General features: G+C 35.5%; 3 protein-coding genes, 1 long non-coding RNA gene and 1 other non-coding gene across 5 annotated transcripts; 2 read left to right on the top strand and 3 right to left on the bottom strand.

Moving 5' to 3' along the window:
• Positions 1 to 16,404: 16,404 nt before the first annotated feature.
• LOC145568681 (uncharacterized) lies at positions 16,405 to 17,396 on the bottom strand. Its single transcript, XR_014095890.1, has 2 exons — positions 16,943 to 17,396; positions 16,405 to 16,744 (listed from the first exon to the last, which is right to left on the bottom strand). It is a non-coding gene; the product is annotated as an uncharacterized LOC145568681 (long non-coding RNA).
• Positions 17,397 to 30,271: 12,875 nt separating this feature from the next.
• Positions 30,272 to 31,314, top strand: LOC145568680 (uncharacterized). Its single transcript, XM_081628103.1, has one exon. The coding sequence runs from the start codon at positions 30,363 to 30,365 to the stop codon at positions 31,302 to 31,304; it is 942 nt and encodes a 313-aa protein (XP_081484229.1). The 5' UTR covers positions 30,272 to 30,362; the 3' UTR covers positions 31,305 to 31,314.
• Positions 31,315 to 47,127: 15,813 nt separating this feature from the next.
• Positions 47,128 to 50,453, bottom strand: LOC145567462 (malate synthase, glyoxysomal-like). The gene is made up of 4 exons (XM_081626749.1): positions 50,052 to 50,453; positions 48,918 to 49,243; positions 48,253 to 48,583; positions 47,128 to 47,947 (listed from the first exon to the last, which is right to left on the bottom strand). Exons 1-4 carry the CDS (start codon positions 50,439 to 50,441, stop codon positions 47,288 to 47,290), a joined length of 1,707 nt encoding a protein of 568 aa, XP_081482875.1. The 5' UTR covers positions 50,442 to 50,453; the 3' UTR covers positions 47,128 to 47,287.
• A 13,610-nt stretch (positions 50,454 to 64,063) lies between these two features.
• LOC145566394 (uncharacterized) lies at positions 64,064 to 117,662 on the top strand. Its single transcript, XM_081625828.1, has 5 exons — positions 64,064 to 64,522; positions 64,955 to 65,232; positions 114,494 to 114,707; positions 116,649 to 116,756; positions 116,799 to 117,662. Exons 1-5 carry the CDS (start codon positions 64,064 to 64,066, stop codon positions 117,660 to 117,662), a joined length of 1,923 nt encoding a protein of 640 aa, XP_081481954.1.
• On the bottom strand, positions 92,493 to 92,598 carry LOC145569681 (small nucleolar RNA R71). Its single transcript, XR_014096238.1, has one exon. It is a non-coding gene; the product is annotated as a small nucleolar RNA R71 (small nucleolar RNA).
• Positions 117,663 to 144,179: the final 26,517 nt, after the last annotated feature.

The raw sequence follows: 144,179 nt of genomic DNA, 5'->3' as shown, positions 1-144,179 counted from the left end.
GCAAAAAGACAAGGATACTTTTGGTCGACGCATCATGAGGACGCCATGCAGTACATCGCCAAATGTAACAGCTGTCAACGGTTCGCCAACACCGTCCATAAGCCTTCGGAATCTCTGCACCAAACTTTGCCTCCATGGCCTTTCATGAGATGGGGAATGGATATCGTCGGAAAGTTACCTGCAGTTCCCAAACAAAGAGTCTACATGTTAGCGTTAACTGATTAATTCTCCAAATAGATCGAGGCAGTTGCCTTGAAACAGGTGACAGATAAAGAAGTGATTACGTTTTTATGGACTAACATTATCTGTAGGTTTGGCATTCCGTTGGTGATAGGCTGTGACAATGGGTCGCAGTTTATTAGCGAAAAAACTCGTGATTTTTACAGGAAATTCCGAATAGAGCTAAGGACATCGACGCTGAGATACCCTCAAGCCAATGGACAAGCTGAATCCAGCAACAAAGTAGTCATGAGCGCCATCAAAAAGAGATTGAAGGCAGCAAAAGGCAAATGGGCCGATGAGCTCCCAACAGTCTTATGGGCCAATCGAACAACGCCAAGATTTGTAACGGGACAGACACCTTTCTCCCTCGTCTATGGCTGCGAAGCCGTCCTTCTAGTAGAAGCTGATTTCCCGACGTCCCGCTTCGGCCTTATGACAGAAGATAGGAACCAAGAAGAAATGGAAGATAGTTTGGACGCAACTGAAGAGCTAAGAGAAGGTGCTCTAATTAGGATGGCAGCGCAGCAACAGATCGTCGCAAGAAGCTTTAACAAAAACGTCAAAGCAAAGATATTCCAACTAGGCGACTGGGTACTAAGAAAAAAAATTCCAAAATACAAAGAATCCTGCCGACGGAAAGTTAGCTCCCCCATGGGAAGGCCCATATGAGATTACCTAAGTCGTCGGAAACGACGCTTATCGGCTGACTTACCAACAAGATAAACCCGTTCCAAGAATTTGGAACGCAACTCATCTTAGAAAATATTACTTCTAGTAAATGCCAAAAGCGTTCATCGACGAAAAGGTAATACCCTCGTCCTCACAACTTGATCTCTTTCATTCAATTATTTCATTATGAGTACTGACTTAAGCATCGGAGGGCCGTTGGCCGTGCCAACGGCCAAGGTGTTCTAACCATGTTGGTCTTGCAGAACACTGATCGACGAAATGCACAGCGACGAACGCAAGATGCTTTGGTCATGACCTACAAGTAAACGATGAAAGAGAACAATCGACGTCGGCTACACTGACATCCTTGAAAGGGTGAGGAAATCAGCCGTTCAAACGGGAATATCGAAGCAAAATGAAGCCCAGGGAAAATCCGACCTTAGAGTTTGACGCCAAACACCCGATACCTGAACTACGAACCTAGTCTTTAGTGTTCAGTGTCGATGCTGGGACGCAAGGGGAATTGGCAAACAATGAAAGGCCTTAAAACCGCAAAAGTACAAAGTCTACCAGAACGAACACATTGTACAACCAGAATGAACAGTTAGAAAAAATCTTTGTTCAAATTTTCTGTCTTTGCCTAAGAGCATTTTGAAATAAAACAAAGTCTACCATTGTTTATGCTTACCTGTATTTTTAACTTAATCGTTTTACTAAAATTTTAACTTAGTTACTTTGCTCTATTTTTAACTTATTCACTTTGCAATATTTTTAACTTGGTCGTTTTTTTCATATTGTTCACAGTAACACAAAGCATGAAGCACAATGTATGAAAAAGCAAAAGATTGGATTCATAGCAAAATATAAACGTCACAAAGATGTTCAAAAGAACCACTTGCCTCCAAGTGGAATAAAACACATAAAGCAGAAAAACAAAGCAAAGTCTTAAAACAAAAGCAAAGACGTTCAACATACATAAGCAGAAATATAAACCATCACAAGCAATGGCCTTCAAGCATCAGCATCAACCCATAGAAATCTAGATTGTAGATGACGTCCTTGATAACTTCATCAGCTCGAACATTGTCGTCAGTGCCTTCGTCTGTCGGAGGTGGCACCTCAGCATCCTCGACAGGCTGAAGAGAGCCCTCTTGGATAGTTGATAGAACCCCAACATCGGCAATGGACGAAGGAACGACCGTCGGAGATGGTTCCGAATCCGCGGTCGAAGCTATTGCAGCATCTTCTCCAAGATCAGCAAGTGTCCCTCCATTGGCCAGAAAACGATTGATCGTCTCTTGAGGTCGCCATTCTGCAACCTTCCCTTCAAGGTATTCTTTCATCAGCTTAGCCCTGAGCTTTATGTCAAACTCAAGCACCTAATCCAAAGCATCCTCTAAGGCCTCGTCCTTGTTCTGAATAAATTCAACTTTATCTTCCAATTGCCTAGCTTGTTCCTTTAACTGCTCATCCTTGTCCTGCAACAGCTTAGCTTGCTCCTCTCCTTTTTTTCCCTGCTCCTCCACCTTACTCTCCAAATGATCCACCTTTAGCTTCGTTTCGTCCAACTCTTTCTTCACAGTGACGAACTGCCTTACCGCAGTCTTCGTCTTAGCCTCCTGGTTCTTTACAACATCGTCCAACCTTTTCATCTCCTTAGCCATCTCTATCACCCTGTCTCTTAAAACTAAAGGATTTTGCAGACACTGCCCAACAACAACGAACATCATACACAGATCCAACATTGATTCATGTGACAACCATCAAAAGGAAAAAGAGAAGAAAAAGCTTACGTAAAGATGAACAGAGGCAGCTTCCGACGCAATGTCTAGAGTAGACGTCCCAGCCAGATGTTCACGGGAACCATGGAATAGAAGCTGGTTAAGTTGGGGAAACATGGGTGGGCGATTCGTCTTGCCAAGGTGGAGAAAATCAGCAGGAAAGCGCATCTCACATCAGGAACCGCCGGGGCGTCGTTAACCTTCTGTTGCTTCGACTGAGGGGATAACGGAAATAATATCGTCTTAGGCATATTACTTGTCTTCTGCGGTGATAAAGCATGTAGTTGCTCAGTCCTGTCAACCACCGACAGCGGAGACGAAGCCTCCGCAGGAAGCCCTCGTTTCCTCTTCATCCGAGCGTCTTGCTCAGCCTGCGAAACGCTCCGTCCCCGATGAAGACCCTGCGCAGCTGATTTTTCAAAAAGAAACAAATATATTAAACAAACGACTAAGCATGAGACACAACGACAACGACGAAAAGATCAACGCATGCAAACGCAAGACTTACGAGTCGACATTGTTTCTTCAGAATCTTCGATTCTTTGCGGTGTGTTCGTCACGCGCCCTCTGTCTCTTCCCCGACGATTCGCTAATTGTCAGTATTACCCTCTCAAACGTCCTCTCCGAAGGCCTTATCTCAAGAATTCGCTTCACGTTCAACGATGATGCCTCCGTCGATTCAAGAAACTCCAAATTCAAGCCTGTGCAATTAAAACCAAGATCAAACAATTTAGCCAACTCTAGCCTTAGAAAGTAAACATTAGAAAAAGGTAATTACCCTCCTTAGGCCACCCCTCTGTCAACCAATCTCCTACTACACCTAGAGATGTCCTCTTGACATAAACGAACCAGTTTTTCCAACCCCTATCGTTGACATCAGTATTCAAAACTAAATGATCTCCCCTCTTATGCAAACTGACAAACCCATCTTCCTTCATCTTAATTTCATATGCTACCGCCAAATCCTCCAAATTAAAAGGATTGTCCCAATTTTTAGTAACTCTCTCCAAAATCGACAAAATTATCCAACCAGAAGGCATTAGCTGCCTAGGACTCTGTCCCAACACCTCAAAGAAAGAGCGAATCAAAGGTGAAAAGGAGAATTTAACCCCTGTCTCCAAAAATGGATACCTAAAGAACACGACATAGCCCTTGGGGCAATCCTCCACCTTCTTTCCCGGACCCGGGATAAGAGCAAAGGTAGATTCAGGAAACCCCGTCATTGTAACGAAGCCAGCCATCATATAAGGCACCATCGACGACTTTGACTTGGTCATCATTTTCTTCTGTGAAACAACCGTCCCTCTTTTTTCAACAATGCGAAGAGAAAACCTAGATCTAATTTATTAACTAATAAAGTAGAAAATGGAAGTAATTACCTGTCGAATAAAGCTAAGAGAAAAAGATCACCGCCGCGCACCGCCTTAGAATCACCGAAGTTGTTCTGCACAAAAGAGAAAGAAGAGAGAGAAAGTAAGAAAGAGAAGAGTGTAGTAATTTTGGGAAGCGAGAAACGCGCGGCAGTAATAAAGGAAGAAAAAATGACGGTTAGAGAGAGTGGGAAGTTGAAATAACTCCTCCAGATAGTGCATCAAGCGCAAAGACGGATATGCCCCCAAGTAACTCCTTTTTTGAATTTACAGTTTTTTCTTTTTGTTTTTTATTTATTTATTTATTTATTTTGTAATTGCCAAAAAATGTACATAGCTGTCCATATTTAGAAATTAGGGGCAAATTGTTATGGGTAAAATTTCGTAATTAAAAGTCAACAATAGTCAGCCAATGTCAACGACGGGATTAAGCTTTGACGATGATTAAGACTTGACGAAGAGAAGCCAGTCTCGACGGACGAAAGGTGCTCCAACTGCTTCGCTATTTTCCAGGAAGAGATAGATATGGGAGACTAGGTCCTTGCCCAGCTGGACACTGTCGTTAGTGGACTGAACTGGAATGAGCAAGTTGAGAAGCTAACTCCGAAAATCAAGGAAGCAAAGCTTATCACCTGGCAACGGATAGGGATTAACCCTAAGCACCATCTATATAAAGGTAAAGACTCATCAAACGAAACACACTGCAAACTAGCTACTAAAATACTCTAAACACACATTGTAATTCGACTCCTTAAATATTTTCATAGTGAAAGTTTGGTAGATCCTTATTCTACCTACGATTTTTACCTTCATTGGGTTTTCTGCGTCACCAATTCCTCGTGTCATTTCTTCATTTTCGCTTTACTTTTATCCTAGGTTTTATTTAATTGATCCGTAGCCTAGATTTTGTTATTCAATCCCACTTGACAAAAATTTGCATAAACAGTTACAATTAAAATAACTCTTAATAAGTTCATATGAGTCTAGACATGTTCAAGTAAATTTAAATAAGTTCATATAAGATCAGATAAATTCTATAAGTGAAAATCAGATGAATAGAATTCAGATTGATTCTTTACTTATTTATTATGTTAATTTTTTAATTTAACAACGAAATATGTGTTAAAATAACAAGTTCCTATCTAAGAAAACCTTCTTAATATATAATTAATCATTTGAAGAAATTTTTTTTTTAAAAAAATCATACCTGGACACATATATCATGCTATTTAACAAGGTGTCAAGTTTTGGTGGTACATGCAGGCCTACAAAAGACAATAAAGATGCTTTAGCTTGAATTGAATTAATTAATTATGGTATTATAGTGCCTAACTAAGTATAACTTTCTAAATCAATACCAATTAATCAAACAGGTATAACTTTAGTTTCTAAATTAGGATCACCTTGTAGTAAAAAATGACATGAGATATACTTTAATTCCTACTTTTTTTTTTGAAGAAATACTTTAATTCCTACTTCATTAGTTTATTAATACAATATTCTTGTGCATGGCAAGATGACAAAAGATTTGAGTATTTATTTGGCCCATCACTTCTTGGTAAGATTGTGGTATTGCACAAGATAGCAAGTGTTTACATCCGTAACTTTAATGCGTATAAAGTTTTTTTTTAAAAAAATTATTAGCATCTCTTACCAATTTCAAAGTATCTAATTTGGGATATGTAAGTATTTCACATAATAATGATGAACTAGGTTATTAGTGCATGAATAGATTATGGAAATTGGAGAGGATGGAAATTTTATTGATACAATAAAGATAAGTAGATATAAATGCATAAAATTTTAACACCATACTAGGGTCAAAACTGTACAACTTGACATGAGTTAACAAGCTACACTTTAAGGGGGCGTTTGGTTCAGAAAATGGAAATGGAGTGGAAAAGAAACAAATAAGAGGGGTGAAAGGAATCATTTGCTATTACTTTTTCATTTGTTTGGTTTAACCATGGAAAGGGTATTTATTAAAGGAGGGTAAGGTATTTGTTATCCTAAGTTTTTTAGAGGTAACAAATCAAGGGTAACTATTACTCTTAATTAGGTAATGGTAATTGTTACCATGCATTCAAATCAAACACATGGTAACGGTATCGATTTAATCAAATCCGTTTCCAATCCAAAAAATACACTAATATAATAACTAAACGCCCCCTAAAGGTAGAGGGGTTTGGGGAAGGGAAAGGAACCTCAAGATTGAAAGCCCTTCCTTACCAATACATAATAATTATTCAAGCTTAGAATGTTTGAGGACGAGGTGATACATCCTAATATTATTATAATAATCTTATCAAAAACTTAAATTTTTAACAATATCATACGTATGCAATTAGCTTGTTGGTGCCTAACTGTTGAATTCCTTCACTCAAATGGGAGCATAGCTTTGGGTTTTGTTATTATTAAATATCATTTTGGTACCCTCAATTTCTTAAAAGTTGGAAGGAACGATCGATACTATCAAGTGGAAATAGAAGACCCTAGGGTGATCTACCACTCTAATTAGTCTATTTTCTAACAATTTTTTCAGTTGGGTAATCAGGTGATGGATTTAATGGCTAAATAGTCATAAACTCATAATCACTTCCCCATGCTTTATTAGCACAAATCGTGTAATGGTTTTTCCTCCACCATTATTCCTTTGGATGAATTAAATTGCTCCTATCATACGAGCTAATCGATTTAGTTGTTATGCTTTTATAGAAAAAAAAAATAACAAAAAAGAGAGAGACTAATGATAAATTTGGAGGAAAGAGATAATAGAATGACTTGATTATTATTCATCAATATATAGGTAAAGTATATAATCAAAACCTAAGATCATAAGATAGAAAACAATCTTCCTAAAAGATTTACCACCATAACTATAAATCTTAAATATATATTCACTAAATATTATCTTCATATAATAAAACCTAAATATATTATTCTACTAATAAGATCAATACGGAAAATATATCACATATATATTTTCCGATATTTCATATCTCTAACACCCCCACCACCACCCCCTGGCAATCGTAACAACAGTAACATGAACATTGCGATTGAAATTCTTCTTTTGGTTGAAGTCGAGATGCACTACTCTTGTGATGTCGCCTTAATTCTTTTTTTCAATGATGAAAGCGTTCATCTTTTTCGAAATCATCAATCAAACAGGATCGTCATTCTTTTCAAACCTGCAAATATAACATTACAACGAGAACGCCTTTATTATTGATTTTATTACAACGAGAACGCCTTTAACAGGATCGTCATTCTTTTCAAACCTGCAATTCTTCTCGAACTCGTTGTATTTTGGTTTTTCTTGATCAAAACCGAGCTCCTATCAAATATTGGTTTTTTTAGAGCAAACCACACTCAAATTTCTTATTGGTTTTATTTTAGAGCAAAACTAAACAAATATCCAAAGGAGCAAAATCATGCTCGAGCCATAAAAAGAAAACCTTGTCTCACGGCACAAGGAGATCCAACAAACCCGGCCTGTCTCACGGTACCATGAAAACCATTATGTCTTGTCTCACGACACAAGAGAACTGTTTTTTTTTTATTAAAATCAAATCAAGGTCAAAGCTCAGACCCTAATTCATCACCTCAGCTCGTTAACTACATAAACTCACAAAAAATATTCATCCTTAAGTATGTAATAAAAAAAGTGTAGTTTTGGCTAAAGGTTCATCCCACCGATAGGTTTAATTTTCTAAGCCACTGACAGGGGAAAATTTTTTATGAACGACCCCAAGATTTAATCTGCACTTAATACCATGTAGAATTTGGAAAAGGGCTTATAGCTTGCCCAAGTTTCATTGATTGAGTAATATTTATAGTACAAGCCTGTATCAAAAGATATGATCAAATAAGGATACACGCAATATTTTTTCTACGCAATCAACTCCTATAATTAAGGAAATAAAACTTCTAAGAATATATCATAATATCATCATAATATCCTAACACCACCCCCCCCCCCGGCCCTCAAGTTGAAGCATATGGAGTGAAAATGCCCAACTTGTGAAGTAATTCTTCAAAGTGAGACTTACCAAGAGCCTTAGTGAATATGTCGGCCAACTGTGCATTTGTTGGCACATAGATGGATTGATCAAGCCAGCTTTTATAGCATCACAAATGAAATGACAATCCACCTCAATATGTTTCGTTTGTTCATGAAAATTGAATTCTTCACGATATGAAGAGCTGATTGACTATCACAAAATAGCTTTATAGCCTTAGAGTGATGCACTCCTAAGCTCAATAGAAGACCTTTCAACCACTTTAATTCACAAGTGATAGCGGTCATACAGCAATACTCCGCCTCCGCTGAAGATCAAGAAACAATGTTTTGTTTCTTGCATTAGTTTTCCATGATATAGGAGAATTGACCGAAACACAAGGCATCTAGTCAAAGACCTACTTGTAATGGAATATGCGGCCCAGTCAGAATCACACCAACCCTACAGAGTTAGTCACTGGAAGATGTTAAGAGAATTCCCTAACCAGGAGTTCCCTTTTAAATATTGAACAACCCTTAAGGCTGCTTCCCAATGCACAGTTTTAGGTTCCGAATAAACTGGGACAAAATAGGAACAGAATAAGCCAAATTCGGCCTAGTGACTACAAGATATAACAGCTTACCAACAAGTTGCTGATAGGCTTCGAGATCAGATAACACATCCCCACTTGCTAGATTAAGCTATGTGGTTTTGCTCAATAGGAAATTCAACTGGTTTAGCACCCAAAAGGCTGACTTCAGAAATGATATCAAGGGTGTATTTCCTTTTACAAAGAAACAAACCTGCTGAACTACGTGCCACCTTAATGCCAAGAAAATATTTCAGAGAACCAAGATCTTTCATATGAAAGCAGTCACTAAGATAAGCTTTGAAAGCCCTTAAAGCAACAGAATCATTCCAAGAAATTATGATATCAACAACATAAGCAAGGACATTAATTTAAAATTTTCCTCTAGTGTATGTGAACATTGAGTAGTCAGAGTAGTGTATGCAAACTTATCTCCCTTTGTCTTTTAATTATGAGCCAAAAATGACATAAACATATAAAGTATCCAATCATGGTTCAATCTCCGAATATCCAATCATGGTTCAGGACCACTATGGAGTTAGCGATCTCTAGGATCGTGAAGGGGTGTAACTTTCACCCTATGAACGGTTTACAAGTTCCTAAAACTTGTTGGCGGCTCTTTTGCTCTACCTTCCTTCCCTTTGGACGCCACCATGCTTAAGTGTATGATCACAGTGGGGCTCAAGTGTGGGATGCTTGAAATAATTCCCTACACGGTGGCATTGAAAAAATTACGCTAACAATTAAATTCTGTCCCATTATCACTTTGGACTATTTTAATTGTCTGATAAAACTGTCTATCAACCATAGCCAAAAATGACATAAACATATAAAACACATTGTTTTTATCAACCATTAAATACACCTAAACAGTATAGGAAAAATCATCCACAATAATAGTCAGAATATAACGAGCACCACAGGAAGAAGGATGTTTATACGATCCCCACAAATCAAAATGATTTTTTTTCAAACACTACTAGAAAACAGGCGAATTCTAGGAAAAACGACCTTTTCTGACGGAATTCATATGTCGGAAGAGGTTTCTACGGCCCGGAAAAGTCCGTCAGAATTTTCCGACGGACACAATTTCGTCGGAACTTCCTGCTAAAAAAAAAATACTACCTCCGATTTTTTTTAATTGTAACTTTGGAATATTTTATATCTCTGAAATAATACCCCAAATTTGCAACTAAAAAAAATCAGAGGTAGTAAAAAAAAAAAGGTCGCCCCACCACCAGTGACACCACCAGATGCCACCACCACAATAAAAAAAAACCCACAGTTATTCCCCACAACCCCCACCGCCTTAACCCACGACCTGACCCCAGTCCCTAGATCTTCATTCCTAACCCTAAACCCACCACCACCTTAACCAACCCAACCAAACCCATATTTACTTTCCTAACCCTAAACCCAGATTTGCAACCTTGACCAAACATTCTGGCCGAATTGGAACAACCACTCGAACCACCCACCTAAAATCACCCAAAAACCATAACCACCAAAAAATCACAACCACAACAACTAACTTAACTAAAAAATTCAGAAAAAAGAAAAAAAATTAAAAACAAGAAAGCATATCTTTTAAACTGAAAATGGCCTTGATTTTCACCTCGAATTTCGAATTTGGTTTAAAACGGCCAAATTCGACCATGAAAACTCTAGATCTAGAGTTTTCATGTCGAATTTGACCATGAAACCTTTGTTTTGGCCAAATTTCGCGAAAAATTGTGACGAAAACCACCAATTTGACCATGAAAACCGTGAGAAAGAAAAAACGAAGAAAGAGAAGAGGAGATAGAGAGAGGTGTGACGAAGGAATAGAGAAAGACAAAGGAGAAGGAGGAAAGAGAAAGAAGAGAGGAGAATAGCGTGAGGAAAGAGAAAGACGAGAGGAAAGAGAAAGAAGAGAGAGGGAGAAGCGGAGAACGACGTAAGAAATTAGAGGAAAGAGAAAGGTGGAAAGAGAGAGAAAGAAAGAAAGGAAGGAAGGAGGAAAGAGGCACCTCATCTCCAAACTAAGGTTAAGGGTTGTTTTTTTTTTCAACAGTTTTTAATGGTTCTCGAACGGCACCAATTTTCTGACAGATTTCAATTCCAATTAATTTCAGACGGATTTTTATCTGTCGAAATTTTTCGACAGAACTTAAATTCGTCGGAAATTACCTATTTTCCAACGAATTTAAGTTTTGTCGAAAATTTTCGACGGATTTTACAACGGATTTAATGAATTTGTCAGAAATATCTGACAGAATTACGTGTCCGTCGAAAGCTATTCGTCGGAAATCAGCTAATTTCTTGTAGTGAAAAATTCTAGAAGTCTTATTTAAGCTCACTCACAGGAAATATTTCTCTAGGGTGCTTAGCCCGAAAACATACTTCACATGTTTTATTCAAATCACCCTTACAATTACTCAGAGGAGGAAGAAGCTTGACTACCTTTTTCGACGGATTTGCCATTCGTTAATACCACAACTCTAAAGTAGAAGAAGCTCATTCACTGAAACATGTTGTACTGACTCATCTGCGTCGTTAAGTACAATAGTCCATCTCGCCAAACACTCGTTCCAATTAGCTGCCTCGAATGGTCTTATATAGCACACATAGAAGAGTTAAATTGGACAATACAATGCATATCATCAATTAATTGTGATACCGAAATTAAATACAACTCAATTTTGGAACAAAAAGCACATTTTTAAGAATTATCTTGGTCGACAAACGAAGTGAGCCCTCTTTTGTGGCCATAACTAATTTTACATTCCGAAGGCCAACCGGACAATATGAGAAATCTTGAGGTTAGTTTATGGTTAGGCAAAATTATTGATGAGGTTAGAAGCACTACAATTCAAAAAAGAAATGTACCAAAATCTTTCATAATACATCAATACTTGTATTACTTTAGTTCCCAAAAAATTGCCTCAAACTCCAATTTCACAATTTTAAAAAACAAGGTAAGAATTTTGCATATGGTTAGGCAAAATTATTGACGAGGAGAGAAATATAGAAAGTTAGTGGAGTTGCAAGTGAGAAAAACTATCGAGTTTGGGGCAATCTTTTAGAAATATCTACTTATTACTCTGTTTTTGATAGTTTGACTCAATTTACAGAAAATCTAATGTGCATCTTTGATTAATAATATCTTTGGGTCATATATAAGTGAAAATTATAAGAATTTAATATTTGAAAAATTTACATTAAAGCAAATCTAATAAGATCTCATGTGCTAATTTATTTCTTTTATATAAGGAAAATTTGCAAATTGCAACCATTTAAAACTTGTATTTTGCAAATTGCAGTCCAAAAATTGTTATAAATTGTAAAATGCAGCCTAATTCAATATTTTCATCGATTTTCATGTCAAAAATGTTCGTTCAAGGTTTTATGGGCCATTTTAGCACTTAAGGATCCGAATTGAGCTCGAAATTGACAAAAAAATAACGTAAGTGCCTCGTTTTGCGTAACAAAAATGTACCGTATTTGTGGGCAACTATTTTTTCCTTGTAAAAACGAGGCACTTACGTTAATTTTTTGCCAATTTCGAGCTCAATTTGGTTCCTTAAGAACTAAAATGGCCGCTAAAACCTTAACCAAATATTTTTTTTTATAACAACTTTTGAGCTGCAATTTGCAATTTTTTTTTTAAATGGCTGCAATTTGCAAATTTTTCCTTTATATAAATCATAAATTATATATATTCAAAGTTATTTTAATTTATTTTGACTTCATGAATAATAAGTGTGTTAAACTTTCAGAATAGAGGTAGTATATAAAACAATTTTCTTACAGATATTTATTATTATTGGGCAATCTTAATAGAAACAAAGAAAAAATGTGTAACGAAATTTAACAAGCTAAGTTTGAACATTCTACAAATCTTTAAAGTTTCCACATATGTGTCCGCAATGTCAAATAATACTTGTATATGTCTAACCAACAAGATTTTAACAAGCTTATTCTTTTTTTCTTTTTACAACAGACAAGGTTCTTCTTTTTTTGATGCTTTTAAAGTTTTAATCAAAATAAGATTATTTCATTTTACCTTTAAAACTTTAAGAAACTATTACTAGTTGTAATTTTTAATTACTATATATATACCCAAAAGACAAGTTTACCTATAAGTCATAAGCAGGTATATATTCATCCAATCAAACTCCAAATTTCCCAACATTCATAAAGTTTGACTAATTAACTAAAACTAATAACCCTTTTACCAATGTGACAACTTTGTTTAGCAACCCAAAGATACAATAATAATAGTGAAAGTACAAATGTTTTGTTAAGCCAAAGTAAAAAAAAAAAAAAAAAAAAAAAAATCTTTTACAAAGCCCTAAAAATCTACCAGCAATTACCTACCAAGAATCCAAGTTTGAAAGTTTTTGTTGAAATAAGTTGGCCTAAAGAGACAAGAATTCATTTGTATTCTGGACAGGTGGTGTCAAATTAGTTGATAAGAAGAAATAAACTCTTCTTTCTATCTTGGATCTCCTTTCCCTAAAAGAGCAGTTTGCTTATATTACTTGGTGGATTTTTATTGGAGGCTTCCTACTTTTTTGTCCAAAAAGGGCAATGTAATCGTTGAGACCTATTGGATTCCCCCACCCCCAATTTGTATAATCCTATGATTTTATATTGTAGCATTAAATTATATTCTTCTTTCAATCCTACGCTTCTCATTAATCACAATGTTTTAACTTTGACAATTATCAATTTTTATGTATCATCTAATTATTTTTAATTTAGCTATTGATTAAACAACTCTTTTTTTGATGCGGCCGACCACATTATGTGTCAAACTGACACACATCGAAACACTAATTAACCCTTAATCGACTGAGTAATTTCTGACGACCGAGTATCCCCTTACTGAGAGCCTGTTCTGATTTACTGAATTAAGCCGAAATGAACTGAATTGTACTAAACTGAATAGAGCTGAAATAAATTGTCTATGAGAGAAGGAAATTAGGAACAGAATTGAACTGATCGAACTGACTGGAGCTGAAATGAAATTAAGTTGAAGAGAACAGGCCGACTGAGTAACCCCAGCCACATATGAAAATTTGTGTAAAATTATGAAATATAAAATATAGTCTAATATATAGAAAGTCTATATATTTTACTGTAAAAAAAATAAAATAAAGGTAATTTTATAATCTCATGCATAATTGATATTGAAAGTTCACATTGAATAATTTAGAATAATTCTTATTCTACCTATATCTAGTGGCAATTAAGAAATATGGTTATTAAAGTAATAAAATATCAACTTTTTTTTTTGACAAGAATAAAATTCCTGTTTTATCATTCTCAATTTTGATTTACCTTTCTCGGCTTTCTTCTATCAAATCTCACTTTCATTGTCTTTTATTCACTCTAATAGGCACACAATACACTTTTAGCAAGTGAGACTTTTAATTAGAAACGGGGAGAGTGTAGTAAACTAAATATCACACACAAATGTGTCCACACAACATTCAATAGATTTTTTTTTTTAATTTTTATTCATAGAGACAAGATTCAATAGATTTAATGAAGAATTTTTTTTTTCCAATTCAAGCCCAATATACACAGATCAATTGAGGATAGAATTAAACAATACTATAACAAACTTAACCTAATGTATTAATGCATAGATACTCGAGTATTTAAGGTTGTGGACCACAAAGCCCATAGTTTTGCACTTCTTTTTTACATTTATTATTGTGAATTTGTGATTGCATTATAATTATTTTTATAAGTACTTTTTTCAATATATAAAGAGTATATGACTTTTTTTTTTTTTTTTTTTTTTTGACATAATAAGATATAAGATATACTCCATACATGATAAGATATAATGCAATTCTCTTGGTTAGGCAATGCAATTTTCATAGTTATCAACCTGTCATACCCCGTGATTTTTATAACTTCTTTATGTATGTATATGTGTAGGTAAGGAGTAATTTGAGACAAATGTCAGCCAAATGCGAAAGCCATCTAATGGTATATTCAAACATGCATGAACTAGATGAGAAGATAAAAATAGTTGAGAAAACCATATAGAAGGGAATATATAGGTGGTCATCACCAATGTCTCAAATTTGTTTTCCTATAGTAGTTAATGCGTTTGGTGAATCCTTCGTCTAATCCAGCTTGTGAATATTGCACCACTGGAAGGACTTGATTTGATTACTTATAGCCATTGTATTTACTTAATTTTTGATATTATATATGAATATCAATGATTCACGTACTATTAAGCAAGCAAGTACTAGTTTTAGTATATGTTTGACAATTGAGACCTTGATGCCCCCCATTCATGAATGATTGGAGTATAACAATACAAGTGTGATTTGTTCGTTGGTCAAGGAAATAAGTTGCATGCTGAAAACAAGAAAATTCCAGCCACTCGAAGTGAGCTGATGAAATATCCATTGCCGATAGCTATTCGTAACCATAGATTGCTTTAGTATATGTTTGACAATTCGAGTCCTTAATGTCCCATTGCAGTATAGCCTAACCAAATTGAACTGAACTAAATAGGTTTACAGAGAATTCCAAAAGAACGAGAAAATACAAGTTTCTCTCAGTGATAAACAAAAATTGTTTATTACATGACATTTTCCTAAATACGGAGTAAATCAATAACTTTTTCATCAATGTAGGCTTCACAGTTAATGGTAATTGGATGAAATTGTTGATATATTTACAAAATTACCGTGTGATAAACAAAATTGTTTTCTTACTGTGATTAACTAGGGAAAGCTTCATCCAGAACAAGGCCTAACTTAATTCGGATTGTTATGTGCAAAAGTCCGATAGGACAATAAGGGCCATAGGGCATTCTCTTCATCCACCCAATTTTTTTTATTCTGTCCGAAAACGCCAAGTATAAATTTTGAGTTGGAATAATAATTGGAATAAACTAGAAGTAGAATTATTTTGAGGGAGGCACCAATCAGCTGCAAAATGTCGAAATGAAAAGGCAAAGCTAGATAGTATACGAGCACGTGTCAGTGTTCTGGAAACCCAAAGAAGCATCTTATGCAGTAACACGTCATGTTTCGCAACCAACAAATACATTAACATGCAGTGAGTTCACCTCATACGTGTCGCATCTATCTTCTTCCATGGACACTCCCCCACTTCTCATTGGTTCTTATCTTTGTCCCTTTTTTTATCATTGGTCTTCGTTCTTCTGTTCTTTTTCAGAATCTAAGATACACTCCTTACTTTATCCAATTATGTTGGACGACGTCACTTACTTCTAATACCAGTTAAGTATACCAAAAGTCCTTTATTTTTGGGGTTTGTTTGATTTTAGTCCTTAATGTTTAAAATGGCTGAATTTAGTCCCTTAATCACTACTAAGGGTGGTTAAATTACTGACTTAGACAAATGTGAGGGAAATGTTTGGTGATTAGGATGTGAAACATCAAACATGAGGGACCTGCAATAGATGACTAAGTAAAACATAAAGGACTTTAACTCAATTGGCTGATTTAATTGCTTAGTGGACTAAACTTGAGGGACTTTGATTGATTTCATGAGCAAATATAACAAAATAAGAAGCTGTTAAAAAATTAAGGACTTCAATAAATGCAAAAAAAAAATTTTAATCGTAATTAATTTTCTTTAAATCCAATCCTTTACTATAAGTAAATTCAATACATCTAAGAAAATTAACATTAAGAACTTGAAAATATACAGGAGAATTACTACCAACAAATTAAACCAATTAATTCATAATCAATGTCAAAGAACTATCAAAATAGATGAAATAAAAAAAATAACCAAAAATTCAAACACTTTAATTCAAGTGCATATTTAATCAAATCTGATCTTAAAAGAACATCCATTCACTTATCAAAACATTGATTATCAACATTACGCAGTTCCAAAACAGCAAGATATGTTAAATTGCAAATCAACAAAATTATCACTTATCAAATTCGATTGAGATTACTTGATTGTTTAGCGATTATCCCTATCAGATTCAATTGAAAATTTCTATTCTTCACCCAGCACCGCGTTGCCTGCCCTCGCAACCACCTCCACCATCTGACCCAACAGCAGCTTCCACCGCAACGGAGCACAACAATAGTGGAGCCGCATCAAACACCCAGAAATCTAAAGATGAAATCAGAAATTTTAAAACGAAAATCAGAAATTCTAGATTCATAAATGAAAATAAAAACCGAATCTAAAATGGAAATCAGAAAATTAGATCTAAAATAATTGAGAATTAACAAAATTTTAAAATGAATGAAAATAAGAAATTTGAATTAGAAGTAATAGAAATGGAGATAAACCAACTAAATATCACACCTTAATAGAGGAGGCAGCGACACCGAGCAAGAACCGAAAGGCTCGGCGAAAACATCATCAACTACCTCATCAGTGACACATAAACCAGAGAAGAAGTTAAGGAAGAGAGAGAAGCAGGTCCCTAATGTTTGACGTTTGCGTTCCAACTTCCAAGTAAGCAAACGTTTCCCTTAAGTTTGGTTTTTTACATCCTAATCACCAAACGTTTTCCTCACGTTTGTCCAAGTCAGCAATTTGACCACCCTTAGTGGTGGTTGAGGGACTAAATTCAGCCATTTTAAACATTAGGGACTAAAATCAAACAAACCCCAAACATAAAGGATCTTTGGTATACTTAACTCCTTCTAATACACTAATATTACCAAAGTTTTACTGTATATAATCTGCTCTTAATAATGCTATAAGTATTATTGTATACGGAATACTCCATTAACTAATGTGTTACATATGTAGTTACTAGTGAAAACATCGAATGATAGTTAAGTTTCAAGAAGACAACAACAAAAAGTATGTTAGATTTTATTTTTATTTATTTATTTATTTTTTTTTTTACAAATACTTTATACATAAAAACTACTGTAATTCCATTAAGACATGCTTACATATTGTTATTTGTGACTTAAAATCTAGTGAATTTCAAATGTATGTATCTCTCACCTTAACCTTAGAAGTGATATTGAAGTAATTCAAGTAAGAGATAATAGCTTGTTTCAAGAGCTTTCTAACAACTGATTATTTACCCAATTTCAAAAAGAAAGGAGAAAGATATAGTCAATTAATTAAGAACGCAAACCATCCAAAGCTAATGAAAATTTGCTAACAAGTGCTCAACAACACCCGTACCTAGTCCAGCGAAGGTGTTTGTTAGTCCGTTTAATTTGAAGCATATCATACTTTATGGAATGTTTTCAAATTTTGGTTAAGCTTATGAAGACTACTAATGTTATTAATTTACTATTCCTTGGGGAATTATTTAGAGTTCCCTTAAATTATATTGAGTGGACAAGTAGAAGTATTTATAGTGCTTTTAAGCCTAGACTATATATATTATTCAAGCCAAGATGCAACTCTTTTTGTGAGATGGAAAGCATTGTATTTCCTTTGATTTCTCTTTTATTATCATCCATGAAAGCTAGTAACTAAATAATATCCCATGCCATGTGGACATAGGTCATGCATATCATGTTGATCTGATCAAACCATGTATATATATATGTTTATCTTTTCTAGTTTATTTCAAATGTACGTAAATTTTTGAAAGGAATGGTGTCCTTCGAACAAGTGTATTATTTCAATAGAGGGTCCGGAGGTATTTGAAAGCTAATTATTCAGTAAGTTCAAGTGATCGGAATGCCTAGGTGGAGGCCGCTTCCGATAAGTAATATTAATGAATAATTAATGTTACAACTTAATCTTGACCGAACCCTTCGGGTCACACCCAAGCAACTAACGATCCGACACGACGAATTAATCCGAAATGAATTAATGAGCCACTCGAGTATTGTGAACAAAGACATCGGATTCCTAGCTTAGAGCGTCATAACTGAATCTTAAAAGTCGAGCCAAAATTTAGAAATTGGCGAGACGGGAGAATGCTTCAAGTAACAAGTAAAAATCCTAGCCGCGCGAAAGGCTAGGGAAGCGAGCCAAATAGAAGTGCGTCACGTGGCAGCGCACATAGCAGCACACCATGTGGCAGCACACGTGGCAGCCACCAAGTGGCAAGGGCCGCGGACCCGGGTGACGGGTCATGGACGCGGGCCGAAAGGTGGTGGCCCAACCGAACCCATCTCAGGGCTCAAGGTTGGGTGCCACATGGTTAGCTCACAATGAATGTGAGTTGTCTTGGGGAGCAAGTGAGGAAGTAGTCCTCACCTAACCATGTGACACTTGTTACTTAGTTATTCCTTGGTTTATTTAACTAGGAAATGAATTCAACATTCTTTCCATGTGAGATCTTTTTGTGAAAAGTCCCACATTGAAAGATGAGAGGAATTCACAAGGAAGCACTCCTTATAAATAGTCAAGGCATACCTTGGGATTGTTCACTTGAGTAAGAGTTAGAAAAGGCATCTCCACTTGAGAGAAAAACTTTTAAACTCATTAATTACTCGGGTAGTCTTTTTGGTCGGACTTGGCTAACCTCCAAATAGTAGACCGGTCGGGTCGCGTTGTGGGTGAATACAGGTCATCGCCCTTTGTGAGACTTAGCTTTCTCAAGTAAGAGCTCCGGTGGTCGAGCGAAGCACGCTTCAAGGGTAATTTAGTCTTTTCCTTAATCTTATTATTTATGTCTTTAGTTATATTAATTGTGAGTATTTCTTGGGCTCAAGTTTTATTTCCGCGGTGAGTCGGACTTATCAAAACCCAGCAGTGGTATCGGAACCTTGCTCATTTATTTTTGTAACTAAAATTTTCAAGGTTTTTATGGCTGTATTTTTCTGGTTTTGTGTTGCTAATTAGATTAGTAGCTCGGTTTTATTAATTTTAATCCCGTTTTTATGTGATTTTTGGCCTCGAACCTAGATTTTCGCCTAAAAAATAGTGAATTTTGGGTGGAAACAGCGGTCTGGAATCACAATTAATAAGAAATGCCTTTTTTCGAGGGTTTTTCGTTTTTGACGAAAAATTTTAAATCTTTTATCCTTGAATCTTAATGGCATATTTATGGTGATTATGTATTTGGTTATTTCCTTAATGTTTTTGCATTTTTGGACCTCTTTAAGCACGGTTATTTGGTAGTAATTAGTGCTTGAAAGATTGGTTAAATTTTCACATAATTGCAAATCCATTGCGTTTAGTGTGAAAAATTTATTATTTGAGGCTTCTAAGTACTAAAGATCCAATCTTTAATTGTTTTAAGTGGTTGGAACTTTGAGTTACTAAATTCCATGAATTTTGTTGAACTTTCTTGGTTTAAATAATTTATTACGGATTTTTCACCATATACCACTAAGTTTAACGTTAATTCACCATATACCACCCAAAATTTTCAAATTCACCATATAACCTTCAGTTTTATGAAAATGACACAACATGCCATTTCCGTTAACTCAGTTAGTGATTAACGTTAATTGTGTCACGCGGCAGCTTGTAATAGGTGATTATTAATATTATTTATTTAATTAACTAACTTTATACAAGTATTATTTTATTTTTTAAAAAAATTAATAATTTATCCAAAAAACCTCTGCCAACCACCACACCGTAACCCAGCCACCCATAATGCCCCCAACCCCGGCCACCCTACACCGGCACTTCTGCCCTAAACCCCGCGCCGGCGCCACCCTAACCCCGAACCTCCCGTCACCGTCTTCCTCTTCCCCTAAACCACCATCCTCTCAATCTAAAACCCCCTCCCTTCCTCGAAAAGCCTCCCTCCCAACCCGCCGGCCGTCCAAACCCCCTTGTAAAAGCCGGAAAACCTAATCCGCCCCTCCCTCTACAATCTCCATCCTCTTGCTCCCCTGAATCACCACCTCGAAACCCTTAAACCAAAATCTAGGGTTTCGATTTTGGGGTTTTAGGGTTTTGGGGTGGTTGTTTTCAACTAAATTGGGCGGCGACGATGTGAGGGAGGGGATTTAGGTTCGCCGACGCGGGGGAATGGGGTTTAGGCATCAGCCGATGGTTAGGGGAGGGTTTTTCGAGGGAGATAGGGGTTTTTAGGGTTCGGGAACGGTGGTTCAAGGGAAGCGGAGGAGTGCCGACAGGGGTTCTGGTCGGATTCCATGTCGGCACAGGGGTTCTGGTGGGTTTTCGCGTCGGCGCCGGGGTTTTGGTCAGATTCTGTGCCTGCAGGGGTTGTCGGGACAAGGTGGTGGCCGGGTGCCACGCCTTTGGGTGGTTGGATTTTTTTATATATTTTTTATTTTATGATAATTAGTTAAATAATTATTCTAAAATTAAATAATAATTTAAAAGAGAACCAGCTATATGTTGCCACGTGGCATTATTAGCATTAATGACTAACGGTGTTAACGTCCGTTAGTCAATTATGGCATGTTGTGACATTTTTCTAAAATTTAATGGTATATGGTGAATTTGAAAATTTTGGGTGGTATATGGTGAATTAACGTTAAACTCAGTGGTATATGGTGAAAAATCCGTATTTATTAAGTTGATTGGAATCATATAGTTTCAATCTTGTGATAGAAATTTCATTAATCTTCGTATTGGAAGATGTAATTTTTCAAGGATTCACAAGATAAAGTTGGAATCTTTAATTGTATGTTTATGTACATAATTCTAACTCCCTTTTAATTTTGTCAAATCTCATGATTAATTTATGTTGGTTAATTAATAGTGAGAATAGCCCTTTATTTATGTTGCATCAAGTTGAACCAATTTTATTAAAGAATAGTTCTTGGAAATAATTTAGGTTTTGTGCACTTAAATTGAATTTAATTAAGTTGGACTTGTTTTATTTTCATTTTTTGCCCCAAAATATTGATTCTAAAATTAATTTAGAATTGATTAAAATATCACACGAAAAATCGGGAAATAATCCCGAGTCACTTGCACGCAAACCAAGGCACAATAGCCACGAGCATCACTCAGCCAGCTGGGCTGCACGCGCAGCCCGCATGTGGCTGCCGAGGATGCGGGTTGGTGTGCTTGGTGCGTGCTGTGCTAAGGGTGTGCGTGGGGTTGTGCGCGAAGGGCATACGAGGGAGGGTCATGGCGCAGCAGCAGCTGCGGCCATGGCACGTAGGGTGTGCGGGCTGACCAGGCAACCCAAGCAGCAGCTCGGCACGCATGGTGTACGAGGCTGCTAGGCAGCGCACAGCACATGCGTGCGTACGAGTGCTCGGGGTGCTTGCCTTTGACAACCCGATGTACCTAAACTCTCCCGATTTCATTTTGCGATTTTTGCAGATTTAATTATTTTAATTATTTTATTTAATTAAATTTTTTTTTGGGAGGCTAGGCCTCGATTTTGAGCGGCACTTGTAAAATTTGTTTTGGCAAAATTTTGGGTTTACCGGCTTAATTAATTGGATTAACTAAGTTGGATGCGGAATTTAGTTAGAGCTTCATTATTATTATTTTAAGCTAATTTTAATTGCGCTTATTTACATAATCGGTTAAATAACTTTGACTAGTTTTAATTAGGCGCGTTAATTAGATTAATCACCTAAGTTAGTTACTAGTTTACGTGTATTTGTGCATTGCTACTTATTTATCGTTGTAAAATGCATGGGACATTCACAAATAGTAAATGGATGAATGGAATGTATATCCTCAAGTTTTATAAAATGGCAACTAGTGGGGCCCGATTAGGATAGAAAATACGGACTACGTTCCGTGATGTATTTTTGTAAATCTAAATACGGTCTACTAACCGTTGAGTATTTTTGTACCTTAATATTTAGATTAGTTCTAATCGTAGGTACTAGTAGTTGCATAATTTTTGTTAAGTCTTGAAGACGGAGGTTCTTGGAAGACGAAGCCATGAAGTTGCAAAAGAAGACCCTTGAAGACTCAAGGGGTCATGGTAGTTGCCAAATGCATCATTTACTTATGCTTTCTATATATATTTATGCTTATGCTTATGCTTATATATGTGAATGATATGTTAGATGCATGTTTAGCATTTCGAATGTTGTGAGGATTAATTAAGTTTACTTAAATCAACCAACATAGAAATCCTAAGTTCCTAAAATATTGAGAAAAATTTGTCATTCCAAAATAACACTTACCGACCTATTGAGAGTAGTGATGGGCTACGCCAAAGCGAGGCATCACTATTACTCCTAGGATACGTAAGGCATACCGGGTATGCATGTTGGTTTTGGTTATACTCAACGATATTGATGCATATCCGGAAGATAAGTTGAAGAGCCATTCAAATTATATCTTTTAGGTGGTTATTATAGACAATAATATTCATCTTTTGGGTGGTTATTGTAGATAATAATGTTTAGTTGTTATTTATCTTTTATTTTGATAGCTTTAGTTTAGATATCAGATTAGTTTATCTTTTGATTTTAGAATATTGTAGAGTTTATTTTAATTTGCCTATATAAAGGGTTTTAGGTTGTAACATTTTGATATTCTAGGGAGAAGTTTGAGTTATAATTGATTAATTCGTATGAATTGTTTTAGCAAGAGAATTGCATATGATATTTTGCTGAGAAAGCTACTAATTTAGTTGTTATTTAGTCTTGGTTAGATAAAATAGCTTCATATCCCCGAATTTCTTGAAGAACCCATAAAAATACGCATTAGATATGAGTGATGGAATCGTAACATGTCGTGGCAAAGTGGATAAGTTGTTGAGAGAGCATTAGATGCGACGATTTATCTAACCAAGAGTGGTTTGAAGCCATTAGCAAAGAGTTTCTTACCTTAGAATATTGAGTGTTAAGACAAGCCAAAGCATTCTTAATCACTCATTGATTCTTTGGATCTTGGAATCGCCTTATTCTCGCCAAATGGGGACAAATTTAATGCGTGGATAAGACGCTTAATAAGATTGAAAATTTGCATGAATGCTTTTAAATTTCAAACTTATTGGTGTTATTTTCTTGATAAATGGTTACACCTTGCACTTATATTTGTAGAATCCTAAATCAAATTATTGTTTTCAATGGTTGGTAAAGGAAATCTTGGAGAATAGTTCTCAAAGAAAGGCATTTCTAAATACAATTCTCATAAATGACTTTTATAACTAAGTCCGAAAGGACGGTTCAACATCATGTATTCAAAATACTAGGTAGTTTTTATAAACATGAAGTATTGAGTTGAAAACTCAAATTGTCAGAAGTTGACAACCAACATATCTTTTCGCTTTATACACTAGTGAGTACAACTCATTGATGTATTAATTCAAGTACGAATTAAAGGAAAAGATGGAACTTTGTTATACGGCGCACTAGATGCTTAATTATGCCTAACAAAGTACAAAAGTCAAAACACTTAAAGAAACGGTTCTTAAAGGTTATGAGATATAAATAATAAATATAGGAAACAAGGAACAAAGAAAAGGAATGAAATTTCATTTCTACTAAAGAGTTCATGTTATTCTAATTAACTTAGCAAGTCATTATCTTCACAAGTATCATATACTGCTTGAGTGTTATACTTTGAAAGTGACCTCAAACTATTGAAGTTAACCTAAGATATTAACTTACAAGCTTAGAATGAAGCAAGAAGGGCTACATCAGTTGTAAGGTCGTATGCTTTGTTTAAAGACCTTTTAAGCTAAGGCTGGAACAAATAAATGGTTACTATGTTCCATAATCAGCAAACAATCCGTTAACACACAGAAATACTCACATTCAAAGTAAAGAGAAATAGTTGCGAATTTATTTGAATGGCATGGTTATCTAAACCATGAGTCAAGCATGCTTGATTATAAACAAACATTTTCCTAACATGAAGACTCACAAAGTTTAAGTCATGGGCATGATTTCTACATCTTTAGCAATGTCACATTAACAAGAACGTACTCAAGGCTATAAAGGCTTGACAGTTGATTGATTCGGAATCGTTCTAAGACAAGCAAGTCTTTCTTATGAAAAACCGACAAAGTAAAGAGCTATTGTTCTTGGTATAGACAATTGACTCCGAAATATAAAGAGGATTCAACTAGTTCAACGTTTCACGAAGAATTTGAAGAATATGGCTATATCCATCAAATGTGAACAAAATTGACTTAAGTAGCTCAAGAGTTCAGTGAAGTATAGAATCGACTTGACAAGATATCAAAACTTCTAGATTAGATCGAGCGATGTTTGCTTGAGCCAAGCGTGACCATCACAAAGTTATGGATGGAAATTTTCATAAATAACTCCACGAAGAACATAGTGTGTTTTCACGGAAACCTCGATGTCATTTGAAAATGACTCGAACGATGATGGATCACATCCCTTCCTATAAAGTTCTTAAAGATTAGCATAAATGACTAATGTTACACTAAACAAAATGTCGGAGCTAAGAAAGGACACCATATTCAGTTATGGATATAAAAACTTCTAAGCGTCTTTTCAAGTATATGTCTAAAACTCTTAGCCTCAGTGGGAGTTCACTGGCTCAGTGGGAGCTAAGTGACTTAGTGGGAGCTCACCGTCTTAGCAAAAGCTAAGTGGCTAAGTGGGAGTTTAATGGCTCATTAAAGGCTAAGATAGCTCAAGTGTGAGCTAACTGTTTGTTTCATTACGAACTTTTACCCAAAGACAATATACATGTCTCTTTGTAAGCATTCAAGTGAGACTACGGGCATACCCTCCACAACCTAATTGAGAACATAATGTTTGTTGCTCTTAGTGGTGTTTTTATGGAAAGTAACACATTTCCAAAACGACAAGTTTGAGAAAAATGAACTCGATGACCATCGAGATTAGCAACAAACTAGAATTGAGAATCTCGGAAGACCTTAAAAGGGCTTCATGAGAATTCATTATTCACAAAATTTCTGAAAAGTTGGAGTAAGATCAACATAATCAAAGGGCTTTAAGCGCCTTGAAACTCAGTGTTTGATGCAGTTACCCGTATAGGTATAGAATTCACCAAAGGCTTGGATTGAATCCTATAAATTTCTATTAAGTTAGAAATAAACCTAAGACTTACAAGCATACTATTTACTATTAAATAGTAAGGGAATAACGCCTTGTAAGATAGCTATGGCAAATCCAAATTCCAAATAATGGTTAGACGCCATAAAATCCGAAATAGACTCCATGTTTGAAAATCATGTTTAAAACTTGATTAATTTGCATGAATGGTGAAAGACCCATCGATTGCAAATAAGTTTTCAAGGAGAAAACTAACAAATGTGGAAATGTATACATAGCTGGATTGGTTGAAAAGGATATAATTAAATTCACGGAGTTGATTTTAATAAAAACCTATTCACCAATCGGAATGCTCAAGTCTTTTCGAGATTATTACAAAATTGCACATATGAAATATGGAAAAAAGGATACCAAAACTGCCTTCCTAAAATAAGATTTTAGAAGAGACTATGAAAATAGTGTAAGGATTTTGAAAATCTAAATAATGCTAGATTTGAAAACAAGCTCAAGAAATCCATTATGGGATTGAAGGTAGCATTGCATAAAGGAATTGGAACGTGTTTTCTCATAAAGTTAATAAAAGGATTGACTTATGGAGAAACATAGAAATTCTTGTGGATAAGAAGTTTAGTGGGAGCAAGAGTCAATCTTGTAAGGTCCAACAAGAAGTTTACGAACTCTATTGTGAAATAACTATCAAATGCTAAATGCTTAGATTTGAAAGTATTTTCAACAATGGACCAAACTAAAGGCGATACTTAGTACATATTGGGAATTGAGACCTATGGTATAGACTTAATTAAATGTTTAAATGAGTAAAGAAATTTACCATCTTAAACATGAAGGACTTTGAAAGGCTTTCGACCCATATGTATAAAACTAAGTAAATGTTTGAACTAAGTATAAGCTAGGCTAAATACTAAGTCAAACAAGAAAGACTCTAGTAGAGACTTTCAACTGTATCACATAGCAAACAGTTTAGCAAGAATCAGTGGAACTGGATGAGCTAAAATGTCACATGGATGAAATAAGATTGAGAATCATTCTACAATTAAATCCATCATGTACGCTACGATATGGAATCGTCACACGACTTATTTGCTTAGAGCATGTGAAGTACATATATAGTACCAATCAATTTGAATCTAAGTAATAGATCGTTAGATTATGATCAAGAACATCCATAACACTTGAATAAGTAAGAGGATGAGTTCTTAACTCATGGAAACAAATATAATTTGAGTATTGATGTTGCAAGCAGAAACCTTAACAAGGATGAGATCCTTAATAAGGAAGTCATTTGTAAGCAAGAAGTAAGAAGCGTCGTGGCTTGAGAATGGTAACATGGATGTGCATCCATGTGTAATGTGCGGAAATTTAAGGTAAATCTCCATGATCACAAGTGACTAGGATATCCCAAATCACTGTGACCCGTTTGGAATAAAATCCAAGCAAAGCACCATTAGGAAGTCTACTGAAATATATGTTGAGAATATTGTTGTTGCCTTAAAGGCAATATTAAGAAAGTTGTTCTATGGAAAGTTCGTTGTTGAATGTTAATGATTGTAGGTTGTCAAGTAGAAGATCTCAGATCATGAAAATGAGTGGGAGCCATCACTTGGACAATAAATCCTAAATCACATATAGTCCATGACACTCTCAAATTTTATCATCTTATTATGTAAGTGACAATAATGAAGATGATAAGATATGCAAAGTAATTATAACTAAACCTATGCAATAAGTGAACGACAACATTCACAATTGCATGAGAGAGATCAAGCATATTAAATATGGGTGTGATTTCTATAAATGTTTTATAAAGAGTATTACTCTTAAAACATTTGAAAAACCATTTATCATAAGATGAAACTTTGAAAGGTTTCATAGTGGAATAAAAATTATTACTAATTATTCTACAAAACTATTTAATTATGGTTTAGAATTAAATATTGAGTCCGTTTGCTTTTGAGAATATTCAAAATAGGGTATCAAGACAAGTCTTGGATAAAGAAACACCTATTAAGTGAACATTGAATATTATAATCGAAAATTATCCCTAATTGAGATCATTTAAATGATGGACGATTAATGACCACTTGAGATTAGTGTGTAGTTTGATTTATAGCACCGTTTCTTGTGCTACAAGGACATGATTGTCATAAATCATTTGCACAGGTATTGGTTTAAAACCATACGGGATCGACCTATGAGAATACTTTAAGAGATTTAAAAATCGTCACAAGTATACTTCTCATTATGGCTATCGGAACCTCTTTCCTCGACCATGAGTATTGTGAGTTCTCTTGTTTGAGTACTAGTCCGTTTTGATGTTAGTTAAACGTCTGTCGTACATGGAGATTATAACGGCAACACTCGGACGACTAGGTCCTCTTAGTAAGAGAAGCTGACATTACAAGACGGGGAATTTCCCCTACTAACAATAGAGAACATGTCTTTGTTATTTACAAGGCCTCTCAAAGAGTGAGACTGTGAAAATGCATAGCCGTGTCGGATGGATTTTAGAAATCATCTGTTCATTAACAGTCAAACTCGGATTTCGAGAAACATTTCTGGACGTAATAAGGATGACGAATAATCTTACCTTATAGTTCATGAAGAGACTTTTAGTTACATAGGAAAAAGGCTATACACTAAAAGCACACTTGTCCGGAAGGACAAGTGGGAGATTGAAAGGAATGGTGTCCTTCGAACAAGTGTATTATTCCGATAGAGGGTTCGGAGTTATTTGAAAGCTAATTATTCAATAAGTTCATTTGATCGGAATGCCTAGGTGGAGGCCGCTTCCGATCAGTAATATTAATGAATAATTAATATTGCAGCTTAATCTTGACTGAACCCTTCGGGTCACACCCAAGCAACTAACGATCCGACACGACGAATTAATCTGAAAGGAATTAATGAGTCACTCGAGTATTGTGGACAAAGACATCGAATTTCGAGCTTAGAACGTCAGAATCGAACCTTAAAAGTCAAGCCAAAATTTAGGAATTGGCGAGACGGGAGAATGCTTCAAGTAACAAGTAAAAACCCTAGCCGTGTGAAAGACTAGGGAAGCGCGCCAAATAGAAGTGTTCCACGTGGCAGCATGCAATGTGGCAGCACACATGACAGTGCCATGTGGCAGCCACGTTGGCAGCAACCAAGTGGCAGTGCGCCACGTTGGCAGCGCCATGTGGCAAGGGTCGCGGACCCGGGTGACGGGTTATGAACTAGGGCCGAAAGGTGGCGGCCCAACCAAACCCAACTTGGGGCTCAAAGTTGGGTGCCACATGGTTAGCTCACAATGGATGTGAGTTGCCTTGGGGAGCAAGTATGGAAGTGGTTCTCACCTAACCATGTGACACTTGTTACTTAGTTATTCCTTGGTTTATTTAACTAGGAATTGAATTCAACATTCTTTCCATGTGAGATCTTTTTGTGAAAAGTCCCACATTGAAAGATGAGAGGAATTCACAAGGAAGCACTCCTTATAAATAGCCAAGGCATACCTTGGGATTGTTCACTTTAGTAAGAGTTAGAAAAGGCATCTCCACTTGAGAGAAAACCTTTAAACTCATTAATTACTCTGGTAGTCTTTTTGGTTGGACTTAGCTAACCTCCAAGTAGTAGACCGGTCGGGTCGCGTTGTGGGTGGATACCGTTAGAGGTCATCACCCTATGTGAGACTTGGCTTTCTCAAGTAAGAGCTCCGGTGGTCAAGAGAAGCACGCTTCAAGGGTAAGTTAGTCTTTTCCTTAATCTTGTTATTTATGTCTTTAGTTATATTAATTGTGAGTATTCCTTGGGCTCGGGTTTTATTTCCGCGGTGAGTCGGACCTATCAAAACCCAGCAGTGGTATCGGAACCTTGCTCATTTATTTTTGTAACTAGTTTGATTTAGTTGGTTTTATGAGTTTGACTATTTGATTGTGTAAAAAATTAAAGTAGTGCTTGGAATAAAACTGTTAATTGTTAGTTATATATTTTACGGTGCATGTAATAAACAAAATACTATAGGTTCAATTAGCTAATTTTAGAAAGCTCTAGTGATAATTTTAATTAAATTTGTTTAATTATTTTCAGAAATTTTATTCATAGTATTTTTTTAAAAAATCATTTGTATTGTATCTCATAAGTAAATGCAATGTTAAATTTTTAACAAATACATAATTGATCTAAGAGATGTGAAAGATAGAGAAATTTTTGTGGAGAAATGAGAATTATATTTGAAACAAAGGGCTTACGTACATTGGTTACGTTCTATATAATTACTACTCCATATTTCCTTAAGATATACATAGAACATACTTTATCAAACTAGAACATCTTACAAGTCAATTCAATCTAGATTAGCGAGGAAAAACTCTTTGAAATAGAGAGGAATGATAAATGAATGAATACTATACATTTCCAAGTTGTCCATGCATGGGTAGCTTATATTCTATAGTTAGCCGTAGAAGGAATAAGGTGCATGATAAATCATACGAATACGAAATACGTATACATGGGATGGCAACAGTGCAACACCCGTAATCTTGTAGGGAGAGTTCACGTATACCTCGAAGAAGTTAGGTTTACTAAAACAAAATAGGTGTAGCTTAAACTGCTAACACATTCCAGATTTTAAAATTTTAAGTCCGTCAAAAAAAGAAGGCCCAATCATTCATACCAACGATGGGTTTGGCTGGTAAACCCTGTTACCTACAGTACACACACGTACCCCTACTTTCTCACACGTGTCTTCTTTCCTTCTTCTTATAAATTCACCTCTTTACTTCTCCTCACTCTATGTGTCTTCTAACATTATTCTTCATTCCACACCATCAAACCCAAAACCAAAACAAAAACCACTTTTCATTTCTTGAGAAATAAAAAAATAAAAAAAATAAAATAAAATAATGGAGGGGAGAGTATCAGGTGGAGGAGGGTGTTGCATTGCAAGATACGGCCACCATCATGGCCCTACTCATCACAGCTACTACAACCCATATGATGAGTCCAAAATGGACCGTATCATGCTCCGCTTTCGCCCCATCGCTCCGAAGCCGGTCCCTAATGGGTCCACCAACACAACTACTACCACTGCCGACAAGAAGGAAGACGGTCGCAAGGGGAAGAAGCGAGGTGGTGGTGCTAATGTAAGCGGTGGTGGTAAGAGGAGAACAAAATCACGTTCTCCTGAAGATGTTAGTAAAAATTATAATAATAATAATAACAATAATAATGTTAAGAAATTATCAGATGTTGTTTCATCCAACGGTTATAAAGTTACGCTACCACTGTTGCCTGAAACACCTGATCTAAGCCCAAGGAAGGAGAAAACCAATCAACTGGTCCACGCTAAGTCGCCGGAACCGATGTGGCTATGTTTCGGACCGTCGGATCAGACCAACAATCCAACGGCGGTAGATGCGGTTACCTCAAGCGTGATAGTCGAAGGAGTGACCGACACGTGGATGGACGGGAACAGTCTCGGGAGAACAAATGAGGAGAGGAGGAGACGATTAGAGGGAGACACGTGTCCTGGGTTTATATCCGACCCGTGGAACCGAGTGTGTTGGACAAATCGCGCTTATAAAAGGATGGTATCGGGAGATGACGACACGTGGGGGAAGGAGAAGGTAGTAATGGTGAAGTTAGGGATGAGAGAGAAAGTAGAGTTACCGCCGGTGAATCTATTCCCAGCGTTCACGTGTAGGGTAAAAGTGGTGGGGTATGGGAAGCAAGGGATGATCAACGGTGGACATTCGTTGACGGTGCCGTGTGATGCTTGGAGAATGGACGGTGGTGGATTTGCATGGCGGTTGGATATTAAAGCTGCCTTGTGTTTAGGACGTTGATTAATAATAAAATAGTGGAAGTTAACTGGAGTTGTTTACTGATCTTGATCTTGTATGTACAGTTTTTTGTTTTTAAAGGTTTTGCAGAAATATCAATGCCAGTTTTTAATTTTTATTTTATTACATTTTTTTTTTTTTTTTTTGTTTATTTATTTATTTTATTACATCTTGATCTATTTGATTTAATATTGTGATTTGTGAAGTACTCCCACTGTTTTATTATGTTCTAAAGGCAATTGTTTCACAAAATAAGTTAAATCGAGTTCGAGCCGGAAGAAGTTTTAGATCGAGTTAGAGACGGAAGGAGTATTTGTAGTTCTGGATGAATTTGTTGATTAGGGTATTTTTTGGTACCGAAATATTTAGAACGATTTATTGTTTCGTCTGTGTTCTTTAGAGTTCTCTATGCATTCTATGTCTTTTGAATCTCTTAATGTTGTACCTAGAAAATAATACGCGTGTTTATTAGAACTTTATTCTGTTTAATGATACGAAGAAAAGTTATTCCTCCAAAACAAGAATAGAAATTAAACAATGGGAAAAGTATATGAATAACTTCGAGGATATATAGATGGTGTAGGCCGTGTAACTTAATACCTTATTGATTTAGGGCTTTTCAAGAAGTTGAAGAACTAGACAACAAACTAAGTCCAAAATATTAGAATAATAGATCCCATAATAATTTAAGAATTAAGATAACTAAGCCGAAATTAACAACTGGGCAACAATGATAGCAAAAAAAAAAAAAAAAAAAAAAAAAGGTTTGTACAACAAACTATTGCAGGAATAATAATGATGACTTATTAGCTCATATGGTTGGCTTAATTTTTTTCTTCTGGCCAATAAAATTAAGTCTTCAATCTTCCTTATCTTGATTTCAGATGAGATGTGTATGTGTTCACCAATATTCTCAACTCTCTAATATTCTCTCCCCAAGAAAATAAGACCACTCTTTAAATAAGTTCATAATATTGTCACCTTTATACGGAGTATTATTTAAGTACAATGGTAATTACTAATCTTTTCATCTATAAGAATTGGAAAACACAGTATAATTTTCAATAAAGATTATTAATTGTTATTTTTTTTCAAAGAAAATATACTCTTTAGAGTGTTACGATATATATCATTTGTTACGATAAGATGACACTTTGAATAATGTGACTAATTTCTAACCAAGGAAGTACGTAAGTTTAAGGAATAGTAAAGTTCGAATATTGTTAATTTGTTAGTGTTAGATTGGTCTGACTATCAGAAAATTGAAAATGAGATACATCTAAATTGTAACCAAGTTTTACAAAATCTATTAACTTCCTTTTCTTAAAATGAGTACAGTAATAGCAAAGATAAGGTGGACAACTGTTGGTAGCTTAGGATTGGTTGAGATTTGTGATGTGATAATTGGATTTGGAATAGGCTCACTTTCAAACATCCATATATTAGCTAGCCTATATATTAGACGGATCACACCCGATGAGTAATAAGCTTTTATTACGGAGTATTGTATTACGGACAAATTACTTTCAAACCAATTGCAATAAATTACTTTCAAACCAATTGCAATAAGATTGAGAAGAATTTGGACCATACATAATTACATATATCATATATGTCCAAAAGTTCATTCATCGATGGTGTCACCGAATAATAATTTTCAACAAATACGGAGTACTCGTAATAAATGATTTATTTTGTGTACTAGTGAAATTTTAGATAACTATTTGACTAATTGCACCATTTTTTTTTTCTTCTTATAAAATTGTGTGGTATACTATCTTGCTTTAGAAATAGGCATGTCACGTATGTATGTGTGATTTCTAGCCTAAATAAGAAAAATATGAAAAATTTGTGCCCTAATCAAGCAATACAACTAATTTTAATAAATAGAGTAGTTATCAACTATTCACGTCTTGAGTTACATTCTTACAAAAATTATTATATGAAGTTAGTCACAAAAATTAATATTATTTGAGATAGATTTAGTTGGTGCTTAAATCTTGGGAAAGTACTTAGTACTTAATTGCAAACCGCGCCTCCTTTCTACAATTAGAATACCAAATTCTTATATAATAACAATTTACGTATTAAAAAATTATGTTTAAGCATAGGTTATCAGTCTAATTAGTATGAAAGCTGCTAAATTAGTTGAATCCTAATACTAGATTAGTAGTACTAATAAAAGTGACGTCTTCTAGATCTTTTAAAAGGCCTACAACCCTAATAGGGACAGGTGTTACGGCAACAAAAAAGTATATTTTTATACTTTTTTAAATGGCAAATATCCTGCCATGATCTTTGTAAACCAATGTAATTGTGCCAAATTTCTTCTAGGACACTCGAATATAATATCATATTTTAACCAATTATCAAACTTACTTCCTTATGAATTATTAGGCTACTCCTTTCTCCACCTCTTTGACCATATCACCAAAAAAAAAAAAAAAAAAAAAATGAACTACTAACTTAAGGGATATTATTGGTCCCAATATATATTCTTGGCAATCATGTCGGATACGATTTATCATTTTTCACATGGGAATCAGGACAATGATTGATACAGGTACTCGCTCCGTCCTTCAATTATCATTCTATTAGGTTTTATTACAAAAACATCCTAAGAATATGTGGTATTTTTATTACGTATATTTTGTTAGTATTATTTGAATTACGTTAGGATATTTATCATATCGTTAAAAAAAGAACATATTAATAATTTATCATTTATGAACATTTAATTGGTTATTTTTAATATAGTGTCAAAAATATCTAATGGTAATTAGAAAATTTTACATAATATTGTCATTGGATATGTTCGCGGTCAACTTTAATTCGAATTGTAGCGAGCGAGAGTTGTAGATGAAAATTATAATTCAAGTCTACAAATAAATTAATTAATTCGTGCTTAATTAACAATGAAAATTTTACCTTATTTTCCCTTATTTTAATTATATATTTGTGATTTTTTGTTATTGTATTTTTTAACTGAAGTACAATCTCATTAGACTAGTGCATACAACATAATGCATGTATTTATCATTTTATGTTTAGAGTGATGATACATTATTACAGTTATAAGGGTAATTAATTATTATATGACAATATCTCATTTGTCATAATCGGGAAAGATTAATTTATCTCATTGATATGTTCGTTACTCAATCATGGGATGCTATAGTATATGCAATAAGAAAAAAAACACTTGTATAATCCTTAATTTTATGCAATAAATGAAGATTTAGTTAGGTTTGACGAATGCTTTATGCCAAACTTATAAAGTATTAGGATGGAAAGCTATTGATGTATCATATTCTTGTAATATTAACAATAGTAATCATGACAGAATTACACCCTAAACTATAGGATGAAAATGCACCTACCAACATATGGATAAGAGTTTTAAATAATTAAATCAATTAGAATCAAATTAATTTGATAGGTTTTGTCTCCTTTGGCGTCAAGAAGACGTAATCATAGTCATTAAGATGCCAATTAAGGCAATCGTTTGATTGTAGCATTACAATATCTCTCATATCTTTTAGTCCATTTTCGAACTAACATGCATCGGATATGAAGAGAGAATTAGATTAACCCGTTTTAATATATCATTATTAATTATATAAATGATGAATGTTTTAATGCGATTGACAAATGTCGTATTTTTAGAAATGCTAAATATGAGATAGATACGAGTAATTATAATATATAAAGACCATTTAGGAGAAAGGAGTAGGTGAGATACGGCTGACTATAAAGGCTAAGTTAACTAAGATCATAAGACATGGGTCAATTTCATTATCTTTTATGTTTGTAGACTTTGAATACGGTGGTTCTGCACCATTATTATTATTATATTATTCTTTACTTATTACATACCTATTCTCTAATTAGAAAGACAATCTTAAAACATCCTACCATGCATTACAAAATGTTATTCTCATCTAGTTTGAGTGTTTAATTTGACGATGTAATTTGTTAAATTATTGAGAGAATATGATAAATTGAATAAACTCAATTGCTTAATTCGTATTAATGGCGGCCATGGTCAATAAATAATACAAGGTTTTCCTAACCCGATAGAATTAGGAAATAACAAAAGATCTCAAAAAGATAATATGCTAGGCATAAATTATGGTAACTAAATATATCCTATTAATTTCCTAAAATATATCCTCAATATCCCCCCTCAAGTTGGAGCATGGGGATCGAAAATGCCCAACTTGGAAAGAAGATGATCAAACTGAGTCTTCCCAAGCGCCGTAGTAAAAATATCTGCCAATTGCTCCTTAGTAGAAACATAGGAAGGAGCAATTAAGCCCTCTATAATGGCATCACGAACAATGTGACAGTCATTCTCAATGTGCTTCGTACGTTCATGAAAAACTGGATTTCTAGCTATATGTAAAGCAGATTGACTATCACAGAACAACTTGATCGCCTTAGGATGTTGGACACCCAAACTCAAAAGCAAGGCCTTCAACCATTTCAACTCATGTGTGATTGGAGCCATGAAACGATACTCAGCTTCAGAAGAAGACGTGGAAACTGTGGGTTGTTTCTTGGTCTTCTAAGAAATGGGAGAATGACCAAGAAACACAAGCCAACCTATCAACGAACGACGAGTAAGAGGACACGCCGCCAAATCTGAATCACACCAACTCTGCAAATTCAGGTCACTATCTGCACTCAACAAAATACCCTGTCCCGAGGTACCCTTTAAATAACATACCACCCTAAGAGCTGCTTTCCAGTGCTCAATCCGAGATTCGTGCATGAACTGAGAAAGAACATGAACAGAGTATGCCAAGTCTGGCCTTGTAATTGAGAGATAAATGAGACGCCCTACTAGTCTGCGATAAGGCTCAGGATGCGTAAGCAACTCACCACTAGCAAGGCTAAACTTGTGATTGGCTTTGCTCCTAATAACCCTGCTTTAGAAATAATATCCAAGGTGTATTTTCTTTGACATAAAAACAAACCTGATTTATGTATACAGCGAGCCACCTCAATGCCCAAAAAATACTTCAATGGACCAAGATCCTTCATCTTAAAACAATCACAAAGATAAGCCTTGAATACAGTCAATGCAGCAGAATCATTCCGAGAAACAATAAGATCATCAACATAGACTAAGACATTAATCTGAACATTGCCTTTAGTGTATGTAAAAAGAGAGTAATCAGAGTAAGATTGAAGAAAACCATACCCTTTCAGAGCCGCAGTCAGTTTTGCAAACCAACATCTCGGAGCTTATTTCAACCCATACAAATACTTTCTAAAACGACACACCAAGCTCGGATCCGAGCTCTCAAAACCCGGAGGTAGTTTCATGTACACCTCCTCTTCTAGATCACCATGAAGGAAAGCATTATGAACATCCATCTGCTGAAGGTCCCAGTTTTTAGAAATTGCTATAGCAAGAAAAGCGCGAATAGTAGTCCTTTTTGCAACCGGAGCAAAGGTCTCACCATAATCAATGCCTTCTTGTTGATGATTACCAAAAACAACCAAACGAGACTTGAGACGTTCAATATCACCATTAGACAAAAATTTCGTCTTGTACACCCATTGACTGCCTAGAGCTTTCTTGTCGGGAGGAAGATGCTCCAATGTCCAAGTCCCATTATCATCCAATGCCCTTATTTCTTCTTTCATAGAACGTTGCCAACCTTCAGATTTCATGGCTTCTCTAAAGGATTTTGGATCCTTTCCCAGAACAACAGCTGCAAGAAACTTGCGATAATTCACAGAAAACATGTCATAATTTATATAGTGTGCTAAAGGGTAAGGCGTACCTGAAGGAGTGATGGAAGACGGAGAGGACGGAGACGGATTATTAGTAAAAACATAATGTGTCACATAATCACGGAGCTTGACCGACGGAATTTTTTCACGAAACCCCCTACCCAAGGGTTCAGCACTCGGTTGTTGCTCGTTGACTGAAATATTGCTGCTATGCAGTCCACTTAAGCCTGCGCCCGATTGGAATCCATCGAGGGAGGCAGAAACATTATCTTGCTACTGCGATGCGGAGCCCGCGCCCGCGGCAGCACCTGGAGGGTGCTGGATAGGGGCCTCCGCGACCTGCCTGCGGTCAGGCATCTCCTGCCGCGGGTGGGCTGTGGTGTGGTCTGTCCCGGGCTGCTGCGTGTGTAAACCAACTCCCTCGTCTCCAATAATTACCTCATTGTCATCGAAAACCTCATATTCCATGAAATCCTCATAAACATCATTATTTTGATCAAAAATCGTGGGCTCTATATTCACAACATTCGGACTACCAAAAGGAAACACTTCCTCAACGAATTTCACATCACGTGACACAAAAAAAACTTTCGACTCAAGGTCATACAATCTCCATCCTTTCTTCCCAAAGGGATATCTTACAAAAATACATTTTCTACTTCGACTTGCAAATTTGTCCCCATTTGTTTTCTGATTATGAACAAAGCAAAGACATGCAAAAATTCAAAGTGCATCAAATAAGGGAGGTTTATTAAACAAAATTTCAAATGGAGTTTTATTTTGTAACAAGGGAGTGGGTGTACGATTAATTAGATGAGCAGCAGCAAGAACACATTCCCCCCAAAAATAAATAGACAAATTGGCTTGAAACCTCAGAGCTCTCCCAACTTCAAGAATGTGTTTGTTTTCTCTCGATCCTCCCATTTTGTTGAGGAGTCCCCACACAAGAGGTTTAAAAAATAATTCCAGTAGCACTAAAATAATCATGCAAGAAATTAAATTCAGTGTCATTTTGCACAACCTTAATGGTTTGAGAAAATTGCCTATCAACCATTGCAACAAATGCTAAAAACATTCGAAAAACTCAGTTTTATCAACAAACAAGTAAATCCAAACAGCTCGGGAATAGTCATCAACAATAGTCAGAAAATAACGAGCTCCATACGAAGAGACATGTCGATACGGACCCCACAAATCACAATGTATTTTCTCAAAAATCCTAGAAGCTCTACCATCACTTAAAGGAAATTTATCTCTAGGATGTTTAGCACGCATACATACCTCACACCTTTTAGCAAGATTATGTTTATTGCCATTAATATGAGGAAGTAACTTAACCACTTTTTTGAAGGGATGGCCCATTCAACGATGCCACAACTCCAAGGTTGACCTTGCTTCACCCACATCAACGTGATTCACCGAATTTGAATTGCTAAAGCAGTATAATCCGTCTCTCCTAGCTCCCATTCCAATCAGCCCCTTCGTTTGATCCTGTACAACACACATATAAGGGTTAAATTGGGCAATACAATTAAGCTCATCGATAATTTGTGACACGGAAAGCAAATTGCAACTCAAATTAGGAACATAAAGAACCCCGGTTAGGATGAGCTTGTCCGACAAACGAATAGAACCAATTAAAGAAGACAATACGGTGTTACCATTGGGAAGGCCAACAGGACACTCAAAACACTGCGTATCGAACAACCAAGATTTGTCTCCGGTTACATGATGAGTTGCCCCTGTGTCAATAATACAAGAGGTAACATCAAATTTTCCATTCAAATGATTGTCGGGAACATGAAAGTTACCAAACAATCCCGTAATTGCATTAGAAACACCATTAACTGAATATTTCCCCCCTGGACGCTAGAAACCTCACGTGTGATAAGGGGTGACAAAGGAGATGTTTCATCATCTCCGGTCATTTTATGAGTTTGTAAAAAAAAAAAAAAAAGAAATTTTAACCTGCTCTTGATACTATGCTAAATTATAGAGAGAATATGATAAATTGAATAAACTCAATTGCTTAATTCGTATTGATGACGGCCATGACCAATAAATAATACAAGGTTTCCCTAACCCGATAGAATTAGGAAATAACAAAAGATCTCAAAAAGATAATATGCTAGGCATAAAATATGGAAACTAAATATATCCTATTAATTTCCTAAAATATATTTTCAATATAATTCTATAATTTTCTTAACAAAATTTGGAACAAACGTAACATTAAAAAGACAAAAAAATGTATACACTCATCACTATAGTTGTTTAGTAAATTAGTACTCGCTTCGTTTCTTAATTAGATTTCTAGTTCTCTTTATCATGTGAGTAATAATAAATGGTAGAAGTAGAAATGTAATTAAGGGACATAAGGAGTGCTATGTTGCATGCGATAATTGATTAAGTATAGCAAATCTTTGATTCAACCAACAGGCTACAGCGTACAGCTCAAACTTTTACTTGAATTTATTCAATTAGTACGGAGTAATTAATAATTGAAGGTCACAATAACAATTAACGTACAATAATGTTCTCTAGTCATCATGCCGATGTTTATGATAATGAAACTGTATTTTTTAAACACATGCTTTTCACTGTAGATAATAATCTCTCATTTTTTCATACCCCTCTAAATTTATAACTGCTTACCAAACAAACAGACAGGTTAATGTACTTGTAAAGTAAAAAGGACACTTGGCTTAACAGAGCACCGTTGAAGAGCGAGTTCACATAATGTATACAGGATACACATGATAAACATTGAAGACGAATAGCCGGAGACACGTGGCTAGAAATGAAAGAAGAAGACACTTTAAAATGATCCAAACCAAAAAGAGCAGGTGGCAGAAATCCCACTCCAGATTTAGTAGCTTAGATAGATAAGATCACATGGAACCATTAAAACACTTTGTAAAATGATAGGCATATTATAATATAAGCTTGTCAAAAACTGATTGCATAATAATCTAAAGCATAAACACGACCATCCATTGAAACGGATTAATTTCAGATCTACCATGGAATTAACTATCTCTTAGGTTATGAGAGTGAGGGATACCTCAAATGGTTAGAGCTTTCCTTTCGATTCTAGAAGATTTTGGGATCGATTCTCATTCCCGTCCTTGTGGCTTTCTAAACACCAAAAAACTATCTTTTAGGTTCTGAATACGATAATGATGATGGGACGATCTTAACAATGACTAACTTGGATGCGTGATTCCTCGGAGTAGTACTCCATATATTAGTAATCTAAACCTAAACCCCTTGAGGCCATGACTGTTCATATGACCATATGCCCACGCTAGTGATCTGATCATGTGAATGACGGTTAGATTAAACAGTAAAGTCCATGCATCTTACTCTTTATTAGACGCATTCCGTACTTTTTATACATGAAAATTTCAATTTAAATACATGAATTTCCCTTTTAATTATTCCGAATAAATTCTCTCTATCTCTTTTCAATTACATAGGCCCTACCTGAAAATGCTATACATAGTTCTAACTTCTAAGAGTTACACATAAAAAGCAAAAAATGAAGAAAAAAAAAAGAAACAAATAAAAATATAACATTAATTACATTGATTAGCATGTGATTTTGTCATGCATTTCTAAATTAATACTATATCAAATTTAAAAAAGATATTAAATAATTATTTGTAGTCCTAAGACCTACATATAGTACTACACTTTTATTTTTTGTCTCTCTCTACTTCAAAAACTATCTAGGAATTTGCAATTAAAAAGTACTCCGTAATGCATATGAAAATCAGAGGAAGTAGCCCTTAAGATTGAATCTCATCAATAATCTATTGTACTTCGGGGTATCATTTGTAACTTTCTATACAACTTCAATAATTCTTGTGACTAACACCATGTAACTAAAGATATATATGCTACCCTTGATTTTTATTTTTTACAACAATAGAGGCATTATTTATGAGACATAAAAAATTCTTTTATTACAATTAATTAATAACGGGATAGATTATAGACTTATTACTGTTTTGTTTTCCTAGGATGATTATCAATAATATTGCATATTTGCATATATAATTATCCTAGCTTTTACTTTCATTTTGATCTCTATATATCGTTCGAATAAAAATGAATAATCACATTGATAATGTAAATATGTACAACTGTAGCGTAGTATAGTAATGTGTAGTATAGTAATATGATACAACCGACAAATTTATGGACTTAGGTTTATAAGGTGATGGACCTTCATTGGATTTTTCCAGCAATCACCGTCACAACGTTTTTGATTCTCTTCTTCACTACTTTTGGTTAGCTAGTTGATTAGCAGAATGACTAAAATCCTATCTGAATTCAATGTATAATCTTCCACAAACGTCTACTGCGATGCTCAACTATAAATCTTGTATGTTGCAAAGGAAACAATTATTGGTCTTTCAGAAAAAGTAAATCACATTCGATACAATACTTCTTACATGACCAATAATATACTGTCTCCAGTACGTATATATTACGAAGAACAAATATGAAGAAATAATTATGTGTACTAATTTTATTTTCATTAGTGTATTTTTAGTTTTTACAAAATATTAATATCTATATCGATATCAATATTTTATAATTTTATTTAATAATATAAAACAAATTTGTACATTAAAAACTACACGATACAAAAAAATTATGTTTAAGGAACAAACATCACATAAAACCACGTACTTCTATATGACATTAGAGTTGAGTAATAATGAAAACGATACATAAACAATCATTAAAGCCCAACGGATATAAAAAAAGTGCAATATACTTTAAAACTAAAAATTCTAACACCATTTAAGTAAAAACTAACTAATAGCCCATTTAAGCTCTTGGCCCAAGCACCCACCCACAATAGTCTTGGCCCAAGCACCCACACACAATGTTTGGGGTAGTAAGGGATATCCAATAAGTCTATTGTGCACCCTGGTCTATTTAGAATAGCTAGACCACAAGCAATTGTTCAGATTTTTTTACTAAATATTCAAAAGTATTCAAAATTTGTAATTACTGTTCAGATTTTTTTATTAAATGTTCAAAAGTATAGGCGTGGAATATTGTGATTGTTCAAATATTTTTACTAAATGTTCAAAATTTGCGATGTTCGGATTTTTTTTTACCAAATGTTCAAAATTTACAATTTTTTAGATTTTTTTGCTAAATGTTCAAAAGTATAGACGTGGTATTCAGCAAATTGATCATACAAATTAATGAGAACAATCAAAACAATAAGGTAATCGATCATAATAGATTACGAATTGAAATCGATCGAATTAACTTCAACAAATTCAATTGATATTTGGACAATGATATCATCCACAAATTCATCTCAAAATAAAAAAAAATACATACAAATTAATGAGAACAATCAAATTAAGAACAATAAAAACAATCAGGTAATTGATCACAATCGATTACAAATTGAAATCGATCAAATTAGCTTCTACAAATTCAATTGATAGTAAAACAATGATTTCATCCACAAATTCATCTCAAAATTAAAAAATAAGTTAATATTGATCACAATGAATTTATAATAACTAACCTGGATTGATATATTTGGGAATTTGAACTAGTTCCATCACGTTAACTGCAGTAAATGAATGGAAAAAATGAATGGAAAAAAAAATATCAAAGAACAGAGGAGAGAGAGAAAATAAGAATTTGAAAAAAAGAATGAAGTAAAATCAAGAAAGAAATAAAAAGAGAAGTAAAGTTGTGGGAAGAAGAAGAAGAGAATGGAGCTGCGTTTCATTCACATAAGGCTGTATTTTAGTAGGAGTCCAGCTATTTAAATGGACTAGGGTCCATAGAAGAATTTGTAAGGGATATCAGTACTCAATAGTAAATTAAATGGATATCCAAAAATCTAATCCACTCGCTCCAAATAATAAATAACTTAAAACCCAAAGTAAACCAATGAGAAGCGAGTTGGATCGAATTTGGATGGTGCTCCACGTATTCCCTCCGTATTTTATTACTTACTCCATCTCTCCATATGAGGAGTTTTAGGGCCTGTTCACATTTATTGAAGTGAGCTAAACTGAACTGATTGGAGCTGAACTGAACTGAACTAATTGGAGCTGAACTGAACTGAATAGAGTTAAAATGAATATTTTATAAGAGAAGGAAATTATGAGCTGAACTGAACTGATTGGAGTTGAACTAAACTGAACTGAACTGAATTGAAATTAAGTTGAAGTGAATAGGCCCTTAGGAAGAATAGTAGAAAGTGATAAAATACGATGAAAGTGGGGTTGATTGAAGAATTAAAAAAATTTTAAAAAGCAAAAGTGAGTATAAGTGGGGAGAAAAGAGAATATGAAAATATTAAAATGTGATATGAAGGGATCACTATTGAGGAGAAAAATAGTAAAATATTGTTAAAATTTTCCAAAAATGAAAATGTGTAGGCGTCGTTTGAAGTGCGCCTACGTAAAGCATGTGTGAATATGCTATGCACTCATAGGAAGTGAGAATTGACATATACGATTAGGGACAAGGAAAGTAGGGAGCCGCCAACAAGTTTTTAAGGAACTTGTAAACTGTTCACGGATCATAAAAGGCAACCACGAATAAAGGGACAACGATAGGCAACAACGATTGACCCGTGAAGGTTACACCGCATTCATAATCCATGAGATTACTAACTCCATATGGTTCAGAACCACGAAAGGAGGACCGGGGATGATGGTACGAAGTGAGTCATGGAGTCACATTTGCCCGTATCGGCCTCCACTCGATTCTTATAGTGAAAAGTATTCCCGCGATCTCGAATGCATGCAAACAAAGATTCAATTTGTTCCAAACTAGCTATTATTAGGCTAAATTGGTTGAATATTAATGCAACACATAATTCTAAAATATTGTGATCACTTTACTTAAACAACAAGATTAAAAAGGAACCTAAACTGCTTGTCCAAATTATCTTATTAGTCGTGATTTTCAATTACATATTCATTTTAAACATGCAATATGGTGATCAACAATAAACAATAGAATAACATCAATATTGGAAGTAATTTAATCATAATATTAAAGTCAAATCAAATCATAATATAACTCTAATCATGATACTATCAATAAAGAATAAAATAAGAGTAATTAAGTGATTAATTACTCACTTTCCTCGTTTTCTTGAATTGTTACATCATGAATAAATTGTTTGTAACTTCAATAAAAATATAAAATCAAATTAAAACAATTAAAGAAAAGTAGAGTAGGTTTGGTCCAAACCCTCAGTCAATTTTACCTTTCACGTCTTGGTTTAAGGACGGAACCTTGGGTCAAGTATGGACTCCTTGGAGTGCTTAAGGAAGGAATTATGTAATTAGGAATATAGGTTTAAGGCTTAGAATATGAGATAGAAGAGAGGATGAATTTTTGGTGTATAAGAGAGAAAGAGATAATGATTTAGTGCCCCAAAACTAAAGAAATCAGCCTCGTATTTATAGAGGAAATGAGTAGGTAAAGCACGAAACCCTAGAAGTGAAAAGGCACCGCGCGTGGAGAAAACGAGTGAAATCACCGCGTCACTGTGTGTGCACCGTGACACGGTGCTGGGCACCGTCACGCGGTACTGTCCACCGTGACATGGTATTGCGCACCATGATACGGTGTACAATTTTATCTAAAAAACGTCCAGATTCATTTTATCTTTTTAATTAAGCATTAAGTAAAGGATAATTAAGCGTCGTTTCAGTGCTCTGGGTTAATTTTTAGGTTTACAGTTTGCATATTTATTAATCGGGCTCAATTAATAAATAATACGAAATGGATTAAAAGGGGTTTGGGCTAGAATGTGAGTTGGACTGAGTTTGACTGATTTGTTGACTGAATATGTTGACTGTGTTTGAATGAACATAGATTTTAAGCACTTTCGAGATTAAATACTTGACTCTGACCAATAATGACGGTGAAAGGTTGTTCATCATCAAGTTTGGTTTTGGAGAGAATTATAGGTGTCTACAAAATAGAACAAGTAATAAAATTTGACCACAAAAGAAAAGTGGAACAAATAATAAAATACGGATCGGAGGTAGTATTTTGTTAAGACATTAAACATCCACCCATTTGTTTATCATATTTATACATACTATACTAAAAGGTGTTCTTAAGTAAAGTATGCGTGCCACTTGGAACCAAGTCAAGCATTAGAAACATGCCATGTCATCCCTGATGCACTTGAAATATGCCATGTCATCCATATATCTATAAATATATGATCATGTACTACCAACTAATGTCGATAATTTTAAAAATGTTGTGATTTCTTAGAATAAAAAAGAATTAAATAAGAACTTTTTACCATCTTAGCTACTTAATAATTGTGATTTCTTATTCCATTGAAATATATTCAACTTGGATTAAATGTGTGTTAATTTATACAAATTCTTTAATTTTGATTTTATATTGATTGATAATTTCCAATATAGGTAGTGATTGGCTTATTGCAAGAAAATGTTAACTTTAGATTAATTCAAAAAAATTATGTTTACTTTTTCATATGTCATAAAATACCATGTTTTATGCTCAATAGTCAATAATTACTAAACAACTAAAAAATATTTTAAAAAATGTAAATAAAAAGGATACAAAGTAAAAGCATTTGAGATAATCATCAAACAACTAAAAACATAGGTTAAACTCTTTTATATAACAGTATCATTAGGATATCATATTTAATGTAGTAAAACGAGGCATTGTCTGAGCAACATACTAATTTTTATCTAAATGTTGAATTAAATAATGCAAAATTTGCATTAAAAACACACTTTTTGTTGTAACATGTTTTTTCAAACAATTGTTTGTTATTTTTTTTTAATAAGATAACATTTTGTTTGTATAAATATATAAATCTTACAATTGCTGTGAATTTTCTTTCATACTGTTATAACGGATGTGAGAAAGAATAATTAACGAATGCAAAACAAATAAATAACACACAGATTTACATGGTTCACCAACAATGTGTTGGGTACGTCCACAGGCAAGCGAGAGAAAATCTTTATTGATCTCGAGGAATTCCAGATTAGAAATTGATAATGTTAATTATCACCAAATTAAGCTATGAATAAACCCTAACTAGAATCATGCTCTATATAGCTATCCCGAAAATAGGCGAAAAACGAATTTTCATACGTTGACTCCCTCAAATTCCATGCGCAACCTTCAGGCTTGCACGCGCTTATCAAGCGTGACTTTCTGAGTTGCGCATGACCAAGCTCTCGCTCGCTGCGAGCAAGAGCTCTCTTGAGCTAATCCCACCTACTGATCTCCGTGAGCTATAGATCCTACAGCTCACTTGCCTAGGAGCTAATTCCGTCGCAACTCCAAATGCTCATTATTCGTAGGTAATGGATGAATGTATGTGGGTGATGTGTTAAGTAGGTAATGAAGGGATATGGGTGAGTGGATGAAATAATGGTTGGATGCGGATAAAGTTCCACTCGATCTATGACTACAGTGTTTTGTTAAAAAAAAAAAAAAACTTAACCATATTCATAAACTTGAAGATTGAATAACAAAAAATAATCTAATTTCCTTTTTTTTTTTTTTTTTTTTTTGCTCATACATATTCATCTATAGCTAATTTTTATATATGTATTTCAAAATATATATCGATGTTCAATAGTGATTGAAAAAATATATTTTAAATAATATGAATGCTATAATATATGTAACTAATTTCATCTATATTTATATTTCATCACTCAATTTTTATTACTATGCATAAAAGGTCATTTTCAATATATATTATAATGACTCGGGATATTGCTCGCGCCAAAAACTAGTTATATTACATAACTTAATACTTATAAATTTCACATAATTCAATATACTTGGCTATTCTTCCATCAGGTTAGGAGATTCAAAAATTTTCTTAATCGTTTATGAAAGCTATTAACTTTCTTCATGCGTTGTGAAGTGTAATCTTGTTTAAGAAATTTAGACCAAGAGCTAAGGTTTACCTACTTTGAAATCGTCAAGCTGCAACACTCATATGGAGCTCTCTGCATAGATCAAGATCCTAACAGCATTATTATTCAGAGTAATGGCAAATTCTATGAAATCCGAAGATGGGAAAGAATTTATTTTTACAATACTAGCATTTAAACATTATGCAGCCATATGCATTGGTTTTAATTGTTAAGATGCAACATAGAGCTAGTGCAGAATCCCAAGTAAACATAGTAATAATAGACCATTGCTTCAAGTCTCCTTCAAAGCTTCGGCGACCCGGGCTTGGGGTGATGGATAACAATGTGGTTATAAGCATCAAGAGTCAGAAAATCATCCAGCTCTGTAGCAGTACACTGGTTGGTAAAAAGGGTGCAGGCTTCCTTGTAATTATCAGTCTGAAACTTCTCACTTCCAACCTCTTTCTGAATTCTCTCCATTTCTTCCTCAACTACGCGAGCAAAGAGTTCCGGAGTGACCTTAACTCCAAGCCCATCCCCGTCTAACTCGGCCCTGTACTTGAGCCACTGCCAGTTCTGAGCCCTGCTGATCTCTGCAGTAGCAGCATCCTCCATCAAGTTATACAGGGGGACTGCACCTGATCCGGAAAGCCAGGCTGCTAAGTACTGAATTCCAACTCGGGTGTTGAGTCGGAGCCCTTCCATGGTACGAACTCCTTCAGGTAGCTTCAACAGATCCTCCTCTGATATGGCAGAAGCTTCTGGCCTGGGTGCAGACTGGATTTGGTTCGGGGCATCGCCCATGTTGGGGTTGAAGGCTTCTAATATTGGTGGGATTAGGCCTGGATGTGCAGCCCAAGTACCATCATGTCCTGCTTTTACTTCTCTCAGCTTGTCTAGCTTTACTAGCTCCATAGCCCTCTCGTTTGCCTGTGGATTGTCCCTTATAGGAATCTGGGCCGCCTGTTCATTAGAAATATGCATTTGTTATCAGATTTAATGTATAAGTTGTGGAGCGAATCGGACACTCATTGTAATCAGACAATGTTACAATAACTTACTGTTATAGTGTTATACCAAGGTGATCTTTTAATTTTAAGGGTAACTTGTAGTCTCAAGTTTTGTTGGTGTAAAACTGCTTAGCCCAAAAGTTATGTATTTCGAAACATAGTAAAACAGAAGTGCCAATGATAGAAGTATAGAGTGGTTATAACCGTTCCAGTAAATGTAGACTAGTAATATTTCAGACAGGTGAAAAGAGTACATACCATGCCTCCCATAGCATGGACACCGCGCTTGTGGCAAGTGTAGATGAGAAGATCAGAATAACTTCTCATGAAGTGTTGGGACATCCCAACCTGAACACGGTCAGGGACAAGGCGGTCAGGGTGAGATTGGAAAGTCTTGATATAGCTGAAGATGTAATCCCACCTCCCACAGTTGAGCCCTACAGAGTGGTCTCTCAGCTCATACAATATCTCATTCATTTGGAATACTGCAGGAAGCGTCTCTATGAGCACCGTCGCCCTAATACTTCCTTTCTCTATTCCTACTATCTTCTCTGCTTTCTCAAACACACTGTTCCAGATCTTTGCTTCCCTGTGTAATTGAACAAAGTAGTCAACAATCGAAAACATTGTAAAAGCATAGACTAGGAAAATGTTGCCAGGAAAAGTCTTATATTTGACTAACAATAGGAGTAAGACATCTAAAAAACATTACACTAGTATAGATCAACAGAATGTAGCAGCAACTCAGCAAGTATGTTTTATAACCTAGCAAATCGAGCATGGCTTGGGCACTTTCTAGCATCTTAGCCTATCTAGTGAACTAATATTAGGAGAACCACATTAAAATAAATTGTACAAGCATTGCTGCATAGACTAGCAAAGTATCAAAATGATTTGTCATACTATTGAACATAATTTTTTACCTGGAGTGCTCCATCTTTGGGAGATAGAAGAAGGGGCCAAAGCCATCTCCCTGTACCTGGCGGAACTTAGCAAAGTTGTGGTAGAAGTAGAGGCCAAAGTCGACGAGACAGCCAGTAGCAGGCTCGCCGTCAATCAGAATATGAGCTTCAGGGAGGTGCCAACCGCGTGGGCGGACAAAGAGCTTAGCAATTTGGTCATTTAATTTGTAGGTCTTATTCCTAGCTTTGTCATTGAAACTAATTGTCCCATTCACAGCATCTCTTAAGTTCACCTGTCCTTTCATCAAGTTCTCCCAGCTTGGTGATAATGCATCTTCAAAATCAGCCTGCATTAATTATAAAATCAATAATGAACATCTTATTCAGGTTTTTTACAGAGTATACAGAGAATAATTAAAAGTGATACTATTATCCAAAGATAAGCAAAATATATAAGGGAGTAAATCATCTACAATAAATATTTACATATCTTGTGTATTGTCTTACACATTATACATAATCAGAGGGACTTTAAGAGTGAATCTCATCTGAATCAAAAGATTCATTTAGCTTCAAAGTGATTTTGCTGTTTGCAGAATCTAGGATTGAGACAACAAAATGATAGTGAATATTCTGTGTGCACCACAATCATAGACACAGAACTATAGTCTCAGACTATTGTAAATCAAATTGATCTGACTCATACCCAATTACCCAAATTAAAATAACTGCTCAAATTTATGACTAAAATCACAATAGGCCAACAGAATTATTGATGATTGATCTAGCCAAATCAATTGATTAACTACAGTAATCATCACTCTAATAGACATAAATCAATTTCATCCCCAGTTAAACTACAAGTAAATTACCTGTACTTTAACTTGAATTAACATTACTTATTAAAAAAATAGAGATTTGATCATACATATGACACAACAGTCCAATAACAAGGGGGCCAAGCCATGCAAATATGATTGTGTAGTCACTACGAAAATTAAAGGTGTTTAGTATAACATAACGCAAAATCTTCCATAATTTTTCGAAATAAATGAGGAATCAAAGACAAGATTAAATTAAGACAATAACTATTGTATACACATTGTAATACCATATAAATTATCGGTTAAAACAATGATCGGATAAAATGCATACCATAAAAACTTTAGCACCAGAATTAAGAGCATTAATGACCATCTTTCTCTCAGTTGGACCCGTAATCTCAACCCTCCGATCAGCAACCGCAGGAGGTGGTGCAGCACACACCCAATCACCTTCTCTGATCATCCTAGTCGTAGGATCGAACCCCGGTAACGCCCCGCTATTATACTTAGCCTTAGCCTCCTTCCTACACTCCATAGCATACTTAATATGGCTCCTAAACTCCCTTTGCAACTCAGCAACAAATTGCAAGGCATCCTTAGACAGGATTTTCGCAAACTCGTCATCGTACCTTCCTCTTACATCTACCCCTTCAGGTACCTCATACGCATCGGCTTCCGATCGCCTGGTTGCCGGATAATGATGTGTTGTTCCCAAATCCATGCTTTTTTCCCTCAAAACTTATTTTTTTTTTTATGTATTATGGTTGCGTTTAGTATATAGTTTGTGAAAAATGAATTATATAATGATATTGGATGGATAGGACAAATGACAAAGCACAATAAAAAGTAAAAGATATTATCGTATCATTTTTTATGGGAAGTGAGTTAGTGACAGTGGCATTTTGTGCGTAGGATAGGTTGGATGATTAGAATATGACGCAAATGGTGGATAGATTAAAAGATGTATTTCCAATTTTGAATTTTGTGCTTTGTAGCAATTGCCTTGGTTAGCGCAATTTCTGTTACCAACATGGAATTCCAAGACTCCAAGGTATATGTTTGTTTGGTAGTTTGGTTGATCGGCTGAAAAGTGTCCAAAGGGTGTATTGGTTCATCATATTTTGTGATTTATATATGAAAAAAAAATATAGTTAAGTGGAATCTTGTTAGATTTGTCATAATGTCTATTTTTAAAATATTAACTTTATATATTTTTTTATTATTGTTAATTATAAATATTAATGATTTAATTTGTGCACTGACAAACGTGATTAAAAAAACGTGTCAACTAAAAAGAAACGGAGGAAGTACTTCGTATTAAAGTAGCAACCGCTGATGTCATCTTTTCCCAATTCTATACACATGACACTACTTTATGAAAAATTTTCCAACTAAAATGTTAAGCCCATTTGTCTATGTACCTAAATAAAGTTTTTTTTGGAAGGAATTTTCGCTCCTAAACTCTATTTTATTTTATTTTATTTTTCGTTTAGATTTTTGCAAAATTATTAATGTGTCTAGAAACTATATACTTGTTCTATTATTTAATATTATGATGGACTTTTAGATCACATTTCCCATATAACTTCTATATTTAACTTCAATTACCCCTCATTAAAAACCGAGCATGGCTTGAGTATTATCTAGTATAATAATATTTTCTTAAACCAACAACATACTTCCTCTGTTTTTTTTTTAAAAAATTATTTATTGGATGTAATTTTGATTAAATTAAACACTTTAAAGTTTGACCACCAATATTCACAAATATGCTAAAAGAAAATTGTAGTGAGATCTTGTTGAAATTGTTTTGATTAGGCCTTTCGAAGAGCAGCGCAAGGTAATTGTATGAAGTAGAAATTTTAAAGTGCTCAATTTGGAATTAATATAAGATTGAGGTCTACTCTTCCCATCATTCACCTTTAGAGATCTATGATTTTTTTTTACCGTTCAGGACCTATACTCTCTATTCCATCCAAAAATCAAACAAAGGTGATCAATTAAAAACTCAATCCCTTGATTAAAAATGTAATCCCTCAAAAATTGCAATTATGCGGGTCAAATTATATATATATAGATAGAGAGAGAGAGCATTTTGGTTGATAAATTTGACTTTTTTCAAAATGCCCTTACTCTTAAAAAAAAAAAAAAAAAAAAAAAAAAAAAAACTTCCTTTAGGCGGTACTATTCAACAAAATAACTTCTCTTAGGCGGTTATTAGCCTATTTATTCGGTTTACTTGCACTAACAAACTTCTCTTTTGTTGTTTTGCATACTGGTTCAATTGCATACATTTATATACTAATTTTTTATTTTTTATTTTTTATTTTATTTTATTATTTTTTTTAATGGAATATATATACTAATACATTTGCATCACTTTTTCTCAGGTTAGTTTTTCTTTTTATTTCGTCTTTTACTTTTATAGATCTTTCCTTTTTCCTTTCCTTTTTTCGTTGGGTATAATGACTCTAATCTAATGCTTCATACAATAATTATATTATATAATTATACTTTTTTTTTTAGATATACTGATTTCAGTTCACTTTTCATTTTATATATTACTTCGTACTAATCTTTTGTTTTTTCATGGGTTATAATCTAATATTTCATATGGTAAGTAATTATTTATATATATTTTTTTGACAAAAAATTATTTATATATATTGTTTGAATAGAAGTAATCAAGTATATAAATATACTGATTTAAGTTGCATCACTTTTTCAGGATTTCATTGTAATCTAAATCTTCCACTCACTAATTTTACATGGATAATTTTTGTAAGTATCTTCAGTTGTTCTTCATTATTTCATTAAGTAAATTCGGATAAATTTTATATCGATCCGCAATACTTTGTTATTTACATAGAAATTTGTAGGCGGCTCAATATTAAGAATTTTTCTACGTACTTGGATAATTTGTTGAATACTTTGTTAGTTTTTATATATATTTTTTCGTATAGTTGATTTTTTGTAATTTAATTTGTCATTTGTTTTGGTTAGAGGAAGTAAAAGGTTATGGTCCAAAGTTTCAGTTGAATTTGATTGTTTTTTTGTTGGTAATTTTGGTACGAAGTAGTAAATATAATTTATTAATCAAGTGATTGCAACTGATCATTTAGTAATATTTTATAAATTTTCGCTCTTTATTAATGCGCACAGTTTTTTTTTGGGAGAAAAGTTTACGTTTTAAAACTAAGGAGAAAATCTTAAAAGTTTCGGTATATTAATTTTTCTTCAAATGGAATAAATATTAATTAGAAACATCAAAAAGGTTTGGAAGGATATAAGTATATACGGAGTAGTATTTTTTTAACATGTTGAATTGTTGAGTTATACGATATATTTTCTCATTACACATGAATTTTTCTGAATAATATTTAAACTATTTAAAACATCTTATATTTTTTGCACGCATTGCGTGCGCCTCTAACCTTGTATATATATAAAACCATTAGTTTTTGGTTCTTTAACATAACCTCATTCTCAAGAGAACCCACTTACATGGTGTTTTGTCAAAAAAGCAAAAATTAATGGGCTGGGATTTATTATTATTATTATTATTATTATTATTATTATTATTATTATTATTATCCCATGTTCTTCTCCTAAATTCTCCCTCTCTCTCATCTTCTTCTTCTCCAATCTTTCTTTCTCTCCCCTCTTTTACTCTTGAATCCAAAAACTAGTTCTTCAAATTGATAAAAAAAAACCTAGTTTTTTCTTGTTTTTCAATATTTTCAGTTTGCGTAATTTGAACATTTCTAATTTTATCTGAAAATTTCTAATCTAAATTGATATTATTGTAATATTATTGTTGTTCTATTACTTCGTATTATAGTTAATATTAGGAAAAATTAGTTATCTATCCACTTTTATTGATCCCGTCCATCTGTTATTTTTAAATAATTTGAACTTTAGTGGGATTTAGCTTCATTTGGTCTCAGATGACTGGTGACCTATTGAATGGGTTGAATACGAGTCGAGCTGAATATCAAACGGGTTAGTTTAAGATCGAGTTAAATTTGGGTTGGAATAGTAAAGATTGAGTTATTCTGGTCAAGTCGGTATAAAATTAGGTCAATAATAGGTTGTGTTGAATTTGAGTTTCAACGGATCAAAACAAGTTGAATTAATTTGAGTTGGGTTCAGTTCAAGTCAATAAACTACAGGTTAAATTGAAGGATTTATGTCTTCATCAATTGCAATTACTAGATATATCATGGATCGATATTATGGAGATAATAAGTTCATTCTTTTGGGTCGTCATTATTTGTTGTTAGACGTGATCAATGATCTTTGGGCTAGTCAAATAGTCCAAAGCTCAATAGAATAGATCCTATAAGATTACACAAAAGGGTGATGGATTGAATAAAAGAAAGAAGCCCATTATTGGGCCTCATTTATGGGATTGAAGAGAGAGTAGTATGGGCTTGGTTTGAATTGGACTCTAATTATACATATGATGTATAAATAGAGGCCTTGCATAGGGTTTGAAAAACAACACAATTAGCAGTCAATTGAGAATTGACAAGCTAGCAACCAAACCCTAAAAGCCTCACGCACTCACTCTCTCCTCTTCCCTCACGTCCACACATGCCGATGGCGCCTGTGGTGCACGGTGGTGGTCGTGGTTGTTCGTGGCTCGATTTTCTCCTCCCCTCTCCGTAGAAGGTGGTTCGAAGTGTTCGTGCTCGTCTATCTAGCAGTAGTGGAGGTTCAGTCCTATCCTATGGACTAAGTAGAGGAGTAACACTTGGGGCTCTACCATCTCTCTATTTAACGTCAATCATAACGTGGAAATTACACGTCAAAGGTATGAGTTATGTGATTCTTTATGTGTTATCTTGTAGATCATGTTTAGGTGCGAACGAATATGATTCGTGAAATTTCACTTAGTGTACCTAAAACCCTACATTAATTCAGTCGAGTCATGTTTGGGTTCGAGTTTTGAATTCTCATGTTAACTCAAGTTAATTTGGGTTGATCTTAGTTTGGGTCATATCGAGTTTAGGTCACCATTTTCTTAGGTTCAAGATCGGGTTTATGTTAAGATTTTTTCGATTAGGTAAACTTTTGACAGCTCGACTACGTATTTATATATATTTAGGTTATTCATTCATAAACGTCCGGTGTTTGCTATTGACAAGCAATATAATATGGTTGCAATTGGGTCATTATTGATGCAATTACGGAGTAACAATTAATGTATTTATCAGGTGGCCACTCTAATATTGTATATATCATCAATTAAACATATGTAGACACCTGATTGTGTCTCCCCAAAAACCGAACCCAGTAATGAGTACCTTTCACTTTTTGATCTCGGTCCAAAGCAGATTATTTTGGTCCATGATCTCGGTCCAATAATTATATATTTGGATGGATATTGAAAAGAGCTTTCCAACAATATATTATAAGCCTAAATTCGACTTAAAACGAATAAGTTATCGCCAAACCAAGTCGAAACCGGACCTAAGTCCACCTTACCTATGATCCAATGATTATGTGAGGGTCCATAATCCTTAATCCCAAGTACAAAACAAAAATCTCAATCTTAAACCAATTAGGAGCTTCTAGAAGTCTCTAGAAGGCTCTAATCTATCCTTTGCTTAACCTGCTCAAAACGAGCCAACTTTGAGAATTTTGGGAATGAGCCAATTTTTACCCCATATTTTCTCAAAATAAGCCTTTTTACCTATAACCTACTAAACAGGTTAATTTTTTTTTTAATAACATTTTTTATTTAATTTCTCTCCTACCACCTTACCACCGTCTCCGAGTCTCCTCCACTATAGCCACCACAACACAACCCCCATTCCCAACACAGCCCGTATTCACGGCAGCCCCCAACCCTTATAGGAAGCAATTACCAAAATAGCAGCAAATTTATTTTTTTTCACTTTAATCTCACTTCGCCAAAAATGTATGAAGATATGCCGATTGCTACGGTTGTTTCCCTCGTTTTGGCTCCTTCGCCGACCACGAGAACAGAAATGGGCCTTTCATTGATAGGTTGCTGTGATTGTTGAGGTTATAAGAAACATATCGAAGCTTATCGGGGCTGTAGGCGTCATTCGAAGCGCACCTACGTTAAGCATGTTGTGAATATGCTTGGAACTCATAAGAAGTGGGAATTGACATACAATTAGGGACACGATTAGGGACAAAGCAAAGTAGGGCGCAGCCAACAAGTTTTTTAAGGAACTTGTAAACCGTTTAGAGATCATAAAAGGCGACCACGATAAGGGACAACAAAAGGAAACAACGATTGAACCGTGAAGGTTACACCCCATTCATAATCCATGAGATGACTAACTCCATATGGTTTGGAACCACGAAAGGAGGATCGGGGATGACGGTACGAAGTGAGTCATGGAGTCACATTCGCCCGTAATTGGCCTCTACTCGATTCTTACTTTGAAAAGTATTCTTGTGATCTAAAAGGCATACAAACAAAGATTCAATTTGATCCAACTATTATTAGGCTAAATTGGTTGAATGTTAATGCAACATATGATTCTAAAATATTGTGATCAGTTCAATTAACAACAAGATTAAAAAGGAACCTAACCGGTTTTCCAAATTATCTTATTAGGCGTTATATTCAATTACATATTCCCTTTAAACATGCAATACGATGATCAATAAATTAATTAAAATTAACATTGGAAACAATTCAACCATAATAATGTTAGTCAAATCATAAAAAATATAACAACAAACCTAAACATGATACTAGCAATATTAAAATAAGAGTAAGCAATTAAATTAATTAATTACACACGTTACGAACGCTCCTTTAAATTGCTACATCATGAATAAATTGTTAGTAACTTTAATAAAAATATAAATTAAATTGAAATTAAATTAAATAAAAGTAGAGTTGATGATTTGGTCCAAACCCTCAATCAGTTCTATTTTTCATGCTTTGGTTTAAGTATTGAATTTTGGGTGTTGTATGGACTCGTTGGAGTGCTTAGGAAAGGAATGATGTAATTAGGAGAGTAGGTTTAAGGCTTAGAATATGTGTGTGAGAGAGAGAGAGAGAGGGAATGTGTGCTGATGCATAAGAAAGGAAGAGAGAATTGTTTGGTGCCCTGAGACTAATGAAATCAGCCTCGTATTTATAGAGAAAATACGAGGGGTGAGGTATGGAACCCTAGAATTGAAGCGTCGCGAAGAAATTAAACCTAGAAATTGTCGTGTCGCTGATAGGATAAAGTCGTATCTCCTAATCAAAAGAATTACCTAAGTCCTCTAGCTAAAGTAGATAGGGAAGTAGGGTCGAATCCACAGGGAAACAAGTCTTTATATTCCTAAATAATTAATGTAATCTAAACTATCAAGTAACCAAATTATTTTTATGGGAATTAAACTTAGGAGAATTATTAAACTAAAGCAAATGAAACTAAGGAGAAATCAACAACACAAATCCTAGGGTATATGTTCACCAATAAATAATATTTCAGGGTAAAACACAACAATCAATTATCAATGCATCACTTGATCAGATCATAAAGGGTTTTCACTACATATTGTAATCACATAATTAATCTACTGGTATTAAATTGCATCGAGCAGCATTAGTGAGCTGCAATTTTCTAAAAACAAAAGTGTGGAACAATAATATAAATAAATTTTTTACGAAGGAAATATGAAAAAAATACCAATCACAATGCGACACATGTCACAATTATTAGTAATCAACCAGTTACTTTTTAATTTTAAACAAATACCCAAAAGTGATACTCCTTCTATTTCGTTATAATCGCAATACCAACGTTCATTTCATAACACTTTCTAAATTGAAAAAAAAAATCACTATTATTTTATTAGTAGCTTAAATCCCGTACAATGCACGGTTATACCAAACATTATAAAGATTTATAATAATTTGTAGTTCAAGTTTTGTTACAATTTTTTTTCTCTTTATAAATCACAAATTCTTATATGTGGTTGGCCACATGGTGTGGCCAACCATCATAGGGGTTACTTCGTTTATTTTATAGGGGTTACGTGGTCAGCGTTACAGGGGTTACTTCATCAGTGTTATAGGGGTTACTCAATTTAGACACATGATTGTGTCTCCCCAAAAACCAAACCCAGTGATGAGTACCTTTTCACGTCTTTGATTAACAAGTTCGCTAGAGAGTTGAAGAGTTTTGTGAAGTTTCCTTAAGCCTTGGCCATACCCCTAACCTTTCTTAAAATGTTTTAATCCTAAATAATTAATTTATTTCTTGCCTTTAAACCCAAAATCATTCATTTCGTGTCCAAATCTTAAAAACATCCAAACCAGATTATTTTTGTAATACCCCGTATTTTTATACGTATTTTATTTTAAATAAGTATTTTATGAGGTATTTAAATAATTTGAAATGAATTATTTATGGCATTTTAATTATTTCTTTTAAATAAGTTTGGAAATATTTTTAAAAAGGAAAGTTTTATTTAATTAATTATTTTATTCAGTTGGGATTTAATTTAGGAAAGTTTTATTTTAGTTAAGTTTTATTAGGAAAGGGATTAGGAAAGATTAAAAAAAGAAATTTTAGGTAAGAAGGGTTTTTTGAGAAAGGGGTATAAATATTCAACACATGGACAAATTAAACTTTGCCCAGAGTGGAGAATGCCCAAGGTAAACTTCTCTCCCTTCTCCTTTATTTCTTTTTCTTTTTTTTTCTTTCTTTTCCCCTTCCCCTTTTTGCATGGATGGCCACCACCACACACCACCGGCCGCCACCACAACCATCGGAGCAAGCGCCAACTGCCGCAGCGACACCGGCAGGCCGCGGCAGCAGCCCAGCCGTGCCGTGGTGCTGCTGCTTGCGGTCGTCAATAAAAATAAAAATTTATTCTTTTTTTATTTTTCTTTTGTTTAATCCTAGATCTAATTATAAATTGTGAGTTTTGTGATGGTTTTATGATGATTGATTTTAAGTATGATGCAAAACAATTTTCAGATTTTAATTTTAATTAAAAAATCCCCAAATTTTGAAACCCTAGATTTGTAAATAATTGATTCTTAAAGGAATATGATTTAGGGTGGTTTAAAGCTTTAATTGGAGGGTTTTAAAGCATAATTACAGCAAGTTTTCATGAATTAATTTTGCTGGAAATTTTGTTAGTAAGCTAAAAATTAAGTTTCTTGAAGAAATTTTGATTACCCATTAATTGGGATTAAAGTAAGAGGTTTTAAATGAATTTTCAGCTTGTTTTAATTAAATTATGTGTGGTTTAATAAGAGTATATATTGCTAGAAATTTATGTGGAGTAGATTTTAATGCCATGTTATGATTTTTTATTGTAAGATACTTTGAAGTGAGTTATTTCTATTAGTCGTGGCGATTTTTAAGATCGTATTCAAGGTACATTCGCGTACATGGTATTTATTTGGTGATATAGGATCATGCTAGGCTTCTGAATAATTGATTCCAAATAGTATCATGATAGATTTTGACTGGAATTTATTATTTGGTTGATGTTGGTGATTGAATAATGAAGCATGGATTAATTGTGATAGATTAGTGATTGGAAATAATTAATTTGGCATGTTGTATATGAACCACACTTTTATTATTGGCATGATAGAGAACATGTTTAATTGTACTAAATGTTTAATTTGGTTTGAAATATTAAAATGGAATTTTATTATGGTTCATATATATTTTATTGATGCTATAAACATCAGGAAATTTAAGTGTCTATGTACACGAGGAATAAATGATATATTGGTGCCTTAGTGTACTTAAGGTGTTTCTAACACCGAGGGATAGGAATTGTGGCACATTACGCGTTTAAGATGTCTTTGATACCGAGGTAGATTAAAAAGGGTTCAACATTAAATATTATGTGGTCACTAATAATTCAAGAATTAAATTGATATGATGTAATATTTGAATAATTATGATGATCGAATTGTGTTATGGTTTAAAAGTCATCACCAAGTCTAATAATATGTAAATTACGTAATGTGAAAGAGATTACGCATCAAAACTCTTGGAACGTATATACCTTTAGTATGAACATATGGGGGGAGTTATGAGGTTTTATATTTAATCATAACTTCTAATGGGAATACAAGACGCTCTATTTTCCTTTTATTATTAAGCGCAGGAATTCCGCCACTTACGAGTGGTTATTTTATATTGGCACGGTTAGCTACCGTGTTAATACCCCTTTATTGGGGCAGGTTAGGCGGGAAACTCGTTCGATGCGTAATCAATGCTAAATGAATCATTTAGTCACTTAGTTGAGAAGTCTTGTTGTACGTTGTGTGCTTGTAAACAGGTTGTGACGAGGTAAGTTGTGTGTTGATAGGTGAAAGCATCTTAGTGTGTTAAATTACGCTTATGTACTCAGCTTTGCTGATTGTGTGTTTGTGTGTTTGTTGGCCTTGTCTTTACCTTGGCCATATGATGACCCATTTTTAATGGAGAGTAGTGGAAACAAGTAGAGAAAAGATTTTCAGGTGATGAAGCATATTCATTATAGGCATGAGTGAAGAGCGAATCATGCTAGTTTCCATAAGTTTATGATATGTTTATTGCTTTGATTATTATATTATATTATGTTTGTGAGACTAATGCAAAGGTTTTGAATTGGATTAGTTTTGTTAAGGGCTTACAATGGTTCCAAGTTGTAGGTTGACTTGTTCTACTTTGGTTTGACTTTACTTTCATTGGTTGACTTTTTAAGTTGAGTCGTTTTAAATGTTTTTCAAAGATAGTCTTCCGCTATGTGTCTTTGATAGTTGTCTTAGCCGTTTTCACGATGGCGGTAATATCTTAGATTTTCCCATTTTGAGTTTTAAAAAGAGCAAAACAGGTATTTTAAAGAAAAGGAATTTCTAGGGTGTTACAAAGTGGTATCTGGGAGCTTTGGTTAAGATTTTATTACCACTAAAGCGAAAAATGTGTTTTAAAGTGTTTTGTTCTAAAACTTGACCAAGTACTTATTTAATTGTGGATTTCTAAAGAGAGTTATTTTATTTAATTTTGTTTTAAGAATATCAAATATTTTATTTGATTGATTTAAAAAAATCTGTAAATTTTTTTTTATGAGAGTGGTCCGAATTTTTTTTTTTTTTTTTTTTTTTGGCCGAAATTTTTTTTTGGTTTTTTTGATGCTTATTTTCGAAAATTTTGTTTAAGAGGAGTCAAATATATATATATATATCTTTTTTAGTTTGTTCATTTTGCAGGAAAGCCAGGACTGAGGTACGTATTGTGTTAAAAGCTTTTAAAAGCATGTTGGTGAGATTGGGTAGGAAAGACTTTGGGCATATAAATTAGAAATAATCATGTTCTTGTGTGCATTAATATTTAGGTTGTGATGTTTAATCATGTGAATGGATTGCTTGTGAGAATGTAATTATTTGATTAGAAATAAGAAAATTGTTTGATTGAACATTGAACCTAATTCATGCAAGAACTGTATTATTTTTGCTTTCTTTGGGAAAGGGAATTCTTTTCTAAGTCTTTTCCTTTACAGGATGTCGAACCTTCCTTCCAAAAACACCCAAATTGGTACTTTAGTCAAGAAAAACAATGAACACCCCTACGATTATGTGGAGAAAATTCGTTACTATTGTTTTATATGAGTAACGTTCTTGGAAACAAACTTTATGATCTTCCTGATCGTATCTCTGCTATGATCATTCATTGCCTTCCGGATGAGCCTCCATATCTTGCTGTTAAGGCAAAGTTCTCTGATTTCTACCTTCTAGAGAACATCCCAAACTACTCTAAGCATAAGGATTTCTTTGGTCAGTGGTATCCAGATTACCGATTCTTTATTACTTATCTCATTAGGGTCGAGAAAGCCCATTGTCAACATATGCATATTCCTTATCCAGACTACTACTATGACAATCCAGTGGGGAATAATCCCCCTTCTTCTAGCCACCAGTCAGGTAGTTCTTCTTCCTCAAGAAACCAAGCAGGGGCAAATGGAGAGCAAGAGGAGGGAGAAGCAGTGGAAGAGAGTAACAACATTGTTGACAGTTCCGTCATGGAGATTTCTGATCCAAATCCACCTCCACCTCCAACCCCAATTATAATTGATATTTCATCTGATGAGGAGGAAGAGGGAGAGTTCATTCAAGTGGAGCCTGAACTAGAGTCACCTAAACCCATGGAGGAGACAGATTATCTTGAGTTCGATCCTGGAAGTTACAAACAGTCCACAGATAAGAGGGACAATGTTCGAAAGGATTAGACCTTTATGGTTTTTTTTTTTTTTATTTTTATTTATTTTTTTATTATTAAGGATTCTTAGTTTCATTTCTGTTTATCATTTCTTTCAGTTTTAGTAAAGTAATAAGTGGCATGACCACAGTGAGTCAGTGAGCTTATGTAATGCATAAGTTTTTAGAACTCATTTTATTTCAGTAATTCTATTAATTTCCTTTATTTATTAATAAAATTCTATTTATTTCCTTGTCAATTAATTTATTTTATTAACAATTAATTCATTTCACTTCCTAAAATTGTTCATTTCATATTACCATTCCAAATGGGCCAATCCTCAATCAAAAGCACTTTAATAAATTATTTCTGAGCTATGGGTATTTATGGGAATTATTTTATTTATCTATGTGATGCTTTATTAAATGTATGGTTGGTTAGCAATCAATAATTGATGGACAAAGCTACAAATTTAGGGAATTCTTAGCTCTTGCTATCCCAATTTGTTAGCTTCAAATTTAATGCAAATGTTTCAAGGGTGTTAATTAATAGATGAGTGTATATCTTGAGAGCTAACCAAGACCATATTTAATATAGACCCTTGTTCTTAATTTAGGCGAAGAAAGATGGTAGGGGGAAGTGGTAACAACAATGATGGAGGAGAGTTGAGTGAATTTGTGAGGCAATTGGCAGCTGTTGCTCAACAGTTGGCAAGAAATTCAACTAACAATAGGGATGCTCAAGGAGAGATTTTAAAAAAGGTGGCACAAAGCAAACCACCAACCTATCAGGAAGAGCCTGACCCTACCACACTGTAAAATTAGTTAAGGGAGTTTGAGAAACTGTTTGGGGAAGTTGGGTGCCCAGAAAATTCTAAGGTGGGTTATGCTACGTATTATCTGAGAGGTGAAGCAACCTTTGGTGGCAGCAAAACGAAGCTACCATTAAGGCATTACCTGGATTCAATTGGACAAGTTCCAAAAGAAAGTGAGAGATAAGTTTTACCCTAACTTCTTACAGAAGCAGAAAGCTGAGGAATTCTCAAACCTTAAGATGGAGGAGATGTCAGTCATTGAATACTACACAGAAGCAGAAAGTTTATTGAGATGTCTCGTTTTGCTGAAGAGTCTGTTGCTATAGAGAAGGTAAAAGCTAGAAATTTTGAGAGTGGTTTGACTACTGATTTGCAGCTAAAGTTATGTGGGCAAGTGTTTGAAACATTAGATGAAGTGTATGGGAGAGCCGCACACCTTTATGCACTAGAAGTGAATAAGAAGAAAGAGCTACCTGAAATAGAAGGAAAGGAGAAGAGGAAAGAGGTGGGGAAAAGTTCTGGAAACTAACAGGGTAATCAGAACAACTTTAAGAAGTAGAAGTACCACCATAACAACAATAACTTCCATAACAACAATAATTCCAAAGGTAATAATCATCAAGGAGGACAAAACTTCAATTAAGGGGCTAAAAACTATAACCAAGGAAATAACAAGAATGAAAGGCGTTATTTTTGCAAGAGGTGCAAGAATAACCACCCTAGGAAGGATTATGAAGGCAATCTGGTTACTTGTCGTGCTTGTAATAAGCTGGGGCATAGGGAGTACGAGTGTTTCTCCAAAAATCCTATTGGGAACAAGTAGAATAATAATTCAGGAGGGACCCAAAGGAACTTTCAGGGGAACAACAATAAATTTTCTGGGAATAAGGGAGTGCAGCAGAATGGAGCAAAGAGAAACAACAATAGCAGTGGGATTACTCAACAGAAAGGTGGAGCTACAGGGAAACTGAATGTGTTGAGTAGGCATGAGACTGATTCCACGAAAGATGTCATCACTAGTACTTTTTCTATTAACTCTATTCCTATTAAAGTTTTGTTTGATTTGGTGCAACTTTTTCTTTCATTTCAAAGGGTATAGTTTCAAAACTTGAAGACTGTTTGAAAACAGTAGAAGTAGTAGACCTACCTATAACCATTCCTACAAGTGGGGTAGTGAATTGTACCAAAACCTTTAGAGACGTGCCTTTAGAAATTGAAAGGAAAGTGTTTCTGTCTGACCTCATTGAGTTTGGGTTGAGTGATTTTGATCTCATTCTAGGAATGGATTGGTTGAGCAAGTACAATGCAGAAATTAGTTGTTGATCACAGAAAGTGAAAATGAACACAAGTGTGAATGAGTCAGTAACTTATTGGATGCATGGTGAAACCAAATTCCCAAGGTTGATATCTGTGCTAAAGTTGGCAAAGTACATTAAGAAGGGACGTCTAGTGTACTTCTGCAGTGTGAGAAACATGGATAATGAGGAGGTAATTAAACTAGAGGATATAGAAGTGGCGAATGAGTTCCTGGATGTGTTTCCACAGGGGATCCCTGGAATGCCACCTAAGAGGGCAATTGATTTCACAATAGATTTAGTCCTAGGGACAACACCAATTTCCAAAGCACCATATCGTATGGAACCTGCAGAAATGAGTGAGTTAAAGGAGCAACTGCAGGATTTGTTGGAAAAGGGATATATTAGACCAAGCGCATCTCCTTGGGGAGCGCCAGTTTTATTTGTTAAGAAGAAAGATGGAAGTATGATATTATGTATCGATTACAGGGAACTGAATAAGGTAACAATAAAGAACAAGTATCCATTACCAAGGATTGATGATTTGTTTGATCAGCTGAAAGGTGCAACGGTATTTTCTAAGATTGATTTGAGGTCTGGGTATCACCAATTGAGGATTGCAGATGAGGACATTCCTAAAACTGGATTTAGGACAAGATATGGACATTATGAGTTTACAGTGATGCCATTTGGATTGACAAATGCACCGGCAATCTTTATGGATTTGATGAATAGGGTATTTCATCAATTTATGGATAAGTTCGTCGTAGTGTTCATAGATGATATATTGGTGTATTAAAAGAGCAAAGAAGAGCATGTAGAACACCTAAGGGCAATTCTACAAACACTAAGAGAAAACAATCTTTGTGCAAAGTTCTCTAAGTGTGAATTCTAGTTAGAGAAGGTAGCATTCCTAGGTCATTTTGTGTCTAAGGATGGAGTAGAAGTAGATCCAGCAAAGATCGAAGTAGTGAAAGGTTGGCCTACACCCAAAACAGTATCTGATGTTCGGAGTTTCTTAGGTTTAGCAGGGTATTATAGGCGTTTCGTGAAGGATTTCTCAAAGATTGCTAAACCTATGACTACTCTGATTAAGAAAGACAAAAATTTTGAGTGGGATGATAAGTGTGAAGAAGCATTCCAACTCTTAAAACAGAAGATGATTACAGCACTAGTGCTTACACTGCCAGACGATAGTGGAATCTATGATGTGTATAGTGATGCATCCAAGAATGGCTTGGGATGTGTGCTTATGCAAAATGGAAAGGTGATTGCATACGCATCAAGGCAGTTAAAGACTCATGAAATAAATTACCCAACTCATGACTTGGAATTAGTTGCAATCATATTTGCACTAAAGATTTGGCGGCATTACTTGTATGGAGTGAAATGTAGGTTTTATACAGACTATAAGAGCTTAAAATATGTTTTCACTCAAAAAGATTTAAACTCACGCCAAAGAAGATGGTTGGAGTATACGACAGATTATGACTTGGACATACAATATCATGAAGGGAAAGCAAATGTAGTTGCGGATGCTCTAAGTCGTAAGACCAGTCATGGATTGAATACTTTAGTAGTGGCTAATGAGTTATGTAGAGTGATGAGGAAAATGAATCTAGAAGTTGTAGAATGGGGAATGCCAGTAGGCATACTTGCGAACCTAACCATCCAACCAACAATATTCGATGAAATAAGGGAGAATCAGGCAGGAGATGTGAAGTTGGATAGGATTCGCGAGAAAATAAAACAAGGCAAAGCTACAAATTTCAAAATTCATGAAGATGGGAGTTTAAGATACAAAGGTCGATGGTGTGTACCACAGAAATGTGAGGAAGTTAAAAGAAAACTAATGGAATAGGGTCACAATACACTATACTCGGTGCACCCAGTAGGGGATAAACTATACAAGGATTTGAAAAAAGTGTATTGGTGGCCTAGGATGAAGAATGAAGTTGCGGAATTTGTGGCAAAGTGTTTGACTTGTCAAAAGGTAAAGATAGAGCACAAGAGACCCCAAGGGACTGTGCAATAATTGGAAATTCCTGGATGGAAGTGGGATTGTATCTTAATGGACTTTGTGACTTGCCTCCCAAAGTCAAAGAGTGGAAATGACACTATTTGGGTAGTGGTGGACAGACTTACAAAATCTGTAGTGTTCATACCAATGAAGGAGACATAGAAGATGGAGCAACTTGCAAAAGCTCACATAAAAAATGTTGTGAGGTTACATGGAGTTCCAAAGGATATTGTGTCTGATAGAGATTCCAAGTTTCTTTAAAAATTTTGGAAAAGTGTACAGTAAAACTATGGTACAACACTTAAGATGAGTACAACGTTTCACCCTGCGACAGATGGACAAACTTAGAGAACCATTCAAACCTTAGAGGATATGTTGAGAGCTTGTATTATAGACTTCCAAGGGGGATGGGAAGATAGCTTGGATTTGATTGAATTTTCCTATAATAATAGTTATCATGCGAGCATAGGTATGGCTCCATTTAAGGCTTTGTATGGAAGAAAGTGTCGTAGTCCCATTTGTTGGAACGACATAAGTGAAACAATGATTCTAAGGCCTCAAATGATTGAGGATACAGTGAAGCAAGTAAAGGAAATTCAAGCTAAAATTCAAGCAGCTCAAGATCGTCAAAAGAGCTACGTAGATTTGAAGCATAGAGAAGAGGAGTTTGAAGTTGGTGACAAAGTGTTGCTAAAAGTGTCACCAATGAAGGGAGTGATGAGGTTTGGAAAGAAGGGAAATCTTAGTCCAAAGTATATTGGTCCATATAAGATACTGCAAAGGATTGGTAAAGTAGCTTATAGGTTGGCCTTACCTATGGAGCTAAGTAAAATGCATAATGTATTTCATGTGTCTCAATTAAGAAGATATATCCCTGATAAGTCTCATGTGTTACAACCTGAAACCATTGAGTTAGATTAAAGCCTAACCTATGCGGAATGACTTGTCAAGATTCTTGAAAGTAAAGCGCGTAATTCTTGACAGTAAAGCGCATAGTACATGCAAGAAGAATGTTAAGATTGTGAAAGTGCTATGGTCTAACCAAAAATTTGAGGAAGTCACTTGGGAAGCCGAGGATGAAATGAAAAAGAAATACCCAGAGTTGTTTCAAGTATGTTGAGTTACGGTGACGTAACTCGTTTTCTTTAAGGGGGTAGAATGCGGTAGAATTTTGCGCTTTTTCCCTATATTTTTAGTTATTTTTGTGCTTTTTGCACAATTTTAACAGGTATTTTGAGTAATTGTGTTCTCAAAGAGACACAAAAAGGTAATTGTATGAAAAAAAGTACAGCAATATTATACAAAGTGAGGAAAAAGTTTGCATTTCATTTCCCAAGTTTTAGGACGAAACTTCTTTTAAGGGGGGTAGACTGTAAAACCCCGTATTTTTATACGTATTTTATTTTAAATAAGTATTTTGTGAGGTATTTAAATAATTTGAAATGAATTATTTATGGCATTTTAATTATTTATTTTAAATAAGTTTGGAAATTTTAAAAAAGGAAAGTTTTATTTAATTAATTATTTTATTCAGTTGGGATTTAATTTAGGAAAGTTTTATTTTAGTTAAATTTTATTATGAAAGGGATTAGGAAAGATTAAAAAAGGAAATTTTAGGTAAGAAGGGTTGTTAGAGAAAGGGGTATAAATATTCAACACATGGGCAAATTAAACTTTGCCCAGGGTAGAGAATACCCATGGTAAACTTTCTCTCCCTTCTCCTTTATTTCTTTTTCTTTTCTTTTTTCATTCTTTTCCCCTTCCCCTTTCTGAACGACCGGCCACCACCACACACCACCGGCCACCACCACAACCAATGGCGCAAGCGCCAGCAGCCGCGGCGACACCGGCAGGGCGCGACACTAGCCCAGCCGTGCCGTGGTGCTGCTGTTTGTGGCCGTCAATCAAAAATAAAAATTATTATTTTTTTTTACTTTTCTTTAGTTTAATCCTAAATCTAATTATAAATTATGAGTTTTGTGATGGTTTTATGATGATTGATTTTAAGTATGATGCAAAACAATTTTCAGATTTTAATTTTAATTAAAAAGCCCCAATTTTTGAAACCCTAGATTTGTAAATAATTAATTATTGAAGGAATATGATTTAGGGTGGTTTAAACCTTTAATTTGAGGGTTTTAAAGCATAATTACAACAAGTTTTCATGAACTTATATTGCTGAAAATTTTGTTAGTAAGCTAAAAATTAAGTTTCTTGAACGAATTTTGATTACCCATTAATTGGGATTAAAGTAAAAGGTTTTAAATAAATTTTCAGCTTGTTATAATTAAATTATGAGTGGTTTAATAAGAGTATATATAGCTGGAAATTTGTGTGGAGTAGATTTTCATGCCATATTATGATTTTTGATTGTAGGAGACTTTGAAGTGAGTGATTTCTATTAGTCGTGGCGATTTTAAGATCGTATTCAAGGTACGTTCGCGTACTTGGTATTTATTTGGTGATATAGGATCATGCTAGGTTTTTGAATAATTGATTCCAAAAAGTATCATGATAGATTTTGATTGGAATTATTATTTGGTTGATGTTGGTGATTGAATAATGAAGCATGGAGTATTTGTGATGGATTAGTGATTGGAAATAATTAATTTGGCATGTTGTATATGAACCACACTTTCATTATTGGCATGATAGAGAGCATGTTTAATTAAACTAAATGTTTAATTTGGTTTGAAATATTTAAAAGGAACTTTATTATGGTTCATATAATTTTTATTGATGCTATAAGCATTAGGAAAGAGCTATTTCAGTGTCTACGTACACGAGGAATAAATGATGTATTGGTGCTTTAGTGCACTTAAGGTGTTTCTAACACCGAGGGATAGGAATTGTGGCGCATTACGCGTTTAAGGTGTCTTTGACACCGAGGTAGATTAAAAAGGGTTCAACATAAATTATTATGTGGTCACTAATTATTCAAGAATTAAATTGGCATGATGTAATGTTTGAATAATTATGATGATCGAATTGTGTTATGGTTTAAGAGTCATCACCAAGTCTAATAATATGTAAATAACGTAAAGTGAAAGAGATTACGCACCAAAACTCTTGGAACGTATATACCTTGAGTATGAATATATGGGGGGAGTTATGGGGTTTTATATTTAACCATAACTTCTACTGGAAGTACAGGACATTGTATTTTCCTTTTATTATTAAGCGCAGGAATTCTGCCACTTATGAGTGGTTATTTTATATTGGCACGGTTAGCTCCCATGTTAGTACCCCTTTATTGGGGCAGGTTAGGGGGGAAACCTGTTCGATGCGTAATCAATGCTAAATGAATCATTTAGTCACTTAGTTGAGAAGTCTCGTCGTATGTTGTGTGCTTGTAAATAGGTTGTGACGAGGTAAGTTGTGTGTTGATAGGTGAAAGCATCTTAGTGTGTTTAATCACGCTTATGTACTCAGCTCTGCTGATTGTGTGTTTATGTGTTTGTTGGCCTTGTCTTTACCTTGGCCCTATGATGACCCATTTTTAATGGAGAGTAGTGGAAACAAGTAGAGAGAAGGTTTTCAGGTGATGAAGCATATTCATTATGGGGCAAATCATGCTAGTTTCCATAAGTTTATGATATGTTTATTGCTTTGATTATGTTATTATATTATGTTTGTGAGACTAATGCAAAGGTTTTGAATTGGGTCGGTTTTGTTAAGGGCCTACAATGGTTTCAAGTTGTAGGTTAACTTGTTCTACTTTGGTTTGACTTTACTTTCATTGGTTAACTTTTTTAGTTGAGTTATTTTGAATGTTTTTTAAAGATAGTCTTCCGCTGTGTGTCTTTGACAGTTGCCTTAACCGTTTTCACGGTGGTGGTAATATCTTAGATTTTCCCATTTTGAGTTTTAAAAAGAGCAAAACAGGTGTTTTAAAGGAAAGGAATTTCTAGGGTGTTATAATTTTAGTCCATAATCTCATTCCAATCATTGCTTAGCTGGATGGGACTTGAAAAGTAATTCTATACGCCTAGACTTTAGTGTAGTTAGCACTACCTAAACCTCCATTACCCAGTACCTACTTTTCCGAATAAACACAGTAACTACTGCAGTTACTTCCTACCCCTAAAAATATAAAATAGAAGCACTATTTTCTTTCTTCTAAAATCAGAATACTCTTTTAATTTTCTTTCTCATCAAAATCTGCAAAAATATTAACTAAAAAAACTCAAAATTTTCTATAAAAATCAAGCACAATGTCTAATATAAGAGTTGAAATCGCACAATTGCAAGAAATTTCTCCAAAAGAACGATGTAAAATCGGATTGTAACTTGATTTGCTCATTTTTCGAAAGTAAAAAGTCCAAACCCTAAGTTTTTCTAAATTTTTTTGGGAAATTTGTCAAGAATAAGCCAACCTTTGCGTAGTTAACTCAATATAAGTCAATTTTTCGATTAACCCAACTATGGATGATTTACTTTAAATAATCCCAAGTAAGGTTTATTATCTAATAATCCTAATTATGGGGCATGTTTGCCTCCAATAGTCCCAATGACCGGTAACCTGCTGAAGGGGTAAAAATTTTTTTTATTTTTTTTTATTTATGAAAGCCATGTGTCAGCAAATGATTAGTCTAAAATTAATAAAAATTTAAAAAAAAAGAAAAAAAAACCAAAAACCCAACCACCGCAACCCCTTCTTCCACCATTGCTACCCAACCACCTTCTCGCCACCACCACAACCCCTCACTCACCCAGCGAACCCTTCTCTCCACTTCCGTAACCCAGCCACCCTATCTTCACCATCGCAACCCAGACTCAACCCCTCACTCAAACAGAAACCCAACCATATTCTCTCCACCACCGCAATCGAGGCGCAGCCCCTCACTCACCGCACCAACCCACGCAACTTCTCATTCACCCAGATGCAACCCTTTACCAACCCAGACGCAACCCTTCACTCACCCACCAACCGCAACATCCTCCAATTCCACCACCAACAACCCAAATTTCGTAACCCCTACTCGCCTCCTAACACCGCAATAACAGCAACATTACAGCCGCATAAATAAAGTCACCTAATTCCTCCTCCTGCATCGCTAGTAATGCCCACACAGCCACCTATTGCTCTAACAATTCCACCACCAATTCAAACCGATTCAAACAACTTGTCAGAACGATGGGTTAGTTTAGGGGCGAGAATGGGCCAATTAAGGTAGTTTTGGGAGTTAGGAGGGGTCAGACGACCGTTTTGGGGGGTTAGGGGAGGTGACCGGCCGTTACCGGTGGGCTAGGGCTTTTGCCTTAGGTTGTACGGTAAGGGGAGTAGTGGCTGTGAGGTTTTTTTTTTCCCTTTTTCCCTTTTTATTTTTATTTTTTTTGAAAAAATTTGCACCAATCACTTGTTAACACGTGTCATCGTCACCTCTTATAACAGGTCATTGACAAGTCGTTGACCGATTGGGACTGTTGGAGGAAAAATTAGATAATAAACCTTAGTTGAGATTATGAAAAGTAAATCGCCTATAATTGGGATTATTAAAGTGTATTTTTCTTGTTTTTATTTAAAAACATTTTTTTTGAGACATAATTAAAAACAATTAATCCAATGTTAATTATATTTACATTAAATAAACAAAAAAAATAAAAAATAAAAACCCTAGCCACCCCCTCCCCATCAGCTCCTCCTGCCACCTCCGGCGACCATTTCTCTCCCCCTGCACCGACACCAGCGACCCTATCCCCCCCCCCACGTCGAAACCCCCATCTCTCTCTTTCCTCTTACTTTCTCGCTTCCACCCTAAGTCAATCCCCATGCCCTTGCCACCCAAATGCCACCGCCCCTAAACCTTTAATCCAAATCCGTAACCAACCCAGTTGACCTCGTTGAAGCAGCCGAAACCATGGATAATTGGACACGAAAGTAAACCTGCCGAAGAAATGTTAACAATATACTCTTGTACAGCGAATTTCCGGCGGTTAGAGAGCGAGAGAGGAGAGAGATATGGGTGGATGTTGGGGTGTTGGGAAGCGGGAAAGGGGAAAAAGAGGGATAGGGTTGTTCATGGGTGTGGGAAAGGAAAAGGGGTGGGGTTGCTAGTGCCGGGCAGAGAGGTGGTCGTCGTCTGGCAGTCGATGGCAGGGGAGCTGTGGGGAGGGGTTTGGCAGTGGGTATGATGGTTTTTATTTTTATTTTTATATTGCTGTTAATTGAATTTTTTTTAATTCATTAAAATTAAATCTTTAATTTTTTTTAAAAAAGACCAACCACATGTTGACACGTGGCATAATTTACCGAAATTACCGGCTATCTAAAAATTTAATAGGCCATAACTTATTTTGAGAAGATAGTCTATAAAGGTCGACGTATTTTTAGTTAATTAAAAGGTTAACTTATTTTGAGCTAATCGGACAAGGTTGGCTTATTCTTGACAAATATTCCTTAAAAAATTTCCTTTTGCATGTTACTTTTATGTTGATAAAAGCAAATTTTTGTGAAATTTCCTATTGAATGTCTTTGATTTTTTTCGATTGATTTTTATTTTCATTTTGTTTATTATTCGGTGGTGATTTGTGATGAGTTTGACGTTAGGTGCTTTTCTAGATTTTATGAAGATTACATGATTGATTATATGATTCATGTTAGCTATTTAGAGTTTATTTGGATGTTTTAATTAAAAATTATTTTTCATATTAAAAGCACTAGAATCTTAATTGCAATTATACATTATTATGTTCGAATATTAGATAGCTGTTAAAACAATAGTTTTTATTTAAAATTACCCATTTGTGAATTAAATTGATATTCGGTGAATTTTGCCAGTAAATTAATCTATCTATAGACACCTGAAAATGTCTCCCCAAAATCAAACCCGATGATTAACGTCCTTTCACTTCCATTATTGGTCGGGTTGAGTATTTAATCTTTGGAGTACTTAAATCCATATTCAATCTAATACATTTCATAAACCAACCCAATTCTTAGCCCATTTCCCCAAACCATAACTCATTTTCCTCTTTTCGTGTCAGCATCACAAAACCGAGATAAAATGATTTTGTGACCTTATAATTTTGATCCAAATATTATTTGGTTGGATAGGCCTTGAAGTAATCTTACCAAAGGTATATCATAAGCCCAATTCTGTTTTAATACGAAGAAGATATGAGCAAACCACTAAAACTTGGCCTAAAACCGACACTCTTTCACTAAAACGGCTATATCTTAAAATCTAAAAAATATTTTGACATAATTCTAATTGGGGTGAAAAGTAGACTTGAAGATCTTTTCAACGATATATTCCTTATTCCGAGTAACGGATCAAAAGTTATCGAAGTTTAAAAAACGCATAAAAAGTGAAATTTGCCGCAGCAGGGCAAATGTTCCGCGCCACGACACATGTTACCGGGTCACGGTTTATTTTACCGTGTCACGAAAATTGGCGTCGTGACAAGATAATTTCTAGGGCTTATTTCATTGCGGCGCTTCAATTCTAGGGTTTTGTACCTCACCCCTCACATTTTCTCTATAATACGAGGCTGATTTCACCAGTTTTGGGGCACCAAATCATCATCTCTTCCTCTCTTAGGCACCACATCATTCTTTGTTTCTCTCTTATGCTATCGCCTAATGACAGGGGAAAACTAAGTCGTTGACTAATCTTCCCCAAAGCCAAACAAAATTTATAATCACTTAACAAACCTAAATACAAATTTAGAGGTAAGTCAAGGGTCGAACCATTAGGAACGGTTATGTTCAAGTGCTTTCAATTGTGCGCCTAAGCTAGGTCGAAGTCAAGGGTGAAGAGTTAAATAACAAAGACTAATCCACTAACAAAACAAAGAATCAAGCAAATAAAACACTAGGGGATGGGGATCAACAAGTAATCATGACAATTGCAACAACTTGGGAAGAACGTGCCAATCAATGGTTGTGAAGACTAATGATAAGAGCTATCAATTGGAATCAAAGAGCTATCTCTTAGTCGTTAAGCCAGTGGTCTCTAGGAATAACAAACTAGGAGAATCACAATCCAAACCAATCGACAATTAGAATTCATAAATCAATGGGTCGTGTCATTAGAAATCACAATGCAATCTAGCATAATTCTCAAGGCCTAATCAAAATACACACATGCAAACTTACAATAATCACTTTAATCTCAATAATTAATCAACATAATTCCCAAATTAACCAAATTAATCAATCATACAAGTCTCACCCAATCCCTAGCAATCAAGTACTCAAGAATCATCATAAAATCAAGAAGCAAGAGAATGAAATCAAGAATCAAGAAAATATGAAGAAGAACTACACTAAACAAGAATCAATCATCAAAATCAAATCAAACAAACATGGAATTAAACAAAGCAATAGAATGAGATAGAGTTAGAAATCCTCTTTGATTGATATTGGATATTTTTAATACAATTGTCACCTTGAATCGTCAACCTCTCAAATCACCAATGAAATCCCTCACTATGTCTCTGTAAATCTACTCCTAAACTAACCCTAAAACTAGAGAGAGAAACTCTCAACTAAGCTAAAATTATGATCAAAATAATGTCTAAAAGCTCCCTCCAAAAATCTGGTCTTAAAGTATTTATAAGAGTCGAGAAAACGAGCTCGGAATGAACCTGAAAGCAGGGTTACGCGACCGCACAAGCAGCCTGCATGCCCGCGCAAGGTGGCCTGCACGCCCTCTCCTCCTCGTTCGCGCTCGCGATAAATTGGGTACGAAATGGACCTCGATTGCGCGCTCGCGCAAGATTAAGATGCGCGCTCGCGCTCCCCGAGCAAGACACTTCTTCGATGCATGCATAATGTGAATGGTGCGCCCCCCATGATAGTCACTAAGCATGGTAGATTCGAATAGAATTGACGATGGGTTCAACACCATGGTCTCATGAGAGTACGTACAGCTTGAGAGCGCAAGAGCTAGAACTTGGAGCATGCCACTTTCTTACTTCTTGAGATTTTCCAATGGTATAAGCTTGCTCCAAAGGAATCTTCCAACTTAGTAAGCCACCAAAATCAAGACCTGAACCTCGTACAATACCTACAACCACATAAAGAGGACAAATAAAGGAGAAAACACTAGAAAATCTATAAAAACACAAAATAAGAGGGAAAAATGAAAATAAAGAAAATTGACAATGCATGAAACTAAGCATTTATAATTGAAGAAATCCATGAAAAGAAGGTAAAAACAACCTAAAAACTCATCAAATGAGTATCGTTTATGACACTCATCACCTAAGCACTAGCCTTCCTTACTTTCTCACAATACATCCCTTAAAAACTCCCCGGGGTCCATACAACACCCGAAGTTCCATACTTAAATCAAGGCATGAAAGGTAGAATCGATTTAGGGTTTGGACCAAATCAACTCTACTTTAATTTAATTTAATTTTGCATTATTTTTATTAAAGTTACTAACATTTTATTTATGTTGTAGCGATTTAAAAAAGCGCGGAACGTGAGTAATTAATTCCCTTAATTACTCTTATTATTTTTTATTGTTAGTATCATGATTAGGCTTATTATGTTTTGATTTTCCTAACGTTATTATGGTTAAATTGCTTTCAATGTTGATGTTTATTTTATTGTTTATTGTTGATCACCATATTGCATGTTAAAAGGAAACTGTAATTGAATCACACCTAATAAGATAATTCGAAAAACTGGTTAGGATCCTTTTTAATCTTGTTGTTTAATCAAGTGATCACAAATATTTTAGAATTATGTGCGGCATTAATATTTAACCAATTTAGCCTAATATTATTTTGGAGCAAATTGAATCTTTGTTTACATGCCACTGAGATCACAAGAAGTACTTTTCGCAATAAGAATCGAGTAAAGGCCACTATGGGCGAATGTGACTCCATGACTCACTTCGTACCATCCTCTATTCGTGGTTTCGAACCATATGGAGTTAGTAATCTCATGGATTATGAATGGAGTGTAACCTTCACGGGTAAATTGTTGTTACCTATCATTGTCCTTTATTCGTGGTTGCCTTTTAATGAACCGTGAACGGTTTATAAGTCCCTTAAAAACTTATTGGTAGCTCCCTACTTTCCTTGTCCCTAATCGTATATGTCAATTCCCACTTTCTATTAGTGCTAAGAATATTCACCACATGCTTAAGTAGGCATGCTTCGAACGACGCCTACACTATTGTAAATGTTCATTTTTGATGAACTTCATGTTTATTTGTAGAAGCTAAGGATAAATATTCAAATTGTAATTACTAAAATTTAAGATAAAATAATTTTTTTTTTATTTTTAGTTTGAAAAGATTGTATGTATGTTCATGTGTAAAAAAATATAATGTTTGTTTTCAGAGACGAGTGGACATCACAACGCTCCCTGAGAATGCGGGAGGTCGTTACCTTTGATTAGTGATCGGCCCGATTACGATCACATTTGATTAATGATCGGTCCGATGACGATCAGATTTTGATTGATTGAACATATTTGAGCAGTGATTGGCCCGATTACGATCAAATTTGAGAAATGATCGGCCTTATTACGATCGCAATTTCCAAAGATGGTTCAATGGGACTCTCCAAGCTAGATATAACCATTAGAGGAAGATTTCTGGGGAAATCAATTTGAGCTCAGTATGATCTTGAAGAATAAGGTTTTATAATAGGTTTTCCATAGTGTGAGAAACTATCACTTCCAAAGCGTGAAAATGAGAAATTTTGAAGACAGCTCAGAGCGAAGTGGTCTTTGACAGCACTCCCTGAGAATGTGGAGGTTGTCACCACTAATTTTAAAGACGGCTCAAAGCAAAGTGGTCTTCGACTGCGCTCCCTGAGAATGCGGAGGTTGTCACCCCTAATTTGAGAAGATGGCTCGAAGCATAGCGGTCTTCGACAACGCTCCCTGAGAATGTGGAGGTTGTCACCCCAACTCGAGAAGATGGCTCGAAGCATAGCGATACTCGATAGTACTCCCTAAGAATGTGGAGGTTGTCAAACAAAACAAACTTTGATTTGATGTCACCTAGAGACGTGTGCTCGACGAACCCAAATACGTGTTTCTTTCCCCTTGACTCCTTTATTTGTAGAATTGATACATTCTATTGGTATCAGTGTTAAAAAGGATGATTTAGGATCGTAGAATGTTTTGAATCATTCTCCATCCCTATTGGTCTACTTTGAATTTTGTTTTTGAAACTTACGTTTCTCCAAACTTAGTTAAAGTGGGGGCTTATGTAGACACCTGATTATGTCTCCCAAAAACCCAAACCCAGTGATGAGTACCTTTCACATCTTTGATTAACAAGTTCGGTAGAGAGTTGAAGAGTTTCGTGAAGTTCCATTAAGAGTTAAGACTTGACCATACCCTAACCTTTGCTAAAATGTTTTAATCCTAAATCATTTATTTTAAACCTTTAAACCCAAAATCATTCATTTCGTGTCCTTAAAATCATTCATTTCGTGTCTAAATCTTAAAAACATTCAAAATATATTATTTTGGTCCAGTATCTCAGTCTAATCATTGCTTAGTTTGATGGGGCCTGAAAAGAGTTTTCCAGCGATATATTATAAGCCCAAATCCGACTTAAAACGAATAAGTTATGGCCAAAATACAAAACTGAGCCCAAACCATCAAAACTGAATTTCGTGCCTCATAGTTTTTATCTAAATCTTGGATGGTTGAATAGAACTTGAAATTATCTTTCCAATGATATATCATATTCCCATTTTCGATTAGAAACGAAAAAGATATGATTAAAATACTAAACTCTATCCAAAACTGATTTGATTTTAATTGGGTTTAAATGTAGAATTCAAGAGATTTCCAACGATATATTAGTTATCTTATTTTGATTTTTGGATCAAAGTTATGATAAAACAAAAACCGCAAAATTGTAGGACTATCGCGCCGCGACGGACCCTGGCGCGCCACGATATGTCTATCACCCCGCGATGAAACTGGTTTTACTTCCACTCGAATTCTGATCTTTTTCTGATCGTTCGACTCTCTTTTTTCTTTATAAATAGAGGTCATTTTCTCCTGTTTCACATCATGGACAATAGCCATCAACAACCATCTTAATTCTCATTATAACCTAGAGTTCATAATACCCGGAATTCTGGATTCCAATGTTCTTAGCCTTATCCTAAACACATCCTTAATATTCTCCTCATAACACCTCATTCACGAGATTTGAATACTCTAAGCCATCCTCGATGGTCATTCAGGTCGGGTCATTGGCAGCGCCATGTGGCAGCGGGCTGCGAACCCGGGTGACGGGTCATGGACGCGGACTGAAGGGTGGCGGCCCAACCGAACCCATCTTGGGGCTCAAGGTTGGGTGCCACATGGTTAGCTCACAATGGATGTGAGTTGCCTTGGGAGCAAGTGAGGAAGTGGTCCTCACCTAACCATGTGACACTTGTTACTTAGTGATTCCTTGGTTTATTTAACTAGGAATTGAATTCATCATTCTTTCCATGTGGGATCTTTTTGAGAAAAATTCCCACATTAAAAGATGACAGGAATTCACAAGGAAGCACTCCTTATAAATTGGCAAGGCATACCTTGGGATTGTTCACTTGAGTAGGAACTCAAAAAGGCATCTCCACTTGAGAGAAAACCTCTAAGTTCATATAATACTCGAGTAGTGTTTTGGTCCGACTCGGCTAAACTCCGAGTAAGAGACCGATCAGGTCGAGTTGCGGGTGGATACCGTAGGAGGTCTCTGCACTTGCAAGACTTGGCTTTGAAGTAAGAGCTCTTTGTGAGCGAAGCACGCGATAAGGGTAAGATCGTCTTTTCTCTCTTTCTTGTTATTTATGTCAAGTAGTTATATTAATTGTGAGCGGGTCTTGGGGGTTGGGTTTTGTTCCGCGATGAGTTAGACTTACCGAAACCCAACAGCGATATCGGAGCCTTGCTCATTTATTTTTGTAACTAAAATTTTCAAGGTTTTAAAATGGATTTAATTTCTGGTTGTGTTGCTAATTAGATTAGTAGCTTAATTTTATTAATTTTTAATCTCGTTTTATTAAGAACTTTGGCTCCAGAACCCAAATTTTCGCCCAAGACTAGTGAATTTTGGGTGGAATCGATATTCTGGAAACATTATGATCTTTTAGGACTGCGAAAAAGCCAAATTTTGCCCAGAAATGACTGTTTCGAGGGATTTTTTGTTTTGACGAAAAATTTTGAATCTTCTAAACCTTGAATCTTAATGGCATATTAATTGTGATTATGCATTTGGTTCTTTCCTTTATGCTTCTGCAAGTTTAGACCACTTTTGAGCATAATTACTTTGTTATAAGTGGTGCTTAATAGTTGGCTCAAATTTTCACATAATTGCAAATAAATTGCTTTAAGTGTGAAAAGTTTGTATCTTGAGGCTCTTAAGTACTAAAGATTCAATCTTTAATTATTTTAAGTGATTGGAACTTTGTGTAACTAAATTCCATGTATGTTAATTGAACTTTTTTTATTTAATCATTATTAAGTTGATTGGAATCATAAAGTTTCAAACTTGTGATAGAATTTTCATTAATCTTCATATTGGAAGATATAATTTTTCAAGGATTCACAAGTTAAAGTTGGAATCTTTATTTGAATATTTATGTTCGTAATTCCAACTCTCTTTTAATTTTTTCAAATCTCATAATTAATTTATGTTGGTTAAATTAATGGTGAGAATAGTCCTTTTTCATTTTATGTTGCATCAAGTTGAACCAAATTTCATTAAAGAATAGTTCTTGGAATTAATTTGGTTTAGTGCACTTGAATGATTTTATTACCCCGGTGCCTAGTACACCAAGCCGAGAGGCTTGATGTTAGGAACTTTGGGGTTTTAGGGCTATATAATTTTTGCGTTTTGCCGATATTAATTATTTTAATTATGTTTAAATTACTTTAATTAAATTTTGGAGGCTAGGCCTCGGTTTTGAGCGGCACTTGCAAAATTTTATTTTGGCAAAATTTTGGGTTTACCGGCTTAATTAATTGGATTAATTAACTTGGATGCGGAATTTAGTGGGAGCTTTAATTTTTAATTGCGCTTAATCACATAATCGGTTAAACAACTTTGACTAGTTTTAATTAGGCGCGTTAATTGGATTAACCATGTAACACCCTCAAATCTCCCTCTACGGAAATACTAGTATAATACATATAATTATACCGTAGAGATAGACTTAGGCGTATTACCGCCGCGTGATTACGTAAGGCTACTCAACTTACTAACAAAACCATACTTTGCAGCGGAAACTTCAAAACTCTTCTTTATTAATAATAACTATAGATAGAAACCAATGTTATGAGTACTCAATTTAAATACAAGACCAAAATTCCTAATTTAGTGAAACCAAATCCCGGGACTCCAATGCATTAATTTATTCACTCCACCTGAAATAACACTGCTTACCATTACGGTAAACAGGGCGAACCAAAACAAATAAGAAGTACGGGTTAGCAAATATGCTAAGTACGGTAAGTGCAAGATAATTAAATTCAATTTATTTGCAAACATGCTTTTGAAATCAATTCCAATAATTATTCCTATAATTCCAAACTCATGATTCAAAACCAATTCTCAATATTCAAATTCCAATAATCAATAAAACCAATTCCAATTATTTTAAAACCAATTAAACCAATTAAACCAATTCCTCTCCCAAGTGTGCACACCCCCCAAGCTAGTCTCCTTATGTTACAAGGCTATTCTTGAGGAAAGACCCGGTCATACAAATTCCAAGGCCTTATCAATAAACCAAATCCGCATAGTGGGATTACCAACATGCTTATAAAGCATTAATAATAATAATTCAATGGTTCAATAAATCCTTTTAATATCCAATAAATTCCAATATAATTCAAACTTTTTTTTTAATAATTCCACATACTTTGAAAATCAATAAATAGATACTTGAGAATAAAATCTCATATTAGTAACTTTTTAAAATCAATAACTTTTCCTTGAAAAACTTTTTATTAAATTCAACAAACCTTTTAAAATCAATTCCTTTATTTAAACATGATAAGTAATCCAAACCATTCAAAACATGATTTAAAAATCAATCATTCAAAATACTTTTATTAAAATCAGTACCTTCAAACATAATTTATTTCAAAATCATAATTCAAATCAATTTAATTCAATCATCATAAAATCATTCAAAACATGTTATTCAAACCAATCACTTTTAAAGATATCTAGCCACCTAAACGTACCTTGATCCTTGCTTAACCAAAAACACTTCAAAAGAACTCTCAAGTAGCTTGATCAAAAACACCCTAAAAATAAATATAACCTTAATTAATATAAGGTTAACAAATAATCAAAACAATGAAATTAAAAACCCCCAACTATATGTACATGAACCTTTTAAATTAATTTTCGTAAACATCATTAAAAATCTAATTTATATAATTAAAACTACTCATAATAATTTTTATAAATCCCCATAATAATAATAATAATAATAATAATAATTGAATAAGAGAAGAGAAAGAGAAAAGATAAGAAACCAAGGAAAAGAGAAGAATTGGATTTTCGTTGGAAAGAATAGGCAGAACTTGCAGAGGCTATAACTCCTTTGATATAACTCCGAATTGGGTGATTCTTGAGCCTAACCTCAAGGATTTTTCGAGAGGAACAATCTTTTGTGAAACAGAAATACCCCAAAAACTGACCAAAGTGCCCGAAAATTGGATTCAAAGATAACCGGGATGATTTGTGTAAAAAGAGGAGAAGAAAAGAAGAGAATTGGTTTGAAGAATGTGAGAGGTATGGAGGGGTATTTATAGGCTAGCTCATGCAAGAATTATGGTAAGAGAATTTGGGAAGAATTATGGTAAGTAGGGTTTAAGGGATTACTTGGAGAAGTGAGTAAAGATTTAAGGAAAGTTTTGATATTGAAGAGATTGTGTATAATTGAATATGGAAGGTATGATTGTCATGAAAAATATTAAGGAAATTGGAATTACTTGGGGAATAATTAAGAAAAATAGATGGCAAGAAAATATAATGATTGGATACTAAAAAGATGGAGAATAATTAGATTTAAGGAAAATAGGAGATTTTAAGGAGATAATTAAAAATACAATTTACCAAAAATATTTTTCCCAAAATCTACATGGGATGGCCGAAATTTTTGAGCTTTCCTAAGCTCATATTTTTGGCCCTCCTATTTAATACTTTAGGAAATTATTTTGCTAGTTTTAAGGAATTAAAATAATTATGTAAATAATATTTATTGTAATAAATAATTAAATCAGAAAATACCAAATATTCACCAAATAATTTAACTAATAAAATCAGATTTTCTCTTAGGAAAATCCGAAATTTATCAGCCAAATAAATGGGATTTTCGGACTTATAATAAAATATAGCTTTTGCCTTAATTAAAATATCCAAAATATATAAATAATCCGGTTTTTAAAATAGGATAAATGGATAATAAATCTTATCCAAAATAATAATTTGTTTTTAAAATACTTTTGGCGCCAAAATTCAAATATCGTTTTGGCTCCAAGATTTAAATAGTAAGTTAAATTACTAAAATACCCTTTTTAGCAAATAATAATTAATTAATTAATTAGGAAAATACGTATAAAAATACGGGGTATTACAAACCACCTAAGTTAGTTACTAGTTTACGCGTGTTTATGCATTGTTATTTGTTTATCGTTGTAAAATGCATGGGACATTCACATATAGTGAATGGTTGGATGGAATGTATATTCTCTCACAGGTTTTATAAAATGGCAACTAGTGGGGCCTGATTAGGATAGAAAATACGGATTGCATTCCGTCATGTATTTTTGTAAATCTAAATACGGTCTGCGAACCATTGAATATTTTTGTACCTTAATATTTAGATTAGTTTTAATCGTAGATACTAGTATTTGCATTTTTTTGGTTATGTCTTGAAGACGGAGGTTCTTTGAAGATGAAGCCATGAAATTACAAGAGAAGACCCTTGAAGATTTGAAGACTCAAGGGGTTATGCTAGTTGCCAAATGCATCATTTATTTATGTTTTCGATATATATTTATGCTTATATATATGAATGATATGTTAGATGCATGTTTAGGATTTCGAATGTTGTGATGATTAATTAAGTTCACTTAAATCAACCAATATAGAAACCCTAGGTCCCTAAAATATTGAGTAAAACTTGTCATTCCAAAACAACACTTACCGACATATTGAGAGTAGTGATGGGCTACACCAAAGCGAGGCATCACTATTACTCCTAGGAAACGGAAGGCATATCGGGTATGCATGTTGGTTTTGGTTATACTCAACAATATGAGTGATGGAGTCCTAACATGTCGTGGCAAAGTGGATAAGTTGTTGAGAGAGCATTAGATGCGATAATTTATCTAACCAATAGGGGCTTGGAGCCATTAGCAAAGATTTGCTTACCTTAGAATATTAAGTGTTAAGACAAGCCAAAGCATGCTTAACTACTCATTAATTCTTTGGATCTTGGAGTCAACTTATTCTCACCAAATGGGGACAATTTTAAATGTGTGAACAAGACGTTTAAATAAGTTTAATAAATATGCATGAATTCAATCTTATTTAAGTACTATGAATGGTTTTTCATTTCAAATTCTTTCAATTTTAGAACTAATGTCTGCGAATAACTCAAACAACCAATTCTCGTTGCGCTCAATTCTCGACAAGGAGAAATTGAGTGGGCCAAATTTTCTTGATTGGCAAAGAAACTTGCGTATAGTTCTCATGTAAGAGCAAAAGGAATACGTCCTTGATGAGGAAATGCTCGAGACTCCCAATGAGGAAGTGACTTAGGCTGCCTGAACCGATAACAAACCGCCAATCGGGATGTTAAATGAATCACGTTGGCAACTATGTCTCCAAACCTTTAGAAGACTTTCTTTGAGAAGGAGACAACTTTTGAGATCATTTTTGAGCTTCATAACATGTTCCAAGATCAGGCCCGAACTGAATGGTTTGAAACCCACAGGCAGATCCTTGAGAGTAAGCTCAAGAAAGGAGAGCCGGTCAGCTTACATGTACTTAAAATGATAGGATTATGAGAACATGGAAAGGCTTAACGCGGGGTATTCAACCGAGATGCCCATTGACATCATTCTCCATTCGCTTCACAAAGACTATGATTAGTTCAAAATGAACTATAATATGCACAGCATGGAGAAAACCCTCACCGAGCTTCATGGTATGTTGAAGCAAGCCGAGAAAACGCTCAAGGATGAGGGGAAGCATGATATGCTCATGATAAAAAAGGGCAAGCCGTTTAAGCGCTCAGGTAAGAAGAAGAAAGGCTTCAAGGGGAAGGGTAAGAAGACCTTTCCGCTTAAGCCAAAAGCTACCAAAGATAACAAGGAGAGCAAGGTAACATCTTCTAAATCTGATTCTGAATGCTTCTATTGCACGAAGAAAGGAAATTAGAAGAGAGATTGCCTCAAATTCAAGGAAAATAAGAAGAACGGAACCGTTGATGCTGGATCAGGTATATTCGTTATAGACTTAAACTTCACTAGCTCAACATCATGGGTATGAGATACCGGATGTGGCTCACACCTTTGTTCTAATTCTCAGGGACTCAGGAACACTAGAAGGCTAGCGAAGGGAGAGGTTGAACTCCGAGTCGGCAATGGAGCCAGAATTGCGGCCGTATTCGTAGGAACTCTTAGTTTGTCTTTGCCCTCCGGGATAGTTTTGGAACTTGAAAATGTTATTATGTTCCCAACATTACCAAAAACATCATTTCAATTTCGGCGTTGGACGCCAAAGGTTTTGAATTTCGAGTAAAGGACAATGAATGTTTGTTTTATCTCGATAATGTTTTATATGGTATTGCACATTCTGAAAATGGTCTTTATGTGCTTTCATTAGACAAACAAGTTTATAATGTTAATAACACCGCTAAGAAAGCTAAGACCATAGAGTCAAATGAGACGTACTTGTGGCATTGTCGTCTTGGCCACATTAACATCAAACGCATCAAGAAACTTCTACAGGAAGGTGTTCTTGACTCATTCGATTTACAATTGTTTGAAAATTGCGAAGCATGTTTATTAGGCAAAATGATAAAGCAGCCATTATCCAAGTTGGCAGGAAGGGCAAGTGACTTATTAGGCCTAATACACACCGATGTATGTGGATTAATGAGCGCAACCACAAGAAACGGCAATAGATATTTTATCACCTTCACAGATGAGTATAGTAGATATGGATATGTCTACCTTATGTCGCACAAATATGAATCGTTTGAGAAATTCAAAGAATATCATAGTGAAGTTGAAAATTAGCTTAGCAAGAAAATCAAAGCCGTTCAATCGGATCGAGGTGGTGAATACTTGAGCCAAGAATTCAATGACCATTTGAAAGACTAGGGTATACTTTCAGAATTGACACCTTCAAGAACTCCACAATGGAACGAAGTATCCAAAAGGAGAAATCGAACCTTGCTAGACATGGTATGTGATACACCGTATTTTTGAAAAGTATTTCTAATTATTTAATTAATTAGTATTCTCTTAAAAAGGGTAATTTAGTAATTTGTTTTACTATTTGAATTTTGGAGCCAAAATGATATTTGAATTTTGGTGCCAAAAGTATTTTAAAAACTCAATTATTATATTTGGATTTTAGATAAGATTTATTATCCATTTATTTTATTTTAAAAACCGGATTATTTATACATTTTTCGGATATTTTAACTAATCAAAATTATATTTTAATTATATAATTAGGAGGTCCGAATTTCCTAAATAATAAGCTATGATTTTTAGATTTTCTAAGTGTAGAAAATCTGATTTTCTTAGTGAATTTATTTAGTGAATAATTGGTATTTTCTTAATTAGTTATTTTATACAATAAATATTATTTACACAATTATTTTTAATTCCTTAAAACTAGCAATTTAATTCCCTAAATATCTAAAGGGAGGTCCGAAAATATGATCTTTGGAAAGCTCAAATTTTCGGCCACCATGATGGATTATTGGGTGATTTATTTTGGTAAATTGTATTTTCAATTATCTCCTCAAAATCTCTTATTTTCCTTAATTTTATTTTTCCATCTCACAATGATTTGATCATCTTATTTTCCTACATTATTTCATCTTTGATTATTCCCAAAGTAATCTCTTCTGCCATATTATTTTCATGACAAACACACTTTCTTAAATTCTATTATTCTTAATCACCTTAATATCAAAAGTTTCCATATTTCTTTATTCACTTCTCCAAGTAATTCCTGAATTCTTTTTACCATAAGTCTTCCTACATTCTCCTACCATAATTCCCTCATTCATGAGCCTATAAATACCCCTTCATACCTCTCATATTCTTCACACCAAAAACCCAATTCTCTTCTTCTTCTTTTCCCTAAACCTTTTCATACTTTTCTTCTCCTCTTTTTACAAAAGTCATCCCATTTATCTTTGAAGCCAGTTTTCGAGAACTTCTGGTCAGTTTTTGGGGTATTGACGTTTCATAAAAGATTGTTCCTCTCGAAAAATCCTTGAGGTTAGGCTCAAGAATCACCCAATTCGAAATATTGAAGGAGTTATGGCCTCTGCAAGTTCTGCCTATTCTTTCCAACGAAAATTCAATTCTCTTTATTCCTATTCTTTTATCTTTTTCATGGTTAATTTTCTAAAATAAAAATACCTATTTCAAAGCTACAATTTTATATTAAAGTATTACTTTAAAAGTGTTTTATATTCCATGCACATTCGATTTGAGTTTATGTTGTGATAACCTTATGGTTATGTTATTTGCAAGGTGTATTCATGATTGAACTTTGAAAGTGCAAAGTGTTGATTGATATTCGGAATCAAGGTACGTTTAGGTGGCCAGATACCTTTGAAATTGATTGGTTCGAATAACATGTTTTGAATGATTTTATGATGATTGAATTTGATTTGAATTATGATTTATGAAATAAATTATGTTTGGAGGTATTGATTTTAATATTTGTTTTAATAACAGTATTTTGAATGATTGAGTTTTAAATCGTGTTTTGAATGTTTTGAATTACTTATCATGTTTAAATAAAGGAATTAATTTGAAAAGTTTGTTGAATTAAATCAAAGGGGTTTTCAAAGGAAGAGATTGATTTTGAAAAGTTATTAATATTAGATTTTATTCTGAAGTATTTATTAAAAGGTCGATTATGAGAGCATGATTTTTTTGGATAAAAAGGAGTTTTGATTTAACCTATTATGAAGGTTTATTTTATTTACGGAGGAATTATTGAATTATTATTGAATTAAAGCTTTACACTCATGTTAGTAATCCCACTATGCAGATTTGGTTTGATAAGGCCTTGGACTTTGTATGGCCGGGTCTTTCCTCAAGAATAGCCTTGTAATATAAGGAGACTAGCTTGGGGGGTGTGCACACTTGGGTGAGGAATCGGACTTAAAAGGAATTGGATTTAAAAGGAATTGGATTTTTAAAGGAATTGGTTTTATTAATTATTTTGATTGTTGAATCATTGGAATTGATTTTGGAATAATGAGTTTGGAATTATTGGATTAATTATTGGAATTGGTTTTGAAAGCATGTTTGCAAATAAGTTGAGTTTACATTATCTTGCACTTATCGTACTTAGCATACTTTGCTAATCCGTATTTCCTATTTGTTTTGGTTCGCCCTGTTTACCGTAATGGTAAGTAGTGTTGACTATTTTCAGGTGGAGTCATGAATGAGCATATAGGAGTCCCGGGATTTGCTTCACCTAGTTTAGAAATGTTGGTCTCGTCTTTATTTTGAGTACTCATAACAATGTTACTATTTTTATAAGTATTAAGAAAAGAAAGTTGAGTTTCCGCTGCAAGTTTTGTTATTGAGTTAAGTATCTTGAGTAGCCTTGCGTAATTACACGACGATAACACTCCTAAGTCTATCTCTACGGTATAATTATACGTATTATACTAGTATTTCCGTAGAGGGAGATTTGGGTGTGTTACAAAGTGGTATCAGATTTTCCGGTCCTAAAAAGATTAAAATTTGGAATAAATTAAAAATTGTGGGTAGACTTAAGAGGGCATATAGGATAGAGTTTCGCATTTGTGTGTGAAGGTTAAAATCATTAATTTTAAATAAAAACTATTTTCATATTTGTGGAAAGATGAGTGAGAAAAGGATGCTCGGGTCATCTACGGAGGCCTATAATGGGTACAACTCTCTGTCTAGGAAAGGCTCGCCTCAACGTCGTAGGTAACTTTCCTGTGAGACGCGGGCTCGACCGTCTTATATCATGACTCAAGTACATTATTATTATTTTCGAAAACAAAAAGAATTGAAACTATTGAAACTTGATTTGTGTGATTATGTGTGCATTAGAGTTGGTGTTAAAACACCTTAGAGTATGGTCATAAGTTCCGAATTTTTTTTTAAGTTATTACCCATGGTTGAGTGATCTTGAGTATGCTTGGTTTATTATTGAGTTATGAATTGCTTAGTGCAAAGGGAATTTATGAGTTGAGTTTCTTATGTGAAATACCATTGAATTGTAATTTAAATGATTGATGATATGAGGAATAAATTATTTGATTTGTATTATTTGAAAGGTGATGGGAGGTTTGAAAATTATGATGTTTTGATGCTCATAGTTGAGTCATCTTAAGTTATACTTGTTGATTTATACGTATTACTTCATACACAAGGAATTCATTGAGTTTTGATTTGAATAGCTTATGTGGAATAACATTAATGTGTTTATTGAATTGATTTATTTATATGTTTAAATATATGTTGGATGAAATAAAGAATTAGATTCTTTAATATTTATTACTTGAAAGGTGAAGGGATTAGTACATGTTAATGATTAGTACTTGTTCTACCTCTTATTGAGAAATTTGACCTTGAAGTGTTTACTCAACCACCATGACTAGTTCTATTATCTCTAACCCATTTACCTAAAGCTATAAAGTATAAACCTTTCTTTGATAATGAGAAGCACCATCATGAGGGAAAGTGGCTAGCAACCTTGACTCGATTCAGAAGTGATTTGTACTACCCTAAACATGACTATATATGAACCTAAGATGAGAGTTTTGGAACCACCAAAGTTGGGGAGAACCAAACCTTGAAAGAATTCGACCAACTTCATTACTTGAACTTCCAATTACCCTTTTATCTATCCAAGACTTCAAAAATAGTTTGTTTCCTCCATTGATTCATACCACCTTTTGACAGGCATCAGAATTATCGTTCTCCTTCTTCTACTCCAAGTTATGAGACTCCTACCTCATATAGATGTCCAAGCCCAAAAGACAAATTTCACATTACAAAAGGCCCAAAGTTCATGATGCTTCATATTCATGTAAAAGATAATCAAGCCTAAAGAATCATCCATCTTCTTCAATCCAAAGGTCCAATGCTATTTCTTCTAACCCAATTTGTGGATTTGCTAGCATACACTATAGCCCAATTTATAACCCAATTCAAAGCTCAAGCCACACTCCAAAATACAGTGACTACAACCCAGTTTACCCAACTTAAAATCCTACTACACTTGGCCCAATTATTAAAGCTTATTGAGTGAATGGTAAGGAAAATTATGATGATCCAGATTATGATCTTTCCAATAAAGAATTTGACTATGAGAATTCTGATTAAGTGGTTGAATTACTTTTATATGTTTTCAATAAATATCTTAAGTGAAGTGATTATTGTTCGATTTTTCTATATTTTGGAATGAATTAAGTGTTTTCATGGTGTATTCCTTTTAATTTTCAAGAATGGTATGAATAACCAGGGATTATGTCTTCAAGAATGGGAAATAAGCGACCTGGTTCCAAAGTAGGCAAGGTCCTTAGAAAGTTAACCCATAACACTGAAAACATCACGAAAGTGGTGAACAAGAGAAATCGAAATTTTAAACTTGACTATTACAGTGAAGTCTTTAAGAGAGTTGCTATAGCAAAACCACTTGTTTACTTGGGAGAGTAAGACCCAACCAGTCTTGAAAACTAGATTAAGGAGTTTAACGAACTATTTGATGCCATCAATTTCCCAAGTGAGTTGAGGTGAACAATGGTGTTTACTACCTGAGGGAGAAAGCTGGCTTATGGTGGGCTTGATGAGTGGCATTTATGCCACGATTAAGAGTTCATTCTAATGAGTTTTCCCCATACTTGTAGCTTGTTTGTACCCCCTTTCTCTTACCTTTAGTTCTCCTTTCTTTTGTCCTTCTTCTTTCCTAGTTTTACCTCTTTTGTGTATTTTCTAGTTTGGTTTTCTTGTTTGTGTTTTGTTGGAACCGTGGTGTTGAAAGAAGGAAGCCTTGGGCCAAGGAGTTAATACCGCGCGCCAGCTGGAGAGAGCGCGCATGGTTAATGCACGGGCACGCAGCCCTATGAGAAGGCGCGCAAAAGGAAAAATTCAAGGGGATAAGCAGAGTGTTCTGTGCGACTACTGCGCGGCCACTATGCGGGCGCGCATCCAATAACGCGCGGGCGTGAAGCCCTTCAAGAACCCGCGCATCCAAAGCTCAAGAAGCAGAACAAAACCAGAGAGTTTTGCGCGACTGCTGTGCGACTACTGCGCGGGCGCGCACTTTCCTATGCGCGCGTGCAGAACTGTGTCCAGGCGCGTATTTGAGGGATTCACTTCTCCGTACCCACGAAGTTGCGAGCGCACAACATCCTGAGAGGGCGCGCATTACACCTGCGCGGGCGCGTAATGTTCGCATACGGGCGCACATCGCTGGGTTCCAGCTTTTACTTCGCCTTGTTTCTTAAGTTTCTTCCTTTTTAGAAGCATCTATATATATAGTCCGTACTCTCCTTTTGATGTAATTAGATTAGCTTAGTTTAATTTTCTAATTTTTTAGCTTAATCTAGAGTGAGAAACACCATTAGTTTTGGCATTTTAGAGAGAGAAAGTGTGGATTACTCCATTGTTGAGCTTGGATTTGAAGAAGTAGCTTAATCAACCTCTTTGTAGAACTTCAACTTCAATGAATGAGCATTTTCTTAATCTTTTCTCTTTACTTTTCTATTTGATTTTGTGTTAAATTGCTTTTGTTTGTTAATTACTCATTAATCATGTTTTTGCTTGTTAATATCATGATTGAATTGATGATTGCCATGGATAGTGAGTAGTTACTTAGCCAAGGGTGTGGGGATGATGTAGTTGGAATTTGGTCATGCTTATAGTGTTGGGGTTCAAGTTGATTGTGATTAAAGTCTTTACATGCTTGATTGTTCTTTGATCTTCTGGCAAAGTGCATGTTGTTAGTTGATTAAAGGTGAATCCTTGCTACATGAAACGAAAGTTAACTTAGCTAAGTTCATTTGTATCGATTGTTACTTGATTGCACCTCCCAATATATGGTTCTAATGTGGAAGCATAGAGGCTATGTTAGGAGAAGCCAATTAACTCCAGAAGGTGGCTAGATTGGACTCTTTATATCGATATTCATGCATGTTTAGTTCATTATCGATTTGTTTCTATGTTATTGCATGTTCAAGTGAAACCTACATCTATCCATTCCCCTTTGTGTTTTCTTTATATTGTCTTTAATTCACTTCGCTCTTAGTTTAATCTCTTAGATAATTCCATCCTTTGTCCCGAGATAGCTTAATTGATTAGTAGTGATCACAATGTTTAGCTTCTCCCTGCGGTTGGACCCTTTGCTTACCTTATACTTGTATTAGGTTCGTTTAGGTTATACAAATCTTATTTGATTTAGGGTTAGGCACTTAACGATGTGTTTATATCCCTTTGTCAAATTGGCGCCGTTGCCGGGGAAACGGCTTCCATTGTTATTTCATTGTTTTATTCAGACTATCTCAACCCTTTATTTGCTAGTTTTGGTTACTTTTGTTGCTTGTCAGTGCTTACTTTCTTCCTAGTTTTTTTGTATGATCAGAGGTCGAACTCGTTCAAGATCTTTGGTCCCCATCGATCCCGAGCTTGAGAGGTCTTTGTCATTGTTAAGAAGAGAAGCAAGAGCAAGGAGTAGAAACTCCCATACCCCTACAAGAGAGGGAGTGAGAGAAGAAGAAGATACTCCGCCTTCCTCACCCTCAAGTGAAGACGTAGGTAGTCCTATTTCTTCACCAAGTTCGGAAATCAATCCTTTTTCAACCTTTGACTTCAAGAGTTTGCAAACCCCAAAAATGGGAGAGAATACACCTTTGAGTTGTCTTGGGGCTCCCGAAGCCTTTAGAGCGCAAAGTGGAATCCAAGCTCCCACTACTCAAGCCAATAACTTCGAAATCAAGCCTAATTTGATTGCCTTGATAGAGAGGAAACAATTTTCGGGTAGGAAGTACGAGAGCTTTCATGAACATCTAAAAGGGTTCGAGAAGTATTGTTACACAATAAAAGCCAATGGGGTGACTCAAGAGTACATTGGACTCAAGATGTTCCCGTTTTCTTTAATTAGGAAAGGTTTAGAATGGCTAGAGAAGGAGGTGTCACCAAACTCTCTCACAACTTGGGATCAAGTTACTACGGCATTCTTGAGGAGGTTCTATAATCATACAAAAACCGCCGAAGCTCGATCTTTGATTCAAGGCTTCCGCCAAAAGAGTGGTGAGTCCTTAAGTGCGGCATAGGAACGATACAAAGAACTCCAATGCCAATGTCCACATCATGGAATACCCAAGTATCAACTCATTCATACTTTCTATGGTGGTCTCACACCTCAAGGAAGAACAAGCTTAGATGCCGGAGCTGGTGGCCCAATCATGAACAGAGGAGAAGATGAGGTGGAATAAATCGTAGAGGAGGCCGCAAAGCACTATGAAGATTGGTATGAAGGAGATAGGGATGCTACATCTAGCAAGGATGTTTATGATTTAGAGCAAGCTAACACAATCAACAACCTCTCTGCCCAAATCTCCAAGATGACCAAGCAAATGGATGAGCTAATGAAGGAGAGATCTAATGCTCAAAGGATCACCTCCCCTCCAACCAAGGGAGGCAATGGTATGAACGCCCCTTCTTCTTCTTCTTATTCTTCTTCTTCTTCTTATAATACAATGCCTCAAGGATGCTTGTTTTGTGCTAATTGTGGAACCTATGATCATGATACCTCTCAATGTGTGTATTCTTGTGAAATCCAACCCCCTCCCCAAGAACATGATGAAAATGTGGAAGATGTTAATGCTATGAACTTTTCTCCTAGAATGGGGAATATGAGGCCAAACCCTAATCAAATAGGGAATTGAAATCAAAGTGGAAACTATGGTTGGAACCAAGGTGGTGGTGGTTATGACAACCAATACCATGGTCGGGGAGGCCCTTCCAACTTTAATGGAAGAGGCTACCCTAACCAAAGAGGGTATGGTAATCAAAACCAACAACCTAACTCCCGATACTATGACCATCAAAATCAAAATTTTGGTGATCAAAGTAACAAGGGAAACAATCAAGAAAGAAATGTTCCTAACCAAGGCACTAGAGGCAATAAGGGTCAAAATGCTTCTAATCATGCCCAAACTAATAGGCCTCCAGGTTTCCATCAACCCCAACTTCCCCTACCTCAACAACCTCTTCAACTTGAAGCTCCCCCTAATGATCCCGTGATGGCTAAATTAGATGCTTTAATGAAAATGCACGAAGAGGATAAAAAGCGAACCAATGCTCACATGAAAATGCTGGAAACTCAAATTGCTCAACTTGCATCTAACTCCTCTAATTCATCCCCTTCCTCTTCTTCTACCATCCCGAGTCAAGGAGTCAACCCAAAACCTTTGTATGCCGTGACAACTAGGAGTGAAAAGGTAGTGGGAAGTGACCCTTTAGTTGAGGAAGAGACTCAAGAAGAAGTGGAACTAAAGGATGAGAGTGAGAAAAAGCCAACGAGTTTTTGGGTGGTGAGGATGTTGAGGTGCCAAAGGAGAAGGAAGTTACCCCCTTACCCCTAAATCGCCAACCTAGAGAGGAAAAGCTACCCTTTCCACAACGATTTGTGAGAGCTAAGCTTGATGCCCAATTTGGGAAGTTTTTGGATGTGATAAAAAATTTTCATGTTTCTCTTCCTTTTGTTGATGCTATGAAACAAATGCCCCACTATTTCACGTTCTTGAAAGACCTCTAGAGAGGGAGAAGGGAGTGTGAAATAGTGAACTTAACCGCAAATTGTAGTGCCATCCTTTCCAACAAGCTTCCTACACAGTTGAAAGATCCGGGTAGCTTCTCCATTCCTTGTTCCATAATGGTGTCGAGTTTGACAAAGCATTGTGTGATTTAGGAGTAAGCGTGAGTCTTATGCCCTATTTCGTTTACCAAAAGCTTAGTGTAGGAACCATCTCACCCACAAATGTTACTCTCCAACTAGCGGACTGTAGGGAATATTTCAAGCCATCCCACACTTGAGCCCCAATGTGATCATACACTTAAGTATGGTGGGGTCCAAAGGGAAGGAAGCTAGAGCAAAAGAGTCGCCAACAAGGTTACACCCCTTAACGATCCAGGAGATCGTTAACCCCAATAGGTCTGGAACCATGACAAGTGTTCGGGGATGAAGGTACAAATCCAACCTAAAAGAGATTGAACCTGCCCTAAATAGGCCTCTACTTTATTCTTCTCATATTCATGTGCGCTTTCTGACTAACATGCAATCAATAGGTTAACCCTAAACCTGTTTAATCTATGTTGGTTGAATTTAATGCACAAACAAAATTATTATTGGTGATCACTTGAATTATAATCATATTAACCCTAAACAAGATTATTAATTATCTTATTAAGCGTGATTACAAGTACAAATTCCCTTTAAACACGCATAAAAGGTGTGATCAAGCAATAACAATAACAATATAATATCAAGCAACATAATAACAATCATCATAATTATAATATTCTCAATCTCAAAACAGTAATAATATTAGCAAGATCTTAGGCATGATACTAACAAGATTAATAACAAATCCTAGCATGTCACTAAGCATTAAAAATCAAAGCTTTAGCCCTAACATGATACTAGTATGATATTAGGAAAGAAATAGGAAGCATCATAACAATCATACATGATATTAGAAATATTAGTTAACCCTAAACATGATACTAGGAAGCAATAAAACATCCTAACATGATAGTAGGAATAATTAAAGCATGATTTCCATAAAAAAACAATTAAACAATTAAAGTACTTACTTCGATGCCTCGTATCTCTTTCTAATAATAAAATACACGCGTTAGTAACTTCAAGGGAAATATAAAATCAAACAATCAAATTAAATAATGGAAATAGAGATTTGGGACCAAACCCTCAGAAATTATAACCTTTCACGTCTAGGGCGAAGGAAACTTCGAATTTGGCTAGGTGTGTCTAGAACCAATGTATGAGGAATTGTGTTTGAGGGAAGGTTTAGAAAAAGAATAGAGAGAGAAGGCTTTTAGATTTTAGAGAGAGAAAGAGAGAGATGATGATTGTAGATTGTAGATGATTGAAAAAAGGGGAGATATGACCTCTATTTATAGGAAAAAAGAGAGTCGAAGAATAAGAAAAGAATCCGAATTCGAATCGGAATAAAACTCTTCGGTCAAAAGTTTTTGCAAATTTTGTTTTTTATCATAACTTTTGATCTAGAAGTCCAAATAAGTCATATAATATGTCGTTGGAAATCTCTTGAAGTCTAATTTCCATCCCAATTTGAGTCAGATTAAAATCTTTTGTAAATAAAAAGATATGGCCGAAGTAGTGGGAAGATGTCAGTTTTGGATAGAGTTTCGTATTCCATTCATATCTTTTTCGTTATAGCTCAGAATTAATATTATAATATATCATTGGAAAGATAATTTCAAGAACCATCCAAACGTATAAGATTTGAATAAAGATTATGAGACAAAAAAAATAATATCTGACTGTCTTTGAACATCTTTAAATTCGAATAGAATTAGGACTTAAAAAAAGAAAGTTAGAAAAAAGGAAAGTTTTTATTCAATTTCAAATTCTATGATCTTATTTTTTCAAAAAGGATAATTAAGATATTTTAGAAACTTATGGAAGCTTCTAATTAATCCTAATTAGTTTAGGAATAGGATTAAACCTTTGGACCCTCCACATGATCATTGGGTCGTAGGTAAAATCCGGTTTGGGCCCGGTTTAGTATTTTGGCCATAACTTCTCATTATTCATCGGAATTGGGCTTATAATATATCGTTGGAAAGGTCTTTTCAAGCCCCATCCAAATACACTATTATTGGACCCATATCAAGGACCAAAATAACTAGAATGCACGTTTTTCATAAAATAGGGTGAGAAAAGAAATATTTTCAAAAATAGAAAGGAGAGATATTTTAATAAAAACGTCATCATCACTAGACTTTTCACACTTTCACTTCATTCGATAATCAAATGACGTGAAAGGTATTCATCATTGGGTTTGGTTTTGGGGAGACACATTTAGGTGTCTACAGAAGCCCCTTCTTTGACTGAGTTTGGAGAAACTTATGTTTCGAAAACAAAAGTCAAAGTAGCGATAGGGACGGAGAATGATTCAGAACGTTATGCTATCCTAAATCATTCTTGTAACGCCGATACCTAAAAACTAGTGTTAGTTAAAACAAATAAGAGAGTTAAGAAATTGGTATCTTGCACCGTCGAGCACACATCTCTGGGAGTAACCGATTTGTTGTGACGATCTTCCTCAAGCTAGGGGATACCGCGTGAAGACTGCTACGCTTGTAACTGCCTCCAATTTCCGCTGTGATAGTCTTCTGCAAGCCAGAGAATACTATCGAAGATTGCTTCGCTTGAAACGATCTTCTACCGCTTTATGACCATCTTTCGCAAGCCAGGGAACATGATCGAAGATTGCTTCGCCTGAAGCCATCCTCAGTTGTTTGTGACAACCCTCCGCAAGCTAGGGAACGCTGTCAAAGATATCTTTGCCTGAAGTCATCCTCATTTGTTGCGATATTATTCCGAAGAAAATTACCGAAGATCAACGCTTGTCGACCTTTAATGCTGCTTGAATTTTGTTGTTGATGCTTTGGGTGATGACAATCCTCTTTTCTTCAGGAACAGTTGTCAACACGACTCTTGTATGACGTATGACAATTCGATTTAGGGAAAGTTGTCAATGCCACGTAACAATCCATCCTTGGAAATGTTGCTACGATGAAGCGACAATCCGTATCTCAAAAATTTGCCAAAATCCAATTTTGGGAAAAGTTGCCAATGCTTCGTAACAATCTGTCATAAGAACTTTTCTACGATCGACAATCCACAGCTTGGAATATAACTCTTGAAAGAAATCCACCTTGGAAATTCTCCAACGCTATGCGACAATCCTTTTAGGAAAATGTTGCCACTATTGACAATCCGCGTCTTGGAACATTTGCAAAAACAATCCGAAAATAAGTAGAATTTGATAAGGAATAAAATTCCACTCTGTCGCTGCAAAACCGACCTTGTCGCTTGGCGACAGGGTCTATCGCGTGGCGACAAAGCCTGTCGCGTGGCGACAGGCCTGTCGTTTGGCGACAGCCTGGATTTCTACGCGCTTTCAACACGGAGTACACATATGAATCAAAATCGATTTGTAAAGTCCATATGAAACTGAAATCGTATTTTTCATAAAATAATATTTTATTCCAAATAAAACTTTATCAAAATATAATTATTAATTCTAATTCTATTAGGATTAAAGAGAACCTTCTAGAGAATTCTAGAAGACTATAATAAATTCTAATAACTTTAGGAATAATAATTAACATTGGGCCCTCCCCTAGATCATTGGGTCGCATGTAAAGATCAAACCGGGCCCAGTTTAGTATTTTGGCCATAACTTCCTCATTATTCATCGGAATTGGGCTTATAATATATCGTTGGAAAGTTCTTTGCAAGCCCCATCCAACTACACTATTATTGGACCCTTGTCATGGACCAAACTAAACTGGATTGGCTGTTTTCATAAAATAGAGTTGTTTTCGAAAACAGAAAGAATTTTAATTAAAACCAACCGCAACACTTGACCTTTCACACTTTCACCTCATTCGATAATCATTCGATGCAAAAGGTATTCATCACTAGGTTTGGTTTTGGGTAGACACATTTGGGTGTCTACTGAAGCCCTTACTTTGACTGAGTTTGGAGAAACGCAAGTTTCGAAAACGAAAGTCAAAGTAGCGATAGGGACGGAGAATGATTCAGAACGTTCTGCGATCCTAAATCATTCTTGTAACGCCGATACCTGGAAACTAGCGTTAGTTAAACAGATAAAAGAATTAAGAAACGCGTATCTTGCTCCGTCGAGCACACGTCTTTGAAGTAACCGATTTGTTGCATTTGTTGAAGACCGCTATGCTTGTAGCTGCCTCCTATTTTATCGAAGATGACTCTGCTTGTAGTCATTCCCTGCTGCTTGTGACCATCTTCCACATCCTAGGGAACACGATCGAAGATAACTCTGCTTGTAGCCATCTTCAGTTTTTTGTGACCATCTTCCACATCCTAGGGAACATGATCGAAGACAACTCTGCCTGTTTTATCTTTGTATTTTATTTTTCATTATGTGCATGTGAGTGTGTGCATCTGTGACTTAATTTTTTGCGCAAAAGTTTCCGTCATTTTTATTATCAGTGGAGGGTATTCGACTCTCTCCCCCAAAAGAAAAAATGAAAAATAAAATGATGTCGACTAAAAATAAGCCTAAGCTCAATTTAATCAAAAAGGAAGAAAGGCAATATGGAATGGCTTTGCATGAGGGTGCAAAATCAAAGTCGAATTGAAGTCAGAAAAATGCGGGTTGCATAACGCGTAATTGTCGCTTGCTCAGACGCGTTGTCGCCACGCGTATCCTTTTGTCGCCAGGCGACAAGCTTTGTCACCAAGCGACAGACGTTGTTGTCAGGCGACAAACTTGTCGTTTGGCGACAAACTTGGTTTTCCAAATCCTTACAGAATTCGAAGTTTGCCAAAAAATTGTTTATAAATAGCCCCCAAATCTGCCGATTTCTGTATAATTCGAACAGATTAACTTAAAAATTAATCATGGCTTTAATTAAAAAGAGTTTTTGTGATTTCACTCGTGAGTGGTGTCGTTCTTTAACTGCTAAGGAGAGAAAAGAACTCGACTTTTTTCATATGGGGGGTATTTATGGTATAAAGGGGGTAGATCTTGATATAGACTTCATTCATACCGCCTTAGAATATTGGGATCCTAATACTCATTGTTTTAGATTAGGCTATGATGAAATTTGCCCTTTACCAGAAGAATTTGGTGCCATTCTAGGCTTTCCTCCATTAAATCTTATGGTAATGCCTTCTGCGAGTGAGTATTATTACAAAGATTATGAGCGTTTCCTTGACCTTAGGGGTAAAGATCTAAAAAACATAGTGCATGGTAATAACGTTGATTTAAAAGAATTTGCACGTTTTTATTTTGATAGACCTCGCTCTGAATCTTTTCATGTCTAAAAGAGAAGAGCTTTCCTCTTTTGCATGCTTAGCCAATATTTTCTTACTAATGGTAAAAATAATTATGGTCAAGCAATTATAATATCTGTGCTAGAACAAATCGAATCTGGGAGAAATCCAATGCCATTAATCGTTGGAGAGACTATGCTTAGTCTTGATGAATTGAAAGAGAATCCAGAAGCACCTATTCGAGGCTCTCCAATTTTATTACAGGTAGAAAAATAGTATTCTTAATTACAGAAATTAAAAATATATTTTTGTATAGCAATACTGATTATGTGCATTGATTTTTACAGATGTGGCTCATAGAGAGGCTAGAATTAATCAATCCTCCTGATAATATTGACAAATATACCCCCAATTGCTTTGTTCGGCGAAAGAAACGTTTCTCCTTGAAGATGGGTCGCCATGAGTGGGGAAAAGTGTTTGCCTGTTGTGACTTCTCCATTAAATGGGTCATTCCCTGGTGGAAGCTTGAAAAGATGATTGGTTGTAATACCCAACCTTTTTGCCGTCTTCCTAGTTTGTCAAAATTGACCCTTGCAGAGTAAAGAGGCAATATGGGATTGCACAAACCATTCCTACGGGAGATCTTCGTCGCCCTTATGAATTCCCAGTTTCATAGGAAGTTGAACGATTTGACGGGTATTGGTGTGCTAGGCCTTTATGGAAAGTGATTACCCAAAAGGCTCCACCTTCTTTGTCTAATGATGTGAAGCGGTGGTTGACTGGTAGATCTCAAAAGGACCGAACCAAATTAGAGAAGACCAATGTGAAGACTCGCCTTGGTGACAAGAAAATGCCTGAGAAGGAACATCTAGGTGAAAGAGTTGAGTTTAAGACTCCTGTGACGCCTAAAAAGAAGAGTGATAAAAAAGACAAAGGGAAAAGAAAGGTGGACTCTTCGAAAAATAAGGTTTGGGTAGAGAAGAAGCATGGAGTTTTAGCTGTGGGAGAGACTATCCATACTAAAATTGAATGTAGAGCCTCTAATGGATGTCTCTTAGCGAAAGTGATGGATGAAGAAGCCTCTGACAAAAACTGGAAAAGGATGAAGAAAGAGAAGAAAGATTAGAGTATTGCTTTTCCTTCGACTTATTAGACATGTTAAGTTAATTTAAATATTTTAAACTTTATTTAAATTCCATTAATGATGTAATTCTTTTACTTATTAATGCAATTTCATCTTTTTAATTAAATTAACTTTACATTTGTTCATTTAAAGTAATGAAAACAACTTAAAATATTTTTTCCGAAAAAATTTCTTCAAGTACGGAAGTCGAAAAAATTTCAGAATGCACCGAAGTTGTCCAGATATACACAGAAAATCGGCGTCGCTCATACGAGTCTGTCGCCAAACTTTTCGCCTTGTCGCCTGGCGACACGCTTGTCGTCTGGCGACAATTTTGGTTGCCTACGTATCCTTTCTCAAGGAATTAGGCCAAACGTAGCTCTCTTGAGTGTCCTACTCAAGTAATTATGGGTAGTACTTCTTAAGTTGGTCAAGATTAGTCATGTTTGAGAACTCATTACTGTCCGTGTCGGTTAACTGAGCTGCCCCTCCTGACAGGATTGTTTTGACAATGTATGGTCCGGACCAATTGGGCCTGAATTTGCCTCTTGGATCCAACACATTCTTCTTTAGTGCTTTTAGTACCAAGTCTCCAACCTTGATGTTTCTTGTCTTGACCTTCTTGTTGAAGTTTCTAGCCATACGAGTTTGGTAGCATTGGGTATGATGTAGAGCTTCTAGTCGTTTTTCATCAAGTAGAATTAACTCTTTATACCGTGCTCTAGTCCATTCAACTTCATCGAGTTTACTTTCTAACGCAATGCGTAAAGAAGGTATTTCTAGTTCTACAGGGTGTAAGACATCCATTACATAGACTAAGGCGAATGGCGTGTTTCCTGTTGACGTTCGAATTGACGTGCGATAACCCCAAAGTGCAAAATGGAGTTTGTCAGGCCAATCCTTGTAATTTACTGTCATTTTCTCGATGATAGTTTTTAAATTTTTGTTAGCTGCTTCAACTGCTCCATTTGCTTGAGGTCTGTAAGGGGAAGAATGGTGATGTTGAATACCATAATTTTGTAATAATTCTTCACATTCGGCTTGAAAGTGAGTTCCATTGTCGCTTATCATCTCATGTGGGACTCCATATCGACAAATTATGTTCCTTTCGATAAAGAGTGCTACATGTTTTGTAGTGACTTTAGCATATGATTGTGCTTCTACCCACTTTGTGAAGTAATCGATTGCTACCAAGATGTATTCGTGACCTCATGTTCCAGGAGGTGTGATCTTTCCGATTATATCGATTCCCCATGTTGAGAATGGCCATGGTGAGGTGTAAGCGTAGAGGAGAGATGGAGGAATATGCTGCAAGTTTGCATAAATTTGGTACTTAGGGCATCTTTTTACATATTGATGACAATCCCAATTTATGGTAGTCCAATAATATCCTTCTCGCATTATCTTTTGGACTAGCATTTTGCCATTAACATGTGTTCCACATACTCCTTCGTGGACTATTCTCATCGTTCTTTGAGCGTCCTTCTTGCCTACACATAATAGGGTTCGACCTTTAGGTACCCTTTTGTGTAGCTCATCATTTATGAGTACGTCTTGGGAAGCCAAAAGTTTCAAAGCTCGTTTTGTTGTTTTGTCAGCATGAGGAGGGTATTCTCCTTTGGTGACATAATTGAGTATGTCGGCATACCATGGTTCTTCTTCTTCTTCTTCTTCTTCTTGGATTGTTTCATCATCCTCTATGGCTTGAATATATGCTGGTTTGTGTCTTTTCTCTATCGTTAGGGGCATTTGCTCAATTTCCTTAGGAATCCTAACCATTGAGGCTAGTCTTGCCAAGGCATCGGCAAATTGGTTTTCTTCTCTAGGTAGATATGTATATTCCACCTTTTCCAATTGGTCGGTGAGAGTTTCCAGATAGGTTTGGTAAGGGGCTAAGCTTTCGCTCCTTACTTTCCATCTTTTGGATATTTGGTTGATGATCAAGGAAGAATCTCCGAATATTCGAAGTTTCTTTACACCCAATGCTAAAGCTGTTTCGAGGCCTACCACGCATGCTTCGTACTCTGCAGCGTTGTTGGTAACGTCGAAATCTAACTTTATTGAGATTGGAACATGCTCTTCTTTAGGTGATACTAATAGGACTCCTACGCCACATCCCTTTTGGTTTGAGGCTCCATCGAAGTATAAAGTCCAAATATCATCTTCCGAGATCATTAAGTCTTCATCTGGAAATTCATTGTCGTGTATTGGTGTCGAATATTCTATTGGAAAGTCCGCTAAGAAGTCCAAGACTGCAGATCCTTTAATAGCCTTTTGAGGCATGAACCTTACATCAAACTGGGCTAGGTTGGCTATCCACCTTGAGATGCGTCCGTTAAGCATGGATTTCTCGAATAAGTACCTGAGAGGATCCATTTGTGACACTACAAAGACTGTGTGAATAAGCATGTAATGTCTTAACTTGGTTGTGGCCCACACCAATGCGAGGCACAATTTCTCAAGTGGTGTATAGCGTGCTTCATATTCGAGCATCTTTTTGCTTAGGTAGTAGATGGCGTTTTCTTTTCCTTCTACTTCTTGTGCGAGCATAGTTCCCATTGTTTCTTTGGTAACCGTTAAGTACAGCCTTAGAGGAATTCCTGAGAGCGCTGGGGCTAACATAGGAGGATTGGCGAGATAGGCTTTGATTTTCTTAAAGGCTTTTTCACACTCGTCGTCCCATATTACTGGCACATTTTTCTTAAGCTTCTTGAATATTGGTTTGCATATTGTTATTAGCTTAGATATGAACCTACTTATATATTGTAACCGGCCAATAAATCCTCGAATTTGCTTCTCGGTTTTGGGCGGTGGCATTGACATGATTGCTTTGATCTTGGTTGGGTCTTTCTATATTCATCTAGAGCTTATGACGTATCCCAAGAGTTTGCCTGAGGTTACTCCAAAAGTACACTTGGATGGATTCAACCTCATGTTGTATTTTCTTAGCCTCTCGAAGAATTTTCTTAAGGCTTCTTGATGTCCTGGACGATCTCTAGATTTCACAATCATGTCGTCCACGTATACTTCGACTTCTTTGTGCATCATGTCATGGAGTAGGGCAGTTGCTGCTCGTTGGTAAGTGGTACCCGCGTTTTTCAACCCGAATGACATTACCGTGTAACAGTAAGTACCCCAAGGTGTTATGAATGTTGTCTTCTCCATGTTTTCCTTGGCCATGAGGATCTTGTTGTACCCTGCGTATCCATCCATAAATGAGAGAAGTGCGTGATTCGCTGTATTATCTACCAAAATGTCAATGTGTGGTAAAGGAAAGTCGTCCTTTGGACTTGCCTTATTTAGATCTCGATAGTCGACACACATTCGGACCCTACCATCCTTCTTTGATACTGGGACAACATTTGCAACCCATTTGAGGTATTTGGATACCCTGATAAAACCTGCTGTTATTTGCTTTTGTACTTCTTCTTTTATTTTAAGAGCTACGTCGGGTTTCATTCGACGCAACTTTTATTTTACAGGTTTCATTCCTGGGATTAGTGGTTTAGTGTGTTGAGCTATTTCTCTATTAATGCCTGACATATCTTCATATGACCATGCGAATACATCGATGAATTCTTTAAGTAGATTAATTAAATCGGTTCTTTCATCTTTATTTAACGTGAGTCAGATTTTAACTTCTCTTTTGATGGTTGGATCTTTTGAGATATCAACCGTTTCAGTGTCCTCAATTATTGGTGTTTTATTTTCAAGTGTTTCCATTGCTTTAATGATTTCTTTGTCATTTTCATCGTTAGTTAAGCAATACTCGTCATCTAGAGCTAAAGAGAAACACGAGGAATAAGGGGAAGAAGACATATTATTAAACTCAGAAATCATTACATCGAACAAAGAAATGTCCGTTGGGACTTAATTGCTAACTATCCTAGGAGTAGATGTTGGAATAAAAGAACTAGAGGGAGGTGCTACAACTAGAGACTTAGAGGACTCGATAGCGGAAGACTCAGACTCAAACGATTCTTCGAACATTGGCCCTTGTCCTGTAGTTATTGAGATCTTCTTTCCGTTTGCAGTAGTCACTTTCACTGTCTTACGCCATCCTCGCACTGAATCCTCTGCTGGAGTGATGAGCTTGGAGGGATCAAAGTTCTCGCTTTGTAGGACTGTTTGAATGAGTGAAGAGTTATCCTCTATGTATCTTGGCTCATTCTTTTCTTCCCCAAAGAGAAGTCCCATGACGTTAAAGTCAAAGCATGGGGGTGCTTTTTCTTTATGTATAGGAGTTGGAATCTCATCTAGAAAACAACAATCTAGAAATATTTCGAACCCAAGTTGTCTTATGTCGTTTACAACGAAGGGTTCTTGAAATTCGTAACATGGATAATCTTCTCCCTCTCTTATGAATTGTCCATTTAAGGTAAGAGGGTATTGATCCATTGGGATTGCTTTCTTCGAGAGTTGGTTCGAAACCAAGTCCAAAAGTATCTAATTTAGGGAGGCCAAGTAGTCCCATCTGCTTTGCTATCCCTTTCTTCTTTGCTAGGGTCATTCCAGGGAAGTGTCCTTGTTTTCTCAGGATAACATTGGTTATCATGTTTGAGTGGAGGTCGTAGCGAAGAGGGGTCCTTTCATCTTCCTCGATCAAGGAGACCTCTTCATTAAAGCCCCACAGATCTTCGTCATTCTCATCGTGCTCCACATTGATTAATGGGTTTTCTACTGTTTTGATCCTCATGGGTGAAGCGTCGATTGTAATTGGTACTCCTCCAACTATGTCTTTAACTTGTTGGTGAAGAGATGAAGGGATGGCCTTGAGGTCATGAAGCCAAGGGCGTCCCAACAGTAAGTTGAACGAAGCCTTGATATCTACCACTTGGAATGTGGTGGCATGCTCAATTACTCCTGTCGTTATGTTCATGGTAATTGTGCCTAATGCTTGGTGATGTGAGTTATCGTAAGCTCTTATCCGTTGTGTTGATGGAGATAAATCTTCATCCCTTATCCCCAACATCCTCGCAGTTCTAAGTGGGCAAACGTTAATTGCCGATCCATTATCTACAAGAGTCATAGGGACGTTCATTCTCTTGCAAATTACTGTGAGGTTGAGAGCTTTGTTGTGTTTGTCACCTTCCGGCGGTAGATCTTTGTCGGAAAAAGTGATCAAATTAGTAGGACTTCGGAGATCACTTGTGAGGAAATTAGCCAACCCCTCAGGAGTAGTGTCCGATTCTATCCCTACTTTAGCTAATGCATCCATGACTGCGATTCTATGTTCTCGGGATGTAGCTAGAAGTTTTCATACGTTCATTTCGACTTTAGTCTTTTTTAATTGTTTGACAACATCATTGTCTTCTATGATTGGTATGGGAACTTGCTGAGTAGTGGGAATAGGTTGTGTAGTAATGGGAGGTTGCATTCTCCCAGATCTTGTGAGGACATCTATAGGTGAATCCTCTTCATTCCAAATGTCACCTACTGGGTATATTGTCGAGAGTGGAGTTTCTTCAACGTCCTTAAGGTAGACATCGTCATCATCACAATCCCAAACCCCATTAATGGTAGCATCTCGTTCTTGTGGGATTTAAACTAGCTTCTCGTTTTCAATCAATCTTTGGACCAAGTCTTTGAACTTGAAACAATTTTCTATAGTATGTCCTCCCGATTGATGGTATGGACAGTAGTACCTATCTGTCCTTTTTAGTGATTGAAATGGTCTCGGTTCGAGAGGTTGAATTTTACCATTCTCGAAGAGCATTTTGAACATGTTTGCATAAGAAGTTCCAATTGGAGTGTATGGCCTATTGCTCCTTTTGGGTGTGTCAATTACTTGGAGGGAGAATGATTTCTTCTCTTTAGGAAGAGGTCTACTTTTGAGTAGTTCGTTTCGTTCCTTTACCACCTCCATGGCCTCGCGTAATAATTCTCTTGCTTCCAACACAACCTGAATAAGGATACACACTTCCTGTTTTGTCGCAGGTTCTTGTCCACAAGGAAAATGATCCTCGGCATCTTCGAAGATTTCCTCCTCTTCTTCAATAGCTTTGAAAGGTTTGATGAGGTTCGAGGGGTCAACCTGATTTTCCTCATCGGAAATAGCCAAGGAATCCGACAGTGGTGCGTTATTGATACTTGGCTTCTTGTTTGCAGGGGGCAATGGAAATTTTTTGTTATCAATTGAATCTTGGATTGCTTCCTTTAGCTTCCAACAATTTTCTGTGAGATGGCCCCTACCCTGATGATATTTGCAATGTGCATTGGGGTTCCAACTAGCCGTTCTCTTCTCGACAGGTGGGTCCCCAAACGGTCCTATGGGAGTTATAAAACCTTTTGCATGTAAGCGATCGAATGCGGTGTCATAACTCATACCAATAGGAGTAAAGTTCCTCCTAAGTAGTTTCTTTTGTCCTTGATTATTCATGGCGAGGACTTCACTCAAATTAAAGGTGCTAACATTATTTGAGTGGGTGGTTTTCGAAGAAGAAGGATTGTCGTTCTTCTTCCCTTTCCAGCCACTACTAAAGGTACTGTTAGCAGCTTTCTGTTTAGCTAGGTCGTCTTCAATATTGATACCAATGTCATAGACGTCCTTAAAGGTGTGCAAGTTATTTTGGTATTTGAGATGCTTGGAATATTTTTCTTAGAGGTTCTTGATAAACATCCTCACAGATTCTTTCTCACTAGGCACCTCAACCATCTTTGCAGAAGTTTCCCTCCATTTATTAAAGAAAGAAGTAAAGCCTTCATTCTCTTTTTGCTTGAGTATTTCAAGTTCCCTATGATCATTTTCAACTTGAATATTGCATTTATATCTATCAATGAAAGCGTTAACGATTGACTCCCAACTGGAGGTTTTCTCTTTATCAAGAGAGAAATACCATTGCTGACAAACGGTTTCTAAAGATAGAGAAAATACAGAATGAAAAGGTTTTTTGTCTATTCCCTTAATATTCATTACATTTTCAAAAGCTCTTAAATGAAAATAAGGGTTATCCATTGCTTTGAATTTCGGAATGTCGTTGGCATTGAACTTCTGCGGAAGAAGATCCTTGTCCACCGAGACCCCTTGTGAGCTAATGCCTTGCAATCTATAGTCATTAGATAATCAGCTCAAGCTTTCCTGGATGAGCTCCATCTGTTGTTGTCTTGTAGGGTCATTGATTTGAAGAGTCAGACTCTTCAACATTTCAGCCATGTAAGCTACCTGTCCCCTGAGTTCGTTGACTTCTTCCTGACTTGCCATTGTCTTCTTAGCTTTCCTTCTTCGATTGATTGTCTTATCAAAAAGTGAGATTTGAACAAAAGTTTTGTCCTTGATTAAACGCCCTTCCTTTCTTAACCACGCGCTGTAGATTAAACCATATTTGTTTTAATGACTTGACCCAAATTGATTTTGACTTTATGGTTATAAAAAAACAAAAAATAGGGTGTATATTTTTGGGAATGGGTTCAAACAAGTGGTTTAATTGGAGGATTAATATCCGACTTACCCCCCTAAAAAAATGACATAAACACGCATTCAAGACTCTCTACACATGATCAAGGTGTGACATACATGTTAAGTGTGTGTTTTATAAGTGAGTGCAAGTGACATGCTTTGACTCTTGTGTATGACCATGGGACTAGGTGCCTTCGACAAATTGATTAAACTAATTAGCAGACTGTTAAATAGACTCGTCGTGATGACTCGAGTAAAAATCTGGACTGTCGCCGGAGCAATTGTCGCCACAATTTAAAGCTTGTCGCCAGACGACAAACCTGTCGCCAGGCGACAAATAATAAACTGCAGCGCCACAGCCCAAACTCCTACGCCATTTCTAGAACATTAATCTGGGACTATTTCCAGTAATTTTACTCTAAGGGGACATGCCTAAAGTCGTATTAAGTCAGATTAATTATTTCATTAGTCTTTAATTAGTCAAATTAATTAATTAATTCATTAATTAGACAAAGTCCTTTTTAGTCATTAATTGGTTTATTTAGACTTAAACACAAGTCAAATAAACGGTTAGCACATATAAAGTATGCACAAGCAAAGAATGCACAAATAGTCAAGTAGTCACAACATGATGCAATGAGTTAGCAACCTAACCATGGCTCTAGTTCTCTAAAGTTCGGGATATGGGTTAGCCAAAGAGGGTCCATGGTTATGAGTCCGGATGCACCGCGCGGAAGCCTTACCTTTGGAAGGGTTGGTGCGAGTGGATGGGACCCCGCAAGTTAAAAACTTGCTTCCATGGTTTGGTAGATTCACAAACTCGGATGTACCCGTCGTTGCCAGGAGCATTCGATTGGGTAGATGGAGCGTGAACCCCCAGAGGGTTATGTCCATATGTAGAACACATATGGGTTTCAGAAAAGTGAGAAAAACTCAATCAGAAAAGTGAGAAAATTGGTATATTTTGGACTATGGGAATTTTCTTATCTTTCTTTAGGGTTGACCTAAGGCTTAGTGTTGCTTGACTCATTGACTTGACATGACTCAAGGTATAAACTTGACTTAATGATGACTCACTTCGTGTGACTCGTGTGTGCGTAGTGTTGACTCATGAAGCTCGATATGTACATGACTCGAAATGCAGAAAAACAAAATTTCCGTCATTTTTTTGGAGGGTACCGACTTTCTCTCGAAAAAGAAAGACGCAAAAAGGAAGAAGTTTTTGATGGTGCATGTTGAATGAGCTTAGTCAAATGTTGTTTGATATTATCTCTCAAGGTTCAAGGATTAACTCATCCTAGGCTATCTTAATTGTTGACTCAATGATGAAAGAATTTAGGTAACTTAGGCATGGAGGCTAAGCAGTTCATACTTTGTGATGCAATGATGAGTGATGAGTGATTTTGTTATGACAAAGTAAGCTTCAATGGTGTGTTAAGATTTCATGACAAAGGATTCCTAAGGGAAGGACTATTTGGTCATGTATCTGTGATGTGTGTGAAAGTAACACTAAGGTTAGGCCGCAAGGGCTAAGGGTGCAAAAATATATTGAAAAGAGTCAAATGGTGGTGACTCTTAGACTAGGTAGGCTAATAATGTAAGGATCAAGCCCCCAACTCTAGCTCTAAATGAATAGGGATGAGTATTGGAGATCCTTTGATATGATCATGGTGTGAGCGTGTGAATGCGAATATGAATGCATTTTTATTACGGCCGCACCTCGATGTTTGGTTGCCTACGTATCCGTTAGGAATCAGGCTGAACGTAGCTCTAGCCGAACCTCGCACAAGTGTGTGTATACCTCAAAGAGGTCTTTGAAGGTTTGTAACGTGGTTAGGATAAAGGTTTGAAGAAGAAAGGGAAAAAGGCTCAAGACCCTAGATAAGCCCCCAAGGTGTGCAACCTTGCTTTTAAATCTTTGTATTATCATGCTTGAGGTTTCTCACTTTTGAACTCTTTTCTTTTTTTTATTTTTGCTCTCTTTTTTGCTTTTGCATTTTTTTTTATTTTGAAACTTTTTGATAAGTGTAGGCAATCCCGATCATGCGGTCTATCACTCATTTGGCATTCATGTTTCTCAGGCACGGTACTGAGCACTCGATAAGAAACGCAATCTGAGACGTGTTCATATCAAAGACATTTTCATATCAAAGACATTGGAACACTTGCCCTTTTGTACACTTTTATTGTTTTTGCTATTTTATTTATTTTGATCTTTTGAAATCACTCAAGATTTTTAAAATTGCATAAATTGCACACTGTCCCATCCCAAGGTTAGGTAGATGTGGGTTGAAGAAAGAAAGGTCTATCGTTAGACGAGGCTCAAAATGGTTTATCATAAAAAGGATTGTATATTTGAAAGGGGTGAAAGGTGATATGATGTGGCTACAAGGGGTGCCTCAAATCATTGGTATACCTTGTGCTTAGTTCGGCGTTATTTTTTTCTATTTTTTATTTTTTTTTATGCAATTCAATGCAATGATCATATGTAAGAAAATAAATGCTCATTTTATTTAAAAAGTGAAGGGTAGAAATCAAACTCTAAAAAATAAATCTAAGGAGGATGAAGGGTGCCTATGCTAGACTTATTGGGGAAGGGTTTGAAAAAAGAAGAAGAAAGCATGAAATCTTGGTGAGAAGCTTGCCTTGTGCATTTGTTTCATCATTACATACCCTTTTTTTTTGTTTGTCAATTACATGACTCAAACTCAATTCAACATGTATGGATGGGAAAAAAGTGTAGTGAGGTGAATGATGTATGAAGGAAGCATGTAAGATGAAAGTGGTGTATGAATGTAGAAAGTGTGAAAGAAGAAAAGTGTAAGATATTTAATGCATGGAGAAGTGATGTGAAAGAATGTGGAAAGCTATAGAAATTTCTGGAATAGGACGGACCCCCAACTCAGATGACGGAAAGGACGACTCATGCATGAACCTAAGACATGGTCATGGTGTGAAAAGAGTATGTACAAAGTGTGTGAATACTTGTGAGTGTAAGTGATATGTTCAAGACTCGTCTCATGACCGTGTGACTAGACTATGTGACTAGACTCGAACAAAGACTAAGTTAAGACCTCATGTATATGCATTAAACTGGACAGGCTGTGGTATTTTAATTATAACTTTTGATATGTGACTATTATTGGGATGAAACCAACTCCAAATTAAAGATAAAACTCGGGGCTACAGATCCATAGGTTGTACGACTCGTAGCTCATCCTAGAACTCCGGCTATTACCAAAACAAGTTGACGCTTGTGCAGTATACGGGAATAAAAAATCCGGGTTGACTTAAAGGAACTATGACTCGATTTTAGACATATTTATTAGCTCAAATTAATTAATCAATTAATTAAGAAAATCCCTTTAGTCATTGGTTAGTTTATTAAGACTAATTTACAAACACAAGTCAAACCAAACGGTTAGTTTAGTCACATAATAAGTATGCATAAGTAAGAGATGCACAAGTAGTCAAGTAGTCACAACATGATGCAATGAGTTTGCAACCTAAACATGGCTCTAGTTCTCTAAAGTTCGGGATATGGGTTATTCAAAGAGGGTCCATGGTTATGAGTCCGGATGCACCGCACGAAAGCCTTACCTTTGGAAGGGTTGCCGCGAGTGGATGGGACCCCACGAGTTAAACTCGCTTCCATGGTTTGGTGAATTCAACATTCTCGGATGTACCCTTTGTTGCTCAGAGCGTTCAATCGGGTAGATGGAGCATGAATTCCCAGAGAGTTATGTCCATATGTAGAACACATATGGGTTTCAGAAAAAAGAGAAAAACTCAATCAGGAAGTAGAATCGAGCCAACAATGCTAGAACTAGTCGAAATTAGAACTCAAATTTCTGGCTCGGTATTGGAAGAACGCAGCGCCAGCCAACAGAGACTGTCGCCGCGATATAGCCCTGTCGCCTAGCAACAAAGCCATATCTTCGGCGACAGGCTCTGTTTTCTAGACGCAAGTTCCTACATGCCTCAACAGCTTTCTGTGTTCGTAAAATTTTCCAGTTTTCGCAGCATTATTTCGGTTCTAGTTGTGATAGATATTCCTCAAATTTCCTACGTGTAAAAAATCCTATGTTTTTAACTCATTATGGATGGTCTTTCCAATGAGAACCTTTTTTATGCATATGACAATAATGTTAATCAAAATTACGCACATTAAATACTTAAAACTTTTCGAGTCTCATCCACTCATTCTAAATCATTGCCGAAATAAATTTCAGAAATTAAAATAGAAATCCTCTCCAGTGGAGTCGCCAAAAAACTGTAGGGAATATTTCAAGCTATCCCACACTTGAGCCCCACTGTGATCATACACTTAAGTATGGTGGCGTTCAAAGGGAAGGAAGCTAGAGCAAAAGAGTCGCCAACAAGTTTTAGGAACTTGTAAACCGTTCACAAGGTGAAGATTACACCCCTTAACGATCCAGGAGATCGTTAACTCCAATAGGTCTGGAACCATGACTGGTGTTCGGGGATGAAGGTACAAATCCAACCTAAAAGAGATTGAACCTGCCCTAAATAGGCCTCTACTTTATTCTTCTCGTATTCATGTGCGCTTTCTGACTAACATGCAATCAATAGGTTAACCCTAAACCTGTTTAATCTATGTTGGTTGAATTTGATGCACAAATAAAACTATTATTGGCGATCACTTGAATTATAATCATATTAACCCTAAACAAGATTATTAATTATCTTATTAAGCGTGATTACAAGTACAAATTCCCTTTAAACATGCATAAAAGGTGTAATCAAGCAATAACAATAACAATATAATATCAAGCAACATAATAACAATCATCATAATTATAATATTCTCAATCTCAAAACAATAATAATATTAGCAAAATCCTAGGCATGATACTAACAAGATTAATAACAAATACTAGCATGTCACTAAGCATTAAAAATCAAAGCTTTAGCCCTAACATGATACTAGCATGATATTAGGAAAGAAATAGGAAGCATCATAACAATCATACATGATATTAGAAATATTAGTTAACCCTAAACATGATACTAGGAAGCAATAAAACATCCTAACATAATACTAGGAATAATTAAAGCATGATTTCTATAATAAAACGATTAAACAATTAAAGTACTTACTTCGATGCCTCGTATCTCTTTCTAATAACAAAATACACGCGTTAGTAACTTCAAGGGAAATATAAAATCAAACAATCAAATTAAATAATGGAAATAGAGATTTGGGACCAAACCCTCAGAAATTATAACCTTTCACATCTAGGGCGAAGGCAACATCGAATTTGGGTAGATGTCTCTAGAACCAATGTATGAGGAATTGTGTTTGAGGGAAGGTTTAGAAAAAAAAATAGAGAGAGAAGGCTTCTAGCTTTTAGAGAGAGAAAGAGAGATAGATGATGATTGTTGATTGTAGATGATTGAAAAAAGGGGAGATATGACCTCTATTTATAGGAAAAAAGTGAGTCGAAGAATAAGAAAAGAATCCGAATTCGAATCGAAATAAAACTCGTCGGTCAGCAGTTTTTGTGAATTTTGTTTTTATCATAACTTTTGATCCAGAAGTCCAAATAAGTCATATAATATGTCGTTGGAAAGCTATTGAAGTCTACTTTGCAACCCAATTAGAGTCAGATTAAAATAATTTGTAGATAAAATGGTATGACCGAAATAGTGGGACGGTGTCAGTTTTGGATAGTGTTTCGTATTCCATTCATATCTTTTTCGTTATAGCTCGGAATTAATATTATAATATATCATTGGAAAGATAATTTCAAGATATATCCATCCATATAATATTTGGATAAAGTGTATGAGACAAAAAAATAATATCTGACTGTCTTTAAACATCTTTAAATTCGAATAGAATTAGGACTTAAAAAAAGAAAGTTTTAAAAAAGGAAAGTTTTTATTCAATTTCAAATTCTATGATCTTATCTTTTCAAAACGGATAATTAAGTTATTTTAGAAACTTATGGAAGCTTCTAATTAATCCTAATTAGTTTAGGAATAGGATTAAACCTTTGGACCCTCCACATGATCAATGGGTCGTAGGTAAAATCCGATTTGGGCCCGGTTAGTATTTTGGCCATAACTTCCTCATTATTCCTCGGAATTGGGCTTATAATATATCGTTGAAAAGGTCTTTTCAAGCCCCATCCAAATACACCATTATTGGACCCATATCATGGACCAAAATAAACTTGAATGCACGTTTTTCATAAAATAGGGTGAGAAAAGAAATATTTTCAAAAACAGAAAGAAGAGATATTTTAATAAAAACATCCTCATCACTAGACTTTCCACACTTTCACTTTGTTTGATAATCAAATGACGTGAAAGGTATTTATCACTGGGTTTGGTTTTGGGGAGACACATTTGGGTGTTTACACGGACCGTTCTACCAAGTTTCCCATGGGTAAAATTGAGGACATCCCCCTTAGGGTTGGAAATTTCACATTTCCCGTGGACTTTTATGTGCTAGAGATGGATGAGGATGAAAGGATTCCTATAATTTTGGGTAGACCATTTCTAGCCACTTCTAGAGCAATCATCGATGTGAAGGAGGGTAAGATGACCCTCAAAATTGACAAAGATTCAATTGAATTTGATTTGAATAGTGTCATGCAACAACCTTCTTCTAGTGGTTAATGTTTTAGAGTTGATGTTCTTGATAATGTGCTCAATGAATTTTCTCACTCCCCTTTGCATGCTACTAATGATCCTCTTGAAAGTGTATTATTGAATGAATCCAAGATAGGTGCTCACAAGAAGGACATGCAATTTTATGAGGATTTACTTGAGGAAAACAAAAGGGAGTACAAGGATGAAAGCATGGAGGAAGAGGCTCCTTTTATTCATGATCTCTTTCAAGTTGAAGAAAGAGAAGAGAGTTTCAATGGTAAGGGAGCACCAAAGGTAGACTTGAAACCTCTACCTTTAGGCTTGAGGTATGCATATTTTGATTCCAATGAATCTTTCCTGTAATAATAAATTCAAATCTAACAGAGGAGTAAACCTCCCTCTTGATCAATGTTTTAAGAAAACACAAGAAGGCTTTGGGTTATACCATTGATGACATCAAGGGTATAAGTCCATCCTTATGCATGCAAAAAATTGATTTAGAGGGAGATTCTAAACCCGTTAGGAAAAGGAAAAGGAAGCTTAATCCTTCCATGAAAGAGGTTGTGCGGAAGGAAGTTGCTAAGCTTCTAGATACGGGAATCATTTACCCAATTGCTCATAGTGATTGGGTATCTCCCGTACAAGTTGTGCCTAAGAAGGGTGGCATGACGGTAGTGAAAAATGATAATTATCAACTAGTTCCTACTAGACTTGTTACCGGTTGGCGTATGTGTATTGACTATCGCCAACTTAACACAAGCACATGCAAAAATCATTTTCCATTGCCGTTCATTGATCAAATGTTGGAGAGGCTTACAAAGCATTCTTTCTATTGTTTCCTTGATGGTTACTCGGGGTTTTTCCAAATCCCGATTGACCCCAAGGATCAAGAGAAGACGACTTTCACATGTCCCTACGACACTTATGCGTATCGTAAAATGCCTTTCGGGCTTTGTAATGCCCTCGCAACATTCCAACGATGTATGATGTTAATCTTTAGTGATATGATTAAGGACGAGATAGAAGTCTTCATGGATGACTTCTCTGTTGGAGGAGCCACCTATGAAGATTGTCTATCTAACTTATCTCGTTGCCTAGAGAGATGTGAGAGAGCTAACCTCGTGTTGAATTGGGAGAAGTGCCATTTTATGGTAGAAAGTGGAATTGTTCTTAGGCACAAGATCTCCCATGCCGGCATCGAGGTGGATAAAGCCAAGGTAGAGGTTATTGAGAAACTTCCTCCTCCCACCAATGTGAGGGAATTGAGATCTTTTCTTGGCCATGCCGGGTTTTATCGGCATTTCATAAAAGATTTTTTATTACTAAACCTCTCACATCCCTCTTGCAACAAGATAAAGAACTTGTGTTTGATGATGCTTGTCAAGAGTCGTTTTGTAGGTTGAAAGAGGCACTTTTCACTGCCCCTATCGTTCAAGGACCGGATTGGTCTTTACCATTTGAACTCATGTGTGATGCAAGCGATGAGGCTATTGGATCGGTTCTTGGGCAACGAAAGGGAGGGAAACTTCATGTCATTCACTACTTGTCCAAAACTCTCAACGATGCTCAACAGAATTATACAACTACCGAGAAGGAATTCTTGGCGGTTATCCACTCATTTGAGAAGTTTAGAACCTACTTCATTGGTTCTAAGACTATAGTGTATATCGATCACTCGGCTCTCAAATATTTGATAAGCAAGAAGGAAGCTATACCAAGATTGTTGAGATGGGTTTTAGTTCTTCAAGATTTTGACTATGAATTGAGAGACAAGAAGGGGGCTGAAAATGTGGTGGCGGATCACCTGTCAAGGTTAGGTGGTGCAAGGTTTCAAGATGATGGATAGCCAATAGAGGATTGCCTAAGGGATGATGTGTTATATGCTCTTGAGGTGAAAACGGAACCGTGGTATGCGGATATAGTGAATTATTTGGCTTATAGTGCCATACCTCTGGATTTCACTTCACAACAACGTCGAAGACTCAAGAATGAGGCCAAGAGATACATATGGGATGACCCTATTTTGTTGAAGAGAGGGGTCGACTGTTTATTGAGAAGATGCGTCCCTAACGACGAGGTTCAAAGTGTTCTTCATATGTGCCACTCTTCTCCTTGTGGTGGGCATATGAGTGTCAAAAGACCGCCTCCAAAATCTTGCAATCTGTGCTCTTTTGGCCCTCTCTATTTAAGGATGTTTGGAAGTTTGTCAAGACTTGTGATAGGTGTCAAAGGACGGGGAACATCTCTAGAAGGGACGAAATGTCTCAAAACCCTATCCTTGAGCTCGAGGTCTTCGATGTATGAGCTATAGAGTTCATGGACCCTTTCATTTCTTCTCAGGGAAACAAGTATATCTTGGTAGCTGTTGACTATGTCTCTAAATGGGCGGAAGCCGTGGTTTCTCCTACGAATGATTCAAAGGTGGTGGTCAACCTATTCAAGAAGGTGATATTTCCGAGCTTTGGTGTCCCAAGAGCTATAATCAGTGATGGGGGCTTTCATTTCAAGCATCACAACTTTAATAGACTTCTTGATAAGTATGGTGTATCTCACAAGAGAGGGCTTGCTTACCACCCTCAAACGAGTGGTCAAGCGGAGATCACCAACAGGGAGCTCAAAGTGATTTTAGAGAAGACGGTGGCTAGAACAAGGAAAGATTGGTCTTCTAAGCTCATTGACTCTTTATGGGCGTATAAGACCGCTTTCAAGACTCCAATAGGGACCACTCCCTATAAGCTTATCTATGGAAAAAATTGTCATTTGACGGTAGTGATGGAGCACCGAACTCATTGGGCTATCAAGCAAATCAACTTCGATCTCCATACTGCGGGTAAGAAACGAATTCTTGAGTTACATGAGTTAGAAGAGTTGAGAATGAATGCCTATGATAGTGGAAGCATGTACAAGGCAAGGACAAAAACTTGGCGTGATGCTCAAATTGTCAAGAAGGATTTTGTCAAAGGCAAAAGAGTCCTCCTCAACAACTCTCGTTTGAAGCTCTTCCCGGGCAAGCTTAGGTCACGATGGAGTAGGCCATACGTTATTACAAAGGTGTTTCCATATGGTGCTTACGAGATCTCTCAGGACGGGCATTCCCCATTCAAGGTCAATGGTCATCGTCTCAAGCCCTACTATGATCCTCCCGTTGATGAGCCGACTTCTGCAAATATTCTTAATGTGCATCATCCATATGATACTCCTTGATTTAGTTCAAGGAGCGTCGAGCTAATGACGTAAACCAAAAGTGCTTCCGGGAGGCAACCCGTGTTTCTAACCCTCTTTTTACCTCTTTCCTTCTTCTTGTTTCTTTTTAGGTCTCGCCTTCATTCTTTTGGTTAATAGGTGTTTGGATTATTTGGTTGAGACTTTTCAATGTCAAAGATGAGAGAAGAATACTAGAGTGCAAAGATCTCTTGAAGATCCTGTGCGCGGGCGCGCAGCCCTGTGAGAACTCGCGCACATGTATGGCTCAAGATGAAAATTCAAGGCAGAATGCTCTGCGCACCCTTTGTGCGACCTATGCCCGGGCACGCAAGGAAAAGGGGCGCGGGCGCGCAACCCTGTCAGAACCCGCGCACGGAGGATGCTAATTTCAGAAACAAGGCAGAAGGTTTTGTGCGCCTTCTACGCGACCTGTGCGCGGGCGCGCATCGCTGGGTTAATCGGGGTTCAATTCTTTTTCCCCAAATCATTCCCTCATTTCTCAATCCCCAATTTCGAACCCTCTTCTCTCTCCTCACAAACTCAAACCCTAACTCCTCAAATTCACTCATAACTCACAAATTACCTTGATTTTTCATCAAATCCATCACATATCTTCACTTTTCTCACAAAATTCATCACTTCCTCTCTCCAAAATACCCAATTTTTCCCCCATTTTTGTGGTTGTACAAGGTCGGTCGAAGTGGTGGTCGTGGGTGTTCTTGGTGGTGTTCAAGCTTCTCCTTGGTGGTATAACTCTAAACTTTGTTATTTTGTTGTTTAATTTCATTAGATTATGCAAAGGTTTTGAGTTATTAAGCATGGTTTAGCTTAAGTGGATTTTGTGTGATTTTTGATATCATTGCTAATGATTGTTGGATTTTGGTGTGATTTTATGTGATTTTGAAGTATTGTTGTCGGAATTATTTGTGTTGATGTTATTTCTATGGAAGTTGCTTGAGTAATTTGATATTGTTGTTGACATGCCTTCATCTTTATGATAATATTTTGTGATTTTGTGCATTGTTGTTGGTACTAGTTGTTCTTTGAGCTATTATTGTGTTGATTGGTTCTTGCTACTAACCTCTTTACAGATTGTTAAGTTGAAGCTCAATTTGTTGTTGTTGTGGTTCAACTTTGGCTGATTTGGAAAGTTGAGTTCCTATTTGGTTTGGTTGTTGGTGTGTTCCTTGGGATATTTGTGTTGATTGTGGCTAAAATGAGTAAGAGGAAGAGTAGAAAGGAGCCCCAATTGGTAATTGACGAGCCTCAAGCTCAAACTCAGTCCCAAACACCCGTTGCTCTTCCCATCTTGAAATTTCACAATAAACTCCATTCACCCTTCCACAAAGACCTTATAAAACGCAAGCTTAACCCCACAAGGCATTACTATCAGCGTTCTATAAGGGATTTTGGGATAGATGAGGATCTCAGGTCACTCCTCAACAACCTTGGAATGAGTGAGTTCATTAAATACCATCATCGAACATACAAAGAGCCCACCTATGAATTCCTCGCCTCCTTCGAAAAGGAACCATGTGGGAACAATGATTTCCAAATTTCATTCCAACTATTCAACGACCGCCATACCATGAAGCTTCGTGATCTCAATGCCTTGTTGGACTTCCACCCTGATGCGGATCTCCTTGCCCATCCACAAGGCTCTTCCCCGAATATGATGCATTTCGTTGGTGGAAAACAATTGCCGATATTGAAGAGTTCACTACTCAATATTCGGTGGCAAGCCAAATCATCCACCCTGTTCTTCGTACTCTTCACAGCCTTTTGGGGTATGCGGTGTTCAGTAAATAGGACTTGGGCAAGCTTTAGCATGAAGAGCTCTTCACTTTATGGGTCGCAACTATGAAGGAGTTGAGAGGGCGGCTCAACATGGGCTTTTGGTTCGTATTGTGTTGTGAAGCGATCAAATCGGGCAAAAAGACAGGTAAAATCGCCCTTGGTGGGATGGTAACTAGGATTGCTAGTAAGCTTGGTTTTAAGCGCTTCTTTCCCGCTTGTACTCAAGTAGGGACCGATAAAGATCTATTCGTCGATGTCCAGCAAATGAGAAGGGCGAGATTCATCCAGCCAACTGCCGATGTCAACAACTTTCATGATTGGTGTGTCGAGCGCCAACACCATTGCATCTTACCTAACCCCAACCGAACATCTTTGGGGCAGATTGTTAGGAATGTGTGGAAGGTTCCACAAGACAATGGTGTGTTGCCCAACGCCTTGGGAGGCGCAAGAAATATGATAGTTGGAGAACAACAACAACAACAATAACAACAACAACAACAACAGCAACAGCAGCAACAACAGCATCATCATCATCAACAACATTAACATCATCAAGGCATGAGTAGCCTTGAGCAACAAATGATGAGCATGCAACTTGGCATGCAAACCTTGCTAGAGAACCAATAAGGTATGTTCGTGCAAACTCAAGCTCTTTATGGTGCGGCCGTGGAGAGAGGCGAGGTCACCACCCGGTCAATTACCCTCATTGGCCGCCTCAGCAAGGCCCGGTCCCTCGGTGGCAGGGATCGTAGCCTACTTGGCCCTTTTGGCAAGGGCCCTCCTCCCACGGCGTCCCCCAAGTAGACTACCCGACGGAGACCGGGTACGATTATCGTTTCCCGTGAGGGAGTGATTTCAGGGGTGACCCCAACTACCCATATGTTGACCCTTCGCTCCCCAGCCCTATTCAAATTCCCTCACCCTTCGACCCGTTGCCTCAATGGCAATAAGACCTCTTTCGAGGTCACTACGGTTGGCCCCCAGGTTTCACCAGTGGTTGGGACCCTCATGGCATTCCTCCGGACGGGTTCTCTTATGGTCCCGTGGGAGGTGAGGATGATGATGGAGCCGGCCCTAGTGGCCACTAGCCTCCCTCCTTGATTGTTTTTCCCCTTTGCCCCCTTTCCCATTGTTTTTAATTAGCGCACCGCGGACGGTGCTTTGTTTTACTGTGGGGGGGATGTAAGTGGAAAAGGGATGTTTTGCGTAGTGTAGGGGAAGGTTTAGTATCATGGTAGTGTGGGGGGATTCCATTGTGGGTGGTAGAGTTTGCATGGTTCGGTTGGTTCTAGCATGTATTGATGTTGGTCGTTTTTCTTGATTTTGATGATGATTTTTCATGGTGATTTTGATGGGATTTTGCTAACGAGTTTTCAATGATAATTTGACAAAAATTTGAGTGTTTGTGTAGGCGAAGACGCTCCTAAGAAGGAAAATCCAAACTCCTGATAATCCAAATTCCCTTGATCCAAATTTTGTAGATAGCTTTTCTTTGTTTCCTCACTTTACTTTTTGTTTATTGCTTTGACCCTCTTTCTTTGTTTACTAACTTTTTCTTGTTTAGTTGTGATTTCTTTCGTTTTGGCTCACTTTCCATGTAGCTTGAAGAATGAGGACAAAAGGAAAGCTAAGGAGCGGCATAAGCTCCCTCGGTGAGATTGCATAATTTTCTTGTCTTCTAATTCAAGCAGTGTGTGGTGAGACCTTTCCTCTCTTTTTTTCTCTTGTGTGCATATTTAGTTGGATTAGGATGGAGTTTATTATTCGAGGTTGTATGCATTTGATTATACGGAATCTAGTGATCGTTGGTTTGATGCCGAACGATCTTTGTTTGTTGATTGGGAATTAAATGTTTACTGGCCTCTTATCACTTTTATTCTCCTTCCTTTTTGAAAAAAATTGAAAATTGAAAAAAAAATGAAAAATGAAAAAAAAGATTTGCTCTTTTTGTTCAAGACAAACCACAAAATCTTTAGTGTTTCATCTTCATTTTGAGCATAATAAAAGTTAACTCGCGTGATTGAATGTCTTTCTTACTAAGTGCTTAACGTTTACACGCTTCGGGATTACCGTCGGTTGACTCTACGATAGGTTCATGCTAAGATAGCTAGTTTGGAACTCGTAAAGCCCATCGATCCCAATTTCACCTGTTTGTGGTAAGAAGGTGTTGCTCTCATTAGGGGATTTGAAGCCCTAGAGGTAGTTTTTTGTAACTCGATGTGAGTTTCATTGTTCAAGCCTCCAACAATTTTTGTATGAGCGGCGTAGGATCCTTACCAAGGCATGCTTAGATCTAGAACTTGGCGTTTAGCTTCCCGAGATCGCGACCGAACTAATTTAGGGATGATAAAGAGCATTCTTCTTTCGATGACTATTTTGTTTTTTAGGATTAACTTTTGTTTTATTTTCTCTTGTATTTTTGGTTGCATTTTTCCCTCTTGCTTACCATGTTGAGCCTTCCCCTCCTTGATTATAGCACATTACAAGCCATGGCCTTTTGTTTTGATTTCACCCTTAGTATCGTGAAACTCAAGCCAGAAGCTTATCGATGTTTTGATTTGAAATGAGGGAGGCAATGGTTCTAATGGAAAGCGAAATAGTGATGTTGTAAATATTTGTTTAAATAAAAGCAAGTGCAATCCTGAAATAAATGAGGGAGGCAATGGTTCTAATGGAAAGCGAAATAGTGATGTTGTAAATATTTGTTTAAATAAAAGCAAGTGCAATCCTGGAAAAAGCCATCCATAGTTATCAAAAGGCATGGATATAAAAAAAGAAAAAAAAAGAAAAGATTCTGCAAAAAGAAAAAAAAAAAAGAAAGAATAAAGAGTTGTTGAATGATGATGAAAATTCGAAAATTTTTGGTAATGTAATTCAAGTTTGTGGCAATGTAGTTTGAAATTGGTGGATGTTTGATTTTGGAAAATAGGCTTGATCACCCTTTTTTTCACGATCAGGCTAAGCACCAATTTCCAATTTTACCACACCTTTACCCTCTAGCCAACGTTACAACCCTCCTAATGCTCTTTTGACTTAGGATAGTTGAGTAACTTGTCGATGGAGGGAGCTAGATTTCAAGCATATGGAGCGAGCATGACTTGGTAAGATGTCGGGTTCCCCTATTTATAGTGTTTTATCTTTGTTCTGGCTCCTTCGTGGAGTCATGAGACGCTACCTCCAGGGGTGGATTTGAATTTAGATGAGGGAACGCGGTAAGATTGCATGGAATGCGGGGGGAGTGGTGTATGTTAGAGTTCTCTACGCTTAGCATGATTTATCCTTCAATCAACCATTGGAATCCCCTTGCGTGTTACCTTTCACTACGTAGAAAGTTTGGTATCCACTAATGCTTGTTGTCTATAAAAAGCTTGATTTGATTATGATTTTCATGTGCTTGATGATCCATATTCTTGTCTTCTCCTTTTGGTTTGTCTCGGACACTGTTTTGTAAGAGTTGTGGGAAAGCTCTTGGGAAACCCTTACAAGATCACAACTCGTCCTCATCGGCGACCTTGAGGTTTAAATGGCTTATTGCTTACGCTAAAAGCAAATTCGGTTTTACTTTGTTAGTTTATCTTCTTCTAGCTTTATTTGCTTGAGGACAAGCAAGAGACAAGTGTGGGGGAAGTTGATGAGTGGCATTTATGCCACGATTAAGAGTTCATTCTAATGAGTTTTCCCCATACTTGTAGCTTGTTTGTACCCCCTTTCTCTTACCTTTAGTTCTCCTTCCTTTTGTCCCTCTTCTATCTTAGTTTTACCTCCTTTTTGTATTTTCTAGTTTGGTGTTCTTGTTTGTGTTTTGTAGGAACCGTGGTGTTGAAAGAAGGAAGCCTTGGGCCAAGGAGTTAATGCCACGCGCTAGCGGGAGAGAGCACGCATGGTTAATGCGCGGGCGCGTAGCCCTATTAGAAGGCGCGCAAAAGGAAGAATTCAAGGGGCTAAGAAGAGTGTTTTGTGCGACTACTGCACGGCCACTGCGCGGGCACGCATCCAATACCGTGCGGGCGCGCAGCCCTGCCAGATTCCACGCAGCCAAAGCACAAGAAGCAGAACAAAACCAGAGAGTTTTGCGCGCTTGCTGTGCGACTACTGCATGGGCACGCACTTTCCTGTGCGAGCGCGCAGAATTGTGTGCGGACGCATATTTGAGCGCTTCACTTTTCCGTACCCACGAAGTTGCGGGCGCACAACATCCTGAGAAGGCGCGCATTACACCTGCCCGGGTGCGCAGTGTTCGCATGCGAGGGCGCACCGCTAGGTTCCAACTTTTACTTCGCCTTGTTGCTTAAGTTTCTTCCTTTTTAGAAGCACCTATATAAATAGTCCTTACTCTCCTTTTGATGTAATTAGATTAGCTTAGTATAATTTTCTGATTTTTTAGCTTAATCTAGAGAGAGAAACACCATTAGTTTTTGCATTTTAGAGAGATAAAGTGTGGATTACTCCATTATTGAGCTTGGATTTGAAGAAGAAGCTTAATCAACCTCTTTATAGAACTTCAACTTCAATGAATGAGCATTTCCTTACTCTTTTCTCTTTACTTTGCTATTTGATTTTGTGTTAAATTGCTTTTGTTTTGTTAATTACTCATTAATCATGTTTTTGCTTGTTAATATCATGATTGACTTGATGATTGCCATGGATAGTGAGTAGTTACTTAGCCAAGGGTGTGGGGATGATGTATTTGGAATTTGTTCATGCTTATAGTGTTGGGATTCAAGTTGATTGTGATTAAAGTCTTTACATGCTTGATTGTTCTTTGATCTTCTTGCAAAGTGCATGTTGTTAGTTGATTAAAGGTGAATCCTTGCTACATGAAACGGAAGTTGACTTAGCTAAGTTCATTTGTATCGATTGTTACTTGATTGCACCTCCCAATATATGGTTCTAATGTGGATGCATAGAGGCTATGTTAGGAGAAGCCAATTAACTCCGGAAGGTGGCTAGATTGGACTCTTTATATCGATATTCATGCATGTTTAGTTCATTATCGATTTGTTTCTATGTTATTGCATGTTCAAGTGAAACCTGCATCTACCCATTCCCCTTGGTGTTTTCTCTATATTGTCTTTAATTCACTTCGCTCTTAGTTTAATCTCTTAGATAATTCCATCCTTTGTCCCGAGATAGCTTAATTGATTAGTAGTGACCACAGTGTTTAGCTTCTCCCTGCGGTTCAACCCTTTGCTTACCTTATACTTGTATTAGGTTCGTTTAGGTTATACAAATCTTATTTGATTTAGGGTTAGGCACTTAACGACGTGTTTATATCCCTTTGTCAGGGCTCAAAGAAAGGATGAGTTGTTTAAAAGATAAAACTTTGGGTGGGATGAGTTTAAGGAAGCCTTGAGGGAGAAGTTTTACCCTTTCTACCTAAGAAAGTATAAGCTTATGGAGTTTACCAACCTGAGAATGGGGAACATCACTATCAGTGAGTACTATAACAAGTTCATTGAGTTGATGAGATTTTTACCTAAAGTTGTCCCAAGTGAAGCCATCAAAGCTCAGAGATTTGAGCAAGGTCTAACCTTTACCCTCCAAGGGAAGCTAGGAGGAGTTACTTTTGACACCCTAGATGAAGTTTATGGCCGTACAGCCCACTTGTACGGAATCAAGGGAAGGGAGTTTGAGAGCCTAGGGGGAGAGAAAAGAAAGAGTTTCGAGTCTCACGAAGGTGAAACACAAGCCAAATGGGAATTTTCAAGGGAATGGAGGTTTTAATGGAAGAAAGGGGAATAAGGGGAACTTTGGGAAGGGAAATGATGGACAAGAAACTAATGTTCGAGGAAATGGGGATTAGGGAAATAGAGAGAAACCCAAAAGATTATATTTTTGTTGAAGGTGTGAGAAGAACCACCCTAGGAAGGATTGTGAAGGTAACCTAGTGAGTTGTCATTATTGTCAAAATCTAGGACACCGTGAATATGAGTGCTTCAAGAAGGAATCTGATGTCAAGGCAGGGGAAGTTCAAGAAAATAAGAAACCATTTAAACCATCTCAGTCTAATGGACCATAAGTTGGAACCAGTAGCAATGGAGAGGATGTTCCTAAGGGGGTGTTCCTAAGGATATTCTGAATAACTTGATATGTTCTCTATGTTTTTAGAATTTTAATGCGTTCAAGTTTTTTGAATCCTTCTATGCGACTCTCATTAATAAAAGTTGAATTATGATAACATTAGAATTTTCAAGGTTCATGTGAAGTTTTCATGAGAAACATAATTGTTCGAATTCTGAGTGCATGTTGAAGTTTTACGGAATTTTAATTTCAAGGTGGAAGATACATATTTGCTTATATCAAGTGGAAATTGAAAATAATTATTTTCATGTGCAAATCATGAGATTGTGTGTATAGATAATATTTACATGGTTTATATGATAGAATATATGCATTTCAAGATTATTAATTTGTGGATTGAGAATTACTTAATAAGTGTTCCTAATGTTGAAATTGGTAAATAATTTCCTTATATGGAAATAGATGTTATGTATTTTGTGAAATATTTCTTTCATATCTTGGAATGATTGTGAGTTTCAATAAATTGTTGTATTGGTTTATCCATTTAAGTGTGAATTTTGTATAAGTTCGACATAGTCTATTGACTAATTTCTTTGATCTTATATGGTATAATTGACTATGTGATATGTGGCAAGTATTTGGAACGAGTTTTACATGTGGTCGATATGGTTGAGTTGTTATTTTGAGATTAAAGGTTTTGATGATTACTATGGGATAAATGAGAAGTTATATTTGGAGGAATTATGCTATCAAGTCTTTCCTAATTTTTAGAATATGATTTACGTTGAGCAAGGAAATATTATTTGTGGTAATGATGATTTGAATTAGGTCTATATAAGTATTGGAGTAAGGAATGTATATTTGGGAGAATGAAGTGGATATTAGCGTTAATTCATGATCATTTGTATTTAAAGGTAGCAATTAAAGTATCCAAATTGCAAGGATGAGTATTGTGATGATTATTTAAAGCAAAATTGTTGATGATTGAATTTTTGAAGAAACTTAATACAAAAGTTAGAGAATTTGAGTCCATTGAAGTGAAAGGATGAATAAGAAATAGTATTTGAGATAAAGAGATTTGTTTGAAATCGAAGTTTATTTTGAAGAAATAGTATCATGTGAAGGGATTTAATGAAGTTATCTAAGAAATGATTGTTTGGATGGTTACTTAATGGATTTTACTCTAAGAGATTGACGACAAAGTTAATTGATATAGAGGAGCTATTGATGATGGAATAATCAATCATTGCATTGAGCTATTAATGAATTGCCTTAAAGATAAACCAGATTGAGGAATTTAAAGTTATGAGAAAAGATGATCAAATTTTTAAATGTTTTATTTGAAGTGACCAAGAGTTGATGATTACGATTTAAGGTTGTGTTACCAGATTTATCATGAATTTTTTGGGAAAATCGTGAATACTGTTGGAAGATAATCTTAAATAAGTTACTAATCTACTAGCGATAAGAGGGTCAAGATAAGATGTGTTCCTTTTATGCTTGGTACCCATGACAGTGTTTACTATGAAAAGTTGAATATGTGATTATTGAGTTTCTTTATGAAAAAGTAAGACTTCTATTGAAACAAGTATTTTACTACAAGTATGCAAAATGAATTTTCAAATATACAGTTTTCAAAATAAAGTTTTGTATTCCTTGTTTTTAAACAATTGTTTTGATTGAAAATTTTCAAAAATATTTTAAAATCTTCTATTAAATATTTTGATTTCTGTTCATACCTTATATTAAATATATATGAGACTTTTACAGTGTTTTCAATGATTTATGAGTAAATTTATGAGTAAATTTGAGTCTTTCTTTAGTTAGTTATGATCTTAAGTCTGGTTAGGATGTGCATGAGTCTAATAATTTAAAATCGATTTCTTTTTATTTTGGCTATGTTTCGAGACAAAAATTCTTTTAAGGGGGGTAGACTGTAATACCCCGTGTTTTTGAAATGTATTTCTAATTATTTAATTAATTAGTATTCTTTTAAAAAGAGAATTTTAGTAATTTATTTTACTATTTGAATTTTGGAGCCAAAATGATATTTGAATTTTAGCGCCAAAAGTATTTTAAAAACTCAATTATTATTTTTGGATTTTGGATAAGATTTATCATCCATTTATTTTATTTTAAAAACCGGATTATGTATATATATTTCGGATATTTTAACTAATCAAAATTATATTTTAATTATTTAATTAGGAGGTCCGAATTTCCTAAATAATAAGCTATGATTTTTGGATTTTCTAAGTGTAGAAAATCTGATTTTCTTAGTGAATTTATTTAGTGAATAATTGGTATTTTCTTAATTAGTTATTTTATACAATAAATATTATTTACACAATTATTTTTAATTCCTTAAAACTAACAAATTAATTCCCTAAATATCTAAAGGGAGGTCCGAAAATATGAGCCTAGGAAAGCTCAAATTTTAGGCCACCATGGTGGATTTTGGGTGATTTATTTTGGTAAATTGTATATTCAATTATCTCCTCAAAATCTCTTATTTTCTTAATTTTATTTTTCCATATCACAAAGATTTGATCATCTTATTTTCCTACCTTATTTCATCTTTGATTATTCCCAAGGTAATCTCTTCTGCCGTATTATTTTCATGACAAACACACTTTTTTAAATTCTATTTTTCTTAATCACCTTAATATCAAAAGTTTCCATATTTCCTTATTCACTTCTCCAAGTAATTCCTTAATTCTTTTTACCATAGTTCTGCCTACATTCTCCTACCATAATTCCCTCACCATGAGCCTATAAATACCGCTTCATACCTCTGATATTCTTTACACCATAAACCCAATTCTCTTCTTTTCTCTTCTTCTTCTTCTTTTCCCTAAACCTTTTCAAACTTTTCTTCTCCTCTTTTTACACAAATCATCTCGTTTATCTTTGAAGCCAGTTTTCAGGCACTTCTGGTTAGTTTTTGGGGGTATTAACGTCACAGAAGATTGTTCCTCTCGAAAAATCCTTGAGGTTAGGCTCAAGAATCACCGAATTCGGAGTTATATTGAAGAAGTTATGGCCTCTGCAAGTTCTTTCTATTCTTTCCAACGAAAATTCAATTCTCTTTATTCCTATTCTTTTATCTTTTTCATGGTTAGTTTTCTAAAATACAAATACCTATTTCAAAGCTACAATTTTATATTAAAGTATTATTTTAAAAGAGTTTTATCGTCCATGCACATTATATTTGAGTTTATGTTGTGATAACCTTATGGTTATGTTATTTGCAAGGTGTATTCATGATTGAACTTTGAAAGTGTGAAGTGTTGATTGATATTTGGAATCAAGGTATGTGTAGGTGGCTAGATACCTTTGAAATTGATTGGTTCGAATAACATGTTTTGAATGATTTTATGATTATTGAATTTGATTTGAATTCTGATTTATGAAATAAATTATGTTTGGAGATATTGATTTTAATATTTGTTTTAATAAAAGTATTTTGAATGATTGAGTTTTAAATCGTGTTTTGAATGGTTTGAATTACTTATCATGTTTAAATAAAGGAATTGATTTTAAAAGTTTGTTGAATTAAATCAAAGGGGTTTTCAAAGGAAGAGATTGATTTTGAAAAGTTATTAATATAAGATTTTATTCTGAAGTATTTATTAAAAGGTAGATTTTGAGAGCATGACTTTCTTAAATAAAAAGGAGTTTTGATTTAACCTATTATGAAGGTTTATTTTATTTATGGAGGAATTATTGAATTATTATTGAATTAAAGCTTTACAAGCGTGTTAGTAATTCCACTATGCGGATTTGGTTTGATAAGGCCTTGGAATTTGTATGACCAGGTCTTTCCTCAAGAATAGCCTTGTAATATAAGGAGACTAGCTTGGGGGGTGTGCACACTTGGGTGAGGAATTGGATTTAAAAGGAATTGGATTTTTAAAGGAATTGCTTTATTAATTATTTTGATTGTTGAATCATTGGAATTGATTTTGGAATAATGAGTTTGGAATAATTGGATTAATTATTGGAATTGGTTTTGAAAGCATGTTTGCAAATAAATTGAGTTTACATTATCTTGCACTTATCGTACTTAGCATATTTTGCTAATCCGTATTTCCTATTTGTTTTGGTTCGCCTTGTTTACCGTAATGGTAAGCAATGTTGACTATTTTCAGGTGGAGTCATGAATGAGCATATGGGTGTAATACCCCTCATGATTTCTTTAAAAGAGTTTGATGTTGGCTGGGAGTAGTCTTGGGATGGGTGACCTCCTGGGAAGTTTTCCCGGGGTGCGCATGAGTGAGGACAAAATGCGCCGGAAGGACTCGTGTTGGTCTGTGGGGACAGTTGTTGGCCCTCGATGCGCATTTCGTGACAATAGGCCCCTCCCTAATTTGTTTGGGGTCGGGGTGTTACAATGGGAGTCCCGGGATTTGCTTCACCTAGTTTAGGAATGTTGGTCTCGTCTTTATTTTGAGTACTCATAACAATGTTACTATTTTTATAAGTATTAATAAAAGAAAGTTGATTTTCCGCTGCAAGTTTTGTTATTGAGTTAAGTATCTTAAGTAGCCTTGCGTAATCACGCGGCGGTAATACTCCTAAGTCTATCTCTACAATACAATTATATGTATTATACTAGTATTTCCATAGAGGGAGATTTGGTGGTGTTACATGGTACGATCAAGTATGAGGCTTATTGATCTTCCTATCTCTTTCTGTGGACACGCACTTCTAACCGCGGCACTAACACTGAACCGTGCTCCATCAAAAGCTGTGGAAAAGACTCCATATGAATTATGGACGAAGAAACCTCCAAGGTTGTCTTTTCTCAAGATATGGGGATGCGAAGCATATGTCAAGAAATTAATTTCTGACAAACTTCACCCCAAATCTGACAAGATTTTCTTTGTGGGCTACCAAAAAGAAACCAAATGGTATTACTTCTACAACAAATCCGAGAACAAAGTGTTTGTTGCTCGTGATGATGTCTTTTTGGAGGAGGAACACCTTTCCAAAATGTCAAGTGGGAGGAAAATCGAACTCGATAAAGTTCGAGAGGACGAGCAACAAAGTCAAAGTGCTCAAACAGCATCTGTTGACGTTGGTCAAAATGTGCAAAGTCAAACCGACAATGCAAATGCTCACTCCGTTACCCTATGTAGGTCGCAGAGGCCAAGGTCTCAACCTGATAGGTATCTTAGTGTCATATTAACCGAGAATCAAGACATTTGGGTAGTGGAGGGAGACGAACCGGAAACCTACAAGCAAGCGATGGCGAGCACCAAATCTGCTAAATGGCAAGAGGCCATGAGATCTGAAATGGATTCCATATTTGAAAATCAAGTATGGGACTTCGTTAACTTACCCGAAGGTTACACACCTATCAGATGTAAGTGGATTTTCAAATTGAAAACCGACAAAGATGGAAATGTATTCATTTATAAAGCTAGACTGGTAGCAAATGGTTACAGGTAAATTAATGGTATTGATTATGATGAAACCTTTTCTCCGGTCGTAATGCTTAAATCCGTTCGGATCATCCTAACGATTGATGCAGATTACAATTATGAAATATGGCAGATGGACGTCAAAACCGCCTTCCTCAATGGAATTTTGGAAGAAACTATGTATATGACACAACCTGAAGGTTTTGTCGACCAAAACAATGCTGGGAAAATGTGTAAACTTAAAAAGTCCATTTATGGGCTAAAGCAAGCTAGCAGAAGTTGGAATATGCGATTCGATGAAGCCATCAGTAAGTTTGGTTTTATCAAGAATCCAGGTGAGTCTTGTGTTTACAAGAAGGTCAGTGGGAGTGACATCGCCTTCCTAGTCTTATATGTCGATAACATATTGCTCATTGGAAATAGTATCCCGATGCTAGAGTCTGTAAAGGCCTGGCTTGGAAAATGTTTTTCAATGAAAGACTTGGGAGATGCTTAGTACATATTGGGGATCAAGATCTATAGGGATATGTCTAAAAGGATGATTGGATTGAGCCAGAGTACTTACATTGATAGGGTACGGGCTCGATTCAACATGCAGGAGGCCAAGAGAGGTCACCTACACATGTCACATGGCATAACCCTAAGCAAGAAGTAGTGTCCAAAGACTCCTGATGAGCGGGAAAGGATGAATCAGGTTCCATATGCTTCGTTTATTAGATCGATCATGTATGCTAATGATATGTATTAGGCCAGATGTATCGTATGCCTTGAGTGCTACGAGCCGATATCAATCAAACCCAGGAGAGGCGCACTGGACTGCGGCCAAGAATATCCTAAAATACCTGAAAAGGAACAAGGATAAATTCCTGGTATATGGTGGCTCAGATGAATTACTTGTTGAAAGTTATACCGATGCAAGCTTCCAAACAGACAGAGACAATTTAAATCACAATCTGGATACGTGTTCTGTCTAAATGGAGGATCGTTTTGTTGGAAGAGTGCCAAGCAGAGCACAACTGCAGATTCTACAACTGAAGCCGAATACTTGGTAGCTGCTGAAGCGGCTAAGGAGGCAATTTGGATTCGTAAGTTCGTTGGTGAACTTTATGTTGTACTCTCCATCAAGGGTCCAATAGCCCTCTATTGTTACAACAATGGAGCTATTGCTCAGGCTAGAGAGCAAAGGGAACATTAGAAGGTCAAACATGTCAAGCGGCGATTTCATATGATATGGGAATGGAAATCAGAAGGTGAAATCAGAATTTGTAAAGTTGGAACGGACGACAATGTAGCCGATCCACTTACTAAACCTCTGCCTCAAGTGAAGCACAACAAGCATGTTGAGGCAATGGGAATCAGGCACGTCTGAGATTGGCTTTGATTTCCCTGTTTAGTGTTTTAATTAATTATGAACAGTTTAATGTAAAACACTACGATGAACCATTAAAGTTTTGGAGTAATTTAATTTCATGCAATTTTATCACTCCTTTTCTATTTAATTGTGGTTTAGGATTAAATATTAAGTCCATTCGATTATGAGAATATTCAAAATAGGGTATCAAGACCAGTCTTGGATAAAGAAACACCTATCAAGTGAACATTGAATATTATAATCGAAAATTATCCCTAATCAAGGTCATTTAAATGATGGACGATTAATGACCACTTGAGATTAGTGTGTAGTTTGATTTATAGCACCGTTTCTTGTGCTACAAGGACATGATTGTCATAAATCATTTGCACGGGTATTGGTTTAGAACCATACTGGATCGACCTATGAGAGTACTTTAAGAGATTTAAAAATCGTCATAAGTATACTTCTCATTATGGCTTTCGGAACCTTTTTCCTCGGCCATGAGTATTGTGAGTTCTCTTGTTTGAGTACTAATCTGCTTTGATGTTAGTTAAACGTCTGTCGTACATGGAGATTGTAACGGCAACACTTAGGTGGCTAGGTCCTCTTAGTAAGAGAAGCTGACAGTGCAAGACTGAGAATGTCCCCCTACTAACAATAGGGAACATGTCTTTGTTGTTTACAAGGCCTCTCAAAGAGCGAGACTTTAAAATGCATGGCTGTGCTCAGATGGATTTTAAGAAATCATCTGTTTATTGATATTCGAACTCGGATTTCAAGAAACACTTTTGGACGTAATAAGGATGATGAATAATCTTACCTTATATTTTATGAAGAGACATTAAGTGACATAGGAAATAGGCTATACACAAAAACCGCACTTGTCTAGAAGGTCAAGTGGGAGATTAATAGGAATGATGTCCTTCGAACAAGTGTATTATTCCGATAGAGGGTTCAAATTATTAGAAAGCTAATTATTCAGTGAGGTCAAGTGATCGGAATTCTTAGTTGAAGGTTGCTTCCGATAAGTAATATTAATGAATAATTAATATTACAGCTTAATCTTGACTGAACCCTTTAGGTCACACCCAAGCAACTAATGATCCGACGCGACGAATTAATCCGATAGGAATAAATGAGTCACTCGAGTATTATGAACAACGACGTTAGATTCCGAGCTTAGAGCGTCGGAAACGATTCTCAAAAGTCGAGCCAAAATTTAGGAATTAGCAAGATGGGAAATGGTTCAAGTAACAAGTAAAAACCCTAGCCACGCAAAAGGCTAGGGAAGTGCGCCACGTGGTAGCGCACGTGGCAGCACTCCATGTGGCATGCGGACCCAAGCGATGGGTTTTGCACGCGGGCCGAAGGGTGGCAGCCCAACCGAACCCATCTTGGGGCTTAAGGTTGGGTGCCACATGGTTAGCTCACAATTGATGTGAGTTGCCTTGGGGAGCAAGTGAGGAAGTGGTCCTCACCTAACCATGTGACACTTGTTACTTAGTGATTCCTTGGTTTATTTAACTAGAAATTGAATTCAACATTCTTTCCATGTGGGATCTTTTTGAGAAAAAGTCCCACATTGAAAGAATAGAGGAATTCACAAGGAAGCACTCATTATAAATAGCTAAGGCATACCTTGGGATTGTTCACTTGAGTAGGAACTCAAAAAGGCTTCTCCACTTAGAGAAAACCTTTAAGTTCATATAATATTCTGGTAGTGTTTTGGTCCGACTCGGCTAAACTCCGATTATGAGATCGATTGGGTCGAGTTGCGGGTGGATACTGTAGGAGGTCTCTGCACTTGCAAGACTTGGCTTTGAAGTAAGAGCTCCGGGTGTGAGCGAAGCACGCGACAAGGGTAAGATCGTCTTTTCTCTCTTTCTTGTTATTTATGTCATTTAGTTATATTAATTGTGAGCTAGTCTTGGGGGTCGGGTTTTGTTCCGCGGTGAGTTAGACTTACCGAAACCTAACAATTATTATGATTTCTAGTATCAGTTTTAGGATAACGCTTTTATCTTGATTATTAGTAACATGTTAAGATTTGTTATTAATCTGTTTATTACCATGCCTAGGATCTTACTAACGATGTTTTGATGATGTTCTTAATTATAATGATGATGGTTGTATTAATCATATGTTTCTTGATTATTCATGATTTATACTTATTGCTTAATCACACCCCTTTTTGCAGGTTTAAAGGGAATTTGTATCGAAATCATGCCTAATAAGATAATTAATAATTTGATTTAGGATAATGTGATTTTAATTCAAGTGATCACCAATAATATATTTGATTAATAATCAACCAACATAGATTAAACAAGTTCAGGATTAATTTGATGCATTTATGTTGATCGAAAAGCGCACATGAATATCATAAGAGTTAAATAGAGGCCTATTTTGGGCAAGTTCAATCTTTTTTAGGTTGGCTTCGCACCATCATCTAGAATAGCCCGTATTTTGATACGTATTTTCTAAATTAAATTAATTATTATTTTCTAAAAAGGGTATTTTAGTAAATTGTTTTACTATTGGAATTTTGGGGCCAAAATGGTGTTTAAATTTTGGCGCCAAAAGTATTTTTAAACCTAATTATTATTTTTAGATTTTGGATAAGATTTATTATCCATTTATTTTATTTTAGAAACTGGATTATTTATACATATTTCAGATATTTTAATTAAAGCAAAATTTAAATTTTATTATTGAATTAAGAGGTCCGAAAATTGCTAGATTTTCTTAGCTAAATTACTTAGAGAATAATTGGTATTTTCCTAACTAATTATTTTATACAAAACATATTATTTACACAATCATTTTTAATCCTTAAAATCTAGTGAACATTTCCCTAAAACTGTAAGTGCAGGTCAGAAAATATGAGCATAGATATGCTCAATATTTTTGGCCATCATATGCTAATTTAGGGTTAATTATTTTGTTAGTTTTGTATTTTAATCAACTTCCTCAAATTCCTTATTTCCTTAATTCCTATTTTAATTTCCATCTCACAAAGATTTGATTATCTTATTTCCTACCTTATTTCATCCTTGATTATTCCCCAAGTAAACCTCTTTTGTCATATTATTTTTCATGACAACACACTTTCTTTAAAATTATTCTTAGTCACCTTAATATTAAACTTTCCATAATTCTTTAGCTCTCTTCTCCAATTAATTTCCTTAATTCTTTTTTACCATAATTCTTCTACATTCTCCTACCGTAATTCTTTCATTCATGAGCCTATAAATACCCCCTCATACTTCTCATATACTTCACACCAAAACCCAATTCTCTTCTTCTCTCTTGTTCTTCTTTTCCCTCAACATTTCTTACTTTTTTTTCCCTCTTTTCTACAAGAAAATCAGCCTGTATACCTTTGAAGCCAATTTTCGGGCACTTTTGGTCAGTTTTTGGTAGTTTTTATATTTCATAGAAGATTGTTCCTCTCAAAAAATCCTTGAGGTTAGGATAAAAAATCACCCAATTCAGAGTTATATTGAAGAAGTTATGGCCTCTGCAAGTTTTGCCTATTCTTTCCACCGCAAATTCAATACTCTTTAATCCTATTCTTTTATTTTCTTCATATATGGTTAGTTTTCTAAAATATAAATTTATAATTTTATGTTAAAGTATTATTAAAAGAGTTTTATAGTCCATGTACATTAGATTTGGGTTTATGTCTAAAGATGTTGTGATAATCTTATGGTTATGTTAATTGTAAGGTGTATTCGTGATTGAACTTTTAAAGTGCGAAGTGATTATTGATATTTGGAATCAAGGTACGTTTAGGTGGCTAGATACTTTTGAAAGTGATTGTTTGAATAACATGTTTTATATGATTTTATTGGTGATTGAATTAAATTGATTTGAATTATGATTTATGAAATAAAGTATGTTTGGAGATATTAATTTTAATATTTGTTTTTACAAATGTATTTTTGAAGGATTGATTTTCATATCATGTTTTGAATTGTTTGAATTACTTATTATCATGTTTGAATAATGAAATTGATTTTAAAAGTTTGATGAATTAAATAAAAGGTTTTCAAAGGAAAAGTTATTGATTTTGAAAAGTTATTTATATGATATTTAATCCTCAAGTATTTATTAAAAGGTTGATTTTGAAAGCATGTTGAGTTAAATAAAAAGAAGTTTTGAGTTAACCTATTATAAAGGTTGATTTTATTCAAAGAGGAATTTTATGAGGATTTATTGAAATATTTATTAAAAAGTTTTACAAGCATGATTATTATATTAATCCCACTATGCAAATTCATTGAAGACTATGGAATTTGTATGACCTAGTCTTTCTCCAAAAATAGCCTTGAAATAGTATGAGACTAGCTTGGGGTGTGCGCACATTTAGAGAGGAGATTGAGTTTTTGAAAATAATTGATTTTATTAATCATTATTATTGTGTTATTGGAATCGTTTTGAGAATATTTGAGAATTGGTTTTGAATCATTATTTTGGAATTTATTGGATTAATTATTGGAATTGATTTTAAAAGCATGTTTGCAAATAAATTGAGGTTATTCATCTTGCACTTATCGTACATAGCATATTTGCTAATCTGTATTTCCTATTTGTTTTGGTTCATCCTGTTTATCGTAATGCTAAGTAGTGTTGACTAATTTCAGGTGGAGTCATGAATGAGCATATGGGAGTCCCGGGATTTGCTTCATCTAGTTTAGGAATTTTGGTTTTGTCTTTATTTTGAGTACTCATAACAATGTTGCTATTTTTATAAGCATTAATAAAAGAAAGAAGAGTTTTCCGCTGCAAGTTTTGTTATTGTGTTAAGCATTTTGAGTAGCCTTGAGTAATCATGCGGCGGTAACACTCCTAGGTCTGTCTCTACGGTATAATTATACGTATTATACTAGTAATTCCGTAGAGAGAAATTTGGGGGTGTTACATCATCACTGAACATCCAGTCATGGTTCCAGACCACTATGGTATTATAGCGATCTACGTGATCATGAATGGGGTATAATCTTCACACCCGTGAGCGGTTTACAAGTTTCTAAAACTTTTTGGCGACTCTTTTATCTCTAGCTTCTTTTTCTTGGAATGCCGCCATGCCTAAAAGCATGAACCATAGTAGGGCTCAATAATGGGCTGTAAAAGTTCCTACACCCAGCCAATTTTATAGGGGTTACTGTCAATGTTATTGAAATTACTTGATCAATATTATAGGGGTTACTTTATTTTTTTTACAAGCGGCCATAAGGTGTGGCTAGCTACACACAAGATGGGTTGTTATAAAATATACAATAAATAATTCGTATTCTTACATTTTTCCAAATTGTACATTTTAGGATTTTACCCATACAATTTATGTACATATTTTAAATTTAGAATTATGAATTTCTTTATTATAATAATATATGGTTAATTATCTATAAGTAATTGCAAAAAAAAATTTACTGAATTTCGGAGAGAAAGAATGCATTACATTTAAATTAATATTTCTTTATATAAATAAAGATATATAAAAGATAAAAATAAATTTTTTTATTTGAGAAACATATACTTCATCCATTTTTTATTAAACACATCACTTTTTATAAATAGAAGTTTCAATATTGATGCATCACTTTCCCTTTTAATTTATAAATTCTCTCTGTCTCTTTCATATAACATGAGCCATCATTATTTTTTTTTTCTCTCTATCTTTCTCTACAACAAAAATTTCTTAGGAATTCGCAAAATCAAAAGTGATACATATAATAAAAAAAATGGAGGAAGTATAATGGTAATTATAGACACCTGATTGTGTCTCCCAAAAACCCAAACCTAGTGATGAGTACCTCTTACATATTTGATTACCAAGTTAGATGAAGAGTTGAAGATACTCGTGGATTTCCCTTAAGCCTTGACCATTTTTAGCTTTTCCTAAAATGTTTTAAGCTAAAATCATTCATTTCGGGTCTTTTTTATAAAAACGTCTAAACCTGATTATTTTGGTCCATAATCCTGGTCCAATTAAGGTTTAGTAGGATTGGAGTTGAAAAGATCTTTCGAACAATATATTATAAGCCCAAATCTGACTTATAACGAAAAAGTTATGGCCAAAATACTAAACCAAGCCCAAACCGGACCTAGGTCCACCTTACCTACGATCTAATGATCATGTGTGATCATGTGGAGGGTCCATTAACCTTAATCACAATCCTAAACCAATTAGGAATAATTAGGAACTTCTAGAAGTCTCTAGAAGGTTCTAATATATCATTTCTAAAAGATAAAGATCAAAGAGTTTGAAATTGAATAAAATTCCTCTTTTTGAAAATCTTACCGGTTTGAATTGAAAGATATTCTGATATTATTTCCGTGCCTCAAAATTTTTATCCAAATCTTAGATGGTTGGATATCCCTAGAAATTATTTTTCCAATGAAATATCATAATCCTAATTTCGAGCTATAACGAAAAAGATATGGACGAAATACCCTACTCTATCCAAAATTGACACCCTTCCACTATTTCGTCCATATCTTTTGTTCTACAAAAGATTTTAATCTGATTCAAATTGTTTTGGAAAGTAGACTTCAAGAGCTTTCCAACGACATATCCTCTGTCCCCATTTGATTATCACTTTTTCTATTTTTGTCCCCCTAAATGTTTGTCACATTTCACATTTTCATAATTATTAAGATATATAAAAAAACTTTTATACCCTCATTTTTTTATCGACATGCTATGATTTGTTATTAATTCGTTCAGTATCATGCCTACGATCTTGCTAATATTATATTTTGATGATATTATTATGATTATGATTGTTGTGCAATTATATGTTGCTTGATTATTTATATTGTTATTGCTTGATCACGCCCTCTTTTGCAGGTTTAAAGGGAATTTGTACTTGAAATCATGCCTAATAAGATAATTAATAATTTGATTTAGGCTAATATGATTTCAATTCAAGTGATCGCCAATAATAGATTCATTTGTGCATTAATAATCAACTAACGTAGATTAAATATGCTTAGGATTAATTTATTGATTGTATGTTGATCGAAAAGCGCACATGAATATGATAAGAATAAACAAGAGGCGTATTTAGGGCGGGTTCAACCTCTTTTAGGTTGGATTCGTACCATCATCCCCAAATATCAAGTCATGTTTTAGGACCACTATGGAGTTATATCGATCTCTGTGATTGTGAATGGGGGTAACCTTCACACCCGTGGACGGTTTACAAGTTCCTACGACTTGTTGGCAACTCTTTTACTCCAACTTCTTTTCCTTTAGACGCCACCATTCTTTAATGCATGATCACAGTGGGGCTCAAAGTTGATGGTTGAAATATTCTCTACATTGATGTAGGAAGGAAAATATGATACTAAAATAGAAATTTCCTAAATGATTTGGCAAAAAACAAAAATCATAAAAAGATTTTGGCGGGTTATCTTTTATTTAGGAATTGACACGTGTTAAGTATGATTCACCTTTATTATATAGTTGTAGATGGAATATTATGTACTCTGATATATGAAGTAATATATATATATATATATATATATAGATATATATGTACTACCTCCGACTTTTTTAACTTTGGAATTTTTTATGTCTCACAAATAATACTCCAAAGTTGCACATAAAAAAAATCGGAGGTATTATAATTAAAGATATGGAGAATATGTGAATCACAATGATATCTATTTGTAGGTTATTGAATCACAATTATATGATTTGGTGGATATATATACAGTATATTTTACAATAAATAGTTAATGTACGTTTAAAAAAAAGTTGGAGGGAAAAAACAACATTAAGAAGTGACACGTGTCATTCTTGGAATCTAGGTGTTTGTTTTAGTATTATGTTATTGATTGATTTCTCTCTCCTACTATTCCACTAATCTTATTTTTACAAATATATTTATTAATTCTCTCGGTTAGCAATTCCACTTACATTACTTTTCACAAGTATTATAAAATAGATTCCCTTTTAGTCCCCACCCTATAATTTTCGTTAATAAAAAAAAAAAAAAAACAGAAGGTGTTCCTTATATTGATAATTTATCCATCATTATATATGGGTTTACCTCCCAAGGACTACAGTTAACCTAAAATTGTTTTACTCCAAACGGCACTAAATGGGCTAAATTATAAGTTACACAATTTCCTTCCAGTCTTACATGACACCAAGACACGGAATTGGAAAAAAGAACCAGGCCAAAGAGTTCTTACAGCATGTTATTAAGGTCAATAAAGTAGATAGAAGCCTTGCATAACCTTCCAACAAGAACCTGACAATCTAATTCAACAATAATGTTCGAGAGCCCCTGTCTGCATGTAAGTTTCAGCGCCATCACAGCAGCCTTTCTTTCGGCAATAATTGGAGGCCAAAAATCATGAATACGCCTGGTTTCACCCACGCAGTCCCTAGCAATTACTCCAAGCCCCACCCAGCCTTCCTCTATTACTAAAGCATCGCAATTGAGCTTAACGATGTCTTTAGGTGGTATGATCCAAGTCTTTGGACTCTTACATTTGTTGCCCCTCTATATCACATAAATCTTGTAAATTGGTGTAGGTGTTGCATTCATTTGTCAATCGCTTTATTCTCTCAACAATCACGTGATGGAAGTTCTAGATATTCCACATTAGAATATCCCCTCTGCACTTTTCAGTCATCTTGAACTTACTCCAAAAGTCCAGGTAATTAATGAAGCTTAAATCAGTAGGCTAAGCCACAAGGTGATTGCATTCACAGTCATTCTAAAGATCTCGAATAGTGCGACATTCAAAGAGGGCATGTTGCACAATTTTGGGGCAGCCAACACCAGGGGCAATGTAATTCCCTGGAAATTTCACTCTTTTGAAATACCTATTTTACGTTTTTAAATACAAAAAAGGAAATAACCAAGGCATTACCGCCACCGTGTGACAAAGGCTAAGACATTTATCAAAGATACACAATGGAAGACATTTTCAAAACTTTCAAAACAAAGTCAAAGTTCAACAGTCCACCAAGCAAAATTAAAGTCAAAACAAGTTAAACCTACAACTTGGAACCATTGTAGGCCCTTTCAAAACCCAAATAAAATATTTTAAACATTGCGTTAGTCTCACGAGCAACTATATAGTTATTACAGAAAATAAAACATATCATATTCCTATGGAAACTAAATAATATTCGCTCTTCATTCATGCCCCAACATGAATATGCTTCATCACCTGAAAAGTTTCTCTTTGCTTTGTCCCCATTACTCGCCACTAGAAATGGGTCGTCGTAGGGTTAAGATAAAGACAAGGCCAAACAAACATACAAACACATAATCACCAATGCTGAGCACATAAGCATAAACCATACACACTAATATGTTTTCATCCTATCATCACACAATTTACCTTATTGCACCTGTTTGCAAGAACACAACATACAACAAAACTAATAAATAAATAAATAAGTTACTTATTTAATTTTATTGCGCATCGAACGGGTTTCCCACCAAATCCTTGCCCTAAATAAATTGAGGTAAACTACACTAGGAGCTAACCGGGTAGGCAAATGTCACATGAAGTGACAGACGTCCTGCGCATAATAATAAAAAGGAAAATATAGTGTCCTGTACTCCTAGTAGAAGTTATGGTTAGATATAAAACCCCATATCTCCCGCCATATGTCCATACTCAAGGCATATACGTTCCAAGAGTTTTCATGCGTAATCTCTTTAACTTTACGTTGTTTACATATTTTAGACTTGGTGATAACTCTCAATCCACAACATAATCAATCAACATGAATCATTCAAGTAATCAAACATTCCAATTCAATTCTTGGATAATTAGTGATCACATTTAATAAAATGTCGAACCCTTTTTAAAATATCTCACAGTAACAACACCTTAAGTGCATAAAGTACCGCAAATCCTATCCCTCAGTGTATAAACACCTTAAGTGCACGTAGGCACCACAATATAATTTATCCCTGTGTACTAAGACACTTAATAGCTCAATTCCCATGCTTAAAAGCACAAATAAAAATGATATGAATCATAATAAAATTTCCTTTCAATATTCCAAACCAAATTAAACATTAAGTTTAATAAAACAAACCTTCAAACATGCCAATAATAAAAGTATGGTTCAATAACAATATTCTAATATCCCCAATTCCAATAAATAATTTATTCTAACCAATCATGCTTCACAAATATTTCACCAAAACCATTCCAATTCAATTAATACAATTCCAACCAATTCTAACCAATTCCTACCATGATACTAAATTGAAATAAATTGAATAAACCCTAGCATGTCTCTACATGCTTAATAAATTTCCTAGTACGCTTACGTACTTCGAAACGCTACCAAAATCCGCAACTTTGCCCAAATAATCCAAATCAAGGTCTCCTACGTAGAGGGACAATAACACTATATTAATTACCCTTGTATACACAATTTCCAGCAACTTAAACTCACTCTAAACAACTTATAATAATCTGAAAATTACTTTAAAATCCTTAGTTAATCTCCTTTATAATGGGTAATTACACTCTTTTTATAAAAATCATCAAAACTACACTTAGGGCGAATTTTCAGCATTATAAATTAATCAAAATTACTTAAAACTTCATTTAAAATACACTTTTATGCCCAATTAATCAATAGAATCATTAGGTAAACAAAAGCCCCAAATCAATTTGTATAAGAACCCTGAAAATCAAGTCTTTAAAAACTTTAAGACCCTAACTTAATGAATTATTATAAAATCAGAAAATTAAAATCCACCTAATTAATGAAATTATACTTTTTAGTCATTATAACAATATTTTGATACTAACTAAACATCTTTGAAACAATTACAAATCAAAAACACACAATATAATTATAACCTAATAATAAAAATAGAAGAGGTGAAAGAGAAGAAGAAGAAGAAGAAGAAGAAGAAGAAGAAGAAGAAGAAGAAGAGGTGTTATGGTGGTGGTGGTCGACGGCTATAATTATAACCTAATATTAAAAATATAATTATAACCTTATATTTTGCTTATTTTATTTTGATTTATTGTGGCCTTTGTGTTTGAATTTTGTATTGTTTCGATAATTTCTGTTTTTTCTTTCAAATTTTGTTCTATTTTTGTGAATTTTTTATAATTTGATGCATATTTGTATTTCTTGTTTATTGTTTTCTTATTTTAATTTATTTTTATTTATCTTTGTTATATGTTGGTTTTTTTTTTTTTGTTTGAGGTCTGTTGGGTTAATTTTTAGATCTTGAAGTTTCTTTGTGTAAGGTGGTGGTGGGAAGGGAGAGTTGTCGGTGGTGGGAAAGAGGAATTGGTGGTGTGAAAGGTTGCTGTAAGGGCAAGGAGGCTGGTGAGAATTGTATTTTTTTTATTTCTAGATTTTTTATTTTTTGGGTTTAGTTTCAGATCTTGGGTTTTTTTTTTTTAGTATTTTGTGTTTTTATGGGTTTAATTTAGTAGTTTACGGTGGTGGTGGGTGGTTTTGATGGTGGTGGGAGGTAGTTTTTGAAGGTGTTGGGTGGTGGTTTGTGAAAGTTATGGGTGGTGTTGATGCTTGAAGTTGGGCTACTTTGGGTGAAAGGTTTCAAGTACGGCTGCTGTGGCTGGGTTAGGGGGTTTCTTTATTTTTTAATTTTTTTTTATTTTTTGCGACGGGCTTTTTGCGACGGTCGGCCGTAGCTAAAATTAAATTTTACAACAGTTTCTTTTGTGTCGTAATTTGTGATGGTTTTAAGCTATCGTAGAGTAATTTCAACGATAAAATATAAAACTGTCGCTAAAATTAGTAAAAACCGTCGTAATAATTTTAACAACAGTTAAACTGTCGTTAAACTAAAATTTTACGACAACTCTAATTGCGACAGAAAAATTATGACAGTTGACTGTCGTAACTATTTTTTGCGACAAATTTTGGCTGTCGCAAAATAG

Source organism: Chenopodium album, chromosome 11, assembly GCF_948465745.1.
Source record: "Chenopodium album chromosome 11, dcCheAlbu1.1, whole genome shotgun sequence".
NCBI lineage: Eukaryota > Viridiplantae > Streptophyta > Magnoliopsida > Caryophyllales > Amaranthaceae > Chenopodium > Chenopodium album.
Note: the sequence above shows the minus strand (reverse complement) of the source record. Positions and strands in the feature narration are given on the sequence as shown.

What these genes read in the sequence shown, in the direction of transcription:
- LOC145567462 (XM_081626749.1), bottom strand. Translation starts at nt 50,441, where the DNA reads ATGGATTTGGGAACAACACATCATTATCCGGCAACCAGGCGATCGGAA. An exon ending in CTGGTGCTAAAGTTTTTATG is followed by an intron (nt 49,244 to 50,051) that starts GTATGCATTTTA and finishes TAATTAATGCAG; the next exon opens with GCTGATTTTGAAGATGCATT. An exon ending in CCAAAGATGGAGCACTCCAG is followed by an intron (nt 48,584 to 48,917) that starts GTAAAAAATTAT and finishes TCAATTACACAG; the next exon opens with GGAAGCAAAGATCTGGAACA.
- LOC145568680 (XM_081628103.1), top strand. Translation starts at nt 30,363, where the DNA reads ATGGAGGGGAGAGTATCAGGTGGAGGAGGGTGTTGCATTGCAAGATAC.
- LOC145566394 (XM_081625828.1), top strand. Translation starts at nt 64,064, where the DNA reads ATGAACACAAGTGTGAATGAGTCAGTAACTTATTGGATGCATGGTGAA. An exon ending in ATTACAGGGAACTGAATAAG is followed by an intron (nt 64,523 to 64,954) that starts GTAACAATAAAG and finishes TTTGTGTCTAAG; the next exon opens with GATGGAGTAGAAGTAGATCC. An exon ending in TTATTCATGATCTCTTTCAA is followed by an intron (nt 114,708 to 116,648) that starts GTTGAAGAAAGA and finishes TCTCTATTTAAG; the next exon opens with GATGTTTGGAAGTTTGTCAA.